At 45.1% G+C, this 139,533-nt stretch overlaps 4 protein-coding genes across 6 annotated transcripts in view; 1 reads left to right on the forward strand and 3 right to left on the reverse strand.

Annotated features, from left to right (window-relative positions):
- Positions 1–23,343: 23,343 nt before the first annotated feature.
- LOC144596970 (uncharacterized protein C6orf118-like) lies at positions 23,344–43,082 on the reverse strand. The gene is made up of 10 exons (XM_078405870.1): positions 42,938–43,082; positions 38,139–38,834; positions 36,360–36,482; positions 36,089–36,148; positions 35,407–35,531; positions 32,247–32,293; positions 31,116–31,306; positions 29,350–29,403; positions 28,526–28,587; positions 23,344–23,896 (listed from the first exon to the last, which is right to left on the reverse strand). Exons 2-10 carry the CDS (start codon positions 38,817–38,819, stop codon positions 23,833–23,835), a joined length of 1,407 nt encoding a protein of 468 aa, XP_078261996.1. The 5' UTR covers positions 38,820–38,834; positions 42,938–43,082; the 3' UTR covers positions 23,344–23,832.
- Positions 43,083–49,957: 6,875 nt separating this feature from the next.
- polr3f (polymerase (RNA) III (DNA directed) polypeptide F) lies at positions 49,958–68,038 on the reverse strand. The gene is made up of 9 exons (XM_078405220.1): positions 67,402–68,038; positions 65,679–65,796; positions 63,417–63,484; positions 62,271–62,338; positions 60,442–60,554; positions 58,107–58,250; positions 55,760–55,867; positions 52,203–52,394; positions 49,958–50,546 (listed from the first exon to the last, which is right to left on the reverse strand). Exons 1-9 carry the CDS (start codon positions 67,455–67,457, stop codon positions 50,469–50,471), a joined length of 945 nt encoding a protein of 314 aa, XP_078261346.1. The 5' UTR covers positions 67,458–68,038; the 3' UTR covers positions 49,958–50,468.
- Positions 68,039–68,946: 908 nt separating this feature from the next.
- On the forward strand, positions 68,947–121,608 carry dzank1 (double zinc ribbon and ankyrin repeat domains 1). Of its 3 annotated transcripts, none has more exons than XM_078405222.1 (21): positions 68,947–69,038; positions 70,598–70,801; positions 73,006–73,159; positions 73,398–73,527; positions 77,013–77,112; positions 78,835–78,947; positions 79,664–79,749; positions 94,249–94,366; positions 95,831–95,944; positions 96,562–96,654; positions 98,512–98,634; positions 100,771–100,935; positions 103,599–103,821; positions 114,009–114,112; positions 114,826–114,900; positions 116,356–116,455; positions 117,117–117,211; positions 118,715–118,795; positions 119,454–119,581; positions 120,488–120,562; positions 121,006–121,608. In XM_078405222.1, the coding sequence occupies exons 2-21, from the start codon at positions 70,693–70,695 to the stop codon at positions 121,169–121,171; spliced, it is 2,352 nt and encodes a 783-aa protein (XP_078261348.1). In that variant the 5' UTR covers positions 68,947–69,038; positions 70,598–70,692; the 3' UTR covers positions 121,172–121,608. The 3 variants fall into 3 exon arrangements, with proteins under 3 accessions (XP_078261348.1, XP_078261349.1, XP_078261350.1); XM_078405223.1 differs by lacking the exon at positions 68,947–69,038 and adding an exon at positions 69,234–69,311; XM_078405224.1 differs by lacking the exons at positions 68,947–69,038; positions 70,598–70,801; positions 73,006–73,159; ... (2 more) ...; positions 78,835–78,947; positions 79,664–79,749 and adding an exon at positions 83,872–84,469.
- Positions 121,609–122,571: 963 nt separating this feature from the next.
- Positions 122,572–139,533, reverse strand: part of kat14 (lysine acetyltransferase 14) — a 23,150-nt gene continuing 6,188 nt past the window's right edge. The window contains exons 4-10 of the mRNA XM_078405225.1: positions 138,875–139,056; positions 131,964–132,380; positions 129,787–130,352; positions 128,063–128,196; positions 126,307–126,482; positions 124,286–124,476; positions 122,572–123,035 (exon numbers count right to left, since the gene is read on the reverse strand). Of these exons, the coding sequence (XP_078261351.1) occupies positions 122,862–123,035; positions 124,286–124,476; positions 126,307–126,482; positions 128,063–128,196; positions 129,787–130,352; positions 131,964–132,380; positions 138,875–139,056 (1,840 nt within the window). The 3' untranslated portion in view covers positions 122,572–122,861. The remainder of the gene's footprint in view (positions 123,036–124,285; positions 124,477–126,306; positions 126,483–128,062; positions 128,197–129,786; positions 130,353–131,963; positions 132,381–138,874; positions 139,057–139,533) is intronic.

The raw sequence follows: 139,533 nt of genomic DNA on the forward strand, positions 1-139,533 counted from the left end.
GTGGCTGCAGGTTGCTGTGTGATTGTACTGGCCCAGACTACGCATACTTCCATTATCTCTTGCTGCCGGGGGCTATTCAGGTCAATGATCGCAGTCGCAGGTGGATGGAGGGAGGAAGTCTGTTATTGACAGCATCGGAGATAGACACAATGCTGGAGCAGCCCAGCGGGTCGGGCAGCATCTCTGGAGAAAAGGACTAGGTGATGTTTCGGGTCAAACCTCTTCATCAGACTCAAATTGATGGCATTATTAATTGGCACAGTGTTGCTATACTTCGTTCCGGGTTGCAGTAATCCTACCTGAATCCTCAATGGTGCTTTTAAGTTTATAACCGAAAGTTTATTTTGGTTATAGCCAGCTGCCCATGCCACCCCCAGCTTGCATCGCCTCCCTGGCCGCTTACACCCCCCGGTTGCCCACACCACCACACCACCACCTGCACTCTGGCCGCTCGCGGGCCACTGACTCCGCAGATCCTCGCCTCTACCCGGCCGTGAGCAGGCCGGGGCCGTCAGCAGGCCGGGGCCGTCAGCAGGCCGGGGCCGTCAGCAGGCCGGGGCCATCAACTCACCTAGATTCCAAGCTAGGTTCCAGTCCGAGGGTCTCAATCTGAAATGTTACCTATCAATGTTTGCCAGAGATGTTGCCTGGCCTGCTGAGTCACTCCAGCACCTTGTGTCTTTTTGTGCATTAACCAGCAAACGCAGTTCTTTGTTTCTGCTTCTTATACAATGATAATCCTTTACTTGGTTCCAGCAGACAATTGGCAATACTGGACACTATAACCCCCCATGGTCCATTATTACAAGGGTTACCTGTAATGAGTTCAGGTGTTTCCTCACTCCTCGGACACAAATCCTCAGCCTCGCAACACGGCGGGACTGCAGTTGGAATCTTCTGGGTGAGAGGTCACTTTGCAAAAGGAATAAAACCTGGACACATTGAGCTGGAGTAACTCAAATGGTCAGGCAGCATCTATGGAGAGCACGGATAGGTGACTTTTTGGGTAGAGAGCCTTCTTCAAAAAAAAGGAAGCCTTGTAAGGCTTTAGACCAGCATGGAATCAGGCCCTTCGGCCCACCGAGTCCGCGCCAACCAGCAACCACCCTGTACACTAGCACTATTCTACACACTGGGAACATTTTACAATTTTAACAAAGCCAATTAACCTACAAACCTGTACATTTTTGAAGTGTGGGAGGAAATCGGAGAACCCGGATGAAACCCATGTGGTCACAGGGAGAACGTACAAATCCGCGCAGACATCACCCGTAGTCAGGATCGAACCCGGGTCTCTGATGCTGTCAGTAACAACTTTACCGCTGCACCACCGTGCCACCGCTACAAGTTTTGAAAGATGAAATCAGGCATGAGGAATTCCAATGAGAAATATAAAGCAAACAGGAAATAACTCATGTGGGTGATTAGAAAGGTCCAAAAGGGACCATGAAATGTAATTGGTGAGTCACGTTAAAGAAAATCCCAATGCTTTTTTATGCCTACATTAAAAACAAGAGGGGTCAAGGAGCAAGCTGGGAATTTGTGCTTGGAGTCACAAGATGTAGACAAGATACTAAATGAGTACTTTACATCTATTTTCACAATTATGAGGGACATGGAGGACAGCAAAGTCAGTGTAGAGAATGCCTGTATGCAAGGGCAGTTTGAGATTAAGATGGAGGAGGTGTTAGGGCTCTTGAAGAGCATTAAGGTGGATAAATCCCCAGGACTTGATGAAATCTATCCCAGGTTATTGAGAGAGGCAAGAGGGGAGATTATGGGAGCCTGGACGAAGATCTTGCATCTTCTCCAGCTACAGACAAGGTCCTGGAGAGCTGGAGAGTAGCTAATGTTCCGATATTTAAGAAGGGAAGTAGAAAGAATCCAGAGAATTTTAGGCCGGTGAGTCTCACCCCAGAGGTAGGGAAACTTGGGGACGATTCTTTGGGATAGGATTTACTCTCATTTGGAAGAGAATGGATTAATTAGGAAGAAGATGGAGGTTAATTAGGGTCAGTCAACATGGCTTTATACATGTCTGAAGAAGGGTCTCGACCCGAAACGTCACCCATTCCTTCTCTCCCGAGATGCTGCCTGACCTGCTGAGTTACTCCAGCATTTTGTGAATAAATACCTTGGCTTTATACATGGCAGGTTGTGACTTCCTAACTTGATCCAGTTTTTTTGAAGAGATAATGAAAGTGATCGATGAGGGTTGTCCCAGTGGATGTTGTCTACATGGATTTTAATAAGACATTTGATAGAGTTCTCCATGGTAGGCTGACCCAGAAGATTAAGATACATGATGACTTGGTCATTTTAGTCTTGTTGAGTTTAGTTTAGTTTATTATTGTCAAATAAAGGTGTAATGAACTGGCTTACTGATAGAAGACAGAGGGTTGTGGTGGAGGGACAATATTCTGGCTGGAAGTCTGTGACTAGCGGAGTTCTGCAGGGATCTGTGCTGGGACCTTTGCTGTTTGTGATATATATAAATGATGTGGACATAAATATAGACGGGTTGGTTAGTAAGTTTGCAGATGGCGCCAAGATTGCTGGAGTCACGGACTGTGAGGAAGGCTGTTAAAGTATACAGTAGGATATAGATCAGCTGCAGAAATGGTCAAAGAAATGGCAGATGAAGTTTATTCCAAGCAAGTGTGAAATGCTGCGCTTTGGGAGGTTGAATAAAACAGGAAAGTATATAGTTAATGGTAAGACCCATTACAGTATTGAAAGCTCTTGGAGTCTAAGTCCATAACTCCCTGAAAGTGGCAACACAAGTAGAATGGTAAAGAAGATGTTGTGGCGGTCCCGGTGGTGAGCCACGCGTGGTGCGAACCCTCGGCTCGGGGGGGTGGGGGGGTCACGGAACTTGGAATGGGGAGGAGTGGCAGTTGGTAGGGGAGTTCCAGGAGGAGTTGAACCGGTTGGGGGTTTGGGGAGCTGCGTGATGCTTGAGGAATAAAGAAAACTTTGCTTGACACGTGTCCCGCTTCATTGGCTTTGCTTGACACTCGTGTTCCGCTTCAGTGTACGGTATGTTTGCTTTCATTGGTCAGGGCATCAAGTATAGGAAGTCATGTTGTGGCTTTATTGGAGTCTGGGTAGTCTGCTTAAGGAGTATTGCGTGCAGTTCTGGTCATCCCATAACAGGAAGGATGTGGAGGCTTTGGAGAGGGTGCAGAGGAGGGTTACTGTAATGCTCTCTGAATTAGTGGTTATTAGCTGCAGGGAGAGAGAGGTTGGATAGACGGGTTGTTTTCTCTGGAGCCATGTCCTCTAGTCTTTGACATTTCCACCCTGGAAAAAGGCTCTAACTATGTACCCTATCTACGCCTCATAGAAAACATAGAAACATAGAAAATAGGTGCAGGAGTAGGCCATTCGGCCCTTCGAGCCTGCACCGCATAATTTTATATACTTCTATCAGGTCTTCCCTCAACCTCTGATGTTTCAGAGAAAACAACCCAAGTGTGTCCAACCTCTCCTTGTAGCTAATACCCTCTAATCCAGGAAGCATTCTGGTAAACCTCTTCTGCACCCTCTCCAAAGCCTCCAAATCCTACTTTGCGAGAGGGAGATAAAGAAAGCAATGCTATTTGAATTGCATTTGACAACTTCATTTCAATCATTTTCACAGGCTTGCTTCACATGGGCCAACTTGCCCATCGGGTATAATGATGCACTGATAAGTTTTCATTCTGTCTCAGTGTAGGATGGACAACTGGGTGAGGAAAGACAATGTACGCTACATTGATTTGTCTGCCGTTGTGTCAAACCCCACACCAATTCCAGGGCAGTGTCCATATATCTGAATGCAATGTGTAATTGGTTGTGTGGCGCAGCTGGTAGAGCTGCTGCCTCACAGTGCCAGAGACCAGGGGTCGACCCTGACCTTCGGTGCTATTTGTGTGGCGTTTGCACGTTCTCCCCTTGACCAAGTGGATTTCCTCCTGGTGCTATGGTTTTCTCCCGCATCCTAAAGACGTGCAGGTTTGTGGTCAATTGCCCTCTGTAAGCTGCCGCTAGTGTGTAGGGAGTGGATGTGAAAGTTAAATAACGTAGAACTAGTTTGATCGGGTGATCGATGGTCCGCATGGACTCGGTGGGCTGAAGGGCCTGTTTCCGTGTTGTATCTCTAAAACAAAAACATTTTTTTAAATAGTAGTAGCGGAAAAATGAAGCATTGAAAATACAAGGAAATGTGACAAATGTCTTTTATTTATGCCCATCAGCTAGAAATTCCTTACGGCAAATTACAACAGTCTCATTCACGTTAGACTAGTCCCTTTAAGGATTCATCCTTGGCCTGGAATCCACATCTCTTCTCTGAAATAATCGGAAAATAATCTGCTGGGATATATGTGTGATTTTTTTGTGTAAAATAGCACGAGCCATTGATCACAATTACCAAGCAGATTTACAGGTACATCTTGTCACTCTGGCTCTCAACAATATTGCTGCCATTTGTTAAAATGAAATTGTGACTTTTATTTCTTGTAACAAACACAGCAAGTCTATTTTAGCAAAAGACTGATACCTTCCATACTGCAGACGGGATAACTCACTGCTTTTTGCAAATCAATCGTTCTTAATGGAATTCGCTAAGAATTGAATAACAATTTTACCAGGGAACAGCAATAAACAGACCAGTGTAAAAGGCAGACACAAGGAACTGCAGCAGCTGATTTAAAACAAAAGAAGTAAAGTGCTGGAGTAAATCAGCGGGTCAGGCAGCATCTCTGGAGAACATGGACAGGTCACGTTTTGGGTCAGGACCCTTCTTCAGATTGATTGAGATGGGGGGTGGTATGGGGGGGGGGGGGGAGGAGAAGAAAGCTGGAAGAGAGGTGGGGCAGAACAAACCCTGGTGAGTGATAGGTGGTAACAGGTGAAGGGGGAGTTCAAAGGCAAATAGTTAGACAAAGGCCAGAGATAAAAAGACGAAAAGTGTGAGGCAGCTCATTCCATATACCCACTACCTTCCATTGGAGATTTCCTCGCATTGGAGGCAGAGATGGGAAGTTGTGAGGAAACTTCCTCATGTTAAAGAACTGACTTCCAAACAAAGAGCTTCAATAAGAAGAAGATTCTGAGGAAGTGTTCTGACTCGAAACGGTGTCTTTCCATTCCCTCTACAGGTGCTGCCTGACCCTCTGAGTTCCTCCAGAACTTTGTGTTTGCTCAACTAAACAGGCAGAACTAAACAGAAATAAAAGTGTACGCAATGCTTCAACTCTTCCTCTTGACTGGATAGCAGGCAAACAAAAGCTTTTCAGTGTATCTCGATACTCTTGACAATAATACATTAAACAAAACTAAACTCAATTAAACTAAGCTAAGCTAGACTAAACTAAACTTTTAACAATTACACTAAATATTTACAATCTAGAATCTTCAGCTGGTCTGAAGAAGGGTTCGGACCTGAACCATCATCTATCCATGTTCTCCAGAGATACTGTTACTCCACCACTATGTGTCTTTTTTTAAAAAGATTAAAGTGGTGAAGAACAGCCAGCCAGCATAGATTGAAGCAAAAATAACGGTTATTGAATGGACATCAGCGCACTAAGGGTGTGGGTGTGAATCCTGCCACGTGAGGGGTGTTTAACACCAGAGCCACGTGCGCAGATGAACAGTTGGTCAGGTGATAATGGGGTGGTACTGTCAGCATTAAATCAGCAACATCCTAACCTACAACAGGATCCACCCGCCAGTCCCACTTGGGGAGTTTGCTAGTACATTATCTGTGAGATCCAGACAAATGTACAAATAAAATCAGAAAACGCCAGTCATTTCTGTATAATGTTGCCAGATACCAATCAGAACTGCTGAGGACATTAAATACAACACAGGCCCTAGAACAGTACAGCATAGGAACAGGCCTTTGGCCCACAATGTCCGTGCCAAGCATGATACCAATATAATCTAACATCCTCTGCCTGTACATAATCTGTACACCTCTTTTCCCTGAATATCCATGTGTACAGTCAAATAATACTAATACAAATGCTTCCATTTCTAGCTTACATCAAATATTGGTGATGGTTTATTGTTGAAACGTGTACTGGAAAGTTTTGTTTTGCATTGAACATGAGTCCAATCAAACTGTACACAATGTAGTGAAGATAAACACAAAATGCTGGAATAACTCAGCAGGTCAGGCAGCATCTCTGGAGCAAAAGACTAGGTGACGTTTCGGGTCGGGGCCCTTCTTCAGATCTGATGCTGCTTGACTGCTGAATTACTCCAGCATTTTGTATCTATCTTCAGTACTCCACCATGCTTCCTGAATCAATAACTAGCTCCTCTGTCTTGCAGACATTGAGGGAGAGGTTATTGGCCTGACACCATGTCATTAAGGTCTCTGTCTCTCTCCTTGTACTCCATCATGTTACCGCCACAGAAAGAGTTTGATTGGTTGCTTCTGGCAACTTAAAGGATTCACTTCCAGCTACTGCAAATCATCCACAATCAAGTCGAGTGTTTAAATGCCAAATGTACCAAAATGGAACAATGAAATTCTCAGTTGAAGCAGCACAACAGGTCTGTAAACCCAATACTTAATAGATAACATAATAAACCAAAACAAAAACAAGTTCAATAAATTTAAAAAAAAACAATATAATAGAAAGACAAAAAGTCCAAAGTGCAGTCAAAGCAGTTCATAGTTCGAAGTTTAGTGGGTTCTTGGTTCTTGGTCCTCCAAAATATTCCAAATGGAATTTAAACTGGAGGTGGATATATGTAGTTCTTCAAGAGCTTGATGGTTGTTGGAAAGTGGCTGTTCCTGAACCTGGAGGTCACGATTTTCAGGCTCCTGTACCTTCTTCCCAATGGTAGCAGCGAGATGAGAGCGCGGCCAGGGTGATGTGGGTCTTTGATGATGCTGACTGATGCTTTTTGAGGCAGTGCCTCCTATACATCCCTTCAATCATGGGGAGGTCAGTACCAGTGATGGACTGGGCAGTGTCCACTACTCTCTGTAGTCACCTTTATTCCTGGGTGTTCGAGTTGCTGAACCATGCAACGGAATGGTGATGCAACGGAAAGGACACTAAGTGCTGGAGTAATTCAGTGGGTCAGGCAGCATCTCTGGAGAACATGGATAGGTGATGTTTTGGTCAATTTACAGGTTTCCCAGAAAGGAACAATAGAAGGCATGTAGGCAGCAGCTTCTCAACAAAGGGCTTTGTGATGAAGAAATGAAACTTATAGAAGAAACCAAAAAATCAATAGATTGAGAATCTGTGGTCAGCCCCATCGGTTGACTATTGCGAAAGCTGTCAATTGGCTAATTACAAACGTCAACTCTTTGCAAATGGAAATGTCAATCCTGAATTAATTTACATGGGGAGAGAGACAATCTTGTCTGCCATCATTTATATTCTTGTGGCGAATGCAATTTGAATTATGTGCAGTCGTATAATCAATTTGCAATGCCATTACTGTGCACAAATGATTGCAAACGCATAATATATGTTTTTTGAAATTATCATTAAAATAAAGCACTGATTAAATCATACAATTTCAGCCTCCTTTCCCAGCTTCAGGCATTTGCTAGCAGAGTTCTGTTATTTTTTTAATTGAATTGAAAGATACAGAACGGAAACAGGCTCTTCGGCCCACTAAGCCCATGCCTACCATTGATCAGCTGTTCACACTGGGTGATTTAGCTGGTAGTGCTGCTGCCTCACAGCACCAGTGACCCGAGTTCGATCCTGACATTGGGTGCTGTCTGTATGGAGTTTGCAAGTTCTCCCTTTGACTGTGGAATTCCCCTGGGTACTCTGGTTTCCTCTCACATCCCAAAGACGTGCAGGTTTATAGGTTAATTGGCCTCTGTAAATTGCCCCCGTGTGTAGGGAATAGCTGAGAAAGTAGGATAACATAAAAATAGTGCGACAGGGTGATTGATGGTCGGCATGGACTCGGTGGGCCGAAGGCCTGTTTTCATGTTATAAATCTAAACTAAACTAAACACTAGTTCTATGTTGTCTCACTTTCTCATCCACACCCTACACATTAGGAGCAATTTAAAGAGGTCAATTAACCTGCAAACCCACACGTCTTTGGGATGTGGGAGGAAACTGGAGCACCCAGAGGAAACCTGTTTAGTCACAGGGAGAACATGCAAATTCCACACAGCACCCGAGGTGAACTTGTGTGAATCTTTAATCGGACATTACTGGACTTTATCTTGCACTAAATGTATTCTCTTTATCCTGTATCCGTACACTGTTGATGGCTCAATTGTAATCATGTATAGTCTTTCCACTGACTGGATAGCTTGCAACAGAAAGTTTTTCACTGTACCTCGGTACATGTGACAATAAACTGAATTAACTAAAAGTTCCCCTTCAGGTTTAAATTAAATCTTTCCTCCCTCACTTTAACTTGATGTTCCCTGGTTCTCGATTCCCCTACTCTGGGTAAAAGACTGTGTATTAATCCGATCTATTCCTCTCATGATGTTATACAGTCTGAAGAAGGGGCCAGAAATGTCCCCCATGCATCACCCATGCATGAAACGTCACCTGTGCATGATCGGCGACCACTCCACGTCCTCGTCCCGGGGCACCTTCTGCGGCTGACCTTTGAACCCCCAGAGCACATCCGGGGGCGTGGGACAAGAGCCCCCAGCCCGCTCACCCACCTCCACCAACCCTCTCCTCAGGAACAATGTATGGTAGTTATTGCACACTCTACATTCACAAAGTTGCAGATTTGTGGATGGTCCATGCTCTAAAGATAATTTACGAACCTCTCAATATTTGACGTGCTGGAGAACAACATAACCCACATTTTACAACATTTAGAGTATTGTGTTCCTTTTTGGGCACCATATCATAGGAAAGATGTTGTCAAGCTGGAAAGGGTGCAGAGAAGTTCTATGAGGATGTTGCCAGGACTCAAGGGCCTGAGCTATAGGGGGAAGTTAAGCAGACTAAGACTTTATTCCTTGGAGCACAGGATGATGAGGAGTGATCTTATAGAGGTGTCCAAAAATCATGAGAGAAATAGATCAGGTGATGCACAGTTTCTCTTACCCAGAGTAGGGAAATTGAAAATCAGAGGACATACGGTTAAGATGAGGGGAGAAAGATTTAATAAGAACCTGAGGGCAACTTTTTTACACAAAGGGCGGTGGGTGTATGGAACAAGCTGCCAGTGGAGGTTGTTGAGAGAGGGAGTGTCATAACGTTTAAGAGACATTTGGACAGGTACATGGATGGAACATGATAGGACATGATAGGTTTAGATGGTTATGGGCCAAACGCGAGCAGGTGGCACGGGCAAGTTGGGCCAAAGGGTCTGTTTCCTTGCTGTAAGATTCTATGATGCATGGTATTCACTGTAGATGGTGGAAAGCACACTTTGCATTCATAAAGTTTCAGGAATGCAAGCAATTTATGGAAGGTCCAAGCTCTAAAGATGATTTACAAACCTCTAGACAGTTGATGCCTTGGGGACCAACAGAACCCATGAAATAAAAACATAAATGGAAACATAAGATGCTGACAACATGGTCTGCTTCATCTGCTCTCCATACACTGGGCTACACAAGATTTATTTACCTCCTTAAGTCTGTAAAAATGAGCAGTCTCCCTCCCCACCCATATACTGTGTGAGAAAGTTGATGCACAGTCTATCGTGGAGTCATAGAGTCATACAGCACGGAAACCAGCCCTACGGCCCAACTCGTCCATGCCCAACAAGATGCCCCATCTTATGTGGTCCCATTTACCTGTGTTTGGCCCATATCTCTATAAATATGTGGCCTCTCTCTAGCAATGGAGGTGGCCCCGGATGGAAAGATCAGTGTGGGAATGGGATCAGGAGTTAAGATGTTTAGCAACCGGGAGGTCCAGCAGGCCTTGGTGGACCGAGCACAAGTATTCAGTGAAACAGTTGCTAAGTCTGTTTCCCCATTTGGTTTCCCCAATGTACAAGAGTCTACATCAGGAACACTGGATGCAGTAGATGAGGATAGAGGAGGTGTGTGTGAACCACTGGAAAGGCTGCTGGGGTCCCTGGATGGAGGTGAGGGAGGAAGTTTAGAGAGAGGTGTTGCATCTGGAGTTGCAGGGCAAATGGAAGCCATTCGGCATTGAGCTTATGCCACCTCTCAGAGCCTCTGTGCCCTGGGACGCCTCCCGCGGCCATCTCGGAACCCGCCGAGTGCCTCCGAGGGCATGAGAGTGAGCCCCACCCCCTCACCACTGGCACCGACCCTCCCTCCGTCCAACGCCGCTACTGCCGGCATCTCAATCGTCAATAAACCCATTGGCTCACATTCTGGCAGGCTCGGGACAGTCTGAATTGTAACAGACATGATGATTCCTTTCCATACTCTATTAGTTCACAAGTCCAAAATCAAGCCTGTTTATTAAAACATTTATTCAATTTGAAAGATTTTGAAAAAGTTAAATATAAAATAAACCATTCATATTGAATCCTTTTGGACTTTAGATTTCAGATTGAGCGTGGAAACAGGCCCTTCAGCCCACCGCGTCCGCACCGACAAGCAATCACCACGTATACTAACACTATCCTATACACTAGGGACAATTTACAATGTACAGAAGCCAATTAACCTACAAACCAGTGCGTCTTTTGAAGTGTGGGAGGAAACCGGAGCACACGGAAAAAACCCATACAGTCACGGGGAGAATGTAGAAACTCCATACGGACAGCTCCCGTAGTCAGGATCGGACCCAGGTATCCAGTGCTGTGAGGCTGGAGGTCAGGGTTTTTATGCTCCTGTACCTTCTTCCTGATGGTAGTGGTGAGATGAGAGTGCGTGCTCCTGTTCCCTGTGTGTCCCAATCTATTTGAGGGTGGCACAGTGGTGCAGTTGGTAGAGCCGCTGCCTCACTGCGCCAGAGACCTAGGTTCAATCCTGACTTTGGGTGAAGTCTGTGTGGAAATTGCACATTCTGCCTGTGACCGCATGGTTATCTCCCACATCCCAAAGATGTGCAGGTATGTAAATTAATTAGCCTCTGTAAATTGCTCCTAGTGTGGAGGGAGTGGACGAGAATATGGGATAACATGAAACTATTGCAAACGGGTGATCGATGGTTGACGTGGACTTGGTGGGCCAAAGGACCTATTTCCATGCTGCATCTCTAAATTAAACTAAACCACTGAATCTATCTGCACTCAAACAGCCCAGCCCACGATATGACAACCCAGTAACGGATGAATTAATGCATCAGGAGGACAATAAAAAATTGAGAAATTCTGGGAATGTGTGATTACAAACTAAAACAGTGTCATTTCAGGGTCGAGTTTACATGAAGCACTTGGAGAGAGAAGGACAAATCAAAACAATCACTGCCAAGTCATCTGTCCTCCAAATGGCAGGCAATACTGCCACCTGCTGGCAAATGGACCTGGTAAAGCAAAATACAAAGTGCTCCAGCCCACAATGTCCAAGCCCATCATGAGCCAATCTTTCCTCAATGCATGGTCTCCATATCGCTTCATTCCCTGGATATTTATGTGCCTATCCTAAAGCATCTTAAAAGCCAGTATCGTATCTGCCTCCACCATCACCCCTGGCAGCACGTTCCAGGCATTCACCACCCTCTGTAAAAAAAGTTGCCCCTCTCACCTTAAAGCTATGCCCTCTGGTCTTTGAAATTTTCATTAAGAAAAAGTTTCTGACCATCTATCCTATTTATGGAGATATGTGGACAAACGCACAGAAGATTGAGCAGATTCAGTATATCACTGAAGACTCTCTTGAACCTCTACACGTGTACAGAGTAGAGAGCTCACTGGCTGGTTGCATCACGGCCTGGTTCAACAATTCAAATGCCCAGGAACGAAGGAGATAACAGAGAGTGGTAGACATTGCCATTACTTTAGACTTTAGACTTCAGGCTTTAGAGATATAGTGTGGAAACAGGCCCTTTGGCTTACCAAGACAACGCTGAATCAGTAACCACCCCGTATCCACCTATCACTTGCCAGACTTTGACCTGCCCACTTCCCTTTTCCAGCTTCTCCCCCCTCCCCCCTCCCCCCCACTACAATCAGTCTGAAGAAAAGTCCCAACCCAAAACGTCACCTATCCATATCCTCCACAGATGCTGCCTGACCCCGCTGTTCCTCCAGTACCTAGTGTTTGAAGCAAGATTCCAGCATCTGCAGTTCCTTGTGTTTACATCTTTAAGCCACACCTGGTATTAAATTATGTTTGATAATAATCTGTGAAACACATGTGATCCTTTCCTGCATAAGATAACCTAAATAACCGGTTTATTGTGTCGTAAGAAGGGTCCGAACCTGAAATGTCACCTATCCGTGTTCTCCAGAAATAGACAATAGACAATAGACAATAGGTGCAGGAGTAGGCCATTCAGCCCTTCGAGCCATTCAATGCGATCATGGCTGATCACTATCAATCAGTACCCCGTTCCTGCCTTCTCCCCATACCCCCTCACTCCGCTATCCTTAAGAGCTCTATCCAGCTCTCTCTTGAAAGCATCCAACGAACTGGCCTCCACTGCCTTCTGAGGCAGAGAATTCCACACCTTCACCACCCTCTGACTGAAAAAGTTCTTCCTCATCTCCGTTCTAAATGGCCTACCCCTTATTCTCAAACTGTGGCCCCTTGTTCTGGACTCCCCCAACATTGGGAACATGTTATCTGCCTCTAATGTGTCCAATCCCCTAATTATCTTATATGTTTCAATAAGATCCCCCCTCATCCTTCTAAATTCCAGTGTATACAAGCCCAATCGCTCCAGCCTTTCAACATACGACAGTCCCGCCATTCCGGGAATTAATCTAGTGAACCTACGCTGCACGCCCTCCATAGCAAGAATATCCTTCCTCAAATTTGGAGACCAAAACTGCACACAGTACTCCAGGTGCGGTCTCACCAGGGCCCGGTACAACTGTAGAAGGACCTCTTTGCTCCTATACTCAACTCCTCTTGTTACGAAGGCCAACATTCCATTGGCTTTCTTCACTGCCTGCTGAACCTGCATGCTTCCTTTCATTGACTGATGCACTAGGACACCCAGATCTCGTTGAACTCCCCCTCCTCCTAACTTGACACCATTCAGATAATAATCTGCCTTTCTATTCTTACTTCCAAAGTGAATAACCTCACACTTATCTACATTAAACTGCATCTGCCATGTATCCGCCCACTCACACAACCTGTCCAGGTCACCCTGCAGCCTTATTGCATCTTCCTCACAATTCACACTACCCCCCAACTTAGTATCATCTGCAAATTTGCTAATGGTACTTTTAATCCCTTCGTCTAAGTCATTAATGTATATCGTAAATAGCTGGGGTCCCAGCACCGAACCTTGCGGTACCCCACTGGTCACTGCCTGCCATTCCGAAAGGGACCCATTTATCCCCACTCTTTGCTTTCTGTCTGTTAACCAATTTTCTATCCATGTCAGTACCCTACCCCCAATACCATGTGCCCTAATTTTGCCCACTAATCTCCTATGTGGGACCTTGTCGAAGGCTTTCTGAAAGTCGAGGTACACCACATCCACTGACTCTCCCTTGTCAATTTTCCTAGTTACATCCTCAAAAAATTCCAGTAGATTTGTCAAGCATGATTTCCCCTTCGTAAATCCATGCTGACTCGGAACGATCCCGTTACTGCTATCCAATGCTGCCTTATCCGCTGAGTTACTCCAGCACTCCATGTCTTTGTATAAACTAAATAACCCTCAACCTCCTTCTTCTTGTTAAGATGGTCGTCCTTTTATTTTTAAGGAAATTCATTAGTGGAACATGATGCAATCAGCAAGATTTACTTTTACCATAAAAATATAAATTCCAGCTGGAGAATATCCAACAAATTCCAGGAACTAATAAAACAGCGTTCCATTACCTTATTACTGAGAGCTGTTATCCTCTCTCTTGCCATATACAAGTGAACGCACAGATGAATCTCCTTCACCTTGAGATTCTGTACTCAAATTGATGAATAGTTATTATCCAAATGGATGGGAGCTGAGACGACTGGGCAAAAAATAAATTAACTGCAATGATACTCTCCGGAATTGAATTTCTAGTTTACTCAACAGGGGTGGGCTGTGGAATGGGTAGAATGGTCAGAAGAATGGGTTGTTTTATAAGGAAAGACACAAAATACTGGAGTAACATAGAGGTCTTAGTGCTGTAGAAAATCTCAAGGGAATAGTTAGGGTAAAAGCACAATCTTTTACCCAGAGTAGAGGAATCAAGAACCTGAGGACATAGGTTTAAGGCGAGAGCTGAAAGATTTAAAAGAAACCTGAGGGGCAACCTTTTCACTCAGAGGTTGGTGGGTATATGGAATGAGCAGCCAGAGGAGGTAGTAGAGGCAGGTGCCATAACAACATTTAAAAGACATTTGACAGGTACATGAATAGGAACGGTTTGGTGGGATATGGGCCAAATGCGGGTAGGTGGGACTAATATAGATGGGGCAACTTGGTTGGCATGAGCAAGTTGGGCCGAAGGGCCTGTTTCCATGCTGCATGACTCTGTGAGCTGTGCCTAAACTTCTGGACCTCATAAATCTTCTCTGCACTCTTGCCAGCTTATCAGCATCTTTCATATAACAGGGTGATCAAAACTGAACACAATACTCCAAATGAGGCCTCATCAACATCTTGTACAACTGTAACTCTTCTCTCCGTATCTCACAGGCTTTTGTCGTCTTTTCATCTCTTGCCATTGGGCACTCGTCCGCTAATCAACCTGTAGCTGTATCCACATCATTTACCAGGCTTTGTCCCATCCCACATCACTCCCAGATTTCTCCCTCCTCCGACAATCAGTCTCAGGAAGGATCCCGACCTGAAAGGTCACCTATCGATGTTCTCCAGAGATGCTGCCTGACCTGCGCCATACTCCAGCACTTTGTGATCTACAAACGTTATGTTACAGTTGTACAAGACGTTTGTGAGGCTGCATTTGGAGTATTGTGTTCAGTTACGGTCACCCTACTATAGAAAAGGGCGGCATAATGGTGCAGTGGTAGAGCTGCTGCATTAGAGCACCAGAGACCCTGGTTCGATCCCGACCACAGGTTTTGTCTCTACAAAGTTCGTACATTTTCCCTGTGACCACATGGTGATTAAGCGTCTGGGTGTTCCGGTTTCCTCCCACACTCCAAAGACATACAGATTTGGAGGTTAATTAGATTTTGCAAATTGTAAATTGTCCCTAGTGCGTAGGATAGCACTAGTGTATGGGGTGATCGCTGGTCGGCGCGGACTTGGTGGGCCGTAGGCCCTGTTTCCACACTGTACCTCCAAAGTCTAAAGATGCCATTAAGCTGGAAAGTGTGCAGTGAACATTTACGTGGATGTTGCCAGGACTTGAGGGCCTGAGCTAGAGGGAGAGGTTGGGCAATCAGAAGTTCAATAATTTGCTGACGAACCAATCTCCTCAATCTTCCAGTAGATGTGCTTTCTTTGTGTTTACATCCATGTGCTGGAGCTTGACAGCTCTTTTGTCAGTGCGGCACTTCATCGATTCTTCACAGGAATATCGGTCCTGCTATCTGACTCAAGAATCTGAGTGAAAATTGAACCCTGCACATTCTGGGAGAGGGGCAAAGGTTCTGCCGCAACAGCATGAGCTGCTTGAGTTCTTTGTTGCAACAGCATCAAATGCACTCAATAATGGTGATTAAGCGTCTTGTAAAAAGCTTGAACACGATAAAAATAAAATCTGTGCACAGATTGCCTAGTTTCCGCTTGGTTGCCTGGTCAATTTCATTCTTTAATTGGCATGAATTTCTTCTTTAATTACATCTCAGATCTTGCTTGCCATGCCAACGTTTGCACTCAAGTCTGCTTATCCTCGAGTAAATCCTGGAGTTCCACTCCCTTCAGCCACTGCAGCCTGGCTGTTAACGGCACCATACAGCCCTTTTGGGTATGTGGATCACGATGATCCATCCAGCAATGATAACACATCCACAAATCAGGATGGCATAGGCATACACATGAGGAGGCATTGGGATCAATCACAGCTTGGTTTGGAAACAGCCTCATCCAAGGCCGCAAAAAATTGCAGAGAATTGTGGACGCAGCCCAGACCATCACACAAACCATTCTCCCTTCCATTGACTCCATCTACACCTCACGCTGCCTCGGCAAGAGCACCAGCATAATCAAGGACCAATCTCACCTCAGTCACTCCCTCTTTTCCCCTCTCCCATCAGGCAAGAGGTATTGAAGTGTGAAAACGCACATCTCCAGATTCAGGGACAGTTTCTTCCCAGATGTTATCTGGCAACTGAACCATCCTACGAACAACTTGAGAATAATCCTGAACTACTATCTACCTAATTGGAGACCCTCAGACTATCTTTTATCGAACTTTACTGGACTTTATCTTGCACTATATATTATTCCCTTTATCATGTATCTGTAAACTGCGGACGGCTCATTTGTAATCATGTATTGTCTTTCTGCTGACTGGTTCGCACACAACAAAAGCTTTTCACTGTACTTCGGTACACATGACAATATACTAAACTAAACTAGGGATGTGAAATACCTTCAAACACTACGCCCTACTTGTACTTCCAGGCCCTTTGGCCACACTTGCCCACGCTGACCAAGATGTCTAGTTCCACCTGCCTGTTTGGCCCATATCCCTCTAAACCTTTCCTGTCCGTGTACCTGTCCAAATGTTTTTTAAATGTTGTTATAGTAACTGCCTCAACTACCTTCTTAGGCAGCTCGCTCCATATACCCACCACCCTCTGAGTGAAAAAGTTGCCCCTCAGGTTCCTATTAAATCTTTCCCCTCTCACTTTGAAGTTGTCCTTCCCAGGAACCATTAGGCTCTTGAACACTGCACAACACTAACCTCAGTAACTATGACCTTCTATGGAGACACAAGGAACTACAGACACTGGAATCATGAGCAAATGCAAAGTGCTGGAAGAACCCAGTGGGTCAGGCAGCGTCTGTGGAGGGAATGGGACAGGTGATGTTCCAGGTCGGGACTCCTCTTCAGACTGTGGACTTCTACGGACTGTGTCATTGGTTGCAATACGGACCCTGGTTTTGGCACTATTATGGTTAACCAGTATTATGGATTAGTAATTTATTGTGTTATTGGCTATTATACATTTACCTGTGTGTTATTGTGTTAACGGGCCTCTTAAGCTGCAGAGAGGTGGCAGTGGCCATGTGCGACTCATCCTTGATTATTGTGGTAGCCTTGTCAAGGCAGCATGAGGTGCAAATGGAGTCATTGGAAGGGAGGTCAGTTTGTTTGATGGTGAGAGCTGTTATGGACATGCTTAAACCATCTCCACCGGCGCCTTCCTGAAGATGTTTACAGCTTCACTTCCTCATTCCAGCACGCAATGCCCTGACCGATGACGGCAAGCACACCATAAGCGTTCTTAAATACTACTACTTATGTTCCCACTTTCCGTGAGCTATTCAGACACAAATTGCATACTCAGCCATTCAGTCTAATTTAGGAAGATTCGCATCAATATTTCAATGTAAGAATCTGTTTCAAAGAGATCACTTGTGAAATATAAAAAAAGGGCAGAGTTTAAAATATAATTTCGTACTGGACACAAAATGACAGCAGCTTAATGAAAGCTCTTTCCTGTCACGGGTTCCAATGGCCGGGCATTAGCCAAATTAATTTTCTAATCAAGAGTGACATTGTTAAGATAAATACACAAATGCAGTGCAGCTGAGTGGAGATCCGATAAAAAAGAAAAATCAATATTTTAATTTTTAAACATTGATTGGTCTGTGTCAGTTACTATAAACCATAGACTATCCTCCTGCACTCACACTGCTACTTAAGAGGTACATTTAAGACACGTCCCAAATGTCCTTGCCGATAAATGGCTCTTATGCTGATTAAGTGCTGAGGTTGCAGGTTGAGGCATTTAATCAAAGTGTTGGAAGTGTTTATTGCCAAGGACACGTTGGCCTAATGCAGTTATCATTATTAATCCATACTTCAATGTGCAGAGGAAGAAACAATAACCAAGGCAGCACAAAGGAGACACGATGATTTGCAGATGCTGGTTTACAAAAAAAGACACAGAGTGCTGGATTAACTTAGCGGGTCACAAAGTATCTCTGGAGAATATGAATAGGTGGCGTTTCGGATCAGGACCCTTCTTCAGACTGGGGAGGGGAGGAAAACTTTTTCAAAGTAGGCATACCTGAGATTTCACAGTGGAGCTGTAAAATGGAGACACAAGGAACTACAGATGCTGGTTTACATAAATAAGACACAAAGTGCTGGAGTAACTCAGCAGTTGAGGCAGCATCTCTGGAGAACATGATGATGTTTCAGGTCAGGACCCTTCTTCAGACTGTCTGATAAGGCTGGAGTAACTCAATGGGTCAGGTAGCATCTGCGGAGAGAATGGACAGACGACATTTCAGGTCAGGACCCTTCGTTAGGGTCTTAAGAAGGTTTAGAATGAAGATTCCCAACGCGAAACATCGCCTGTCTATTCTCTCCACGGATGCTGCCTGACCCGTTGAGTCACTCCAACACTTGCATCTTCATTCTTGGTCTCTGGATTAAGCCTCAGTGTTGACTGCAGAAGGGGCAGGTTCTGCCATCCTTTCCTAAACATGGTACGCTTCTCTCTGACCCTCTCTCCTGTCCTGAGCACCACTGAGAATGAAGAACATTGTGATACTTGGTTTGATTACGTAGGGAATGGAATGGTGTGATCTTGGTTTAGTTGCCCAATGCTCTCTGGAGTCAACTGTTTCAATTACACATTTCCCTGCTCACTTCCTGATCTTCCTGCAAGTGGCAATGGTCAGAGAGGAACGCCGGCATGGTTGCAGTAGAACAGACCCATCAGGGTGAATGCACAGTCTTTTACCCAACGTAGGGGAATCAAGAACCTGAGTGCAGAGGTTTAAGGTGAGAGGGGAAAGATTTAATAGGAACCTGGGAGGCAACTCTTTCCAACAGACGGTGATGAGTATAGGGAACGAGCTGCCAGAGGAGGTAGTTGCGGCAGGCCCTATAAAAACAGTTAAAACACACAGACATGAATATGAAAAGTTTTGAGGGATATGGGCATGATGTGGGCAAATGGGACTAGTGTCGATCTTGTTTGGCATGGACACGTTGGGCTGAAGGGCCAGTTTCCATGCTGTTTGACTCTATGGCTTGAAACACAAACAAGATGTTTATCCAGGAGACACAATGAACTGCAGATGCTGGAGTCTTGAGCAACGCACAAAGTGATGGGGGAACTCAGCGGATCAGGCAGCATCTGCGGAGGGAATGGACAGACGATGTTTTGGGTTGGGCCCCTTCTTCAGACTTATTGCAGTAGAGGGAGAAAGCTGGTAAGTGATAGGTGGGTACGTGAGGGGTGCTTGATTGACAGATGGGTGGAGTAAATGATAAAGTCTAGATGTGAAAGGGAGACAAAAGGGTGTCAGATAAGGAGAGGAGTGAAATGTAAAGCCGGAGGGAGGGATATGGGTGGAAGGGGACAGGGGGAAGGGGAAGTCTATCCAGGATTAGTCTAACCCTGTGCTCTTAACCAAATGAGTTGCTATATTGCTCCATCTACAGGACTGCTGAAGATAATACACAGTTCAGTAGCTTTTATCACAAAACAGGAATAAATATACCAGGAACAGAAGCAAAGAAGCACCATAGTCATACAGCATAGGAAAGGCCCTCGGACAACTCGTCCATGCTACCAAGACCCCCCCTCAGACCTACGCCCTCTGGTACTTAATCCTCTAAAAAGTTTGCTCCTCAGGTTCCTTTTAATTTTTGCCCCACTCACCTTAAACCTCTGTCCTCTGGTTCATGATTCCCCCACTCTGGTGAAATGACTCATGATTATACACCTCATGATTTTATACACCTCTACAAGATCACCCCTCAGCCTTGGGAGCTGCAAGGAATAAAGTCCTATCCTGCCCAACCTCTCCCTATAGCTCAGGCCCTTGAGTCATAGAATCAGAGAGTCATACAGCACGGAAACAGACCCTTCTGCCAAACTTGCCCACACCGAACCATGATGCCCTGCCTCCATAAGTCCCACCTACCTGCGTTTGGCCAATATCCTTCTTAACCTTTCCTATCCATGTCCTGGCAACATCCTCAAAAGTTTTCTCTGCACTCTTTCCAGATTAATTCACCACAACTCCTGGAAACTAGCAGGTCAAACTTTGAACAAGTGGAGACAATGACTGTTCCTACATTCTCTGGGTTGGGGAGTAAATTAATCCCTGTGTCTTACTCCCCAACCCAGGGAGTTGGGTTTCACAGTGCCAAAGGATGTACACAACACACTGAAGTGATTCTGTTTCTGGAGTTGGTGTGTATGGTACACTGAAGATTAGTTTAGTTTAGTTCATTGTCATGTGTACCGAGATACAGTGAAAAGCTTTTATTGCATGCTAACCAGTTAGCAGAAAGACAATACACAATTACAATTGAGTCATCCACAGTGATTTCGCTTCTGGAGTCGGTGTGTAAGGTACACTGATGTGATTCTCGTTTCTGGAGTTGATGTATATGGTACACCGGAGTGATTCTGGTTTCTGTAGACCGACCCCGACTCCATCAATCCAGTGCCACCATGGCACTGGGCCTTAAAGTGAGAAAATAGGAAACTGCAGATCTCCTTGGGCCAAGATAGGACTTTTCAAAGACTTGGAAGTTGCAGGTTGGTGCCAGAACGTGACGATTCTGCGAGCTGTTCCAGAAGAGGGTCTATTGTACTCATCTATAGTGGTTTGACTGGATAGCATGCAGAACAAGCTTTTCACTGCATCGCAGTGTTCGTGACAATAATAAAATAAATTAAACATTCTAGATCAGGTAATTTATTGTGCACATCTTTAAAACTAATGCTTCTGGTGTAACCAAGTTCACTCACTAGATGGGGTTATTGAGTTATTTTATCCAAATTTAAATCACTAAATAGTTGAAACATTATTAGGTTCACCAATTTATAGCACAATAAAAATACATTTTGTCAACTATTTCAAGGGGCAGTACAGTGGCATAGCTGGTAGAGTGCTGTCTGTATGGAGTTTTCACGTTTAGTGACCGTGTGGTTTTTCTCCGGGTGCTTCAGTTTCCTCCCACATCCGAAAGACGTGGGGGTTTGGAGGTTAATTGGCTGCTGTAAATTTCCCTTGGTGCGTAGGGAGTGAAACCAGGTGGTCATTGGTTGGCACGGACTCAGTGGGCCAAAGGGCCTGTTTCCATGCTGTGTCTCTAAACTAAACCAAACTAAACTGCTGCTGGAAGGCCCAATTACCACAACACACATATTTAGGATAACTGGAAAAAGCAGCAGGGGAAAAAGTAGGATTTTTTAAAATCAGCTGAAATTGATTACCTGCAAAGTGATAATAAAATTGGATGCAAAATTAATCTTTTGCACGTCCAGGAAAAGAGCCGATGAGAGGATCTAATTGGATTTTAACTATTACAAGGGTGAGGCACTTGGCCACAGAGCTGAATACAGTTAGATTTTCAGAATTAATAACAATTTATTAAGAAGCATATTTACCATACCATGAAGAGACAAGGAACTGCTGATGCTGGAACCTTGAGCAAAACACAAAGTGCTGGAGGAACTCTGTGGGTCAGGCAGCATTAGTGGAGGGAATGGACATTTGACGTTTTGGGGTCGGGACCCTTCCTCAGACTGATGGAATAGAGGGGGTGAAAGATGAAAAAGAGAGCCCAGACTCACTTAGACAGCCACATGAAGAAAGATCCATTCCCTCCACAGAAGCTGCCTGACCCGCTAAGCTCCTCCAGCACGCTGTGATTTGCCCAAGATTCCATATAGTATATTCATATATGAGTATAGAAGTTGGGAGGTCATGTTGCAGTTATATAAGACGTTTGTAAGGATATATTTAGAGTATTGTGTTCAGTTCTGGGCACCATGTTATAGGAAAGATGTTGTCAAGCTGGAAAGGGTGCAGAGAAGATTTATGAGGATATTGCCAGGACTTGAGGGTGTGAGCTATAGAGAGAGGTTGAGCGGGGAGGATGAGGGGTGATCATGAGGGGTGATCATGAGGGGTGATCAAGAGACGCACAGTCTCTTGTCCAGAGTAGGGGAATCGTGTACCGGAGGGCATAAGTTTGTTCATATGGAATGGTAGAATTAGGCCATTCGGCCCATCAAGTCCACTCCACCATTCAATCATTGCTGATCTATCTCTCCCTCCTAACACCATACTCCTCTCCATAACCTATGACACGTACTGATCAAGAATCTATCTATCTCTTAGGAGGGAAAGGTGAGGGGGGAAAGATTTAAGAGAAATCTAAGGGGTAACTTCTTCACACAAGGTAGGTGTATGGAAGAGCTGCCGGAGGAGGTGGTTGAGGCAGGGACTATCGCAACGTTTAAGAGATATTTAGATAAGTACATGAATAGGACAGGTTTAGAAGGATATGGGCCAAACACAGGCAGGCAGGGATAGTATACATGGGATACGTTGGTCTGTGTGGGCAAGTTGGGCTGAAAGGCCTGTTTCCATGCTGTATGATTCTACGACTGTATCTGCTCAGAATTTCAGCTCTCTAAGCGACCCTCACTCACTGCTTCCCCCTCTGTGATCCTGGCTACTCTCCTGCTCTGTGACCACGTTCTGATCCAGACTTGCTACTACAGCCATGTGAAGAAATGTCCCGACCCAAAACTTTGTCTGTCCATTCCCTCCACAGATGCTGCCTGACCCACTGAGTTCCTCCAGCACTTTGCTTTTTGTTCAAAATTCCAGCATCTGCAGTTCCTTGCATCTCAATTTGACTGCTCCACTGCAAAATCTGCTCCAGGTATGCCTACTTGGAAGAAGTTCTTCTCTCGTCTATACATTCTGTACTTAAACTAGGATTATACTTGCAATAATTTTACTGATCTGTATGCAAAAAAATGAATTTCTCTGTACCTTGGTACACGTGCTAAAAAAGGATAATTGAAGTATTAACCATTCACAGTGGCTCGGCTGTAGAGTTGCTGCTTTAGAGCGCCACAGACAAGGGTTCAATCCCAGACTAAGGAAGCTGTCTACGCAGTTTGTACGTTCTCCCTGTGACGTGCGTGGGATTTCTCTGGGGTCTCGAGTTTCCTCTCATACTCCAAAGACGTACAGGTTTGTAGGCTAGTTGGCTTTAGTAAAAATTGTAAATTGTCCCTCATGTGTGTAGGATAGTGTTAACGTATGGGGAACGCTGGTCAGCACAGACTCGGTGGGCTGAAGGGCCTGTTCCTGCACAGTATTTCTAAACTAAACTACACATTGATTCAATCACAGGAACGTCAAAACATATTTTATTGGAATACAGTCATTTAAAACCAGGACAGAATCTCATTTCTGACAACTTGCTTATCCCCATTTTTTTATTCTCCATCATTGATGAGTATTCCTTCAGATGCCAGAACTCTGGAACTCCCCCACTCAGCCAAGTCGTCTCACTTGTCTCCTTCACCTTCTTTAAGAAGCTCTTAAAATGAAACTCATTTACCAATTTTTTTTAGTCATTTATCCCAATATCTTTTGAATTATCTTGCAGCAAATCTTATTTTAAAATGCTCCCATTCATAATTTATGTAGAAGGTGCTATATAAATATAAGCTGTTGCTGCCACAATTGGGAGAGAACTTAGTGCAAAGACAACATAATTTTGAAGTTAATTGAGTAATACAATGATGCAAAGATTATAATAGTTATAAAATGATGGCACAGTGTAAGCTCTATCAAACTACTTTGTGTTTGGATTTTCAATGCCACATTTGGATGAGTGGATTAAACGTTAAGGGGTATACATGTTGTCCAATCACCCAGAGATGACACCACTCTCAGCAGGATCCACAAGATCACTAACCAGCTTCCAAAATTTCCTAAAATAGAAATGTAATTACAACCAATTAAAAAGTTTGTTGAGCTTATTTGTGTCAACAGATTCTCCACATCACAAAGAACATTTGATTTTGAGAAGGTCTTCATTAGTCAGGGTCTGGGGCATAAATGTTGGATGCTATGTTATAGTTGTACATGATGTTGGACAGGCTACATTTGGAGTGTTGTGTAGGAAGGAACTGCACAAGCCGGAGATAGATACAAAATGCTGGAGTAACTTAGTGGGTCCGGCAGCATCTCTGGAGAAAAAGAATAGGTGACATTTTGGAGTACTGTGGTCAGTTTTGGTCACCCTGCTATATGAAGGATGTCGTTAAACTGGAAAGAATGCAGAGAAGATTTACAAGGATGTTGCCAGGACTCAAGGGCCTGAGTTATAGGGAGAGTTTGGGCAGGCTTGGACTTTATTCCTTGGAGCGTAGGAGCCTGAGGGGTGATCTTATAGAGGTGTATAAGATCATGAGAGGAATAGATAGGGTGAAAGCACACTCTTGCCCAGGGTAGGGGAATCGAGAACTAGAGGACATAGGTTTATGGTGAGAGGGGAAAGATTTAATAGGTACCTGAAGGGCAACTTTTTCCACACAAAGGGTGATGGGCATATGGAACAAACTGCCAAACAAGGTAGTTGAGGTAGCTACTATAACAGCATTTAAAAGACATTTGGACAGGCACATACATAGGAGAGTCAGAGAGTCATAGAGTGATACAGTGTGGAAACAGGCCCTTCGGCCCAATGCCCACACCGGCCAACAATGTCCCAGCTACACTAGTCCTATTTGCCTGTGCTTGGTCCATGTCCTTCCAAACCTGTCCAATCCATGTATCTGTCTAACTGTTTCTTAAATGATGGGATAGTCCTGACCTCATCTACCTCCTCTGGCAGCTTGTTCTTTACATCCACTACCTTTGTGTGAAAAAGTTACCCCTCAGATTCCTATTAAATCTTTTCCCCTTCACCTTGAACCTATGTCTTCTGGTCCTCGATTCCCCTACTCTGTGCAAGAGACTCTGTGCATCTACCTGATCTATTCCTCTCATGATTTTATACACCTCTATAAGATCACCCCTCATCCTCCTGCGCTCCATGGAATAGAGACCCAGCCTACAACCTCTCCCTATAGCTCACACTCTCTAGTCCTGGCAACATCCTCGTAAATCTTTTCTGAACCATTTCAAGCTTGACAATATCTTTCCTATAACATGATGCCCGGAACTGAACACAATATTCTAAATATGGTCGCATCCACATCTTATGCAACTTCAGCATGACCTCCAAACTTCTATGTGTAGGAAAGAACTGCAGATGCTGGTTTAAATTGAAGGTAGACACAAAATGCTGGAGTAACTAAGGAAGACACAAACAATCTCCCAGATGTACTAGAGGACAGAGGATCTAGGAGGATAGAGGAACTAAAAGAAATTTGCATTAGGCTAGAAATAGTATTGGGAAGGCTGATGGGACTGAAAGTTGATAAATCCCCAGGGCCTGATAGTCTGCATCCCAGGGTACTCAGGGAGGTGGCTCTAGAAATAGTGGACGCATTGGTGATCATTTTCAGGATCAGTTCCTGTGGATTGGAGGACAGCTAATGTTATCCCACTTTTCAAGAAAGGAGCAAGAGAGAAAACGAGGAATTACAGACCAGTAAGCCTGACATCGGTGGTGGGGAAGATGCTGGAGTCAATTATTAAAGAGGTAATAATGGTGCATTTGGATAGCAGTAAAAGGATAAGTCCAAGTCAGCATGGATTTATGAAAGAGAAATCATGCTTGACTAATCTTCTGGAATTTTTTGAGGATGTGACAAGTAAAATGGATGAAGGGGAGCCAGTGGATGTAGTGTATCTAGACTTTCAGAAAGCCTTTGATAAGGTCCCACACAGGAGATTGGTGAGCAAAATAGAGCACATGGTATTGGGGGTAGGGTGCTGACATGGATAGAGAATTGGTTGGCAGACAGGCAGCAAAGAGTAGGAGTAAACGGGTCCTTTTCAGAATGGCAGGCAGTGGCGAGTGGAGTGCCGCAAGGCTTGGTGTTGGGGCCGCAACTGTTTACCATATATATTAATGATTTGGATGAAGGAATTAGAAGTAACATTAGCAAGTTTGCAGATGGCAAAAAGCTGGGTGGCAGTGTGAACTGCGAAGAGGATGTTAGGAGGTTGCAGGGTGACCTGGACAAATTGAGTGAGTGGGCAGATGCATGGCAGATCCAGTATAATGTAGATAAGTGAGGTTATCCACTTTGGCGGCAAAAACAAGGAGGCAGATTATTATCTCAATGGTGTCAGGTTAGGTAAGGGGGAAGTGCAGCGAGACCTGGGTGTCCTTGTACACCAGTCACTGAAAGTTAGTGTGCAGGTACAGCAGGCAGAGAGGAAAGCTAATGGCATCTTGGCCTTTATAACGAGAGGATTTCAGAATAGGAGTAGAGGTTCTGCAGTTGTATAGGGCAGTGGTAAGACCACATCTGGAGTATTGTGTACAGTTTTGGTCTCCTAATTTGAGAAAGGACATCCTTGTAATTGAGGCAGTGCAGGGTAGGTTCAGGAGATTGATCCATGGGATGGCGGGACTGTCATATGAGGAAAGATTGAAAAGACTAGGGTTGTATTCACTGGAGTTTAGAAGAATGAGAGGCGATCTTATGGAGACATATAAAATTATAAAAGGACTGGACAAGCTAGATGCAGGAAAAATGTTCCCAATGTTGGGGGAGTCCAGAACCAGGAGCCACAGTCTTAGAATAAAGGGGAGGCCATTTAAAACTGAGGTGAGAAGGAAATTTTTAACCCAGAGAGTTGTGAATTTATGGAATTCTCCGCCACAGAGGGCAGTGGAGGCCAAATCACTGGATGAATTTAAGAGATGGGAGCTAGTGCAATCAAGGGATATGGAGAGAGGTTGGGCACAGGTTACTGATTGTGGATGATCAGTCACGATCACAATGAATGGCGGTGCTGGCTCGAAGGGCCGAATGGCCTCCTCCTGCACTTATTATCTATGTTTCTATGTAACTCAGCGGGACAGGCAACATCTCTGGAGAGAAGGAATGGGTGACGTTTCGGGTCAAGACCCTTCTTCAGACTGAGTTACTCCAGCATTTTGTGTCTACCTCCCAACTTCTATACTCAATACTCTGACTAATGAAGGCTAAAGTGCCAAATGCCCTTTTGACCACCTTATCCACCTGCGACTCGACCTTCAAAGAACCATGCACCTGTACTCCTAGATCCCTTTGTTCTACAATACTACCCAGAGGCCGACCATTTACTGTGCAGGTCCTGCCTTTGTTAGATGTTCCAAAATGCAACACCTCACACTTCTCTGCATTAAATTCCATCAACCATTCCTCTGCCCACCTGTCCAATCGATCCAGATCCTGCTGCAATCTTTCACAACCATCTTTACTATCTGCAAAACCACTCACTTTTGTATCATCAGCAAAACTTGCTAATCTTGCTCTGTATGTCCAAATCATTGATGGTTAGAGTGTTAGAGTAATATGCCCTGTTTCCATGCTGTATGACTCTATGACTCTTAAGATACAAATCCAGTAAGCAGCAATGCTTTCCAACTGCACTATTGGCCTCAACCAGTAAACAGACTTGGATGTTGAAGTTTATTATTGTGACATACACCAGGGTATAGTGAAAAGCTTTGCTTTGCATGCTATCAAATCAGATGCTAGACATGAATACAATCAAAACAAACTCAAGTACAATAGGTAGAGCAAAGGGGACAATACAAAGAACAGAGGATGATAAATATCTGCTTCACCTTATTTCCATCCAAAAAGCCAATGTAAACTTAATGATCACTAATTGTCACACTGGATACTTAGATTAAAATCGAAACAATGATCTGCAGATGCTGATCTACAAAAAGGACACAGAGTGCTGGAGTAACTCAGCAGGTCAGGAAGCATCTCTGGAGAACATGGAGAGGTGATGTTTCAGATCTTATCCTTTCTTCAGAATTAAAAGAGATACATTTGCAAATGGAGTCTTAGAAATTCAGACCATAGAGAAACACAGAAGGAGACATGATATCAAGGACAAAGGAAGAGAAGATTAGATCACACCATTGCAAGATGTTAATAGGTTCATTTTGTTGTTGAGAACTGTTTTGAAACAGATTGGTCGTGGCGGATTAACAGTAAAGAGACTGTTACTACAACCCTCTTAATCTGCCGACAAGTCTGTTTCAAAATATGCAAGAGCATAGAACGGAATAAATTTAATTTACAGTAACTTGTCAATTGGACTTTTGAGTGACTTGGAAGTTGCAAGATGGTGTCAGAACGTGGCGACTCTGCGTGCTGAAGAGGATCTATTGTACTCATGTATAGTATGATCTGACTGGATAGCATGCAGAACAAGCTTTTATCTGTACACGTGACAATAAACTAACCACCTAGTTTACATTTATAAATATTAAGAAAAATGATGGGATTATACTAATGTACTTAATGCACAAACTTCATAGGTTGATTATATTTGAAGTTAATTCATCTACCAAACTCACCCATAGCAAGACTGAGGCATAACAATATATAAATATAAGGAAAAAAAGGGATCAAAAAGGATTAAAAAAAGGTACTTACTCTTTATCACTTCTGCTCACTTTATGTTCATTGAGGGTTCTGTTAATATAATTTTCAAAACCCTATATTCAGAAACAGGAAAGATGTAAAACTGTTTATTCTAATTTATGACTATAAAACAACAAAGTCGGTTACTATTCCAACCAAAAATACAAAAGTAAATTATAAATCATATTGCTAAATTAGATAATAGTTTTCACTCAGAACGTCTGTACCTCAGGAGCTCTGTAAATTGCCCCAAGTGTGTAGGGAGTGGATGCAGAGTGGGATAACATAGAACTAGTGTGAACTCCGTGGGCCGAGGGGCCTGTTTCCATGTTGTACCTCTGAACTAAAATAAATTCATGAAGGAGTCTCCAGCCTGATGTTAGTTTCCCAAGAATATCCAAGCCCTTTGTGAAGGAACCAAGCATCCAGCAACCCCAGCAGATGTTACGTTGATTACTGACAACAGTAAGACATCAGTTTATTCACAAAATGCTGGGGTAACTCAGCAAGTCAGGCAGCATCTCAGGAGAGAAGGAATGGGTGACGTTTCGGGTCGAGACCCTTCTTCAGACTGATATCGGGGGGGCGGGACAAAGGAAGGATATAGGTGGAGACAGGTAGAGGGAGAACTGGGAAGGAGGAGAGGAATAGAGGGACAGAGGAACTATCTAAAGTTGGAGAAGTCAATGTTCATACCGCTGGGCTGCAAGCTGCCCAAGCGAAATATGAGGTGCATCAAAGGAGATGATCATTTCTACCAGGAAGGTCATGTTAACACAATGGTGCTTTCAGCAAATCAGAAATACAAGGAATTAACCAAAACTGTCCATACTTACTGTTATTTTCCTGCGAAGCAACGCATTGGAATGCTGCAGGTTTGCAATTTCACCCTATTGTTAGATTAGAAATTTTAGTTGCAATATTATAATTTTACTCAAAAGAAAAACTAAGCATGAAAGCGTGCACCACTAGACTCAGGCACAGTTTCTTCCCCTCTTACCCGATGCCTGAACGGTCCTTCCATAAACTAGGATACAGTCCTGATTCTCCAACCTACCTCATCGTGGACATTGGACTTTTTCTCTTTAACAGTTAGGCTCCGATGCTGAGAAACTATATTCTACTCTCTGGTATCTTTCTCTATGCGCCACCCTTTGTAATTGAGTTTGGCTTGATTGTATTCCTGTACGGTATTATCTGATTTGATTGGATAGCATGCAAAACAAATCTTTTTCACTCTAGGGTGCCACACTGGCACCACGGTAGAGTTGCTGCCTTACAGTGCCAGAGACACGGGTTCGATCCTGACTACAAGTGCTGTATGGAATTTATACATTCTCCTTGTGACGCATGGGTTTTCTCCGGGTGCTCCAGTTTCCTCCCACACTCGAAAGACGTAGAGGTTTGTAGGTTAATTGGCTTCGGTAAAATTGTAAATTGTCCCCAAAGTATAGGAGAGCGTTAGTGTACGGGGATTGCTGGTCAGTGCAGACTCGGGGAGCCAAAGGGCCTGTTTCAGCGCTGTATCTCCAAAGTAAAAACTAAAGTAAAGTGCCTCAATGCAATTATCCTTAGTAACAACACAGACTATCAGTTTACTTTGCTTGATATTGTAGACTTAGTATAATCCAAAATGGATTTGGGTGAATTCTCCTGAAACAGAGATTCCTGCTATAACTCATACTGTTTCTGAACATCTATGCTTCACAATCCAGCAACGAATACACGATTAACAGTGAAGAAACACACCAAAATAAGTGTATCCTTTCCCCACTGTAGTTTTAGAGAAAGAAATAAACTCTAAGAATTCTAGCTAAATCAGAAGGCTTGTGAATGGCATGCAAAGTCCTGAGGTTAAAGTGAATGAAAAACCCAGACAACGAACGTTTTAGGAAGACACAAAATGCAGAAAGAACTTTGCGAGTCAAGCAACATTTGTGGAGGGAATGGACAGACAATGTTTCGGGTCGGGACCTTTCATCAGACTGATGAGGAAACCATGTTTACTGAACAAAGAAGAGGGAGAGAGAAGACAACTCGGATGTCCTCGAGTGGATTTACTGAAGTGTCAACTGAACATTCCCTCCAGTCTTTGCCAGACCCGCTGAGTTCCTCCGGTGTTTTGCTCAAGATTCCAGCGTCTGCAGTTACTTGTGTCAACAAATTAGGAGACATCAATTATCCCAATAAAGAATGAGATAATGTCCGATAAGTGGGCAAAAGGGAGATAGATTTCGAGAAAGTATTCTAGAAATACCAGGGCGGCTCACCCCAGAGACCCAGGGTCAATCCTGATCTCTGATGCTGTCTGTGTGGAGTTTACACATTCTCCCTGTGACTGGGTGAGTTTCCTCTAGGTGCTCTGGTTTCCTCCCACATCCCAAAGACGTGCGGGTTTGTAGGTTGATTGGCCCTCTGTAAATTGCCCCGAGTGTGTGGGGAGTGGATGCAAAAGTTGGATAACATAGAACAATGTGATCAATGGTCTGTGTGGATTCAGTAGGCCAAAGGGCCTGTTTCTATGCTGTATCTAAAAAATGTCCATGCGTCCCAAGGGGTCCAAAATGGCAAAAGCCAGAACAGTGACAACAATCATGAGTACCTGAGAGTCTCTGAGGGAGCTCTGCATTGCATTGGTGACTGTGGAAGGCACCATGGACTGCTTCAATTCCATTTCCAACTCTTGAATCTGCGCTGTTATTTGAAATATTTTGCTCCGCAAGGATAATACTTTCTCTGTGATAGACAGTTCGTAATCCTTGGCTTTAACTGGTCTCACAACAGGCTGTACTTCTGCAAAGAAAGGAATTCAGAATGTACTTCAAGATGCTCTGGAGGTTGAACTGATTTGGATTGTTTTCCCTGGAATGACAGAAGTTGAGGAGAGACCTGATAGAAGAACATAAAATTATGAAAAACATGGATAGGGTAGACAGGGGGTGGGGTTGTTGTTAGGTAATTACTTAAAATTGGGGAAATCAAAAACTGGATTGGACAGTCAGAATTTATTTCCATAGGGTGGAAATGTCAAAGATTAAAGGGTGTAGCTTTAAGGGACAAAGTTTAAAGGAGATATGCAGGACGTTTTTTTTAATGCAGAGTGTGCTTGGTGCATGGCCAGATACAATAGTGGCATCTAAGAAGCTTTTAGATAAGCACATGGATGTGCAGGGAATGGAGGGATATGACTCACATGCAGCCTAAGGAGATCAGTTTAACTTGGCAATATGTTCAGTACAGTCATTGTGCACTAATGGGCCTGTTCTTGTGCCGTAATGTTCTATGTTTTATGAGGCAGCATATTTATTCTCTGCAGTTATTTATTTTCTACTGCATTTGTGACCAGAAATTAATCTACAATTCACATACCTCCAGAGTCAGGGACAGTTTCTTCCCAGCTGTTATCAGGCGAATAAACCATCCTATCACCAACAATGGAATGGTCCTGAGCTACTATCTACCTCATTGGAGACACTCAGACTATCTTTAATAGTACTTTACTGGACTTCACCTTGCACTAAACGTTATTCCTTTTATCCTGTAATCATGTATAGTTTTTATATACAGTCATGTATAGTCTTTCTGCTGACTGGATAGCACGTAACAAAAAAGCTTTTCACTATACCTCGATACACAAGACAATAAACTAAACTAAAAAATTGCGAGAAATGCTAGAGTAATTTTGCAGTGCTAGTACCTCTGCATAATGCATTGATCCTAAAGTTTCATTTACCTTGCTGCTTTGGTTTTGAAAGTTCTCTCTCAAGTTCACCCCTTAACCTATAAAAGAAAGAGGATTGCCAAATATGTTAACAACATGTGGCTTTTCAGCATGGAACCCAATGAGATGTGGAACCACTTTTTATTAGCCCACCTCAGTCATGACAATCACCTCCCAACCATCTCCCCATTCAGGGACACGTCCATCCCTTGGGTAATGGTAAGTGTTGACCAGGCGCTGAGAATTAATCTGACCAACAGTTCAGGCTGCAAATTGAAGTTCTATCATTTAATAGTTAAAACATTCCTATGCTTTTCAATTGTGTGAAACAGAAAACTTACATGGAGAAGAGAACATAGAACAGTAAGGGAACAGGCCCTTTGGCCCACAATATCCTTGCCAAACGTAATGCCAAGTTATATTAATCTCCTCTGCCTCCACGTGATCCATATACCTCCATTCCCTGCATACCTATGTACCAATCTAAAAGCCCCTTAAAAGCCATTATCATATCTGCCTCCACCACACACATGTCAGCACATTCCAGCACCCCCCACCCACTTAAATCAAAAAAAGAACGTCCCACACATCTCTTTTAAACTTTTGCCCCTCTCACCTTAAAGCTATGCCCTCTAGTCTTTTAACATTTCCATCGTGGGAAAAGATTCTGACTGTCTAACCTATCTATGCCTCTCATAATTAACTATATATCCATCAGGTCTCCCCTCAACCTACGATAGTCCAGTCAAAACAATCCATGTTTGTCCAACCTCTCCTTGTAGCATTCTGGTAAGATAAGAATTGCACGGTTGTGAGATAGTTAACATTTGTTCCAATGGTGAAGACCTTTCCAGAGGATAGAAAATCCATTTGCCATAATAAATTCTAAAGCAGTTTACACAGTAGTGTACTCACTGTCCACGTTTGGAGCAAATTTCATTCAAGCTCAACATCAGACATGTTTTTGGCAAAGTATCTTTTTAAAGACAATGTTCATCTTATAGTGCAAGAGAGCTTCCAGCTCACTATATTCTTAAATTTTGGGATATTAAAGGAAGGGTGTAGAGGCCCCATTACTGGAAGGATGTGGAGATTTTGGAGAGAGTGCATTAGAGGTTTACCAGAGTGTTGCCTGGATTAGGAAATATTAGCTACAGGGAGAGGTTGCACAGACTAAGATTGTTTTGTCTGGAGCGTCGGAGGTTGGAGGGAGACCTGATAGAAGTATATAATATTATGAGAGGCATAGATTGGGGAGACAGGCAGAACCTTTTTCCCAATGAGGAAACGTCAATGACAAGGGAGCATAGCTTTCATGTGAGAGGGGGAAGATTTAGAGGAGAGATGCAGGACAAGTTTTGTTTTATACAGAGGCTGGTGGGTGCCCAGAATGAGCTGCCAGTGGTAGTGGTAGAAACAGATACGATAGTGGTGTTTATGGATGTGCAGGGAATGGAGGGATATGAATCAGGACTAGGCAAGCAGATTAGTTGATCTTGGCATAATGTTCATTTCATATATTGTGGGCCTGTTCCTGTGATGTACTGTTCTATGTTCTATGAGGCGCTGCCTTAAAAGGCAGCCAATATCATCGAAAACCCACACCACCCTGGCCACACACTCATCTCGCTACTACCATTGGGAAAAAGATACAGGAGTCTGAAAAACGTGACCTTCAGGTTCAAGAACAGTTTCTGCCCAGCATACTCTACAAAGCTGAGAACTATATTCTGCAGTCTGTGTCTTTCCCTTTGCTCGGTCTATTGTCCTTGAGTTTGAACTAATTGTGTCTATATATAATATTATCTGATTTGTTTGGCCAGCATGCAAAATGAAGCTTTTCACTGTACCTCAGTTCATGTGACAATAATAAGTCTAAATCTAAACCATCAAGTTCTTGAACACTGCACAACACTCACCACAGCAACTATGATTTTCTATGGACTGTCTTTGGTTGCACTACGGGCTTATATACTTACGCTATTATGGTTACCCAGTTTCAGGTTGTCAATTATTATAAATATATCTGGTTAGGCCTGTTAAGCAGCAGCAAGTGTGAATTTCATTGTTTCACTGTTGCTACATATGACAATTAAACACTCTTGACTCTCTTGAAAATGTGGGTATCTATATACTAAAACTCTCGTTTGTTTGTTTGTTTGTTCCTGAACTACAGCCAAAACAGTACACGATAGCGCGACAATTTTAGGCCCACCTTACTCACAGTCATCCCTTTGGTGCTAATGGAAGAAGTTTCATTGAAATCGATGTTATATTTTTAAAGGTATTCACAAATTTAAAGTTTAAATCTATCTCCTAGGGAGGGAGAGGGAGGGGCTGGGGGAGGGAGAGGGAGGGGCTGGGGGAGGGAGGGAGGGGGAGGAGGGAGGATAAGGGGGGTTGAGGTGGATGGAGTGGGGGGGGAGGGGAAGGGGAGGGGGAGGAGGAAGAGGAAGGGGTAGTGGGAGTGGGGAGTGGGGAGGGAAGGGGGTGGGGGAGGGGGAGTGGAAAGGAAAGGGGGGTGGGGAAGGGGGTATGGGGGGAGGGCACAACGGGTCCACTTGGTTTAGTAGTCTTTATTAATGGCCAAGATAATATAGATTTAAATGAAGAGGCACAGTGTTGGAGTAACTTAACAGGTCAGGCACTAACATATATGTAGGTGACATTTTGGGTCGTGATCCTTTCTCAGTCTTCAGTTTGACGAACGGTCCCAGCCCCAAAATGTCATCTATCCATGTTTTCCAAAGATCCTTCCGGACCCACTGAGTTACTCCAGCACATTGTGTCTCTTTGTGTAAACCAGCATTTGCAGTTCCTTGTTTCTCTACACCGTTAAATGTTTGGGAGTCTTAAGGTTTACAGTAAGTGAATTAATTCTGCCACTTTCTATTCCTAATCCCACCAACTCAACAATCATGTTAGCAATAACTCCCCACTGCAAGAAGTTCTTAAGTTTAACACTCAATGTCATATAGTCAACAACCACCACAACAATGAATGATTGCTTCAGTGCATTCTGTCCCCAACACATATGGACTCCTGTTCACAGAGAGAGCGTGCGTGTGCAAAATGAGCTAATTAAACAACCATAACATAGTCAAAACCAATGCATTTACAGAATAAAGCATCCAAATTACTCCATAATTCGCAAGAAATTCCAGATACATACTCATCATTTCTTTGCAAAGTGCGTTTTGCCTCTTGCTCCAGATTTAAGACTCTCTGACGCACTTCTTCTACTTGGTGGGTTTTCACTGGCCTGTTCTCCATTACTTGAAGCTCAGCCTGAAGGTTCTGTGGGGTTCAGGGGGAAAAAGGAACTAATCTAAAATAAAAACCATCTTATTGAAAATCTCTATCTCTCAATATCTATCAACAAAAGCAATAAGGAAACTAGAGACAGCATATGTCTGTACCCCTATCCAATTCTAGTGTTACAATGCAAATATGATTATCCCTATGGGAGCGGAAAAGACATGCAAAAGTTAAACATGGTGTACAGTTCAGACACCACTAAATAATTTGAGAACTGTAAGCAAGCAAAATGTATTTAGTGTCAACTCAAAAGTAATTAAATACAGGGGGAAGGGAGAAAGGGGGGGACTGGATGGGAAGGGGATAAAGTGGACAATGAGGGGAAGGGTGGGGTGGGGAAGGGAGGGGGAGGGGGAAGCAGGGAAGGGGAAAATTAGTGGGGGGGGAAATTGGGGGGAGGGGAAATGTGGGGAGTTTTCCTCTAAAAAGGTTGTGCAAAAGCTTTACAGGGCATTTTATTTAAGGCTGAAATACCATTCCATTTGTAATAGCTTTACAATTTTTTTCCAACATCGAGGCATTTTTAAACTTATTACCTTGTGTTCATTCATTGGCTGCACCTCCAGGAGTGAGGCGAGGTACCTATCGTATTCAACCTGAACGTTGGAGACACCAAGAAGTATCACAATTAAACAAAGGGGAAATTAAACTGCTGCAGCAATCATCTATCGAAAGTACCAATTTGGCTTTTGTAAAAACTTTTAAAAAAGAGGACTAGGGAAAGGGTGAGTGGAAGAGAGGGAGATACAGATGGAAAGAAAAGACAATGGGAAAGGGAGAGAAAAGATTTAATTTGCAGGAAATTACCTTTATTTCTCTCAAAATATTGCGGAACGTTGTTGTGTCTTGGCAAATGTCTTCAAAAACCTCACTGAAGATCTGAAGTCGTCGCAGGTTTGGTCCAGAATGGTGGCCTAGCTTCATCAGCTCCTACATTTACGATGCAAGAAAGGATATCACTGGTAAAAACTGAGATCATCAACGGAGAAGGAAAACTACTTATTAGGACTTCAAGTGCTTACTGTAAATCACAAGTAAATTTTGACAAATATAGTATGAATGAACTGAATGACTGTTGAAATAAATAATTTGAACAACACCAAATGTCTATAAAGGTCAAATAAACCAGAACAAGGACCTAAAAATGCTGGTTTAGAAAAAAAAAGCACAAAGTCCCGCAAGTAACTCAGCGGGTAAAAAATGGGTCGTGACCCGAAACAACGCCATGTTCTCCAGAGATGCTGCCTGTCCCGCTGAGTAACTCCTGACCCATTGAGTTAAAACTAGATTAACTTAATTTCCAATGGAGGCAAAAGAAGGTGCTAAGGTGGGAAAGTATCCACATGCACATAGCCCTCCCCTCTGTCCCCTTCTACCCATATCCCTTCCTCCAGCCTTACATTTCCCCTTCTCTCTTTATCTGACACCCTTTTGTCTCCTTTGCACCTCCAGCCTTTGGCAGTTACTCCACCCATCTGCCAACCACTCCCTCACCCGTATCCACCTATCACTTGCCGGCTTTGTCTCGCTCCCACCACTCTTTCCAGCTTTCTCCCCCCTTCTCCGTCAGTCTGAAAATCGTTCCCGACCCGAAATATTGTGGGTCCATTTCCCACCACAGATGCTGCCCGACCTGTTGAGTTCCTCCAGCACTTTGTGCTTTGATCAAGATTCCAGCATCTGCAGTTTCTTGTGCCTCCAACACAAATATTTATTTTTTAAGGGTGACCAGGATTCTACAGCCAAGAGTCAATAAGAGCAAAGAATTCCTACCAAAGCAATCTAAGTTTGGGTTTATTATTGTCACTTGTTTTGCCTGTTATCCAAATAAACCACTCTGTTTTGCACTTCAAGAGACGACACAAAGTGCTGAAGCTCCAGCATTTTGTGTCTTTTTTTGTAAACCAGCATCTGCAGTTCCGTGTTTCTACATTTCTCAGTTTTTCACTTCCTTGCCCTCCCCCTATATACTCTGCCCCCAACTATTTTGATTCTGAATGGTGGTTTTAGTGATCTCAGCACATCTATAAAACTCCTTACAAAAAAGACACAAAGTGCTGGAGTATCTCAGCAGGTCAGGTAGCATCCCTAGAGAACATAAATAGGTGATGTTTCAGGCCAGGACCCTCAAACTGATTATGCAGAGGGATGGGAAGATGCTGGTAGATTGGTAGATAAGTGGAGTAAGTGACAAAGGCTAGAGGTTAAAAAGAGACAAAAGAGTGTCAGACAAGGAGAGTCTTTTAAAGCAATCAATCAATAAATCAAAAAGCCTGTTTTAACTATCTGAAGAAGGGTCCCGACCCTAAATGTCACCTATCCATGTTCGCCATAGATGCTGCATGAATTGCTGAGTTACTCCAGCACTTTGTCTCTATTTTTTTGTAAACCAACTTCTGCAAATACTTGTAGAAATAAAGAACTGCAGATGCTGGTTAATACACAAAAGGACACAAAGTGCTAGTGTAACCAAGTGGGTCAGGCAGCATCTCTGGAGAACATGGATAGGTGAGATTTTGGGTCAGGTCCCTTCTACAAATGCAGTTCCTTGTTTCAGCAGTTCCTTGTTTTTATAAAATTACTTACATGAGCCAGCTTCCATTCGTGCTTCTGTGCCACTTTGTAACCAGACATTATATCCTTCTCCAGCAGATCTTGCTTCATCAGGACGTTGCGTTCAAAGTCAAGTAACTTTCTGAATTGGTCCTCCTTTGTCACTCCAGCCAAATATGATTCAATGAACTGCCTCTGGTACTGGCTTTCAGGGGGCCCTTCACACTTCTGCGGCTGAGGCTTCATCAGCATGAGAGCTGTGAAGTCCAGTTCCTCTTTGATGAAGTGATCTTGCAGACTTTGCTTCTTAGTATCTGTGATTCGCGTGCATGTGCTTGAAGTCATGTCTGGCATCTCCCGAGAACCTCCAGCTGCACTTTGATCTAAATCACAGAGGATTGGAAGGTGAGCTGCAGGCAGGTTTGGCAGCACTGTGGTCATCAAGCTAAGGTCTACCATTGCGTCGGTCATTGACTTGACTTTCATCTTGCTTGATGGGTGGATTGACGTGCTTTTTTCTTTCCTGCAGGTGGGCATTTTAGCGCCGTGCCACGACACTGCACCTTTGTATTGCCCAGATACTTTGCACAGATTCTTATGGTTTAAGTGCCCAAAAGTGTAGGCAAGAATGTCAGCTTTCTGACCCTTTTCCAAGCCGTGGAGAAGCTGCCGAAGCGATCTCTTATGTGGGTCAGAGCACTTGGTGGAGTTCATTCTTGCAGAGAAAACCTGAAAATATAGAAACAAAATCAATTTAAGGCTTAAGGTGAGAGGGGAGAGATTTAAGAGGGATCTTCGGGGACTCGAGGGCAGGCCATCCTGGACTGGGTATTGTGTAATGAGGAAGGATTAGTTAGCGATCATGTTGTGCAAAGCCGCTTGGGCAACAGTGACCATAATATGGTGGAATTCTGCATTAGGATGGAGAGCGACACGGTTAATTCAGAGACTAGGGTCCTGAACTTAAAGAAAGGAGACTTTGAAGGTATGAGACAGGAATAGGATAGGATAGACTGGCTAATTATACTTAAAGGGTTGACGGCGGAGATGCAATGGCAAAGATTTAAAGACCGCATGGATGAACTCCAATAGTGTTAAATCCAAGGACGAGGTATATAAATTGGCCAGAGGAAGCAGCGAACCGGAGGACTGGGAGAAATTTAGAAGTCAACAGAGGAGGATAAAGGGGTTAATTAAGAGGGGGAAAAAGAGCATGAAAGAAAGCATGCGGGGAATATAAAAAATGACTGTAAAAGCTTCTTTAGATATGTAAAAAGGAAACGATTAGTGAAGACAAATGTAGGTCCCTTAGTTAGCGACAGGTGAATTTATAATGGGAAACAAGGAAATGGCAGAACAGTTAAACGAGTACTTTGGTTCTGTCTTTACTAAGGAAGACATAATCTCCCGGAAATACTAGGGGACCGAGGATCTAGTGGGAGGGAGGAACTGAAGGGAAACCACATTAGTCAGGAAATGGTGTTGGGTAAACTGTTGGGACTGAAGCCAGATAAATCTCCAGGGCCTGATGGCCTGCATCCCAGAGTACTCAAGGAGGTGGCCCTAGAAATCATGGACGCATTGGTGATCATTTTGAATGAATGAATGAATGAATGAATGAATAATTTTCCAATGTTCTCTCGACTCTGGATCAGTTCCTATGGACTGGAAGGTAGCCAATGTCACTCCACCCTTTAAGAAAGGAGGAAGAGAGAAAACAGGGAATTATAGACCAGTTAGCCATACATTGGTAGTGGGGAAAATGCTCAAGTCGGTTATTAAAGATGTTATAGCAGCAGATTTGGAAAGCAGTGACAGGATCAGTCAAAGTCAGCATGGATTTATGAAGGGGAAATCATGCTTGACTAATCTGGAATTTTTTGAGAATGTAACAAGTAGAATGGATAAGGGAGAGCCAGTGGATGTGGTGTAGATGAACTTTCAAAAAGCCTTTGACAAGGTCAAAGAGAGATTAGTGTGCAAAATTAAGAGCACATGGTATTGGAGGTAGGGTATTGACATGGATAGAGAACTGTTGGCAGACAGGAAGCAAAGAGTAGGAATTAACGGATCCTTTTCAGAATGGCAGGCAGTGACTAGTGGGGTGCCGCAAGGCTCGGTGCTGGGACTCCAGTTATTTACAATATAGATTAATGATTTAGACGAGGGAATTAAATGTAACATGTCCAAGTATGCGGATGACACAAAGCTGGGTGGCAGTGTGAGCTGCGAGGAGGATGCTATGAGGCTGCAGGGTGACTTGGATAGATTGGGTGAATGGGCAGATGCATGGCAGATGCAGTATAATGTGGAAAAATGTGAGGTTATCCACTTTGGTGGCAAGAACAGGAAGGCAGATTATTATCTGTATGGTAGACACAAAATGCTGGAGTAACTCAGCGGGACAGGCAGCATCTCTGGAGAGAAGAAATGGGTGATGTTTCGGGTCGAGACCCTTCTTCAAACTGATCTGAATGGTGTCAGATTAGGAAAAGGGGAGGTGCAACGGGACCTGGGTGTGCTTGTATATCAGTCACTGAAAGTAAGCATGCAGGTTAAGCAGGCAGTGAAGAAAGCTAATGGCAAGTTGGCCTTCATTGCAAGAGGATTTGAATTTAGGAGCAAGGAGGTCCTACTGCAGTGATACAGGGCCCTGGTGAGAGGGAGTGCAGTGTAGATCCACCGGATTAATTCCTGGGATGGTGGGACTGACATACGATGAAAGAATGAGTCGACTGGGCTTGTATTCACTGGAATTTAGAAGGATGAGAGGAGATCTTATAGAAACATATAACATTTTTAAAGGGTTGGTCAGGCGAGATGCAGGAAAAATGTTCCCGATGTTGGGGGAGTCCAGAACCAGGGGTCACAGTTTAAGAATAAAGGGTTGGCCATTTAGGACTGAGATGAGGAAAAACCTTTCCACCCAGAGAGTTATGTCTATATATATAAATATATGTGTGAGTGTGTGTGTGTGCGTGTACTTGTGAGTATGTGTATCTATGCACACTGAACTTTTTTTTCTCTCTTTATTATTTTATTTATCGTGTACTATGTTTACATATTCTGTTGTGCTGCAGCAACTAAGAATTTCATTGGTCTATCTGGGGCATATGACAATAAAACACTCTTAACTATCTTTGGACCTGTCTAAATGTCTTTTTAAACGTAATAGTACCTGCCTCAACTACCTCCTCTGGCAAATCATTCCTTACACCCACCACCATTTGTGTAAAATAGTTGCCCCTCACGTTCCTATGAAATCTTTCTTCACCTTAAATCTATGTCCTCTGGTTCATGATTTCCCTACTCTGGGTAAAAGACTCAACACATTCACACTATCTATTCCCCTCATTCATTTATACACCTCTATCAGATCACCCCTCATCCTTCTGTGCTCCGAATAAAGTCCTATCCTGCCCAACCTCTCCCGATAGCTCAGGTCCTCGAGTCCTGGCCACATCCTCGTAAATCTTCCCTGCAGCTTTTCCAGTTGAACAACATCTTCCCTACAACAGAATGACTGTAAGATATTACGGCTTCAGCATGTAGATAGAAACAAGCACAGTTTTTCAGTAAACGCTGTTGCCAGTGTGGGTCGTCTTTATTTTACAAAAGTACACTGTGCATACTTACACATATTCACAAGACTGATAAGATATTGAATATATCACATGACACGAATCATACCATTCTAGTACTCAGTACTTAAAGTTACAGTTACCATTATATTCACTACACTGCTCTCCCCTTAGAAAGTAAAATAACGTAAATTAGATAAACAATTTTTTAAAAATAAATGTAATCTGATGACTAGTTTACGCACTCTTTCTGATCTCCTGAGTGTTTTAGGAGAAGTGTCAGGTTGTGGTTCTGAAGGAGAGTCAAGTTCAGGATCATTTACCTTTATGGAGATTCTGATTTTACATCTGAACTTGGAATAATTCCAAAGTCTGACAGATCTACTTCTTTGTCTATGCTTTGCTCTGGTACCGGTTCACCCCTTGCTAGGATCATATGGTTTATGTGCACATTTCTAACACGTCCTCCAATTTCTACCAAGTATCTCCTGGTACCACACAATTTAACTACTTTTCCCACCTTCCATTTGTTTGCTTTGTAAGGAGGGCTGAGAACACAAACCTGATCATGTGTATTGACTTCCACCGTAATGAAGTTTCTGATCAGAATGTTTGCGTTCAACCTTATAGGTTAGGTACAACCAATTCTGAGTTCTAGTTCTGAGCCTTTTTTTTCATGAGAAGATTGGAGACATGTGGAGAGATAGTTTGTGATGTACAACACAAAGGCAAGACTTTCAAGTTGACAATAGTTGTCAAGGTAAGATATTATGGCTTCAGCATGTAGATAGAAACAAGCACAGGTTTTCAAAACACACTGTTGCCAGTGTGGGTCTTCTTTATTTTACAAAAGTACACTGCGCATTCTCACACATATTCACGAGACTGATAAGATATTGAATATATTTCATGACACAAATCATACTATTCTAGTACTCAGTATTTAAAGTTACAGTTACCATTTATATACACTACAGTGACCAAAACACCCTTGTCTACCTGCAGATAATTCATAGCCCTCCATAACCATGTGCCTATCTAAAAACCGGTCGTTATTTTATTCTTCCTGCACCTGTTCGGCCCATCGTGCCTTTGCCAGCTTTCAGAGCAACCTCATTAGTGCAACTGTGTTTTCTCACACACACCCAAACACGTCTCTGCAGCCACCTACCCCTAACCAAGGAACACTGCAACAATCAATAATCCCACTACATAACCAATGCAACGTGTAAAACCTGATGCAAGCCGTACTTCGGATTTTAAGAATTCCTCCCAGGCTGTCAGGCTGTCGTTAGCGGTGGCTGCGAGGCCCAGGGCGAAGGCATGTCCCTCAGACCGCTTTCCCCTGGGTTAGGATGGGAGCGCCGCTGATCTTCACTTGGCCGCGGCTTCCCGGTTGCCAGGCGACGGGTCCGGGAGGAGGGGGGGGGTGGTGCCGTGCGTCTCGTGTCACTTCCGCCTGTGGTCACGTGAGACGACTGGCGCCGGGCTGGGAGGGGAAGTGGAGTGCGCGCGGGTGTCCGTCCGTCGCCAGGTGATGGAGCCGCGGGGCGCGGGGAGCTGCGGGACGAGCAGGCGCTGCTGAGGTAAAAGATCCTACCGTCAGCTCCCACAATATATGATTCGTTCACACAGAACAGCAAAGATACAGCCGCTCCCCGCTCATGTAATGATTACGTTCCGCGGACCCTTGCGGATGTCAGATGATACGCAAGTCGGAGGAACGGCAGAGCTACTGCGCACGCGTAGATTTATTATTCCTGTGGAGTGTGTACTGTACACAACTGTACAGCCAACCTTGTACAAAGGATGGCAAACTGCCTCATCTGAAGTTGTAGAAATATCTGAAAACTAAGTTTGCAACAAGAAACTTGCACTTTGGACAAAGATCGACCCAAAATTCTGGAGTAACTCAGTGGGTCAGGCAGCATCTTTCTTTCTCTGTCTGGATATTTCATTTTTACAGAACCACATTCAGCAGCTTAGCTCTCTTACTAGTTACAGATTCAGCAAAACAAAGGGCCATGTAATCTTTCAAAGAGTTACCCTACATATTGAGAGAATAGCAACTCATAAATTCTATGAGCAGAATTGTGCCATTTGGCCCATCACGTTTACTCCACCCATTCAATCATGGCTGATCTATTTTTCCCTCTCAATCCTATTCTCCTGCCTTCTCCACATAACCTCTGACATCCTTACTAATCAAAAATCTGTTAATCGCTGCCTTAAAAATATCCATTGATTTGGCCTCCTCAGATGTCTGTGGCAATGAATTCTACAGATTTGCCATCCTCTGACTAAACAAATTCCTCCTCATCTTTCTAAGGTACGTCCTTTTATTCTGAGGCTATGGCCTCTGGTCATAGACTCTCACACTAGTGGAGACTTCCTCTCCACATTCATTCCATCCAGGCCTTTCTCTGTTTGATAAGTTTCAGTGAGGTCCCTCTTTATCCTTCTCAACTCAAATTGAGCATCTGCTCCACAGTCTCATTTTCCATAGACACAAGGAACTGCAGATTCTAGTTTACAAATAAACTCAGTGGGTCAAGCAGCATCTCTGGAGAAAAAGAATGTGACTTTCCGGTCGGAACCTGACGAGTTTGGCCAAAGGGCCCGTTTCCATGTTGAATAACTCTACCTGTATCCAGCTGTATCTTTTGACAACCTTCCTCACCATCTGCAGTTCCACCATTTTTTGTGTGTTCTGTAAACTTGCAACCTCCATTTTCATCCAAATCATTTGCAGGTAGTCTGCTATAATACGATAGCTGTGGTCCTAAGAAATATAGCATTGTAGAAAATTGTGTGAAAAACAATGTCAAATGGGGAAAAGGAAGTTAGGAGTTAAATGGTCTCAGACTCACATTAACAAAGATTCCACCCCCCCCCCCCCCCCCCCAGAAGGTTTACAAAAATAATAGCTATGTTTATTTTTCTTACTGAGAGCCAGAGTGCTAAAGACTTTATGTTACTTTAACAGAATATCGTTGCGTAAGGATCAATGGAAGCAATTGCTTGTCAATATCTATGACTGCCTGCAACTCCCTGTCTTCACAGACAGTGGTATTTGATTACTGCGGGGAGGTTACGTGAAAAGTTTTTTTTCCACAGACAACTTTTTAATTTCTGTTTGTCAATTTCTTAAGCTTGGCTTGAGTGGTTTTGTAGTTCCAGATTGAAATTGTGTTTTAACAGATTCAGCTCGCATAATACAAATAATGTTCCCTAAATCATCACTTGTGTTATATCTAGTTCAAAGAAATGCACTTTAAGGTACCAGCAATTAAATAGCCCTGCAAGGGTTAGGTCCTGCAGGCCCTTGCATAAGCCAGACGTTATGTAAGTCTGAAATGGAAATGCTACTGCGCATGTGTAAATTTACTATGTGTAAATTACATATAATTTACAATATGTACAATACTGTACAGCAGACACTGTACGTATAAAGAATGAAAAATTATCTAATTGGAAATTGTGGAAATACTTATACTATAAGTTTGTAGCAAGAAAGTAGCAGGCTGAGATAGAAGTAGGCAAATAATTTATTCTTATTTAAATCCTAAATTTAAACTTTAGATGCAGTTTATGAGCCTTTTTAGACCATATTTTTACACAATCACAATGCATGGACCTGTTGAGAAATAAATTAAGTTAATGCTGTTGAACTTGCAAAATCTCAAATGAAAGCCTACCCAAAAAATTGGTTTGTGATTTAAAAAATAGCTTCCAACGATACCAGAGACTTTTGTGAGCACAAGTGGTAGGTACAGTGCAGTCACCTGTCAGAGAGCTGTAGCAATGTCTAAATTTACAAAACTAAGTGCAGTGTTAAATGTGAATTTACACCACCACAGACTGTTTAGTAGTGAGTAAAAGAGTTGTACAGCATGGAAACAGGCCCTTCGGCCCAACTTGTCCACACTAACCAATATGCCCCATCTACACTCGTCCCACCTGCCTGCATTTGGCCCATATCCCTCTAAATGTATCCTATCCTGTACCTGTCTAAATTTACGTCACCGAATTTACCTCATGATTAAATTGAAAATTTGAGAAAAAAAAGAGAAATAACAAATGTCAATTTTGTTTCCAGATACTCGACTGGCATTTTCAGATGTGTGTGCAGAAGATGTGGCGGATTGGTTTGACTTCAGTTCACACAGCAGGTCCTGTTTGCTTCCGCTGTCCAGGCTTTTCTTCAAGGTGTTTCCACGTTATTTACCCTCAAGATGTCTGGGAAAAGGTCAACAGGTTCCAGTGCAAGTAGTAAACCTAAACGTACCCGTAAAGGAATCACTCTGGATGTAAAACTGGATATTTTACAAAGATTTTCTACTGGAGAGAAACTTAGTGCAATTTCCAAAACGTTGGGGCTTGCTACATCTACCGTGGCAACAATAAGGGACAGCAGAGACAGAATTATGGCAAGTGCTCAAGTTGCAACACCGTTAAGTGCTCGAACGCTATATTTTCATCGCAGTGAAGTGATGCTTAACATGGAAAGGCTGCTGAGTGTGTGGATTAAAGACCAGGGGCAACTCGGTGTCCCCTTAAATATGATAGCTATTCAGTCTAAGGCCAAGAGCTTGTACAATGATTTGGTGAAAGAAGAAGGTAGTGGTGCTCAGAAAAAACCTTTCCAGGCAAGCAAAGGTTGGTTTGACCGATTTCGGAAGCGATTTAACCTGCATAACGTGCAAAGTGCTGATGTAGAAGTTGCAATAAATTATCCTAGTGAATTGAAAAAGATCATTGATGAAGAAGGATTTCTGCCAGGACAGGTGTTCAATGCAGATGAAACGGTTCTTTTTTGGAAACGCTTGCCTGATAGGACATTTATATCCATAGAAGAGCAGTCTGCAGCGGGTTTTAAGGCTTCCAGGGATCATCTGGCGCTACTTCTGGGAGGCAATGCTGCCGGCGATTTTAAGTTAAAGCCCGTTCTAGTGTATAGCTGTGAAAATCCCAGAGCTCTCCAGGGCTATGCAAAGCCGAACTTACCTGTCATTTGGTGCTCAAACCAGAAAGCTTGGATGTCTGCGGCTATTTTTCACGACTGGTTTATCAACCACTTCTGCCCTGCCTTGGAGAGGTACTGTGCCAAATGCAACATTCCCAACAAAGCTTTGCTCATTCTGGACAAGGCGCCCAGTCACCCACTGCACTTAAACAATCTTACTGACAACGTGAGAGTAGAGTACTTATCAAAGAACACAAAGGCCTTATTACAGCCAATGGATCAAGGTGTAATTGCAAATTTCAAGAGGTATTATTTAAGAAAAACGTTTGAGCAATTGGTCAATGCGACTGATGGACACAGTAAACCGACAGTTCGAGAATTTTGGAAAAGCTTTAACATTATGAATGCAATAGACAACATCTCTGAGTCATGGGATGAGGTGAGCATTTCTACAATGAATGGTGCCTGGAAAAACATCTGGCCAGAGTGTATCAAGAACTTCAGTGGCATTCCACCAGCAGAACCTGCAGAGAAAGTCACCAGCGACATTGTGGGGCTGGCGAACAAGGCCGGCTTTCAGGACATCGTCGACGGAGACGTGATTCAGCTGCTGGATTCACAAAACGAAGATCTGTCCAACGAAGACCTCCTATTGCTGGAGCAGGAGAGAGCGGCAGAAGAGGCTGAGGTTCAGGAGCCGCCCGCCCCGCTTCAACTGCAGACCAGCCACCTGTCAGATGTCTTGTCCTGCATCGATCAGGTCATGCATATCCTCAGCGCTAATGATCCGAACCGGGAGCGCAGTCTGAAGGTCGGGCGATTGCTGCAGGATGCCATCAGCTGTTACAGGCAAATGTACAAGGAGAGGATGCACAACGCGCAGCAAATACCTCTCGATGCTTTCCTCATCTTCAAAATAGAGCCTCCCTCTCCCCCCACGTAACCTGCTCTACCACACATCTCTGATTAGTACCTGGGTGTTCTTGTGCACTAACTAGGGCGGCACAGTGGCGCCGCTGGTAGAGCTGCTGCCTCACAGCGCTAGAGACGGGTTCAATCCTGACTTCAGCTGCCGTCTGTGTGGAGTTTGCACGTTTTCCATGTGACCGTGTGGGTTTCCTCTGGGTGCTCCGGTTTCCTCCCACTTCCCAAAGACGTGTGGGTTTGTAGGTTAATTGGCCCTCTGCAAATTGCCCCTAGTGCACTGGGAGTGGATGAGAAAGTGGAATAATGTAGAACTAATGTGAACGGTGAGGACTCAGTGGGCCAAAGAGCCTGTTTCAAAGCTGTAACTAAACAATACTATTATTTCTTGTGAATTATATTTCTAAACTATGTTACCTATATTTAACATTCATTTAAAAGTATATGTCTCCATTTATGTGTATTGTTATTTTTGTTGAGATAAACATTCCATAGAATTCATCTCCACTTATAACAAGGGATTCATTGGAGAAAAAAAGATTTGTATTTATCTCTCCAGAATCTCAACATTGTTGAAGACTGTAACTAATGAAGCCCGTGTCTCTGGAGCTGTATTAAGTCCAGGGAATTTATCAGCCTTTGGCCCCATTAATTTGCATGATACCAATTCTCCAGGAATGGTGACTATTTAATTCCAGTATTTAATTTAATTTGATGGGATAAATGGACATCCATAGTAATTCTGACTTTCACGTCTAATGCAAAATATCTTTTTAACTCCTCTGCCATTTCTCATGTTTCATGAATTGGTTTCAGCTGAGGCTTTACGCAACATTCAAGCGTTTTTATCTGTCACACGCACTGCATAAGAACCTGAATGATGAAATTCTTCCTTGCTACAGGTTTACAGGCTCATTATTGGTCTAACCCAAGCAGTACATCTTATTCCATTTTTCCCTGAGATGCAAAAGTGGCCACAAATGGAAGAATGCAGACATCTACATAGAGGTGACAAAAATAAGTTATTTGGTCCATCCTGTGTCAAACATCAATCCTCTACGTCCAACACGTGATCTGGCATCACATGCAATAGAAGACTAGATTATATATGTGTAAGAAAGAACTGCAGATACTGGTTTAAATCGATGATGTTTGAGATTAAGGCCTGGTGCTCATCTGTGGAGTCATGGTCCAAGTAGGAGGAGGTGTCTGGGAGTTGTCGCCTGGCCTTGGTCTGGTGGAGGTCAGCACACCGGACTACTCCCTTGTCGGTGGGTTTGATTATCAAATTGGGATTGCTGCAGAGTGAGTGGAGGGCTGTACGTTCGGGGGGGGGGGAGGTTAGAGTAAGGGGAGTGGAAAAGTTGAGGCGGTTGATATCCCGCCGGTAGTTGGAAATGAAATGGTCTAAAGAAGGTAGAGGGCCATCCGAGGGAGTCCAAGAGGAGGGGGAGAATTGGGCATCACTGGGTGGTGAGGACTCTTTCCCATAGAAAAGGGAGACGGAGGCGACCAAAGAAGAGCTCTACATCGCGGCAGACCCGGAACTCGTTGAGGTGGGGGTGGAGGGGAACAAAGGTGAGGCCTCTGCTCAGGACAGACTGTTCCGTATCAGAAAGGGGGAGGTCAGGGGGGGAGGGTGAACACACAGTAAGGGTGGGAATTGGGGTCGGAGGAAGGCAGGTGAGTAGATAGAGGCCGAGGCGATGTCTGGTGGGTGGATGGTGGGTGTTCAGAGCCTGACTAAAAGGGGAAGGGGAAGAACCAGTGGAACCCGCACTGATGTACCCTATAGGGGAGGGGGGGCAGCAGTAGGACCCAGCAGTCAGACCCTGCTTCGTGGAGACAGTGGGCCCGATGCCGAGCCTGGGACTCAAGTAAGACGATGGCTGCTGCCCGTTGGTGGACGGTGGAACGGCGAGGGTCGGCGGAGACGCTGGTAAAGGCCAGCGAGGGATTGTAGCCCAGGTCAGCGGACGAAGCGTCAGTAGTCCCGGTCCGCAGATGGCCGGGGGGGGGCAGTGAAGATTGGCGGCAGCGGTGGCATCGGGGAGGCGATAAAGGTCGGCGGTCTCGGGGAAGCAGTGGGAGTCAGTGGCAGCGGCGGTTGTGGCCCCGGGATGGCGGTGAAGGTCGACGATGGCGGCAGCGTCAGTGGTCCGGGCCTGGGATCGGCCTGGAAGGTGGTGAGTGTTGGTGCTGCTCCTCGTGGCGGCAGTGGCATTGTGGGTCTCGGCCTTGTGGTGTTCGGGCAGGCAGCGCGGACTAGCGGTGGAATGCCGGGCCTGCACATCGCACATCCAACATTAAACAATGTAGAAGCAACAAGGATTTATGATGACACTAAAGTAAAATCTAAAGTCTAAAATCACCGGGCCTCCAGTTATCTTGACTCAAATGACTAGAATTTCTCCCCCCATATCAACACATGAAAGACTTAAAAATAACCTCTTGTAAGGTCTACATACTGAGCGAGTGTCACTTTGACTGATAATGTTCCTGTGAACCATCAAAATACATATTTCAAAACAGTTTTTTTATTAGATTTTCTTGGTGACTATTTTTTATAGTTAAATGGTTGAATTGCGATCTGTTTGGATAAGAAAGAAATGTAGATTTAAAAATAAAGAAAAACAGGATCTTCCATTCAATGTGCTTCATGTCTCTGGCATCTTCTCACGTCTGTCCACTGTGGAACTGCGTCTCAGTTCCAGTAAGTGCAATGGGAAGCCAGGTAAGCAATGGAGCAGTTCGACAAACCAGGTTGGAAAGAGGCTCAATGCATGGAATTGGACTGAATAGGCTGTTGATGCCATGGACTTGATACAAATCCTTTCAGACACTGCAACCATCATCCAAGCTTTAATGTTCCTTCTGTGTACTCAATTTTAGTTAAAACTCCAGCCACTCCGTCATATACAGACACGTCGCTGGCGAAATGTCGCCGCCTTCATGGCAATCATCAAATACCTGGAAAACATTGAAAACAACTGAATCCTGTATGTCACTAATATACATCAATATGCAGTAGCATGCAGACCAACAGATCAGAGGAGTTGGAACATTGACAGGGAGCCCAATTGCTGAACTATGTGAACAGGGAACTGCAGATGCTGATTTACAAAAATGACAGTGCTGGAGTAACTCAGTGTGTCAGGCAGCATCTCTAGTGAACATGGATAGGTTATGTTTTAATTTTAGACAATAGATAATAGGTGCAGGAGTAGGCCTTTCGGCCCTTCGAGCCAACACCACCATTCAACGTGATCATGGCTGATCATTCTCAATCAGTACCCCGTTCCTCCCTTCTCCCCATACCCCCTGACTCCGCTATCCTTAAGAGCTCTATCTAGCTCTCTCTTGAATGCATTCAGAGAATTGGCCTCAACTGCCTTCTGAGGCAGAGAATTCCACAGATTTACAACTCTAACTGAAAAAGTTTTTCCTCATCTCCGTTCTAAATGGCCTACCCTTTATTCTTAAACTGTGGCCCCTGGTTGTGGACCTCTAACGTGTCCAACTGCTTAATAATCTTATATGTTTCGATAAGATCCCCTCTCATCCTTCTAAATTCCAGTGTATACGAGCCTAGTCACTCCAGTCTTTAACCTAGTAAACCTACGCTGCACACCCTCAACAGCAAGAATATCCTTCCTCAAATATGGAGACCAAAACTGCACACAGTACTCCAGGTGCGGTCTCACTAGGCCCCTGTACAACTGCAGAATGACCTCTTTGCTCCTATACTCAACTCTTCTTGTTATGAAGGCTAACATTCCATTGGCTTTCTTCACTGCCTGCTGTACCTGCATGCTTCCCTTGTGACTGATGCACTAGGACACTCAGATCTCGTTGTACGTCCCCTTTTCCTAACTTGACACCATTCAGATAATAATCTGCCTTCCTATTCTTACCACCAAAGTGGATAACCTCACTTATCCACATTAAACTGCATCTGCCATGCATCCGCCCACTCACACAACCTGTCCAAGTCACCCTGCAACCTCATAGCATCTTCCTCACAGTTCACACTACTACCCAGCTTTGTATCAAATGCAAATTTGCTAATGGTACTTTTAATCCCTTCATCCAAGTCATTAATGTATATTGTAAATAGCTGCGGTTCCCGCACCGAGCCTTGCGGTACCCCACTAGTGACTGAAGTGTCCCGACCCGAAACGTCACCTATCCATATTCTGAGATGCTGCCTGACCCATTGAGTTACTCCAGCTCCTTGTGTCTTTCTACATGGTATATTTGCAGATTAAGTAAGTGTTGAGCCAAAAGAAGCTTTGCTTATAAAATATGTCCAGTTTTATGGGTAAAAAGGACTGCTAATGATGTTTGCAAAAAAGCCAGCAATAGATCAATTGGACAAAAGATTCTTTGTGCCTTTCACAACCATGGCACATTCTTGGTCTGTGTGATGGACTGGGCTCCATGTACAAATCTCTGCATGTCGTCAATGATAAAGAACTGTTGACATTAACTCCGATCATTGCTTGCTCTTCTCTTTTTCTCTTTCTGTCTGTCTCTCTGTCTCTCTCTCTGAAAGGGTTAGCTGGATACTTGTTGAACACAGTGAAAAAGGCAAGACTTTACTAATCCCCGACAAGCCACACTTACCGGGCACATCCCACAGGGTGTCCTCATTAGGCCCGTGGGTTGGATGATGGGATTAACTGCTCTATACAGCTTCATTTGCCCGTCCACACTACCAACAGTGCCTTCCTTTGCGGCTATAATAGTAATCTCTACCTTCCCGTCATATATTAACGTATTCAGAATGGTTTCTATGTCTTCCATTGACAGTTCCACCTGAGAATGCAATAGTCAGTGTCATTATAAAACAGGAAGAAACTTAACAAAAATGTCACAATACACGGTGGAGCAACAACTGATCTTACATCTGGCCCAGCCGGATTTCAGTAGACACAAGAAACCTTTGTGCGTTAACTAGCATCTGCACTTCATAGTTTCTACAAGCAAGTACAAATGTTGGTTTACAGAAAAAAACAGGCACAAAGTGCTGGAGTAACTCAGCAGGTCAGGCAGCATCTCTGGAGAATGTGGGTAGGTGACATTTTGGGTCGGGTTCCTTCCTCGGACTGATTGTGATGTGTGTGTGGCGGAGAGGGGTTGGGGGGAAAGTAATCTAGAAGAGAGGTGGGGCAGGACAAAATGTAGAAACAGAACTGCAGATGCTGGTTTATACCAAAGATAGACACAGTGCTGGAGCGACTCAACGGGGCTGGCAACATCTCTGGAGAAATTCTGGTTGGGACCCTTCAGAAGTGACAGGACAAAGCATAGCAATTAATAGTTGGGTACAGGTGAGGGGGTGTTATGAAAGACGGATAGTTTGACAAAGGCCAGGGATGAAAAGGCAGAACGTGGGAAACGAAAGGATTAGGTAACTAGCCTTAGCACCTTAAACATTAAGCAAATCACAACTTTAAGGCAGGGTCAACACTTAAGATCTCAATTATTGCAGCAGCAAAATACAAAATCAGACGTTGCCAGAGGCCAGTTTGAAGGTCCATCACAGGGACCCGAGTGTATAATCATGGCTGACAACCCTTTCAGTACTGAGGGGACATCATTGGGTTCTTTTGGAGGACACTAAATGGAAACCGTAAACCCTCAAACACCAATTCAAGGAAGGGCAGGGGGAATCGTGCTGTCCAATACCACTCAGCCATAGCCAAGTAAGCAGATTATCTGTTCCTTTCTGACTATCTGACTCTGATTATCTGGTCCTTTCAGATTATCTGACTCCATTCTGCAAAGACTGGGCCCTCGTCCACTACCCACCGTCTCCTTGCTGCTCATCACAGTCTGGCCACTTCTCCAACAATAGAAATTGCGAAGGTGGAGAGGCTATTCAGGAGACAGAAAAGCCGGAAATCTCCAGGACCGGACAATGTTTCCCCCTCTACCCTCAAGCTCTGTGACGAACAACTGGCACTGCTCTACACAGACATTTTCAACCAGTCCCTGCAAACCTGCACTGTCCCTGCCCGCTTCAAAGTCTCCACGATTTTCCCTGAACCCAAAAAGATTTGGATCACTGGTCTTAATGACTGCAAGCCTATCGCACTGACCTCTGTAGCCATGAAGACCTTTGAAAGACGTGCTGGCAAAGTTGAAAAACATCACAAACTCCCTGCTGGACCCCCTGCAGTTTGCATACAGGGCAAATAGATTGGTGGATGACGCAATCAACCTAGGCTAGCACTTCATCCACCAGCAACTAGACCGCAAGGGGACCTATGCAAGGATTTTATTTGTGGACTTTAACTCTGCATTTAACACCATTGTGCCAGAGCTACTACACTCCAAACTCTCCCAGTTGACTGTGCCTGAACCCCTCTGTCAGTGGATCATCAACTTCCTGACAGACAGGAAGCAGCATATGAGGTTGCGAAAGCACATCTCGGACCCGCAGACCCTCAGCATAGGAGCACCGCAAGGCTGCGTACTCTCTCCTCTCCTTTACTTTCTCTACACCAACGACTGCACCTCCACAGACTCCTCTGTCAAGCTCCTCAAGTTTGCGGATGACACAACCCTGATTGGACTGATCCAGGATGGGGACGAATCTGCCTACAGACAAGAAGTGACACAGCTGGCGTCCTGGTGCCATCGCAACAACCTGTTCAACTGTCTTAACAGCTCAATGTTCTTAAGACGGTGGAACTGATTATAAACTTTAGGAGAGCTCCCCCTCCCCTCCCCCCACTCACCATCAACAACACCACAGTCACATCTGTGGAGTCATTTAAGTTCCTTGGAACCATCATCTCTAAGGACCTTAAATGGGGGGCCACCATCGACTCCACAATCAAAAATGCCCAACATAGGATGTACTTCCTGCAGCAGCTGAGGAAACATAATCTGCCACAGGCAATGATGGTCCAATTCTATACTGCCATCATTGAGTCTGTCCTCACCACCTCCATCATGGTCTGGTTTGGCTCAGCCACCAAGCACGACATCGAATCATTCAATCACCTGAGAAGGTTGTCGGCTGCAATCTTCCCCCATTGACAAACTGTGCACTGCAAGGGCCAGGTAGTGAGTTGGCAAGATCTCTGACCCCTCTCACACTGGCCACAAACTCTGAGGCACTTCCCTCTGGAAGGCGACTCCAGACTGTCAAAGCAGCCACAGCCAGACATTTTTCCGCGAGTAGTAGATCTACTCAATAACCAAAAGTCTGTAGTCTCTTTTTGCTCTGGTTTATTTCACTCATATGTTTAAACCGTAATAATGTATTCTTAATGTTTTATGCTTATTCTTAATTGTTTACTGTATGTTCATGTTGTTACTTGCGAGTGGAACACCAAGGCACATTCCTTGTATGTGTACATACTTGGCCAATAAACTTATTCATTCATTCATTTACTCAGTACTGTTTTTGGGATCATTTCACACTGCATAATTTCACACATGACAACTCATCAAAAGTACTCAAGTGGTGAAGTCTTACTTTTTGTAGGAAATAACCCTGTTATTTGATGAGATTAGCCAGGGGTTGGGATGAAAGAGAGAAGAGGAGAAGAAAAAACTGACATCAAGCCTCCATTGTGGTGCATTATGAAGAGCAAAATACAAATTGCTGGAAAAACGCAGCGGGTCAGGCAGCATCCGTGGAGGGAAAGGAGGCAGGTGATATTTTGGTCAGGACCTTCAGGTAGATAGCTGGTAGAAAGAGGTGAGGGGAGGAGCGGGGCAAGAGCCGGCAAGTGACGGGTGGATCCAGGTGAGGAGGAGTAGATTCAGAGATGAGTCAGGTAAAGAGGGTAACCAAGGCTGGATTAGCTAATTCATTTATTGCATCGAATGGAAGTTGCATTCCCAATCTCGTTGTACCCATGTACAATGACAATAAAGTATATTGTATTGTATTGTAGGTGGAGAAACTGATATGAAATACGATGGGGCATGCAATGCAACTTCCAGTAAATCCCACTTTCTCATCCACTCCCTACACACTAGGACCAATTAACCTACAAACCCGCACATCTTTGGGATGTGGGAAAAAACTGCAAACTCCACACAGGCAGCACCCAAGATCAGGATCGAACCATGTCTGACACAATGGGGCAGCAGCTCCACTAGCTGTGCCACTGTGTTTTGATCTTCAAAGGGGCAAAGGAAACATGCAGCCATTGTAGTACCTTGCTGATCCCCAGTTCACAGATGTATTTCCACACTTCATGAGACGATGCAAACGAACTGTTCCTTTGAACCATAGGACTTTGTTTACTCTCCCGTGCCACATCAGCCTGTAGGGAAGCACATTCTATATTAGTGATTAGCTTTGGGTAATATGATTCCAAAAAAATGTATCCAAATATACTATTCACTTCAGCAAATGTAAATGTCTTATCACTACCCAAGTCAAAATGGGTTTCCAATAAGTACTGGACAGTATAGGGCAAAAATATCCACTGACTTGGCATCCACAGCCTTCTGTGGCAAAGAATTCCAGATTCACCACCGTCAAAAGAAATTCCTTCTCATCTCCTTCCTAAAGGAATGTCCTTTAATTCTGAGGCTATGATCTAGACTCCCAATAGTGGAAACACCTGCTCCACATCCACTCCATCACAATACTCCAAATACGGCCTGACCAGCACCTTATAGAGCCTCAACATTACATCCCTGTTTTTGTGTTCGAGCCCTCTGAAAATAAATGCGAGCATTGTTTTTGCCTTCTTTACTACCAATTCGACTTGCACCAGCACTCTGAAGTCCCTTTGCACCTCTGATTTCCGAAGTCTCTCCCCATTTAGAAAATAGTCTACACCCTTATTCCTACTACCAAAATGCATGACTCCACACTTTGCTATGCTGTATTCCATCTGCCACTTCGCTCGCAACTCACCCAACCTGTTCAAGTCATTCTGCAAAGTCCCTACTTTCTCTCCAACTATCTTCGTATCATCTGTATACCTGGCCACAAAACCTTCAATTCCCTCATCCAAATCATTTATATACAACATGAATGGTAGCGGCCCCAGCACCGACCCCTGCAGAACACCACTAGTCATTGGCAGCCAATCAGAAAAGGCCCGCTTTATCCTCGGGGCCAGAGAGTTGAGGGAATAATATTGACTGCATTAATTGGGTGTCTGCTTTCCTGGGAGATCATATGGGTTTTATATTGATAGCATGCCCTCCTTAAAGTCACAGGCTCAAGGATTACCCCTCTCAGAGACTAGAAATTTAATAAAAACTGGGATACATGGCTCTCAAGACAAATTACATTTTACATCGGCTTACAATGGACATTATGACATTAACATTAAATTGGACATTGAATTACAAGGAGGTTGAGAGCCTGAGCTATAGCGATAGTTTGAGCAAGCTAGGACTTTATTCCTTGGAGCACAGGAGGCTGAGAGGTTCATAAATTCATAAGTTATAGGAGCAGAAGTAGGCCATTCGGCCCATTGTCTCCTCCGCCATTCAATCATGGCTGATCTATCTTTCCTCTCAAACCCATTCTCCTGCATCTCCCCATAACCCTTGACACCCTGAATAATCAATCTTGTAGAGGTATATAAAATCATGAGGGGAATAGTTAAAATGAAAGATTTTTGTCCAAGTTAGGGGAACAAGAACTAGAGGGCATAGGTTTAAAGTGAGAGGGTAGTGGTATATGGAACGAGCTGTCAGGGGAGATCATCGAGGCAGATACAATAACAGCATTTAAAAGACATTTAGGCAGGTACATGCAGAAGAAAGGTTGATGGATATGGGCCAAATGTGGGCAAATGAGACTCGCTTAGATGGGACATCATTGTCAGCATGGAGAAGTTGAGTCAAAGGGCCTGTTTCCATGTTGTATGATTTTATGACTATACTATGTCAACAAAACACTTGTCAATATGATGGCAAAGGGTCTCATAGCTATCTTCAGTCTGATTGAAGTAGTGGGGGGAGAAAGCTAGAAAGCTGGAAGAGAGGTGGGGGAGAAAGCTGGAAGAGAGTTGGGGGCAGGACAAAGCCAGGCAAGTGATAGGTGGAAACAGGTGAGGGGGGAGTTAGTTTGGCTGATAGTTGGACAAAGGCGAGAGATGAAAAGACAAAAGGCTGTGAGATAAGTAGAGAAGGGGCTTGAAATGTATAGCCAGATGAAGAGATATAGGTGGAAGGAGACAGGGGAGGAAAAGATTGGGGATAGTGGGAGAAATGGGTGTGGATCCAGGTGGGGCACAGAGAAGAGAGGGGGGTATTTCAACTTGCTGTTTGCTACATAATTTCTCTACCTCAATCAATCCAAAAATTGCCTATCCCCTGCAAAACATGCAGCTAACGTAAGTTAGGGTTGCCCTTGCAAAGTGTACACCCACAAGCATGAGGCCATCATTTCTTTATGTAGAAACAAGGAACTGCAGAGGCTGGTTAATGTGCAAAGTGCTGGAGTAACTCAGCAGGTCAGGCAGCATCTCTGGAAAATGCTGAGATGCTGCCTGACCTGCTGAGTTACTCCAGCACTTTGTGACCATTCTTTCTTACCTTATTTTGCAAGAACTTGAAGCACTGTTGGTTCAACACTTCCACAAACTCCGACTCAAAGTCTTGATCACTGTACCAAGCTCCACCAGTCACAGACCGGTCTGGCTGCAGGTTATACAACATGTACACCTTTTTCTTTGATGCCTAGAAGAAGGGAAATGGGAGAAAACAGATTTAACTTGCACTTAGCATGAGGTCTACTGGCAAAGCAGTTATTTACCGCTAAACCATAGACCCTTTATGATGGATTTTGGATATAGCGGACGGGCCTATCGATGGCTGCCCATGCACCCCTGGTTCACACCGTTTCTCCGGATGATTACAAACCCCACCTGCCATCGCCGACTCTTACCTGCACTCCGCCGATCCTCGCCTCTCCCCGGCTGCCAGCGGGCCGGGCTCGTCAACTCACCTGGATTCCAGGCCCAGTTGCGGACCGCGAGTCTGAAGAGGGTCCTGTCCTGAAACATCACCTATCCATGTTCTCCATGGATGTTGCCTGACCTGCTGAGTTACTCCTTCACTTTGTGCCTTTTGTGTATTAATCGGCAACTGCAGTTGTTTGTTTCTACTACTAATACATGATAATCCCTGACTCGGTTATAGTGAACAATCGGCATTAACGGACTGCAATTCTGCCCCTGTGGCTCGTTAAAATGAAGATTTATTTGTAAATTCCTATTCCTTCACTGTCAACAGTGTTAAATTCTGGATCTCCCTTCCTAATGCCATTGTGGAGGTAACTCCACTGCAGTAAGGAAACAGGCCCTTCGGCCCACCTGCATGTCGACCATCGATCACCCATTCACTAAACTTCTGTTATCCCACTTTATTGTCCACTCCCTACACACTCAGGGGAATTTACAGAGGCTAATTAACCTATAAACCCGCATGTCTTTGGGATGTGGGAGGAACCCAGAGCAGCTGGAGGAAACCCACGCAGTCACAGGCAGAAGGTGTAAACTCCACACAGACAGTGCTTGAGGCCAGGGTCTCTGACTCCATGAGGCAGCAGCTTTACTGTGCCGCCCTGCTCAAGCACTGAGTTTTATTTAAAACTAGACCAAGTGGGGCCCAAACCTCTCCTGCATTGGTGCAGCACCCTCTTCTCCCCTCTCCCCCCTCCCTCCACCCCTCCTCCTTCTCCTCCCCCCAACTCCCTCAACCCCCCCTTATCCTCCCTCCCCCCTTCCCTCGGGGATAGATTTAAACTTTTAAATGTGAATAACTTAAAAAATATAACCCAGATTTCAATGAAACTTCTTCCATTAGCACCAAAGGGACGATGGTGAGTAAGGTGGGCCTTGACAGAAAGTGGTGGCGCTGCGCAGCAGCTGCGGCTCACCTGCAGTCCGTTTGTCTTTTGTATTTTTTGTCTTAATTGTCGTGTTTAGATGTGATGTAGTGTTTTTTGTGATTGTGTACTATGTGTGTGGGGGGGGGGGGAAACTGTAAAATTGTCTCTTCCGAATGTAGACCCGACCTTTTTTTCTGGGTCGTGTCTCCATTCACGCTGCGGCCTACCATCGGCCAAACACCTGGAGCTGGCGGTCTGGTTCGTAGAGCCCGCGGACCGGACATGATCTGCGGAGCTGGCTGCCTTCGGAGGCTGTGGTGGCGCTGCGAGTGCGGTTGCGACTCGCCTTCGGTGGCCTCGGCCGCGGGCTGCGTGGATATCGGAAGCTCGCAGGTCTCTGGGTAGGGGCCGACCTCGGGAGCTCCGGCAGCAACAGCGTCTTCACCCGCCCCGAATCGCGGGGCTTGGGTCGGCCCGCTGTGGACCTTTCACCATCCGGCGCGGCCTGAAATAGGCTGTGGGATTTTCTCCGCCCGGCGGGGGCTTGAATGTCGGGAGCCCCAACCGCCCCGACGTGCCAATTTCAACTGCCTGACCGCGGGAGAAGGCGGCAGGGGAAGAGAAAAGACATTCTGGCCTTCCATCACAGTGAGGAGGTGACTGGAGGAGACTCACTGTGATGGTGGTTTCTTTTTTTTTGTTTTGTGTTGGTTTGTGATTGTGTGTGTTACTGCTTATTTTTATTGCTCTTATTGTTGGACTGTGGGTAATGGAATTTCATCCAAAAGACGTTTTTTTGGATGACAATAAAGGCTATTCTGAAATTGTCTCGCTATCGTGTACCGTTTTGGCTGTAGTTCGGGAACTAACAAACAAACAAATGAGAGTTTTAGTATATAGATTCCAATGCCTTTTCTCCAAAACGGTGAATATAAGCAGGAATGTAGAATATTCCTGTTTAAGCACACATTTTGAGAGATCTCGAGGGGCAGGAAGGCGGAGAGCATTGTGTCCAAATCAAGATGCTGATGTACTCACAGCCACAGACTTCACAGCTTTAATTAGCTTTTTGCTTTCCATGTTCTTCAAGATTTTGTTGATCTCCGTCAAAGGGAGGTTACTCTTGTACCGAATATCTCTGCTCCATATACCTGCAAATTAAAAGTCATCATCATTGGATTCCATATACGAGTTTTAAGCACTGGCCTAGTAACTTTATACCAGTCCCCACCTATTTTTCTATTCAAAACCAACTTGCATCTCTATATAAAATCAACAGGAGAATAAATAGGGTGAATACAGTGTCTTTTTACGTAGGGGAGGGGAATCAAGAACCAGAGAACATAAGTTTGAGAGGGGAAAGATTTAACAGGAACCCAAGGGACAACTTTTTATCTCAAAGAGTGATGGGTATAGGCAACAAGCTGTCAGAGGAGGAAGTTGAGGCAGATACTATAACAACATTTAAAAGACATTTGAACAGGTACATAGGTAGGAAAGGTTTAGAGGGATATGGGCCAAACACGGGCAGGTGGGACTAGTGTAGATGGGGCATCTTGGGCAGAAGTACCTATTTCCGTGCTGTACGACTCCTTCCCAGTTCTGACAGCGGGTCACATACTAGACACATTGACTCTCTTTCCACAGATGCTGCCTGACTTGCTGTGTATTTCTAGCATTTTCAAAAAATACATATGGGTGCTGGAAATCCAACACCAAAATGACAAACTCTGGAAGCACTCTGGCAGCTCCTAATAACAACCAATAAAACAATTATATTGGTAAGTGCACAACTTGTAAATAGGAGAGCAAGGTTGAAAGGGGAGAGGTAATATTTTTAAACCATTCCCCTCATTCTTTTCACAACCATCATACCCAAGGACACAGAGTGGGAGCGGTGTTCATAGCAACATTGGGACTGTTCGTGATTGTCTTACCAACCTGCGTCAATCTCTCTCACCAATGAATAAAATGGCACATGCTCCCAGGCAATCACCAGGCTATGGCAGAGCTCCCGAGAAATTAATGTAACCCAAAATGTAGATAAGTGTGGTTTCCTCACCCATCCCAAAGACCTGTGAGTTTTTAGGTTAGTTGACCGCTGTAAATTGCCCCGTGTGTGTGGGGAGTGGATGAGCAAGTAGGATAACATAGACCCAGTGTGAGCGGGTGATCGATGGTCAGCGTGGACTCGGTGTGCCGAAGGACACATCAAACGGGCGGCATGGTGGCGCAGCGGTAGAGTTGCTGCCTTACAGCGAATGCAGCGCCGGAGACTCAGGTTCGATCCTGACTACGGCCGCTGTCTGTACGGAGTTTGTACGTTCTCCCCGTGACCTGCGTGGGTTTTCTCTGAGATCTTCCACACTCCAAAGACGTACAGGTATGTAGGTTAATTCGCCGGGCAAATGTTAAAAAAAAATAAAAAATTGTCCCTAGCTGGGCGGCGCGGACCCGGTGGGCCGAAGGGCCTGTTTCTGCGCTGTATCTCTAAATCTAAAAAATCTAAATCTAAATCCATGCTGCATTTTTAAAGGAAAACTAAACTGCTGGCAAATCCAATCCATCCCACCATTCTCCCAAATAGTTGTTTGTATGTACGGCAAGTCCATAAATTGGGGAGAAGTTGTTAGGATTTAGGTGCAGAACATGGAGAATAGAAGTACAATGATGTGCTGCTACAAGGCTGCAAGGTCGATGATCCGGTGAGGAGGGGGGTCATTACGAGCAGCACTCAGCCAGAGGGAACTCCCAGCTACAGGGGGAAGATGCTCCTTCAGGATTTGAAGACAAAGCACAAAGGAAGTGGCTGAGAAAACAACACATCCTTTTTGCTGGTGTCCATTGATTTGACGATATCACCGTACCTTTATTTCCAGCATCTTCAATTACTTGATAAACCAACTTCTCCTGGTTGTCAGATCCCTTCATTTTGCTGATCAAAAGAAAAATTACAAATTATAGTGTATATTTTAGAGCAAACTTTACCAGTCTTGTAAAACAGAAAGTGTCCGTAATCCTCAGATTACTGTGTTACTGTTCTGTGCCATGAATGCGGGATAAATTCAGGATGCTAATTTCATAGCGTCATTTTAGACCCTTCAACTCAACTTGCCCACGGCGATCTAGATGTCCCATCTAAGCTAATTCTTTTTAACTGCATTTGCTCCATATCCTTCTAAACCTTTCCTATCCATGTACCTGTTCAAGTGTCATATAAATGTAATTTAAAACATGCCTCAACTACCTTCTATAGCAGTTTGTTCCATGTACCCACCATCCTCCGTTTCTTATTAAATCTTCCTCTCACCTTAAACCTATATCCTCCGGTTCTTGATTCCTCTACTCTGGGTAAAAGGTTCTGTGCATTCACCCTGTCAATCTCTGGAGAACACGTGGAATCTTCTATAGAACACAAAGAGTTGGTGTAACTTGGCAGGTAAGGCAGCATCTCTGGAGAACATGTCAGAACCTAGTTACTCCAGCACTTTGTGTTATAACAAACATTTCTGTGTTTTGAAACATAGAATCAGTACAATAGAATTCTTCCTGATATCTATCGCAAGGAACTTAAAAGCACACAAGCAGCCTCAGGAACAGACTTCTTCCCGTTATCAGATAGCTGAATGGTTCTTCCATAAGCTAGGGTGTAGCCCTGATCTTCCAATCGACCTCATTGCGGACATTGGATTTCTTTCTGTGCAACTGTTACACTACAATGCTGAGAAACTATATTCTGCACTGTGGTATTTTCCTCTTTGCTTTACCCCGGTGTACTTGTATTTGGCTTGATTGTATGATCTGATTAGCCTGGATTGGATGCAAACAAAAGCTTGCTACTGTATCTTAGTACATGTAACAATAATTAACCTAAACCTAAACAGCAGAGCAAGAGGGTGTGAACAGCCTCCTTCTCTGAGTGTGCATGGTCTTCAATAGAGGAATCTAGACTCGAGGGCTGCAAAACTGGTGCTTTCCCCTGAGAGCAGATGGAACAGGCGACAGATGCTCACCTTGCCGTCTGGGCGTCCTTTATGCGGTAGAGGAGACCAGCCGTACCTCTCAGCAGATCCAGCTGCCCCTGAAATGGCAAAACTATTCTTTCAGCAGCCTTTCTGCTTCAAATGTAATCAAAATTTCAATGTTACGCCAGTACAGTTGTCATGTTCACATCATCACAGATTCTACCCACTCAGGTCAAGAATCATCACCCCATCATCAACCCCCTTCGGCATAGCGGTTACCAGAGGCAATTCAAGAGTGTAATTATCGTACATACAGGCAATGGAACCAGGAGATTCTTACTTGGATAGAACAGTGCAGCACAGGATTTGGCCCACGATGTTTGTGCAGAACAGGAGGCCTAGTTAAACTGAATTCATCTGCCTGCAATTGCTGCAGCTTTACATGCCCATAAACACAATCATACACAGATAATCTGTTAAATAAGGATAAACCTTGGAGAAAAGAGCAGCAGGAAAAACAATTCTTACTACAGGTTGCCAGAGCTTGAGGGCCTGAGCTACAGGGAGAGGTTGGGCAGGCTAGGACTTTACTCCTTGGAGCACAGGTGGATGAGGAGTGATCCTATAAAATCATGAGGGGAATGGATAGGGTGAATGCACAGAATCTTTTATTCAGGGTAGGGGAATTAAAAACAAGAAAACATATGTTTAGAAACAAGGAACTGCAGATGCCGATATACAAAAAGGACACAGTGCTGGAGTAACTCAGCGGGTTCAGCAGAATCTCCAGAGGGCATGGACAGGTGACGTTTTGGGCTGGCGCCTTTGTTCAGATGATTAAGTGAGAGGGATAAGATTTAGTGAAAACCTGAGGTGCTACTTTTCCCACTTAGAGGGTGGTGGGAAAGTGGAAGGAGCTACCAGAGGAGGTAGTTGAGAGGTACTATAACAACATTTAAAATACATAGTGAGGCCCGCCGGAAATTGGAGGAGCAGCACCTCATATTTCGCCTGGGCAGTTTGCAGCCCGGTGGTATGAACGTCGACTTCTCCAACTTCAGATAGCTCCTCTGTCCCTCCCTTCCCCTCCTCCTTCCCAGAGCTCCCTCTATCTTCCTGTCTCCACCTATATCCTTCCTTTGTCCCACCCCCGACATCAGTCTGAAGAAGGGTCTCGACCCGAAACGTCACCCATTCCTTCTCTCCCGAGATGCTGCCTGACCTGCTGAGTTACTCCAGCATTTTGTGAATAAATCGATTTGTACCAGCATCTGCAGTTATTTTCTTATACATTTAAAATACAATTGGACAGGTACCATGGATAGGAGTGGTTTAGAGGGATATGGGGCAAATGCAGGCAAATGAGTAGCTTTGATGGGGCATCTTGGTTGGCATGGATGAGTTGGGCCGAAGGGCCTGTTTCCATTCCGTGTGACTCTATGACACAGTTCCAGGCTCCACACCAGAGACCGCGGCTCACAGTCCGGGCTCAAACCTCAGCGCAATACCAAGCTTGTGCTGAGGCACCACCTTTCAGCAGATGGTGAATGCAGCCGTGCCCGACCTCACAGGCAGGTGTCGACGATCACACCACAGAGAGAGGAGTGTGGGCAAGATATCCTGGACCATGTTCGCCCTGAGCCAACACCCGATGCTCTGGTTGCTACACGGTGCCTCGCTCTACACAGTTTTGGATATCATGTCATAGGAAAGATGTTGTCAGATTGTAAAAGCTGCAGAGAAGATTTATGAGGATGTTGCCAGGACTCGAGGGCCTGAGCTATAAGGAGAGGTTGAGCAGGTTAGGACGTTATTCCTTGGCGTGTAGGAGGATGAGGGGTAATCTTATATACGTATACAAAATCATGAGAATAGATGAGGTAAACACACAGAGTCTCTTGCCCAGAGTAGGGGAATCAAGAACTAAAGGACATAGGTTTATGGTGATGGGAGAAAGATTTAATAGGAACCTGAGGGGTAACTTTTCTCACACAAAGGATGATGGGTATATGGAACGAGCTGTCGGAGGAGGTAGATGAGGCAGGTACTATCGCAATATGTTCAGAAACATTTAGACAGGTACATGGATAGGACAGGTTTAGAGGGATGTGGGGCAAATGCAGGCAGGTGGGAATAGTGTAGCTGGAACATGTTGGTCGGTGTGGGCAAGTTAGGCCAAAGGGCCTATTTCCACGCTGTACGACTCTGACATATTAGCCCTTGTAAGAGTTCAAAAACACCAGTGGCTGAGAAGGTGCCTTTAAGACGCCATGGGCACTGCACAAACGCAATAATCTTAAGACGACCTACTGTGGAGAGCAGCCTGTTGATGACCAATGCTCTCTTCTGTGGCTCCACCTGTGGCATGTCGTTCTGAATGACCTGGTCCGTGATTCCCTGCGGGAACTGCTGGCATAATTCCAGAATCCTGGGGGAGAAGAGGACAGAATCAATCGGATAGAAGGGACCAGCCTCCAGTCTCATCCAGGGCATCAGCTGCACTCCGGAACGCTCAACAACACCAGGCTCCACTGAACCGCCACAGCCTCACCCAATGGAGGCACACAGAACTGCAAGTGCTGGAGTAACTCAAAAGAAAAAAGTCACAAAGTGCTGGAGTAACTCAACGGGTCAGGCAGCAGCTCGGGCGAATGTGGATAGGTGATGTTTCGGGTTGGGATCCTAAAACATCACCTATTCATGTTTCTCTATTTTTAATGGAATGGGGACATGCTTCACAGTACACAGCAAAACTAGGAAGAAGGGATAATAATGTATCGTAGAACACGGGCATAGCGCAGGATTAAATTTGGATCAACTCTGATAAAAAGACATCGAGAAATAGTCAAGCTTTGCGAGGATTTAATTGTCATAGGCAGTGGAGGCCAATTCACTGGATGTTTTTCAAGAGAAAGTTAGATATAGCTCGGGGCTAAAGGAATCAAGGGATATGGGGAGAAAGCAGGAACGGAGTACTGATTTTGGATGATCAGCCATGATCATATTATAATAATAATAATAATAATAATATTGAATGGTGGTGCTGGCTCGAAGGGCCGAATGGCCTACTCCTTCACCTATTTTCTATGTTTCTATGTCATATGTACCAACAACAGTACAATTAAATTCTTGCTGCAGCTTAACTGGCCCATAAATACAATAACACAAGATAAATAGATAATATTGAAAAAATACAATTCATAAAACAAAATGCAGTCCCTAACAATCTGCTATCCCATTGTTTGTAAATCCTGACAATTTGTTATCTGCCTCACCAGATGATAGTTCCTGTGCTCCCTTTGACTCTCGATCCCGCACTCTCTAGAAACTGACGCAGGGGGCTTGTGTTCCACACTCCACTAGATAGTTGCCGCATTCACATCATTAGCATACAGTAGTGGGGGTAAATCAGTCACTTCAGCATCAAAGTGTTGATTGTGCCGATCACCGGAGTTTTCCTCAACTTTGTATTTCTGTTTTTCTCAACTATCGCTGGGATAATGGTAGGTTAATGGGGATTCTATCTTGGTGGTACTTAAATACCAACTTAATGCCCGTTCATTCATCCTCATATTGCTCTCACACAGAAACATCAGATACAATTCACCGAAAACTCGTTCTTTAAATTGCATTCACCGTTACTGTCTAGCTCTATCATCACGAAGTTTAAGTTCAGAACTATAGCATGATACTGAGACCATGCCAACCATCGATCATCAGTTCACACTAGTTCTATGTTATCCCACTTTTGCATCCACTCCCCGACACACTGGGAGCAATTAAGCTACAACCCGGCACCACTATGGGATGTGGGAGGAAACCGGAGCACCTGGAGGAAAACCACGCGGTCACAGAGAGAACGTGTAAACTCCGTACAGACAGCACCCGAGGTCAGGATCGGACCCAGGTCTCTGGCGCTGTGAGGCAGCCGCTCTACCAGTGTGCTACACAGTGCCACCCCTCAAATACAACTTGACAAAATGACATCGGATTCACGAAAGGATGAACCATTCACACCAAAACAAACGTTTACCTGCTCTCCATCGCCGCGGGATCTGGAGTTTCTTGTTTGACTTTCACGTCTGCCATGGTTTCACCTGCTGGGCATCACAGCGGGGCTGGGGTCAGGGCAGGGGCTGGGACCCGGTGGGCTGGGACCGGGGACGTGACCCGGGGGGCGGGGTCGGCTCTGGAGCAGGATTGGGCTGTAGTTCGGGTCTGAGACTGGGGCCGCGGCTCTGGGGCTAGGACTGAGGTCAGACCCGGAGCTCTGAGGCTGAGATAGGGCCAGGACTGAGGCTTGGGACTGGAGTCCGGAGGCTAGGCCCGGTCTGGGCAGTGTGCGTGTGGAGCCGGGTCCGGGTCCTGGCTGTGTGTGTGTCTGGGTCTTGGTCCGGGCTGTCTGTGTATGTGTGTCTTGGGCTCCGGCTTCACCTCCCTGCCGCCTCCTCGCTCCTGGTCACAGGGGGCTTTCCTCACCCCGCCGCACAGCCTCGCTGACGCCTGGGCGCGACCGGCCTCTCGCCTGGCGCCGTCCATAGTCCCCTGCCGGGGCCGGGACGCGGCCGATCCTGGTAAGCTCCGACCCGAGGTGTAGAGGGAGAGGAGTGGGGGAAAGAGAGGAGACGCCTCCCCCGGAGCCTCTGCCCCGGCCTTCTGCGGGAACAACTGCCGGTCCTGAGCAACATTCGGCGCGCCGGCTGCTGCAGCTGCTGTTGTTTTAAAGTTCATTTTAACCACAGTTTGGGAAAATATCTCTGGCTCTGTTGGAAATAGTGAATTCTGTGGTGACAACCATCATGTATTTAACACAAGGAGCTACGGATAGTGTGAAATGGCAGTGAACTGTACACAGTCCATGCATCCCACTGAACAGTCCTTGAATTGACCATCATATTTCCTATTTCGCAATAGAGATTATGAATCAGGAGACAAAGATCTGCAGAGACTGGGAATGTGACCAAACCACAAAGTCACACAACATGAAAGGTTTACACTCTCATCCAGGGCGCCTAATCTAAACAGACATCTTTAGTTTGATGACAGAGCTGCTGTCTCACAACGCTAGAGACCCGGGTTTGATCCTGGCCTCAGGTGCTGTTGGTGTGGAGTTTGCATGTCCTCTCTTTGGGCTTCCTCCTGGTGCTCGTTTCCTCCCACATCCCAAAGACGTGTGGGTTTGTAAGTTAATTGGCCTCTGTAAATTGCCCCTAGTGTATATGGAGCAAATGGAAAAGTGGGATAACAAAACTAGTGCAAAAGAGTGATCGAAGGTCAGCATGGTGTCGATTGGCTGAAGGGCTTGTTTCCATGCTGTGTCTCTAAACCAAACAAAAGGTTTAGTGGGACATGGGCCAAATATAGGCAAATAGGACTAGTTGAGATGGTGGGCATGGACGAGTTGGGCTGAAGAGCCCGTTTAACCCAAAGCCCTGTCTAACCCTTAATCCCATTGTATTGACGAAAACCATTCTCTGGAGTCAGGGGGGAGGGAGTCTGGATATGCGCAGGCGCCGTCTCCATGCGCGCCGCCGGTTGCTGGCGTCGCTGCAAGAGGCGATCGGATTGGCTCTGGTGGGTTGCCCCAGCGACCATGGCGAGCCAATCTGAGGAGGCGGAGGCGAGTTGTGCCGTTGCTGGTGGCAGCGAAGCGAAGTGACGGCGCTGGGGGTGAGTGGAGTGGAAGGGGTGTGGGGCTGGGAGGGGTGGGTGAGTGGGACGAGGGGGGATAGGTGAGTGGGACTAGAGGGGTGGGGCTGGAGGGAGTGAGGGTAACGGGCTGGATGGGGTAACTGGGGCTAGAGGGAGGGGTAACGGGATGGAGGGTGGGGGGGCAAGTGTCGAGAGGGTTATCATCCGAGAGAATCTAAGATAGGATTACTGAAGAATCATAGGCATTAGTACTTGTAAGAAAATAACTACAGATGCTGGTACAAATCGAAGGTATTTATTTCACAAAATGCTGGAGTAACTCAGCAGGTCAGGCAGCATCTCAGGAGAGAAGGAATGGGTGACGTTTCAGGTCGAGACCCTTCTTCAGACTTTATCATTAGTACAATCCACTGTTATGGATAATTCAAATTAATAATCATATTTATTAACACATTTAGTGCTCATTGATAATCCAAGAAATTAGTAACCTTTTGGTCTGGAATTTTTAGCTACAGGGCTACTGGCAATCTTAGTAGTCATTGGTGATCATTTAGCTACTTATAATTAGCATTCTTGGTAATTGTAGTCATTGGGCTTATTGACAATGGAGTTATTGGTAATACGTTTTATTCAGATTATTTTGCCATTAGAAATTATTGTTATGAAAATAATCGAAGTTGTTAATTCTAATTGATGTTGGCTCTAATTATTAAGTTTTAGTAATTAATTATTATTGTGGCATTAATATTCACTTGTTAATAATTGCTAGAATTAATATTTTAATATTTATAAGTGGTACTGTTAGAAACATAGACATAGAAACATAGAAAATAGGTGCAGGAGGAGGCTATTCGGCCCTTCGAGCCAGCACCGCCATTCATTGTGATCATGGCTGATCATCCACAATCAGTAACCTGTGCCCCACTTCTCCCCATATCCCTTGATTCCACTAGCCCCCAGAGCTCTATCTAACTCAACTCTGTTGATAAATATAGATCAAGTTTAGTTATTGGTTAATGATTGCTCATAACACCTCTGGTTATAATTTATTGAGAAAAAGCTCAAAAGTGCTGGAGTAATTCAGTGGGTCAGGCAGCATCTCTGGAGAACATAGATAGGCAACATTTCCTGTTGGGAGCCTTCACTCTAAAGATGCTGCCTGATGCTTGATATATTGCCTGACTTGCTGAGTTACTCCTGCACTTTGTGTCTTTTTTTGCAAACAGTGGCGCAGTGGTAAAGCTTTAATGCACAACACCAGAGACCCAGGTTTGAACCTGACTAAGGGTGCTGTCTGTGTGCAGTTAATTTCATGTCGGTTTCCTCCAACATTGCAAAGACATGTGGGTATGTAGATTAATTTACTTCTGTAAATGGTAAATTGTCCCTAGTGTGTAGGATAGCGCTAGTGTACAAGGTGATTGCTGGTCGACGTGGACTTCGTTGGCTGAAGGACCTGTTCCAGACCTAAGCCAGCACCTGTAATTCCCGGTGGCTATAATGTACTGAGTTATTTGCAGTTTTTGTGTTAATTGCTCATTTTGTTAAATGTTTGTGTGATATCTCTTTGTCGTCAGCAATTCCCCCTGGCCAAGCTGAGTGGAATTAATAGTGGGTGGTGTTACTAACAGCTGCCCTACTGCCCCTGTGGCTGGGTGTCCCCTGGGTTGGTATGACGGCCGGATCTATCGCAGTGCCACACGTCATTCCCCTGCGAGTGCCTTTGCCAGGCAAAGCCAAGCATGAAATTGATACTAACACCCCGATCGCAATCAAGTCAGGTAAGAGATTTCTGGATGAGAAAGTCAGGTAAGAGATCAGAAGCTGGGGGCAAGCCTAAAAATACAAGAGAGGGCATGTGCATGTGTGGGTTGAGGTTTATTATCATCACCAGTACCGAGGTACAGGGAAAACCTTTGCTATCCAAACACTGCACCCTTTTATCCCCTTTTGTTTAAAAGAGATGTGCAGGAGAAGTGTTTTTACACAGACGGTGGTGGGTGACGGGAATGTACAGTACAGAACTTTATTGTCATTCGGTACCAAGGTACCGAACGAAATTACAGCAGTCATAGAACACAACAAAAAAGAAAAGAACACAGGACACACGACCCCAACACAAACATCCATCACAGTGACTCCAAACACCCCCTCACTGTGATGGAAGGCAACAAAACTTCCACTCTCTTCCCCCCCCCCCCCAGGGGTTGCCAGGGATGGTGATGGGGGCAGATATAATAGTGAAGTGGTGTTTTAAGAGGTTTACGTTTAAAAAATTCAATCTGGATGATATCAATCTTACAACATCCAGCAAGGTGAACTAACAGTTTGTGATAATATTAAGGTCACGTGTACCGAGGTAGAGTGAAAAGTTTTGTTTTGCATGCCATCCAATCTGGTCAGATAATACCATTTAAAGAAAATACAATTGAGTCAAACAAGAACAATAGATAGAGCAAAGGGCAGGATACAGTGCAGAATATAGTTCTCAGCATTGTACCGTATCAGTTCCAGAGACAAAATCCAATGTCCGCAATGGGATAGAGGTGAAACAGACAGTACCCCAGCAGCTAGAGTCTAGCTTATGGAAGGACCACTCAGAAGCCTGATAACGGAGGGGAACAAGCTGTTCTCGAATCTGGTGGTGAGTGCTTTCATGCTGTCTGCCCAAAGGGAGCAGGGAGAAGAAGGAATGTCTGGGTGGAACATGTATGGTTAGACTAGATAGTAAGCATAGAAAGCTTTTCACTGTATGGTGGTACACATGTTGATAATAAGCCAATGTCCTCTTCTGTGGCTCAGTGCTAGGTTTTGTCTGATGCTTCAGCAAAGTTGTTTCAGTTGATTCAGTTGACTCTTTCCCATTTCTGAAACACCTACCACAGTAGTAAAGATTACTAGCAGATGATAGTTGCACTGCCCAAGCATGTCAGCAGTCTGATTTCCATCTTATTCTCCATCATTGTAGCTCGTTGCTGCAAAAAGATTGTAAACATGAATACTACCTGCCTTAACAAATGTGTGCCAGTATCCTACAGGAACCAAGTCTCTAAACAGAACTGACTCAGCGAAATAATCAAACTCAAAGAAATTATTCTTTATTTAGAAGCTTTCATAGTCTTGACACAACACTAACCTCAACTATGAATATTGATGGACTGTCTTTGGTTATACTAAGACTGTGGGTGGGGGGGGGGAGGTTGCAGTATTATTGGGGCTATTAATTTATTTAATTTTTGTTTATTATATATTACTAGACCAAGTGGACCCGTTGGGCCCAAACCTCTCCTGCATTGGTGCAGCACCCTCTCCTCCCCCCTCCCCTCTCCCCCCTCCCCCTCTCCCCCCTCCCCCTCTCCCCCCTCCCCCTCTCCCCCCTCCCCCTCTACCCACTCTCCCTCTACCCACTCTCCCCCTCCCCTCCCCCTTCCCTCCCTCCTCATCTCTCTCCCCCTCCCCTTCCCCTCCCCCCTTCCCCTCCATCCCCCTCAACCCCCCTTATCCTGCCTCCTCCCCACTCCCTCCACCTCCCTCCCTTCCCCCTCCCTCCCTAAGAGATAGATTTAAACTTTAAAATGTGAATAACTTTAAAAATATAACACCGATTTCAATGAAACTTACACCATTAACACCAAAGGGACGACAGTGAGTAAGGTGGGCCTAAAAATGTCGCGCTATCATGTACCGTTTTGGCTGTAGTTCAGGAACAAACAAACAAACAAACGACAATCTTAGTATATAGATGTGTGTATTGGCCTTCCATTATGCTCCAAGTGAAAATTTAATTGTTCCTTTCACAGTACACCTGACAATTAAACACTCATGATTCTGATTCCCTCTATTTTCTCCCTAACTTTCATTGCCACCTTCTTTGCCCTGAAGACAATCCGGCTTTCCACTCGAAAATGGTCGGAAATAATTATGTTTTTTTTTTTACAGACACAAGCTCCTTTCTTAAGTTATTTAACCCCTTTATATTTAACAGACACTCAAAATGTGGACATTTTCTATACCGTAAATGGCAGCAGACCTCAATCCCTGAAGAAACCAAACAATGGGCACAGCTCCACCTTCAAGTACAGAAGACCGTTCACATTGCCAGCAGGCAAAGGGACTGTGAAAGCTCTGGCTGTCTCTAGGTAAACCAACAAAGTGTCTGCCTTGAAAACTGGAAAGAAGTTTTAATTGGATCAAAATGTATAAATCCTAAAATTGTTTAACGTAAAACATAGAACAGTACAGCACAGGAACCGGCCCTTCGGCCCACATTGTTTGTGCAGAACTTTGTAAATCAGCGTCTGCAGTTCCTTGTTGCTATATTGTACCATCGTTCTCAAGACTACTGTACTAAGTTATTTTCATCTGTAACTTTTGTAGAGATGGCCGGGAGAGTGGTGTGGTGACGAAGGTGTTTCTAATCGAGTACGTGCCGCCCAGTGCAGTGGACTTGTTGGAGGACGATGGGGAGAATTTCCTCCAGGATTACAGAAAAGAACTTCCCCGACAGGTGAGCTTGTGCTGGTGTGTACACGAGATGAGGTTTCATTCACAAAGTGCCCGTTGAGAGTTGCATTTGCTTCCACCGGTTTGTAACAAAAAAATCATCTTGCTTTACCTTGCCACTTATCTGTAACATGGGTGTAATGTCCAGATCAATATATGGGTACAAAGAGAACTGCAAATACTAGAATCTGGAGCAAAATACAAAGTGCTGGAGGAACTCAGCGCATCTCCTTTAAGCTTTTCCTCTCTCGTCTTAAACCTCTACCCTCTAGTCTTTGACATTTAGAATAGAAATAAGGACTTTTGAGTCTAAAAAGGGCAGAGTAGGCTTGCGTTTTACATCTTATGTGAATGAGAACACTTTTGGAGGTGCAGCCTTTCTCCAGCACTGCACTGAAGTATCAGCCTGAGCTATGCGCTGAATTCACTTGCTTTGCATTTGAACCCATGACCTTGCAAACAACAGCGGGGATGGGTGGCAGCAGTGAGCACTCGTGGGGAGGGGCAGGAGAGGCAGTCGACATCAATGGGGTTTCAGGGGACAAGAGTGATGGGAAGAGCACACAGAGTCGATGTGCTCCGGCACCAAGTTGGAATTGGGACAAGGAGACAGCCTCCCCTCCTGTTGGCTCTTCTGAAGGACAGAGCTGACAAAATAAGAACCCACCCGCAAACAGTGATCATCACTGTTATTACGCCCAGCGTCATGAGCAGAGCTCTGTAGGAAACTGTGAAATTATCCCCCAGCTTCAGTCACCTTCAGAAAACTAATATAGTTTCATTATTCTTGCCACCTATTAACCTCTCCCTACTGTCTCAAAAGTCCACCCCTTTTCCTCCATCTGTACAGATTCAAGAGTCAAGAGTGTTTTATCGTCATATATCCCGAAACGGAACAATGAAATTCTTACTTGCAGCAGCACAACAGATATGTACAATAGACAATAGACAATAGACGCAGGAGTAGGCCATTCAGCCCTTCGAGCCAGCACCGCCATTCAATGCGATCATGGCTGATCACTCTCAATCAGTACCCCGTTCCTGCCTTCTCCCCATACCCCCTCACTCCGCTATCCTTAAGAGCTCTATCCAGCTCTCTCTTGAAAGCATCCAACGAACTGGCCTCCACTGCCTTCTGAGGCAGAGAATTCCACACCTTCACCACTCTCTGACTGAAAAAGTTCTTCCTCATCTCCGTTCTAAATGGCCTACCCCTTATTCTTAAACTGTGGCCCCTTGTTCTGGACTCCCCCAACATTGGGAACATGTTTCCTGCCTCTAATGTGTCCAATCCCCTAATTATCTTATATGTTTCAATAAGATCCCCCCTCATCCTTCTAAATTCCAGTGTATACAAGCCCAATCGCTCCAGCCTTTCAACATACGACAGTCCCGCCATTCCGGGAATTAACCTAGTGAACCTACGCTGCACGCCCTCCATAGCAAGAATATCCTTCCTCAAATTTGGAGACCAAAACTGCACACAGTACTCCAGGTGCGGTCTCACCAGGGCCCGGTACAGGACCTCTTTTCTCCTACACTCAACTCCTCTTGTTACGAAGGCCAACATTCCATTGGCTTTCTTCACTGCCTGCTGTACCTGCATGCTTCCTTTCATTGACTGATGCACTAGGACACCCAGATCTCGTTGAACTCCCCCTCCTCCTAACTTGACACCATTCAAATAATAATCTGCCTTTCTATTCTTACTTCCAAAGTGAATAACCTCACACTTATCTACATTAAACTGCATCTGCCATGTATCCACCCACTCACACAACCTGTCCAAGTCACCCTGCAGCCTTATTGCATCTTCCTCACAATTCACACTACCCCCCAGCTTAGTATCATCTGCAAATTTGCTAATGGTACTTTTAATCCCTTCGTCTAAGTCATTAATGTATATCGTAAATAGCTGGGGTCCCAGCACCGAACCTTGCGGTACCCCACTGGTCACTGCCTGCCATTCCGAAAGGGCCCCATTTATCCCCACTCTTTGCTTTCTGTCTGTCAACCAATTTTCGATCCATGTCAGTACCCTACCCCCAATACCATGTGCCCTAATTTTGCCCACTAATTTCCTATGTGGGACCTTGTCGAAGGCTTTCTGAAAGTTGAGGTACACCACATCCACTGACTCTCCCCTGTCAATTTTCCTAGTTACATCCTCAAAAAAATTCCAGTAGATTTGTCAAGCATGATTTCCCCTTCGTAAATCCATGCTGACTCGGAATGATCCCGTTACTGCTATCCAAATGCTCAGCAATTTCGTCTTTTATAATTGACTCCAGCATCTTCCCCACCACCGATGTCAGACTAACTGGTCTATAATTACCCGTTTTCTCTCTCCCTCCTTTCTTAAAAAGTGGGATAACATTTGCTATCCTCCAATCCACAGGAACTGATCCTGAATCTATAGAACATTGAAAAATGATCTCCAATGCTTCCACTATTTCTAGAGCCACCTCCTTATGTACCCTGGGATGCAGACCATCAGGCCCTGGGGATTTATCAGCCTTCAGTCCCATCAGTCTTCCCAAAACCATTTCCTGCCTAATGTGGATTTTCTTCAGTGCCTCCATCACCCTAGGTTCTCCGGCCCCTAGAACATTTGGGAGATTGTGTGTATCTTCCTCAGTGAAGACAGATCCAAAGTAACGGTTTAACTCGTCTGCCATTTCTTTGTTCCCCATAATAAATTCCCCTGTTTCTGTCTTCAAGGGACCCACATTTGCCTTGACTATTTTTTTCCTCTTCACGTACCTAAAAAAAAAAGGTAAACATAGTATTTGGTAAAACTCATGCTGGACAACAAAAAATGTTTGTCATCTCGCTCCTGCCATTGGGAAGAAGGTATAGGAGCCTGAAAACTGTAACATCCAGTTTCAGGAACTGTTTCTTCCCTACAACAATCAGGCTATTAAACACTACAATCTCCAAATATGCTCTGAACTACATAGACTTGAGAGCATTATTTTTGACTTTGCACTATTATTGCTTGTTTATTTGTCTGTTTTATATAATATATATTATATAAAACATATTATATTATTTGTTTTATTATATTATATTATATATAATATAAAATATATTATGTAGGGAAGAAACAGTTCCTGAAACTGGATGTTACAGTTTTTAGACTCCTGTACCTTCTTCCCAATGGCTGGAGTGAGATGAGAGCGTGGCCGGGGTGGTGTGGGTGTCCGATGATGTAGGCTGCCTTTCTTAGGCAGTGACTCCTGTGGATTCATTCGATGTGGAGGAGGTCAGTACTCATGATGCACCGGCCAGTGTTCGCCACTTTTTCCAGTTGTCTTAATTCCTGGGCTTTCAAGTTGCTGAACCTTGCCATGATGCAACCAGTTGATATGCTCTCCACTGTACACCAATAGAAGTTCAAGAGAGTAATTGGTGAAATACTGAATGTTAGCTGCACAGCTACCATGCACAATGACTGCTTTCTTTTGACAAATCATCTTGCCACCGTAGGAAACTCTGGGGAGGCTGTCAGCTCCCCCACCGGAATTTGATCCAGCTCCAAACAAGGGGAGCAGCCTTGCCTGGGAGGATGCAGCTCATACATATCAAGGTAGGCAGTCTGGAGAATTGGATGGTTTACTATTTTAGTTTGGTTTATTATTGGTTGACACTAACTAAAAAGCGTCATCACGACACCTTTCCCTGAACCAGCAGTTCACATTCCCCCAGTCCCCAGCGCAGCCTAGTCTAAACGTTGAATATAAAACAGCACTATCATATCTGCCTCCACCACCACCCCGGGCAGCCCGTTCCAAGTACACAGCACCCTCTGTTTTTTTAAACTTGTCCTGAACATCTCCTTTAAACTTTGCATCTCTCACCTTAAAGTTATGTCCTCTTGTCTTTAATATTTTCACCCTGGGGTTAAAGGAAGATCCCTTTAGGGAGGAATAGAGGGATATGGATCATATACAGGCAGATGAGATCAGTTCAGCTAGGCATCATGTTTGGCACAAGTTTTATGGGCCGAAGGACCTGTCCCTGTGCGATACTGTTCTGTTCTAAGAAACCATCGCTTTTCCTGGTAGAAATTATAATATAGGTTTGTATTTATTATTGTCACGTATACCGAGGCACAGTCATGAGGTTGTTGTAATCAGATCCGATTAAGCTATAGATAAATATAATGTCAAAAGTGATAGGAGTAGAATTAGGCCATTCAGCCCATCAATTCTACTCCGCCATTCAATCATGGCTGATCTATCTTTCCCTCCTAACCCCATTCTCCTGCCTTCTCCCCATAACCTCTGACACATGTACTAATCAAAAATCTCTGCCTTAAAAATATCCACTGACTTGGCCTCAACAGCTTTTAGTGGCAAAGAATTCCACAGGTTCACCACCTCTGACTAAAGAAAATTCTCCTCATCACCTTCCTAAAAGAACTTCCTTTAATTCTAAGGGTATGACCTCTAGTTCTAGACTCTCCCACTAGTAGAAACATCCTCGCCACATCCACTCTATCCAAGTCTTTCACTATTCTGTGCGTTTCAATGAGGTCCCTCCTCATTCTTCTAAACCCCAGTGAGTACAGGCCTATTGCTGACAAACGCTCATCATAGGTTAACCTACTCATTCCTGGGATAATTCTTGTAAACTCCTCTGGATCCTCTCCGGAGATAGGCATATCCTTCCTCAGATATGGTGCCTAAAATAGCTCAAAATATTCTAAATGCGGCCATACCAGCGCCTTATTGAGCCTCAGCATTACATCCCTGTTTTTATATACAAGCCCTCTTGAAATAAATGCTTGCATTGAGTTTGCTTTCAACCCATAATATAATCAACCCAAACTCAAGTACATTAGGTAGAGTGAAGGGAAAGATACCGAGTGTAGAATATAGTTCTCAGCATTGTACTATAATAGTTCCATAGACAAAGTCCAATGTCCTCAATGGGGTAGAGGTGAATCTAGCTTATGGAAGGAGTGTTCAGAAATCTGTTAACAGATGGGATGAAGCTGTTCCTGAGTCCAGTGGTGAGCGCTTTCAAACTTATGTACCTTTCCATCACAGACCTGTGATGGACTGGGCTACATCAACAACTCTCTGCAATTTCTTGCGGTCTTGGGCAGAGCTGTTCCCAAACCAGGCTATGATGCATTTTATTCTTTCTGCGGTGTATCTGTTGAAGTTTGTAATAGACATTGGAGACTGAAAAAGTACCAACGTAACACTAAACTAGAAAATAAAAATGAAAATGTCATATTAATTCTCCACATCAGTTGTAGATGGGAGCTGTGATCACATATTCATTGTAACTTTATTACTAGACCTGAAGATAGATGGCAGCAATCATCGCAAAACATTGAAGAGCCCACGATTCCTGAGCAGCCGACTGGGAATCCTGGACACTGGACATGAACCGCAGTCGCACCCATCTCAGGTCAATAGAGAGACAAGTCATTATCTTACTGATAAGGATCCTTTGAACTGACTTATGAGCAGCATTGTTACTGGATGCATTGACGATTAAATGGAGTAGTTTATGTTCTTGACTCCTAGCTATCGACGAGTCTACAGCCTTAAGATCAATCACCATTTAATGGTCATAGGGCTTTTCATTCAGGTACTATTCATCAAGGGCAGCACAGTAGCGCAGCTGGTAGTGCTGCTGCCTCACAGCACCAGAGACCCGGGTTCAATCCTGACCTTGGGTGCTGTTTGAGTGGAGTCTGCACGTTCTCACTGTCACCGCATGTGTTTCCTCTGGGTGCTCCGATTTCTCTTCCCACATCCCAAAGACGTGCAAGTATGTAGGATAATTGGCCCTCTGTAAATTCCCCGTAGTTTGTATGGAGTGGATCCGAAAGTGGGATAGTGTGAACAGGTGATCAATGGTCAGTGTGGACTCGGTGAACTGTTTCTCTGTTTTTCAATCAATCAATCAATTGATCAATCATTTGTTGTAGTCACATCAGTAGTGCTTAATGTATCATCTAATTATGTACAGTATCTGATTGGATAGCATGCAAAACAAACCTTTTCACTGTACTTTGGTACACGTGACAATAATGAACCTAAATTAAACTAAAAACATTTTGTGTTTGATGTAGAAGAATACCTATATCTTCCCATGTATAACTGTTTTGTACTCATCAGCTGTTGGTTTCCCTGGATTTGCATCCGAAAAAGACGCCCAGCAGTGCACAAGTCAAGCAAATCCTGAGGGAGACTGACTTTCTGAAGTAGGTGATTCTTTTGTCAAAATCTTCCTCTAATATTGGTTGTTGCATGATTTGAATCAGCGTTAGTCAACTGCGGAAGTGATGTGGATAGGTACATATCACAAAACAGCTTGAATGCACAGAGGGATCTTGGGGTCCGAGTCCATAGTTCCCTGAAAGTGGCAACATAGTAGATAGAATGGTGTATGGTCGGCTTGCCTTCATCAGTTGGGACATTGTGTATAAACGTCAGGAAGTCATGTTGCAGCTTTATACAACTTTAGTCATTTGGAGCATGGCGTGCAGTTATGGTCGTCGCATTACAGAAAGGATGTGAAGATTTTGGAGAAGGTGCAGAAGTTTACCAGAACGCTGCCTGAATCAGGGGGTATTATCTATAAAGAGAGGTTGGACTAACTTGTTTTGTTTTCTCTGGAATGCCGGAGGCTGAGGGGAGAACCGATAGAATTAATTAAAACTATGAGAGGCATAGAGAGGGTAGACAGTCAGAACCTCAAAGTCAAAGTCAAAGTCAATTTTATTGTCAATCCTCAGCCAGTTCACACAGACAGAAAATCGAAATACCGTTTCCCACAATCCCGAGGAACAAAGTGCATAAAACAAAAGGCACAGCAAACAACAATCAACATAAAACATAAAATATAAAATATAGTCACTTCAAATTTCCCAATTAGAGAAGGACCTAAGATAGACACAAAAAGCTGGAGTAACTCGGCGGGACAGGCAGCATCTCTGGAGAGAAGGAATGGGTAACGCTTCAGGTCAAGACCCTTCTTCAGACTGGTTAGGGATAAGGGAAAACGAGAGACATAGACGATGTGGAGAGATAAAGAACAATGAATAAAAATGCCAAAAAGTAACGATGATAAATGAAATAGGCCATTGTAAGCTGTTTGTAGGGTGAAAACAATAAACTAGTGCAACTTTGGTGGGGGAAGGATAGAGAGAGAGGGAATGCTGGGGCTATCTGAAGTGAGAGAAATCAAAATATACCACTGGGCTGTAAGCTGACCAAGCGAAATATGAGATGCTGTTCCTCCAATTTGCATTTAGCCTCACTCAGACCTAGGACAGAAAGGTCTGTGTAGGAATGGGAAGGGGAATTAACGTGACCGGCAACCGGGAGGTCAGGTAGGTTCAGACGAGCTGAGCGAAGGTGTTCCACGAAACAATGGCCCAGTCTGTTTGGATTCGTCGATGTATAAAAGTCCACATCTTGAACAATGGATACAGCAGATGAGGTTGGAGGAGGTGCAAGTGAACCTCTGCCTAACCTGAAAGGATTGTCGGGGTACCTGGATAGGGTCGAGGGAGGAGGTATAGGGACAGGTGGTGTATCTTCTGCAGTTGCAGGGGAAGGTACCTGCGGAGGGGTTGGTTTGGGTGGTAACTAGGGAGTTGTGGAGGGAACAGTCTCTGCGGAAGGCGGAAAGGGGTGGAGATGGGAAAATGTGGCTAGTGGTGGGATCCCGTTGGAGGTGGTGGAAATTACGGAGATTATGTGTTGTATGCGACGCTGATGAGGTGGAAGGTAAGGACAAGGGGGACTGTCTCTGTTGCAACTAGGGGGAGGGGGAGCAAGGGAGGAGCTGCGGGGTATCGAGGAGACACAAGTGAGGGCCTCATCTAAGATTGGGCGAGGGGAACTAAAGAATGAGGACATCTTGGATGTCCTGGTATGCAACACCTCATCTTGGGCGCAGATGCGGCGTAGGCAGAGGAATTGGGAGTAGGGGATAGAGTCTTTGCAGGAAGCAGAGTGGGAAGAAGTGTAGTCGAGATAGTTGTGGGAGTCAGTGGGTTTGTAATAGACATCAGTCAATAGGCTATTTCCTGTGATGGAGATTGTGAGATCAAGAAAGGGGAGGGAGGTGTCGTAGATGGTCCAAGTAAATTTGTGCGCAGGATGAAAATTGGTGGTGAAGTGGATGGTCAATGAGTTCTGCATGGGTGCAAGAGGTTGCACCGATGCAGTCGTCAATGTAACAGAGATAGAGTTCGGGGATAGGGCCAGTGTACGCCTGGTACCTAACCTGCTGATACCGTCTATCTCATATCTACTTTGATTTCGGCTCTTCTGAGTCCTTCTGTGGGCATCATGTAAACTTGGTTCAGAGGATTTGCAGGCCATTGAATTCATTCACTGTATCTTCCCCTTTGCTCTACCTATTGTCCTTGCGTTTGACTTGATTCTATCCTACCATAGGGACAATTTACAGACGCCAATTAACCTGCGAGCCACCATCATTTTTGGAATGTGGGAGAAAACCGAAGCACCCAGAGACAAAAATGAATTTGTCATTGAGGCTTGTAGTGGGGTATAATGTGTAGCTGTCGGTGTCAAGGGGGAGTGCTGCTGCAGATCTCTGCCGGCCCGGCCACAAGACTGCTCTGCTTGCATCTGGAGAGTTGCACGTGTAGTTCAGTCCACGCTACGCTTGCTGCACTTCAGTAAGATTCACTGAGGATGGTGATGCTCATGGTAGGTCTAGGTCGAAAAGCTTTGTTTTGCATCCTGACCATTCAGATCAGATAACAGTATACATCAATACCATCAAGTCAAACTCAAGTACAATAGGGAAAGATACAGAGTGCAGAAAATAGTTCTCAGCATTGTAATGCACCAGTTCCAAAGGCCAATGTCCACAGTGAGGTAGAGGTGATTCGGACAGTCCCCCAGCCTATGGAAGGACCGTTCAAAAGCCTGATTTATAGATGTGAAGAAACTGTTCCTGTGTCTGCTGATGCGCACTTTTAAGCTTCTGTACCTTCTGCTGGACTGGAGCAGGGGGGGGTAAAGTATGACTAGAATGACACAAGTCTTTCATTATGTTGGCTGCTTTTCCAATACAATGTGAGTATGGACGGTGGTTGTGATGCTTTGTAACTTTCACGATTTTCTTTCTCAAAACCTTTAAGCAGCAGAAGTGTGCTTTTGTTTTATGTTTATTGCATCGACCTATTGTTCATGTATTTTCCCATCTTGCTTCTTTCTGCATGCTCCCTCAACATACAAAGTGAACCAAAGATTGTAAGTCCATGCAAATAGAGTTTAAATTGTGGCTATCTTTAAAGGTGGCTCAGGGTTAAGTAATTGTGGTCCTTTTAACAAACTGTAAACAATTGTTATAGTAGATGGTTACATTGACCTGCTTCATCAAGCAGTACTAATTTATTTTATAATCTAGTTATCTGGAATACTTTGTTCAGTATGTGTATTTTCAGTACTGTAGACCATTTGTCTTTTTATTTTTTGAATGTTTTACAAACAATATAAAACCTTGCTCAAATATAGCAACCTTTAACTTCCTCAAAATGAGTTTTGGATCTCTTTAATTTACTTTAGAGATACAGAGTAGAAACAGCCCTTCAGCCCACCTAGTCCATGTTGACCAGCGATCACCTGGACACAGTTCTAGTCCGACACAGTAGGAACAATATATCAAGGCCAATTAACCTACAAACCTGTGCATCTTTGGAATGTGGGAGGAAACCGGAGCACCCGGAGAAAACCCATGGGTTTTCACATATTCCATACAGAGAGCACCCATGGTCAGGATTGAACACAGTTCCTGGAGCTGCAAGGAGGCAACTCTACTGTTGTGCTCCTGAATTAATATAGAAGTCACTGAAGATTAAATGCATTAAGGAATGCCATTATGAAAATGGCATTGGGAAGAATGATGACACAGGGAATTGCTGAAAAAACACAAAGTACTGGAGTAACTCAGCAGGTCAAGCAGCATCTTTAGAGAACAGGGATAGGTGTTTCGGGTAGGGACCTTCCTTCAGATGATGTGGAAATGGGTGAATTTACCAAGGGCTTCAGTTCTGGGGATATTGTTCCAGGAGGGGACACAGATATTGGTTGGTTGTTCCTACAGTAACTTTGAAGGATTTTGAGAAGACAGTACTGATGGTATTTTTACTGTGCCTTGAGATTGTACTGTGTACAGGCCACCGAGTCCATGCCAACCAGTGTAAGAAAATAACTGCAGATGCTGGTACAAATCGAAGGTATTTATTCACAAAATGCTGGAGTAACCGCAGGTCAGGCAGCATCTCAGGAGAGAAGGAATCGGTGACGTTTCGGGTCGAGACCCTTCTTCAGACTTGTTATGGGAATAGCGCACCCGGTGGTGCAGTACCGGGGATATATTACCCATGAGGCGGTAGCCAGAGGGATCCTGAATTAAAATGGCTGAACCCAAGACTCGAGTGTAAAGCCTCTGTTAATTAGTTGTGTAGCTGTACTGTAGCAGGTTACAGAAAGGAAACACACTAACAAAACATGGTGTCAGATCGGGGCCTGCTTCAGGATCAATCGAAAGGACGACAGCAGACGACGTTTGTGAGTAATTGCTGCTGAGAGACGACTGTGGGGCCTACATTGTTTCCATTGATAGAGGGGCGGATTTATCAGGAAAATGGAGCAGCTGAAGCCCCCTAGGCAAATGAATTTTGAGGCAAGGGACCTGCCAATGGAGTGGAGACAATGGAGGGAAGAGTTTGAGCTCTATGTTGATTTGAGCATGGAAGGGAAGGAGGACAAGACAATGAGGAAACTGCTAATGTACCTAGTTGGACCACAAGGGAGGGAGCTCTACCAGACGCTCGAGACACGGACGCCGGAGGGCAACGTACAAGAAGTTACGCTAGCGCAGGCACTCGATGCTTTCGAAAAGCATTGTCAACCCGTGAGGAACGAGACCGTCGACAGGTATAGATTCTTTATGCGGAGCCAAGAGAGAGGGGAGACTTTTGATTCGTTTTTAATAGAACTGAAGCTCTTGGCAGCTCATTGCGGTTTCAGAGAGTTGAAGGATTCTCTGATACGTGATAGAATAATATGCGTCATAAGGGATGACATGCTGCGGGAAAGACTTCTCCGAGAACCTCACTTGACTTAGAAAAGTGTGTGAAGGCATGCCAGGCTTCGGTGCTGGCCAAGGCCAGAGTTGATGTCCTGGTAGGGGACCAGCGACAAGATGTCTGTGCAGTGAGACATGAGGGGAAACGATACCAGCCAACCATACAGTGCAAATACTGTGGATACAAACATGAGAGAAAGAAGGAAAAATGTCCGGCATATGGCAGGGAGTGTTTCAAATGCCATCAGAAAGATCATTTCGCCTCACAATGCAGGGAAAAGCAGGGGCAGCAGAAGAAAGAAAAGAAAGGGAAAAAACGTGTGCATGCAGTGGTGGAAGTGGAGAGTTCCAGTGATGAGTATGATGACAGTCAAGAGGTTGATGAAATTCACACAATGGAACTGCAACCAGAAGCAGGAAAAGAAGAAAGTGTGCACAGGGTTGAGGAGACTCAATTCCCAAAGAAAATCTTTGCGACCATGATGCTGAAAGGGAAGGAAGTAAAATTCCAGGTGGACAGTGGAGCCACATGTAACATCATTCCCAAGATGTATGCGAAGGATGTGGATGAAACCAAGCAAGTATTGTCCATGTACAACAATACGACAGTGGTGCCTCTTGGGAAAAGCACGATGAGACTGGTGAACCCGAAGAATGGAAGGAAATACAAAGTAGAGTTTGTAGTCCTGGAGGAAGACTGCATTCCAATCCTGGGAAGCAGGGCAGCCCAGCAGATGGGGCTCATCTCAGTGTGTACAGAGAACATAATGACACTGAGTGGCAGTGAAATCCCTCTGACCAAGGAAAGATTGATAGCGGAGTATGCTGATGTGTTTGAAGGGACAGGTAAATTTGAGGGCAAGTACCATCTGCTGGTAGCTGACAGCATAACGCCGGTGATCCACCCACCACGAAGAATCCCTGTAGCCTTACGGAGTAAGCTGAAAGAGGAGTTAGGCAGACTGACAGAAGCGGAAATAATTGCCCCAGTAGAGATCCACACACCATGGGTATCCAGCCTTGTGTGTGTAGAAAAGCCCAATGGGAAGTTGAGAGTGTGTTTAGACCCGAGGGATCTGAACAAGGGGCTTAAAAGAAGTCATTACCCAATGACGACGATCGAAGATGTCCTCACCGACCTGAATGATGCCAAGGTCTTTAGCACGTTTGATGCCAAGAACGGGTTTTGGCATGTGGAACTGGATGATGAGAGTTCTCAGCTTACGACATTTAACACACCATATGGTAGATATAGGTGGAGACGCATGCCGTTTGGTCTGTCCACGGCCCCTGAGGAGTTCCAGCGACGACAGAACCAAGTGCTGGAGGGCCTGGAAGGAGTGAGGTCTGTTGCTGACGACATTCTAGTGTTTGGGAAAGGAAAAATGGCAGAGGAAGCAGAAAGAGACCATGACAGGAAGGTTAAAGCTCTGATGGAGAGATGTCGTGACCGTCACCTGAAGCTGAACATAGAGAAGGCAAAGCTGAAGGTGAAGGAAGTCACTTTCATAGGACATAGAGTCTCTGCTGCAGGACTGAAACCAGATCCAGGGAAGGTGGAAGTCGTGCTACATATGCCTAACCCAACGGATGTCCAAGGAGTTCAGCGATTTATTGGCTTTGTTAACTACTTGAGCAAATTCCTTCCTGGATTAAGCGACCTATGTGAACCGCTACTCAAGCTGACACAGAAGGATGTAGTTTGGTGGTGGGCACAGGTGCATGACAGGGCGGTGATGGACATAAAGTAGCTAGTAACTGCCGAGCCAGTACTCAGATACTATGATCCATCCAAGGAGCTGACAGTACAGGCCGACGCGTCAGAAACTGGACTTGGTGCGGCGCTGATGCAGGAGGGCCATCCAGTTGCCTATGCCAGCAGGGCCCTGACGGATGCGGAGACCAGATATGCACAAATAGAAAAAGAATTGCTGGCAGTGATGTTTGGTCTAGAGAGGTTGCATGTGTACACATATGGAAGACCAGTAAATGTGCAGTCAGACCATAAGCCACTGGAGATAATCGCCACAAAACCATTTCATCGGGCACCAAAGAGATTGCAGAGGATGCTGGTGAGGATGCAGACCTATGATGTGACAATAAGATACAGACCAGGGAAGGAGATGCACCTTGCAGACATGCTGAGCAGAGCATATATTCAGACTGGCAAGACTGACAAGACCATGAGAGAACTGGAGACTGTAAACCTGGCAAGGCACATCCCAATAGCACAGCCTCTGCTAAATGGCATAAGGGATGCAACAGGAGAAGATGAGACTATGCAGAAACTGCAAGAGGTGATCAAACGAGGCTGGCCAGAGAACAAGAAGGATGTTGACCCAGAGCTCATCTCCTATTTCCATGTGAGGGACGAGCTGAGTGTTGGAGATGGTCTCATATTTAGGGGAGAGAGAGTAATCATCCCTAAAGCCAGGAGACGCGACATGCTCACAAGAGTACATGATTCCCACATTGGTGTGAATGGCTGTCTAAGAAGGGCAAGAGAATGTCTGCACTGGCCCGGAATGAGTGCAGAAATCAAGGACTTCATACAAAAATGTGAGACATGTCAAGCTCAAGGGAAAGAGCAACCAAAAGAAACACTGCATTCCCATGAAATTCCAGAGAGACCATGGGCGAAGGTGGGTGCAGATTTGTTCCACTTGGATGGAAGGAACTATTTGATCACTGTGGACTATTTCTCAGGATATTGGGAAATAGACTATCTAGAGAAAACACTGGCAGTGAATGTCATCCATAAAATGAAAGGCCAGTTTGCAAGATATGGAATACCAGATCAGCTCATCACAGATAATGGGCCACAGTTCACAGCTGAGGAGTTCAAGAGTTTTACCAAGAAGTGGCAGTTTGAACATACGAGCACATCACCCTATTGTCTATCTGTCTATATATCCACAGAGTAATGGAAAGGCGGAGAGCAGTGTGAAAGTTGCGAAGTCATTGCTGAGGAAGGCTAAGGCTGCCGGAGCTGATCCTTACCTGAGCCTACTAGCTTTTCGCAATACACCAACACCTGGCATGAGTAGCAGTCCAGTTCAAAGATTGATGAACAGACGTACCAGGACCATTCTACCGACTACTCAGAGGCTGCTCAAACCTGAAATTCCAAAAAAAGTAAGAGATGAGTTGAGAGCAGCTAGAGACAGACAAGCAGACTACTACAACAGAGGATCTCAAGATCTGATTCCCCTGAAAGCTGGCGATCGAGTTCGAGTGAAGCTGACCGATAATCAACATCTGTCCTGGAGGAAGGCTGTGGTTGTAGGCCGTGTTGCACAACCCAGATCTTATGAAGTCAGAACCGAGGACGGCGACATCTATCGTCGGAATCGGCGCCATCTGAGGAAGACCAACGAGCCATTTCATCGCGTTGATGTTGACCTAGATGACCTGGTGACGTTGCCTGAACCGGAGCGAGAAAATCGACCTATGAGCCGACCACCGGGTCCCCAGGGAGCATCAAACCCTGACAACAAGATCTGGTAGATGCGTTCGAAAACCACGCTATCTGCAGGATTATGTGCCCAAATAAGGATAGGGCCTGTACATGTAGTTAAATATAGATGTAAAGGCTATTAGGTTATGTTTAAAAAGTTAATGTTATATTTTCAGTTATAGTTTGATATGCATTGTTTTATGTAATGGCTAATAAAACTAAATAAATAAACAAACAAATTAATAGATAAAAAGGGAAAGGGAATGAGGAACCAGACATGTGTTGTTCAAAGTTTAGATAATTCCGAGCACTGAACTATCGCAGATCCAAGGGAGGAAAATTTGGAAGCTACCACGGAAATGGATTGTCAAAGGGATGTTGGAAAATGGACTGTTGGAGACATGTTGGACTCAGTGAAATAAGATACCATGGAAGAATTTAATTTATGGCTATACATGTAAAGTTCCTGTACATATCTGTTTTGTATATAAAGGGAGATGTTATGGGAATAGCGCACCCAGTGGTGCAGTACCGGGGATATATTACCCATGAGGCGGTAGCCAGAGGGATCCTGAATTAAAATGACTGAACCCAAGACTCGAGTGTAAAGCCTCTGTTAATTAGTTGTGTAGCTGTTCTGTAGCAGGTTACAGAAAGGAAACACACTAACAAAACAAGACTGATGTCAGGGGGGCGGGACAAATGATATAGGTGGAGACAGGAAGACAGTGGGAGATCTGGGAAGGGGGAGGGGAAGAGAGGGACAGAGGAACTATCTAAAGTTGGAGAAGTCAATGTTCATACCATTGGGCTGCAAGCTGCCCAGGCGAAATATGAGGTGCTGTTCCTCCAATTTCCGGTGGGCCTCACTATGGCACTGGAGGAGGCCCATGACAGAAAGGTCAGACTGGAAGTGGGAGGGGGAGTTGGTGCTCAGCCACCGGGAGATCAGGTTGGTTAAGGCGGACTGAGCGAAGGTGTTGAGCGAAGCAATCGCCGAGTGCGTTTGGTTTCGCCGATGTAAGGAAGTTGACATCTAGAGCAGCGGATGCAATAGATGAGGTTGGAGGAGGTGCAGGTGAACCTCTGTCTCACCTGGAAAAACTGTTTGGGTCCTTGGATGGAGTTGAAGAGGGAGGTAAAGGGACAGGTGTTGCATCTCCTGCGGTTGCTGGGGAAAGTGCCCGGGGATGGGGTGGTTTGGGTAGAAAGGGACAAGTGGACCAGGGAGTTACAGAGGGAGCGGTCTCTGCGTAACACAGAAAGGGGAGGGGATGGGAAGATGTGGCCAGTGGTGGGGTCCCGTTGTAGGTGACATAAATGTTGGTGGATGATTTGTTGGATATGCTGGCTGGTGGGGTGGAAGGTGAGAACGAGGGGGATTCTGTCCTTGTTACGAGTGGGGGGAGGGGGAGCAAGAGCGGAGCTGCGGGATGTAGAAGAGACCCTAGTGAGAGCCTCATCTATAATGGAAGAGGGGAAACCCCGTTTCCTGAAGAATGAGGACATCTCTGATGCCCTAGTGTGAAACACCTCATGTCAACCAGTGATCACTCCGTACACTGACCTATACGCACGAGGGACAAATCCTTTTTTCAAACTCACAGAAGCCAATTAACATAGAAACATAGAAAATAGGTGTAGGAGGCAATTAGGCCCTTCGAGCCAGCACCGCCATTCATTGTGATCATGGATGATCATCCACAATCACTAACCTGTGCCTGCCTTCTCCCCATAGCCTTTGATTCCACTAGCCCCTAGAGCTCTATATAACTCTCTTTTAAATTCATCCAGTGAATTGGCCTCCACTGCCCTCTGTGGCAGAGAATTCCACAAATTCACAGCTCTGAGTGAAAAAGTTTCTTCTCACCTCAGTTTTAAATGGCCTCCCCTTTTTTCTTAGACTGTGGCCCCTGGTTCTGGACTCCCCCAACATTGGGAACATTTTTCCTGCATCTAGCTTGTCCAGTCCTTTTATAATTTTATACGTCTCTATAAGATCCTCTCTCATCCTTCTAAACCACAGTGAATACAAGCCCAGACTTTCCAATCTTTCCTCATATGACAGTCCTGCCATCCCAGGGATTAACCTCGTGAACCTACACTGCACTGCCTCAATAGCAAGGACGTCCTTCCTCAAATTAGGAGACCAAAACTGCACACAATACTCCAGATGTGGTCTCACCATGGCCCTGTACAACTGCAGGACCTCTTTGCTCCTATACTCAAATCCTCTCGTTACAAAGGTCAACATGTCATTAGCTTTCTTGACTGCCTGCCGTACCTGCACGCTTACTTTTAGTGACTGGTGTACAAGGACACCCAGGTCTCGTTGCCCTTCCCCTTTATCTAATCTGATACCATTGAGATAATAATCTGCCTTCTTGTTTTGCCGCCAGTGGATAACCTCACATTTATCTACATTATACTGCATCTGCCATGCATCTGGCCACTCACCTGAACTGTCTAAATCACCCTGCAACCTCCTAACATCCTCTTCGCAGATCACACTGCCACCCAGCTTTGTGTCATCTGCTAACTTGCTAGTGTTACTTCTAATTCTATCATCCAAATCATTAATTATAATGAGTTGTGGCCCCAGCACCAAGCCTTGCGGCACTCCACTCGCCACTGCCTGCCATTCTGAAAAGGACCCATTTATTCCTACTCTTTGCTTCCTGTCTGCCAACCAATTCTCTATCCATGTCAATAATCCCCAATACCATGTGCTCTAATTTTGCTCACCAACCTCCCATGTGAGACCTTATCAAAGGCTTTCTGAAAGTCTAGAAACACTACATCCACTGGCTCTCCTTCATCCATTTTACTTGTCACATCCTCAAAAAATTCCCGAAGATTAGTCAAGCAGGATTTCCCCTTCATAAATCCATGCTGATTTTCTTTTTACTGCTAAACAAATGCGCCATTATTACCTCTTTAATAATTGATTCCAGCATCTTCCCCACCACCGATGTCAGGCTAACTGGTCTGTAATTCCCCGTTTTCTCTCTCGCTCCTTTCTTGAAAAGTGGGATAACATTAGCTAAATGCAGAATTGCCTTCTCTCTGGTAGGCTCCAGTACAAGCTGCTCTAAGAATCCATCTCGGAGGCACTCTACAAACGCCCTTTCTTGGGGTCCAGAACCAACCTGATTTTTCCAGTCTACCTGCATATTGAAATCCCCCATAACCACAGTGGCATTACCTTTGTTACCTGCCAGTTTTAACTGCTGTAACTTGCACCCTATATCCAGGCTACTGTTTGGGGGCCTGTAGATGACTCCCATTAGTGTCTTCTTACCTTTACAATTCCTCAATTCTATCCACAGTGACTCTACATCATCAGTCCCTATGTCACCCCTCGCAAGGGACTGAATTTCATCCCTCACCAACATAGCTACCACACCTCCTCTGCCAACCTGCCTGTCCTTTCTATAGGACGTATAACCCTGAATATTCAGTTCCCAGTCCCAATCCTCCTACAGCCACGTCTCTGTAATCCCCACAATGTCATACCTACCAATCTGTAACTGAGCCTCAAGCTCATCCACTTTACTTCTTATACTTTGCGCATTCATATATAATACTTTTAATCCATTGCTCATCTCACCTTTCACATCGATTTCTATTACACTTGGCCATTCTCTCGTATCCCTTCGTGAGCTTTCTGTCTCGTTAATTCTGGGGTCTTTCTTAACTTTTCCTATACTCTCTTTCCCTTTATCTCCATCCTTGTCTATCCCATTTGACACCCCCCCTCCCCCCCCCCCCCCAACTATTTAGTTTGAAACCACCCGTGTAGCAGTGGCAAATCTGCTTGCCAGAATGCTGGTCCCCCGCCTGTTGAGGTGCAACCTGTCCCTTTTGTACAATTCACCCTTACCCCAAAACAGATCCCAGTAGTCTAAGAATCTAAATCTCTGCCCCCTCCACCAGCTCCTCAGCCACACATTCAGATCCCCTATCTCCCTGTTCCTGCCCTCACCAGCACGAGGAACTGGAAGCAAAACGAAGATAACCATCCTGGAGGTCCTGCTTTTAAGACTTCTCCCGAGCTCTCTAAACTCACGCTGCAGAATATCCTTCCACTTCTTCCCTACGTCGTTTGTGCCGACATGCACTACCACTTCCGGCTGCTCACCTTCACCCATGAGGATGCTCTGCACTCGGTCTGTGACATCAAAAACCTATAAACCTGTACATCTTTACATCTTTAGAATGTGGGAGGAAACCAGAGCACCCGGAGAAAACCCACACAGTCACAGGGAAAACGTACAAACTCTGTACAAACAGCACCCCAAGTCAAGTTTGAACCCAGATCTCTGGCACTGTAAGGCAGCAGCTCTACTGCTGTGCCATTGTGCTGCCAAATGATAAATACAACAATAAATACAATGAGTGCCAAGGAGCGGAATGGTGCAAAAACAAAGTAACGCAAACAAATACTAAAGTGCAATAACAGAATAACTGAATTAGGTAGATTTAAGAAAAAGAGTGACAGAGCCTTGTTGACACTAGTCTCAGTGGTGAATAGTTTTATTGCAGTCCAGTGGGATGGCAACATGGTCGATAGTCTGTGGTGGAGCAAACATGAAGTGGAGATGGATCTGCTGCTCTCAGCATTAACCTTAGATGGTGGAAAACGTGCCTACAGTCGCACTGGATTGACCAAGTCCACAATGTGCAGGAATTTGGCCGCTGGGTGGAGGTAGTTCATGAGGACGGTGCCCATGCCTTTCCTTCTTAGCACCACCGGGCAGCCCCTGTCATTAGCAAGTACGCCCCTAGACCCCCCCAAAGAAGAAATTCTGTTCCTGGATCGTCCATGGCCAGAGGAAAAGATGTTGGGATAGCCACAAATCCTCCTCAAAGAACTGCTACATCCTAGCCGACTCAAGAGTTCTAGAAATCCCTGTAATGCGTCTTTGAGTGTTTGAAAAGCGCTATATAAATGTAATGCATTATTATTATTATTAAGAGTCAAGTGATTTGGTTTAGTTTGGGGATACAGCATGGAAACAGGCCCTTTGGCCCACCATGTCTGTGCCAACTATTGATCATCTGATTTTTATCCCACGTTCACATCCACTTCTTACATTAGGGATAATTTACAGAGACCCAATTAACCTGCAAACCCGCACGTCTTTGGGATGTGGAAGGAAACCGGAGCCCCCGGAGGAAACCCACATGGTCACAGGGAGAACGTGTAAACTCCACGCAGACAGCACCTGAGGTCAGGATCATACCCGGATCTCTAGCGGTGTGAGACAGCAATTCTACCGCTGTGCCACTGTGCTGCCCTATCTTTTATTGTCACATGTACCAAAACAGAACAATGAAATTCTTACTTGCCGCAGCGCAACAGCTCTGTAAATAGAGTACTCAATAAATAATAGAATAATTTTAGTTTAGTTTAGAGATACAGCATGGAAACAAGCCCTTCGGCCCACCAAGTCCGTGCTGACCAACGATCACCCATATACTCCTTCTATCTTACACAGTACGGACAGTTTACACAATCTACAGAAGCCAATTAACCTTCAAACCAACAGGTCTTTGGGATGTGGGAGGAAACCCACACGGTCACAGGGAGAACGTTAAAACTTCACACAGACAGCACCCTTAGACAGGATTGAACCAGGGTCTGGAACTGTGAGGCAGCAACTCTACCTCTGTGCCATTGTGCCACGGTTAAGGAAACATAAGAAAAGATCAATTAAGAAGGTCTTTATATATCATTGCCTTTTAATATGTCATGCAAGAACCCCTGGGCCGGCATAGTCTCAGATCGGTAGAGCTGCTGCCTTACAGCGCCAGAGATCCGGGTTTGATTCTGGCTACAGGTGCTATATGTACGAAGTTTGTACGTTCTCCCTGTGACTGCATGGGTTTCCTCCGGGTGCTCTGGTATCCTCCCACATTCCAAAGACATGCGGGTTTGTAGGTTAATTGGCTTCTGTAAATTGTCCCCATTGTGTAGGATAGAACTAGTGTACGGGTGATCGCTGGCCGGCGAGAACTCGGTGGGCCAAAGGGCCTGTTTCCATGCTGTATCTGTAAACCAAACTAAACACTGCCGGAGATGGTGTATATTATTCAGCCAGTTAGTGGTGGGTGGTTGTGGGGCAGGTTGTCCCTCCTGTGTCTTCACTCTGGTTTAACTTGTTTCAGGTGCGCTCGTTGCTTCGCCCCTCGCCCAGCAGATCCCTTTGCACGTTTCTGTCAAGAGTGTGGCTCCCCCGTCCCTCCGGTGCCTGGCCGTAGACTGCTGCCCCCAGAAGGAGCTCGGGTGAGTAACGGCCGAAAACAGGAACCTGTCCTGCTCGTCTAAGAATAACTTACTTTTAGCAACACCGCATTCATTTCAAAAACAAACTCAGAGTGTGGTGGGCATATGAAGTGGAGTTTAGTTTTAGTTTAGTTTATTATTTTCACATGTACCGAGGTACAGTGGAAAGCTTTTTTTGTTGAATATTATCCAGTCAATGGAAAGACTAGACTAAAGATAAAGATTAGTGATTATAATGAGTGATTACAGATCAGCTTCTGGAACCAGCACGCAGAGAGTTACCTAGCTTGGACGGGATCTTTTAGTGGCCAGATTTAGTGTTATTTAAGAGGCTTTTAGTTAGGCACCTGGATATGCAGGGGAATAGAGGGATATGGATCACGTGCACGCAGAGGAGATCAGTTTAACTTGGCATTGTGTTCGGCACAGACATTTTGGGCCGATGGGCCTGTTCCTGTGCTGTATTGTCTTACGTATGTTCCACCAATTTCCCTCATATCGTATCTACTAAGTTCACAGTGTACAGATACAGGATAAAGGGAATAACGTTTAGTGCAAGATTAAGTCCAGTAAAGTCTGATTAAAGATAGCCCAAAGGTCTCCCAACGGTAGCTCAGGACTGCTCTCTAGCTGTTGATAGGGTGGTTCATTTGCCTGATTACTGCTGGGGAAAAAACTATCCCTGAATCTGGAGGCCGGCACTATAACAACATTTAAAAGACACTTGGACAGGTACATGCATAGGAAAGGTTTAGAGGGATAGGGCCAAATGTGGGGAAATAGAACTAGCTTGGATGTGGCATCATGGTCACCATGGTGGAGTTGGCTTGAAAGTCCTGTTTCCATGCTGTCTGACTCTAAATTGCTAGAGGTACTCAGCAGGTTAGGCAATATCTGTGGAAGGAATGGACAGACGACATTTCAGGTTGGTTCTCTAATTCGGACTGATGGAGTTGGGGAAGAAAGGTGGGAAAGGGAATTGGGGGTGGGTCAAAGCCTGGGGAGTGACAGGTGAACACAGGTGAGAGGGGTTTGGGTGGAGGAAGTGACAGACTGCAACAGAGGGGTGTCAGATAAGAAGAGAGGAGGGGCAAAAATGTAAAGCCGGAGGGAGGGGTATTATTGGAATGGGATGGGGAAGTGGGTGTGCTACTGGGGTAGAGAGGTGGTGGGGGTTGAAACATATTTAAGAGGGAGTTATATTTAAGAGGGAGTTAGATGTGGCCTTTGTGGCTAAAGGGATCAGGGGGTATGGAGAGAAGGCAGGTACAGGTTACTGAGCTGGATGATCAGCCATGATCATATTGAATGGCGGTGCAGGCTCGAAGGGCCGAATGGCCTACTCCTGCACCTATTTTCTATGTTTCTATGTTTCTATATAATATTGAATTATGCTGCCCGTCACAAAAATGGTTAAATAATTGTTCATCAAAAATCTGACAAGAGTTTTGTGTTGGTTTACAGACTGGACTTTGTGTTGAGTGCAAGACAATGATCCCATTGAACACTCCAACGTGCATCGTGTGTGAGGCTCCTGTATCACCTCAGCTGGTGCCTCAGGCCAGCATCCGCCTCCAGGTAAACGACACAACCTGTACTCGCTGAATAAGAAGCATTCGCTTCGCTGATTTATTACATGGGTGGATCGCTTTAGAGTTATGTAGAGAATATTGGGAGTTCCACTGTTGAAAATGGTGCTGGTCAACAAGTTTCTGCAACACTGCCTGCGTGCGTCATTCATGCATTTATCAGTGAGGTAAATAGTCATAATTTTAAAATAATGTTTAGAGAGGTAGCCAGGTCTTTCTTCAATGGTTCAATGGCGCTTTTTGTCACACGCGCAAAACATTGTGAAATTCTTTAGTGACTCAATAGTCACCAGATTTGGTGCCATTTCCAAAGTCCAGTCCACGCACTAGGTCTTCTGGAGCGGCACCTGATCCAGGCAAGCCCCAGGCTGCTGCAAGGCCACCAGTCATCGCCTCCGTCCAGATTGTTCAGCGAACCGATGTCCCTCTCCTCGGACACCTTTGTACTCTTCACAGTTTTACCCTGAAATAAGATGAACCCAGTGGCAAAGAAAATTAACTTTGTGCAGTCATGTACTCCATTGCCCTCAGCACATTCTGATTAGTATAATTAATGCTGACAAGGCTGTTTAATTATACAATATAACAATGATGCGTGTTCAATAGGACAAGATCATCTGTCGATCCTGTGGAACAGGTAACCCAGCCAACATCCTGCACTGTGTAACCTGTGAGACCAAGCTGTCAGAATCTTCCAAGGTAAGTCACTGCCACTCACACTTAATAGATAGAACATACATGCTGCACTGTGCACCGTGAGGGAGCCCTCATGGAAGCTGTGTAAGAGGTGTTATTGATACAATATCATTGATAAGTTGCTTGCCGCTCTCACAATTTTGTTCTATATTGAAAATAGAAATCTATAAAAATCTAAATTAACACTTAAAAATTCATACGAAATGTAGTTGTCAAAATTATTAGACCTTAGATTTTACTGTAGTGATAGAGTGCGGAAACAGGCCCTTCAGCCCACCAAGTTCACACAGACCAGTGATCACCCTGTACACTAACACTATCCGACACATTAGGGAAAATTTACACATTTTGCCGAAGCAAAATGCAAAATGAATGCATTTTATGCCATGCCCAAAAAGACACAAAGTGCTGGAGTCACTCAGCGGGTCAGGCAGCATCTCTGAAGAACATGGTGGATAGGTGATGTTTTGAGTCAGGACCCTTCTTCAAACTCTTGCCATGCCCATTTGTCTGGTTGTATACTGTCATTTGAATCAGTCATCATTTGTGCCTTATGCTGTATGAACAATTTAATTTCCAAAATATAAAGGGCAGCACAGTGGCGCAGTGGTAGAGTTGCTGCCTTACAGTGCCAGAGCCCAGGGTTCAATCCTGACTACGGGTGTTGTTTGTACAGAGTTTGTACGTTCTCCCTGTGACCGCGTGGGTTTTCTCTGGATTCTCTGGTTTCCTCCCACACTCCAAATATGCACAGGTTTGTAGGTTAATTGGCTTCTGTAAAATGTAAATAGTCCCTAGCATGTAGGATAGTGCCAGTGTATGGGGTGATCGCTGGTGGGCTGAAGGGCCTGTTTCCACGCTGTATCTCTAAAGTCTAAAGTCATGATCAGTCTTGATTCTCATTCAACGATACAAATTATATAGAAGGATTCATTGGTGGACATGAAAATTTCCCAGGGCCAGAACTGTGGCACGAACTAGATATCCCTCTCAAAGAAAAGGCGCATGTCACAATGTCAGCTTCCCTGTATGATTTGATGACCAAATCTGAAGAGAGATCAAATGTCACCAGCAGTCTTTACATAGAATTGCAACAAACTGAGTGTTGTTAGTTGCCAGTCAGATCATCAAAGCAACCTGCTCTAAATCACCAAATTATCCTTGAAATATATTTTAGGTGTCAGAGATGTAATAAAGTTCTATTCCCCATCCACGAAAATACCTCCCCTTTGTATAAAAACCCTCAAGTATCAATGTCAAGAATAAAAATTAATTATTTCAATTTAACTTCAGAGAGATGAATATAAAATGAGAGTGTGTTATTCAACACCTTGTCTGCTATTTGTAGCCCAATCATACACGTTGCATTTTCCAATTTTAGATAACACCCAACCCATTCTTTTTCTTCTTTTACCCTCCCCTCCGCTCCTCTTTCTTGACCCAGGTGTGCACCCATTTTCCCACTATGCCACAATAATATGACCAGCAGTGAAATAAGTTCATGTCACAGGAGCAGAATTAGGCCATGCAGTCCATCAAGTCACCTCCGTCATTCAATTATGGCTGATCTATCTTTCCCTCTCAACCCCATTCTCCCCACAACCCTGGATACCCGTACTAATCAAGAATCTGTCAATCTCCGCTTTAAAAATACCCATTGACAGCATCTGTGGCAATGAATTCCACTGATTCATCACTCTCTGACTAAAGAAATTCCTCATCTCCATTCTTAAGGTACAAAATAGATAGATCCATTGTTTTACATTATAACAAAAACATAATGCAATTTTATTATTTTCTGGGTTGCACTGAAATTGTTCCTAAATTTAACATGTTTGTTTTCTCCTCCCTTTACCATAGCCTCTTCTTAGTGGAGATCATGCTGTCCCATTACCGAGTCAAGGGGGAAAGTTGCTGTCTTGCTCCAAGTGTGGTCGGGTTAACAACACTGACGCTCGATTCTGTGACTGGTGTGGAGCCAAGGTAGGCAAAAGGCTGCAATGCAATGCTGTTCAGCAGTTGGACTTCACACGGGCATAAAACAGTGCCCTAAAGCTTGCTGAATGCATTGAACATACTGAAGAACAGTACAGGAACAGCCTCTTCATCCGGCAATGTCTGTGCCAAACAATGCTAAGATAAACTAATTTCTTCTGTCTGCACATGACCCATATCCTTCCTCTGCCTGCATATCCAGGTGTTTATCTAAAAGCGTTTTAAACACCACTATTTTATCTGCCTCACCACCACCTATGGAAGTGCGTTTCAGGCAGCTAACACCCTCTACATTAAAAAAAACTTGCCCCGCACATGGAACATTGAAGGGTACAGCATAGGAACAGGCCTTCAGCACTCAATGGCTGTGCTGAACATGAGGCCAAAGCCAACTCTTATCTGTCTGCACATAATTAATATCCCTCCATTCCCTGCATATCCATGTGCCTATCCAAAAGTCTTTTAATTGCCATTATCGTATCTGCCTTCACCACCACCCCTGGCAGCGCTTTCCAGCCCCCCCCCCCCCCCCCCCCCAATTCTCGTGTAAAAAAACTTGCCCCACACATAACCTTTATACTTTGTCTATTATACGATGAGTCTGAAGAAGGGTCTCGACCCGAAACATCACCCATTCCTTCTCTCCAGAGATGCTACCTGACCTGCTGAGTTACTACAGCATTTTGTGTCTATCTTCAGCTTAAACCAGTTTCTGCAGTTCCTTCTTACATATTTATACTTTCCCTCTCTCACCTAAAAGTCATGCCCTCTAGTATTTAACATTTTCACCCTGGGGGAAAAGGTTCTCTCTGTTTACCTTATTTATGCCTCTCATAATTTTATATATTTCTATCATGTCTTCCCAGAGCCTCCGATGTTTCAGAGAAAACAAGAGAAGGGAAAACTAGAATGAGAGTCAAGGCACCTGCTCTTGCATAAGCATAAAGCAATAGGACATGTTGTGGCATCAACAAAATGGTTATGGGCTCAGTTGTCTCCATTCCTGACATCACAACTCTTAAATCAGGCTGTCTCACACTTTCTGCTTTAATCTCTGGGCTTTGTTCTAAGCACCTGCCAATCAAAACCACCTTCGCCTGTGTCTACCTATTACCTGTGTAGAAAGGAACCGCAGATGCTGGTTTATACCGAAGATAGGCACAAAGTGCTGGAGTAACTCAGCAGGTCACGCAGCATCTCTGGAGTAAAAAGATGAGTGGCATTTTGGGTCGGGACAAAAGGGCCAACCTGAAACGTCACCTGCCATGCTTTGTCTTACCCTACCCGACCTGAAACGTCACCTATCCATGTGAGTTAGTCCAGCACTTTGTGACCTTTTGTGTAAATCAGCCTCAGAAGTTCCTTGTTTCTACATGTGGACAGTTCTTGCTGCGAACTCCAATGCAGATGGAAGGCATTTGTTGGTCAGATGGTCTGAAATGGCAGTGAAATGGTTGATAATCCATTCTTAACCTCATTGAGCAATCCTTAAACTGATGAACTTGTTTCCTATTTCATAATCAAGATTATAAATCAGGAGACACAAAGGTTTGCAGATGCTGAAATCTCGAGAAAAAGACAAAGTGCTGGTGGAACTCAGCGGGTCAGGCAGCATCCGTGGAGGGAATGGACAGACAACATTTCCAATTGGGACCCTTCTTCAGACTGATGGAGTATAGAGGAGAAAGCTGGAAAAGAGAGGTGGGGGCAGGACAAAGCCTGGCAAGTGATAGGTGGATACATGTGAGAGGGATGGTTAGCAGATGGGTGGAGTAAGTGATAAAGGCTGGAGATGAAAGGAGACAAAAGGGTGTTGATTAAGGCGGGAAGAGGAGGAGTCTAAAGTTACTGAAGTAGAGGAAATCAATCAATATTGAGTCTGGAAAGCTGCCTATTCAGTCTGGAGAAGAGTCCTGAACCGAAATGTCGTCTGTACATTCCCTCCACAGGTGCTGCCTGACCCGCACAGATGCTGCCTGACCCGCTCAGTTGCTCCAGCACTTTGAGTTTTGCTTATCATTCAGGCGTTCTTTAATTTTTGTTGATAAACTGCAGGAGCATCTGAATACATGGAAGGTTTTGTATGAAGTTTCATTTATTAATGAAGTCTGTCTTTTCTTCCAGCCTGGCCCCCCTATGAGTTACCACAACTGCTCCAAATGTGGAGCATCTAACCATCCATACGGCCGTTTCTGCTCGTCCTGTGGCCTTTACCTGGAGCCTCCGCCGCGGGTGGACTCCCGCAACAGCATGCTGTTTGATCCCGGCCACCCTGCCACCCCGGCAGAGGTAGGTCTCAGTGAGAATGTTTACTTTCCCCTCAAAAGCACAATCAGTAACTCACTCACTCGCATACAGCATCCATACAAATTCACTCACATCGTTTAGGGTTTCTTTAGACTTTAGGATTACTTTTGTGGAAACGGGCCCTTCGGCCCATCGAGTCTGCGCCGACCAGCGATCACCCCGTACACTAGCTCCAACCTACACACCAGGGACAATTTTGCCAAAGCCAATTAATCAACAAACACAACCTCTTTGGAGTGTGGGAGGAGACCTGAGCACCCAAAGAAAACCAGGTGGTCACCAGAAGAAGTTACAAACTCCATGCATCTCATAAGTTATAGGAGCAGCATTAGGCCATTCGGCCCATCAAGTCAACTCCGCCATTCAATCATGACTGATCTATCTTTCCCTCTCAAACCCATTCTCCTGCCTTCTCCCCATAACCCTTGCTAATCAAGAATCTGTCAAACTCTGCCTTAAAAATATCTATTGACTTGGCTTCCATAGCCATCTGTGGCAATGAATTCCACAGATTCACCACCCTCTGACTAAAGAAGGTGGTCTCTGGCTCTGTAAGGCAGCAACTCTACTGCTGTACCGCTGTTGCTCTTGGTACATGCTAAATAATGTTGCTCTATACTTTTGCTAATTAGTTGTCCATCACACAGACCAGACCCCCCACTACTGACTGCATCTACACTTCACACTGCCTTGGAAAAGCAGCCAAGGTAATTACAGACTTGTCCTACCCCGCTCATTCCATCTTCTCCCCAATCCCGTCCATCAAAAGGTGCAGAAACTTGAAAGCGGCACCACCAGACACTTGAACAGCTTCTTCCCGACTTCTGAACAGTCCTGATCTTCCATCCTACCTCATTGTAAACGTTGGACATTTTCTGTGGAACTGTTATGCTCCAATGTGGAGAACTATATTCTGCACTGTGGCATTTTTCTCTTGGCTCTACCTTTTGTGCTTGTGTTTAGCTTGATTGTGTTCAAGGTTTTTCACCTCAGTACATGTGACAATTATAATAAACCTAAAAACCTAATGGTCGAAGCTCAGAGGAATGTGACAGTGTTCTGACACAATTGCGGGCAGACGGTTAACTCCAGCAGGTAGTTCAATTCTCTCAGAAGAACTAAAATATAATCATACAGCACAGAATCATGTGCTTCGGCCCAATTCGTCCATGTCAACTGAGATGCCCATCTGAGCTGGCCCCATTCTCCCTTTAGGCCCATATCCCTCTAAACATTTCCTATCCAAGTACCTATCCAAGTGTCTTTTAAATGTTGTTATAGTACCTGCTGCAACTACATCCTCCAGCAGCTCGGTTCATTTACCCACCATCCCCTGTGTGAAAAGGTTGCCCCGGGTTCCTATTAAATCTTTCCCCTCTCACTTTAAATCTATGCCCTCTGATTCTTGATTCCCTTCCCCTGGGTAAAAGACTATGTACATTCACCCTATACATTCCAAAAACAATTAATCTTTTAATTTCATCATGTATTTTACGTTGTGACATTAAACAGATTTTAATTGTTTGCCTAATGTTACGGGCAAAGTCTAGCATTAATTGCCTATTTAAAAGATAGACTTTGAGACAGAGGAGTGGAGCTGATGCAATGGGAGTGATTATAGCTGGGCTGCTAATTCTTTGGGATTATAGTTGGAGGCGCCCCCTGAGGAACAAGGGTGAAGAGGGCCAGGATCGCAAGATGACCGAAATGGAGGCTATGACTGCAACAGGTCTTTGTGGCCAGCTGCAACTGGGACTATAAAATGAAGCTAAAATGTCGCCTCTTGCATATGCACTCAGTGGGCTGACTTACGTACTGGGATAGTCTTGCTGAGCTGTATTCAAAAAAATTATTTCACTGTACCTGATACACGTGACAACAAAGAAACCACCACCACCATTGCAGTTTAACCATGTTCTAGGAGCAGAATTAGGCCATTCACCCCATCAAGTCTACTCCGCCATTCAATTACGGCTGATCTATCTGTCCCTCTCAACCCCATTCTCCTGCCTTCTCCCCATAATCCCTGACACCTTTACTAATTCTGTCAATCTCCACCTTACAAATACTCAATGACTTGGCCTCCACAACCTTCTGTGGCAATGAATTCCACAGATTCACCACCCTCTGGCTAAAGAAATTCCTCCTCATCTCCTTTTTAAAGGTACGTCCTTTTATTCCGAGGCTATCACCTTTGGTCCTAGACTCTCCCACTAGTGGAAACATCCTCTCCACATTCTCTGTATCCAGGCCATTCACTATTCAGTAAGTTTCAATGAGGTCGCCCCCCTCATCCTTCTAAACTCCAGTGAGTAGACGTCCAGTGTTGGCAAACACTCATTTGTTAACCCACTCATTCCTGGGATCATTCTTGTTAGGCAGCATGTGTTTGCCCAGGGTGAAGTTAACAGCTGCAAGGTTATTGTGCAAGCTTTAACCTCTGTTATTCCAGCAGATTGTTTGCCAACTATCAGCCATGCCAATATGCTGCATTTTTACAGTATGTCAGTGGGCTGTGAGCTGAAGTTTCACTTCTGGGATCTGAATGTAAATGAACAACTTTGTGGTGTTTGCACTGTAAATTTGTCACTTTCGCAGTTTAAAAACTGAACACGACTGACCTTGTTAATTTTTCTGCCTTGCAGCCCATAGATCTTCATGATTCTGCAACATGGCAACCTTTGACCATCCCACTGCCAGGGTTCAGGCTGCCAGAAAAGGAGGATCAAGGGACCCAAACTGTGGGTCTGTTTTACCCATCGTGCAAGATGATGCAGAAGAAGGAGATGGAGATCACGTCTCATCGTGGAAAGCAGCAAAGGACGAGCAATCACCGTCCCCTTCTCACAGCGGTCAGCCCGGGCAGAGGTCAGTGACATCGCTCGCCTGCCTGCCTGCCTAAAGTCCAGCCATCTGTTTCTGTGGTCGCGATTGCCCAGTGCAGCTCCACCCATTTCACAATCAAACCCACCTCACCTATAATAAGAAAGGTAGACACGAAGTGCTGGAGTAACTCAGCGGGTCAGACAGCGTCTCTGAAGAAAAAGGATGGGTGATGTTTTGTGTTGGGACCCCTCTTCAGACCATCCACCTATCACTTGCCAGGCTTTATCCCACCCACACCACTCTTTTTCAGCTTTTTCCGCTCCCCACACTCCAGTCTGAGGAAGGGTCCCAACCCGAAGCGTCGTTTGTCCATTCCCTCCACAGATGATGTCTGGCCCGCTGAGTTCCTCCAGCACTTTGTGTTTCACTCAGATTGTATTGGTATTGGATTATTATTGTCATGTGTACTGAGATGCAGTGAAAAGCTTTTATTTGTGCACTCTCCAGTCAAATTGGATCTCTACTTTATTAGAATGGTATGTGCTGGTACATCATGCCGGCACCTCTTAGTTTAGTTTAGTGATACAGTGTGGAAACAAGCCTTTTGATCAATTGAGTCCGCGTCGACCATTGATCACTCATTCACAAACTGGAGCACCCAGAGTAAACCCACAAGGAGAGGTTGCAAACTCCACATGCACTGCACCTGAGGCCAAGATTGAACCCGGGTCTCTGGTGCTGTGAGGCAGCAGCTGCCTGTGCTGCCCTTACGTGTTGTGATCAGCTCTGCTCTCTCGTAACCTTGGATAGGCTCCAGAGGTAACATGTTCCTGAGTGCACCTATGGGCTTGTGACTACACTTTCTGGGACAGGGTGGGCTGGGGCCAATGGTAGCAACTGTAGTTGGCTAACAGTAGCAGCAGTTGTAGAGAACTCGTAGTAATACAGCACAGAAACGGGCCATTTGGCCTAACTTGCTCATCTTAACAAAGATGCCCCATCAACACTAGACTCACTTACCTGTATTTGACCCATATTCCTCTTAAGCTTTTCCTGTCCATGTCCAAATGTATTTTAAATGCTGTTATAGTACCTACTTCAACTACCTCCTCTGGCAGCCCGTTCCATATTCCCACCACTCTCTGTGTGAAATTGGAGTCATAGAGTCATAGTCATACAGCATGGAAACAGGCCCTAAGCCCTGTGTGAAAAGGTTACCCCTCAGATTCCTATTAAATATTTTCTCTTTCACCTTAAACCTATGTCTTCTGGTCCTCGATTCACCTGCTCTGGGCAAAAGACTCTGTGCATCTACCCAATCTATTCCTTTCATGATTTTGTATACCTCAATAAGATCACCCCTCATCCGCCTGCGCTCCAAGGAGTAGAGTCCTAGGCTACTCAACCTCTCCCTAGAGCTCAGACCCTCTAATCCTGGCAACATCCTTGTAATTCTTTTTTATAGTCTATCCAGCTTGACAACATCTTTCCTATTACATGGCGCCCAGAATTGAACACATTATTCTAAATGTGGCATCGCCAACGTCTTATACAACTGTAACATGACCTCCCAACTTCTATACTCAGTAATCTGACTGATGAAGGCCAATGTGCCAAAAGCCTTTTTGACCAACTTATCTCCCTGTGACTCCACCTTCAAGGAACCATGCACCTGCACTCGTAGATCCCTCTGCTCTACAACACTCCCCAGAGCCCTACCATTCACTGTGTAGGTCCTGCCCTTGTTAGACTTCCCAAAAATGCAACACCTCACATTTCTCTAATAAATTCCATCAAATATTCCCCAGCCCACCTGGCCAATCGATCAAGATCCTGCTGCAATCTTTCACAACCATCTTCACTATCTGCAAAAACCACCCCTTCTTGGATCATCTGCAAACCTACTACTTGTCATGTATGTTCTCATTCAAATCAATGATATAGATGACAAACAGCAACGGGCCCAGCACTGAACTCTGAGGCACACCACTAGTCACCATCATCATCATATCATATATATACAGCCGGAAACAGGCCTTTTCGGCCCACCAAGTCCGTGCCGCCCAGCGATCCCCGTACATTAACACTATCCTACACCCACTAGGGACAATTTTTACATTTACCCAGCCAATTAACCTACATACCTGTACGTCTTTGGAGTGTGGGAGGAAACCGAAGATCTCGGAGAAAACCCACGCAGGTCACGGGGAGAACGTACAAACTCCTTACAGTGCAGCACCCGTAGTCAGGATCGAACCCGAGTCTCCGGCGCTGCATTCGCAGTAAAGCAGCAACTCTACCGCTGCGCTACCGTGCCGTCACAGGCCTCCAGTCCGAGAAGCAACCTTCCACCATCACCCTCTGCTTCCTTCCATTAAGCCAATTTTCTATCCATTCAGCTATCTCTCCTTGGATCCCATGTGATCCAAGTTCTAGTTCTTGTTTCTCCTACTCTGGGCAATAAACTGTGCATTCATCCTATATATCCCTCTCATGATCTTAAACACCTCTACAAGGTCACTCCTCAGCCCCCGGCACTCCATGCAATAAAATCCTAGCCGACCCAGCGGTGGGGAGTGGCAGATCGTCACTCTGATTTCACACTCTCCTATGGTATGTAATTTCTAAACGGGAAATGGGAAAAGAGATTTAGAGGGATATGGACCAAATGTGGGCAAACTAGTTTGGTTGGGCATCTTGGTAGACATGAATGAGTTGGGTTGAAGAGCCTGTTTCTATGCTGTACGACTCCATGATTTTAAAAAGAAAGACGTCTGTATAGCACCTTTCAGGATTCAAAGCACTTTACAGTCACTGAGGTACTTCGTTCCGGGAGTAGCCAGTGTAAGGAATACAGCACCTCGTGCATGCTATGGAGATTTGTTGCTCTAATCCCTCATGTCAGACTTAAAAAGCACACTTTCGTTCTCCAAAGCCTACGATACAGAACCAGGGCTGCCATAGGAGACTACAGAGAGTGGTGGACGTTGCCCGGTCCATCACTGGTACTGGCCTCCCCACCATCGAAGGGATCTACAGGAGAGGCGTGGCCTCAAAATCACAGCCAGTATCATTAAAGACCCGCACCATTCTGGCCATGCTCTCATTTCGCTGGGACGAAGGTACAGGAGCCTGAAAACCGTGACCTCCAACATTAAAGAACATCTTCTTCCCAGCAACCATCAGGCTCTTGAACGCTGCACAACACTAACTTCAGCAACTATGATCTTTTATGGACTGTGTCTTTGGTTGCACCACAGACTTCGGTGTTGTATTATTATGGTTACCCCGTATTACATCTATTAACTTATCATAATCTTGATTATTATCTGTTATTGCATTTATGGGCCTATTAAGCTGCTTGAAGTAAGAATTTCATTGTTCCGTTGATGATATGTCAATTAAACACTCTTGACTCTTAATATAAATATACAAAGTCTGAGTGTTTAAGCGGTTTGTGTCAACATTGAAGCTTCACTTTGGTGTTCATTTAAATCTTATTTCCTGTAAAATGGAAAGAATCTCAGTATTTTGTCACAGGCTTTCTTTCCCTATAATTAACATATGATTGGGGGCAGCTCAGCCTAGTAAATGATGTGTTAGGAATGCAAATCAGCTTTCAAGGACTGCATGGAAACAGTCATTATTAAGATGTAGGTGGCATGAATTAGTCACACACAGCTTTAAGGTGGAAGTGGCAAAGTTTAAAGGAGACTTGCCGGGCATGTTGTTTGAAGAGTGGTGGGTGTCTGGGACGCGCTGCCAGAGGTCATAAGGAATAGGAGTAGAATTAGGCCATTCAGCCCATCAAGTCTACTCAGCCATTCAATCATGGCTGATCTATCTCCCCCTACTAACCCCATTCTCCTGCCTTCTCTCCATAACCTCTGACTAATCAAGAATCTATCTCTGCCTAAAAAGTATCCAGACGTGGCCTCCACAGCCTTCTGTGGCAAAGAATTCCACAGATTCACCACCCTCTGACTAAAGAAACATGGTAGTGTTAGATACGATAGAGGCGTTTAAGATGCTTTTAGACAGGCACATTGATATGCAGGGAATGGAGGGATATGGGTCACGTGCAGGCAGAGTAGATTTGTTTAACTTGCGGTAGCATGATGGCGCAGCGGTAGAGCTGCTGCCTTACAGCGCCAGAGACCCGGGTTCAATCCTGACTATGGGTGCTGTCAGTACGGAGTTTGTACATTCTCTCTGTGACATGTTGTGCGGTGCTCCAGTTTCTTCCCACACTCCAAAGAAATACAGATTTCTTGGTTGTATAGGAAGCAGATGCTGGTTTACACCAAAGATGGACTCAAACTGCTGGAGTGGGATAGGCAGCATCTCTGATCTTACACTGAAATTATGAATATTGATTTATCTAACTTCAAGAAACCCATGTTTTCCCTCTCTCTCCATCCCTCCTCCTTCCTAGTTCTCCAACCAGTCTGACTGTGCCCCTGATTTAATTTTATCTGTATGCTTCGTTGTCACCTTCCTATATTTTCCGTGAGCCGCATCCCCTTTGATGACTAATTTTCACACCTTACACTTCCTTGTATCTGTGTCTCCCTCTCTCCTAACTCCCAGTTTGCAGAATGGTCTCGACCCAAAACATCACCCGTTCCTTCTATCCAGAGATGCTGCCTATCCCGCTGAGTTACTCCAGTATTTTGTGTCTATCCAGGTTAGTAGGTTAATTGGCTTTGGTAAAGAATGTAAATTGTCCCTCGTGTGTAGGGTAGTGCTGGTGTACGGGGTGATCAGTGGTCGATGCAACGGGCCCATTCCTGTGCTGTGCTGTACTATTCTGTGTTCAGTGTTCACAAAAAGTGTGTATAATCTGGAACTTGCTCCCTGAAGAAGATATGGGGTTGGGATGAGGTGAAATCTCCAGTGCAGCGCTCAAACAACACATCAGCCACAATTTGACAAACTGGTGGAGCAGCATGGTTGTCTCGCTGCCTACGTACAGTGACTAGGGCAGAGCCATCAATGAGAATAACTAACTGCAGCACACACAGTGGCCGATTGCACATTTACTCACTGCGGTGAAGCTGCACAGTAACTGTGTTGGGATCAGAACGCAGTCTCCCGTAATCCCACCTGCTTGGTTACACTGTTTTGGAAATGATTTGGAATTTGAAGTTGGCCCGGATCCAGCTTCTGACAAGCAGAGCATTGCTTTGATTTGCTGAGCTAGCTAAGTCACAAGGTTTTTAAATGCGAGTGTTATTTCCACTGTGATTTAAATGTGACCCTGCACCTAGCTAGGATGGATTAAGTCACCTTGGATATGCTGTTGTTTCCTTTTACTGCCATGTTTTTTCACATTGAAAAACATTAAAAGAATCTTTCCTAGCAGTTATCCAGTCAGCTGGAAGGAATGTAAACCTGTTGTGTCTCTACCCTGCCCTCACGACCTGCTGGTGCTTGTGAGACACAGGCCGCCGGTACACCGGCTGACTCAGGGGAAGGTGGGGCTGTTTGTTTAGTCACTGTTTTAATACTGTTCCTGTACTGCCAGTGGTTTTGAGAAGCAATTCAACTCTGCCATTCTTTGTCCATGGAACATAGAAGAGTACAGCACAGGAACAGGCCCTTTGGTCAAGTTAAACTCATCTCTTCTGCCTGCACATAATCCATACCCCTCCATTCCCTGCATATCCATAAGCCTAGCCAAAAGTCCCTTAAATGCCACAATCGTATCTATATGTTTTGCAGAACATAGATCAGTACAAGAACAGTCCCTTCAGCCCACAATGTCTGTGTTGAACATGATGCCAAGACCATCTCTTATCTACCTGCACATTATCCAGATCTCTCCAGGCCCTGCACATCCATGTGCCTATTCAAAAGTCTCAGCTGCAGAGCTGTGTTAAAACAGATGATTATACATCACACCCCCCACCTACTGCATCTTGTATCAAAATGTTTTTTAATATATCTCTTGGTTCATTACATATGGCACTACTGAAAACGATCCACGTTGAACATTAACTCATAGCCTGCTCCCTATCTCTCTCTAAATGACCAATGTATATTTGTTCTCTTTTTCTCCAGTATATTAAAAGAATTTAAACTTTAGAGATATAGCACGGAAACAGGCCCTTCGGCCCACCAAGTCCATGTCAACTAGCAATCACCCCGTTTACTAGCACTATTCTACATGCTTGGGGCAATTACAATTTTACCAAAGCCAAATAACCTACATGTCTTTGGAGTGTGGGAGGATACTGGAGAACCCTGTGAAAACCAACGCAGTCACAGGGAGAATGTACAAACTCTGAACAGACAGCACCCATAATCAGGATCGATCCCAGGTCTCTGGCGCTGAAAGGCTGCAACTCTATGCCACTGTGCTGTCGCAGTTACTTGATTAAAGATATATCTTCCCCTGTATTTTCGGTAGTTAAGATGCGATTAAGAAAACTGGCTTCTCTCTGCACTGAGCTTAAATCAACTACCTGTACATTCTGCTATTTGTATTTTAGAACACAATTAGTCCCAGGCAGTTCTTATTTATTTGAGATGCCTACCCTCTGGTTTGTCTCAGACCTTGAATGTCAGAGACTGTAAATCAGCATGTTGCAGTCACATCACTTATGTTACAAGTAGTTAGAGCAGTAAAGGAGGTGATTGGTATACTTGCTTTCATCGGTCAAGGAGTTGAGTACAAGCATTAAGAAGTCATGTTGCAGCTTGACTGGATGTTGGTCAGTCCGCATTTGGAGTATTACCTGCTGTTCAGTCCAGCCCATTACAGGAAGCATGTGGAGGCTCTGGATAGGGTGCAGAGGAGGTTTACCAGAATACTGCCTGGATTAGAAGGTGTTAGCTATAAGGAGAGGTTGGACAAACTTTGATGAACTCCAAAAATTGTTCATCCCTGTCTAGCGAAAAAATAAAACGGGGAAGGCGGCTCAACCGTGGCTAATGAGGAAAATTAAGGATAGTGTTAAATCCCAGGTAAAGGCATATACATTGGCCAGAGGAAGTAGCAAACCGGAGGACTGGGAGAGGTTTAGAACTCAACAGAGGAGGATGCAGGGTGACTTGGACAGGTTGTGTGAGTGGGCAGATGCAGTTTAATGTGGATAAGTGTAAGGTTATCCACTTTGGTGGAAAGAACAGGAAGGCAGATTATTATCTGAATGGTGTCAAGTTAGGAAATGGGGAAGTACAAAGAGATCTGGGTGTTCTTGTTCATCAGTCACTTAAAGTTAGCATGCAGGTACAGCAGGCAGTGAAGAAAGCTAACGGCATGTTGGCCTTTATGGCAAGAGGAGTTGAGTAGAGGAACAAAGAGGTCCTTCTGCAGTTGTACAGGGCCCTAGTGAGACCGCACCTGGAGTACTGTGTGCAGTACTCCAAATTTGAGGAAGGATATTCTTGCTATTGAGGGCGTGCAGCGTAGGTTCACTAGGTTAATTCCCGAATGGCGGGACTGTCGTATGTTGTAAGACTGGAGCGACTAGGCTTGTATACGCTGGAATTTAGAAGGATGAGAGGCGATCTTATTGAAACATGATTATTAAGGGATTGGACACATTAGAGGCAGGAAACATGTTCCCAATGTTGGGGGAGTCCAGAACCAGGGGCCACAGTTTAAGAATAAGAGGTAGGCCATTTAGAGAGGAGATGAGAAAAACCTTTTCCAGTCAGAGAGTTGTAAATCTGTGGAATTCTCTGCCTCAGAAGGCAGTGGAGGCCAATTCTCTGGATGCTTTCAAGAGAGAGCTACATAGAGCCCTTAAAGGTAGCTAAGTCAGGGGGTATGGGAAGAAGGCAGTAACGGAGTACTGATTGTGAATGATCAGCCATGATCACATTGAATGGCGGTGCTGGCTCGAAGGGCCGAATGGCCTACTCCTGCACCTATTGTTTAAATGGGTTAATTAAGAGGGGGAAAAAAGAGCATGAAAGAAAGCTTGCAGGGAATATAAAAACTGACTCTAAAAGTTTCTTTAGGTATGTAAAAAGGAAAAGATTAGTGAAGACAAATGTAGGTCCCTTACAATCAGACAGGTGAATTTATAATGGGAAACAAAGAAATGGCAGAACAGTTAAACAAGTACTTTGGTTCTGTCTTCACTAAGGAAGATACAATCAATCTTCCAGAAATACTAGGGGACTGAGTGGGAGGAACTGAAGGGAATCCACATTAGTCAGGAAATGGTGTAGGGTAAACTGTTGGGACTGAAGGCAGATAAATCCCCAGGGCCTGATGGTCTGCATCCCAGAGGACTCAAGGAGGTGGCCCCAGAAATCATGGATGCTTTGGTGATCATTTTCCAATGTTCTCTCGACTCTGGATCAGTTCCTGTGGACTGGAGGGTAACCAATGTAACCCCACTTTTTAAGAAAGGAGGGAGAGAGAAAATGGGGAATTATGGACCAGTGAACCCCACTTCGATAGTGGGGAAGATGCTTGAGTCGATTGTTAAAGATGTTATAGCAGTGCATTTGGAAAAGAGTGACAGGATTGGTCAAAGTCAACATGGATTTATGAAGGGGACATCATGCTTGACTAATCTTCTGGAATTTTTTGAGGATGTAACAAGTAGAATGGATAAGGGAGAGCCAGTGGATGTGGTGTAGATGAACATTCAAAAAGCCTTTGTCAAGGTCCCACACAAGAGATTAGTGTACAAAATTAGAGCACATAGTATTGGGGTAGGGTATTGACCTGGACTGAGGACTGGTTGGCAGACAGGAAGCATGGAAGGAATTAACAGGTCCTTTTCAGAATGGTAGGCAGTGACTAATGGGGTGCCGCAAGGCTCGGTGCTGGGACCCCAGTTATTTACAATATATATTAATGATATAGACGAGGGAATTAAATGTGACATCTCCAAGTTTGCAGATGACACAAAGCTGGGTGGCAGTGTGAGCTCCGAGGAGGATGCTATGAGGCTGCAGGGTGACTTGGATACCTTGATCAGTCTGAAGAAGGGTCTCAACCCAAAACGTCACTCATTCCTTCTCTCCAGAGATGCTGCCTGTCCCGCTGAGTTACTCCAGCATTTTGTGTCTATCTTGGGTGACTTGGATAGGTTGGATGAGTGGGCAGATGAATAGCAGATGCAGTATAATGTGGATAAATGTGAGGTTATCCACTTTGGTGGCAAGAACAGGAAGGCAGATTATTATCTGAATGGTGTCAGATTAGGAAAAGGGGAGGTGCAACAAGACCTGGATGTGCTTGTACATCAGTCACTGAAAGTAAGCATGCAGGTACAGCAGGCAGTGAAGAAAGCTAATGGCATGTTGGCCTTCATAGCAAGAGGATTTGAGTTTAGGAGCAAGGAGGTCCTACTGCAGTTGTACAGGGCCCTGGAATATTGTGTGCAATTTTGGTCTCCTAATTTGAGGAAGGACATTATTGCTATTGAGGGAGTGCAGCGTAGGTTCACCAGGTTAATTCCCAGGATGGCGGGACTGACATTTGATGAAAGAATGGGTCGACTGGGCTTGTATTCACTGGAATTTAGAAGGATGAGAGGGGATCTTATAGAAACATATACAATTCTTAAAGGATTGGACAGGCTGGATGCAGGAAAAATGTTCCCGATATTGGGGGAGTCCAGAACCAGGGGTCACAGTTTAAGAATAAGGGGTAGGTCATTTAAGACTGAGAGGAGGAAAAACTTTTTCACCCAGAGAGTTGTAAATCTGTGGAATTCTCTGCCACAGCAGGCAGTGGAAGTCAATTCACTGGATGTTTTCAAGAGAGAGTTAGATTTAGTTCTTAGGGCTAAAAGAATCAAGGGATATGGGGGAAAAGCAGGAGTGGGGTATTGATTTTAGATGATCAGCCATGATCATATTGAATGGTGGTGCTGGCTCAAAGGACCAAATGGCCTACTCCTGCACCTATTGTTCTATGTTTCTGAGAGATGTGCGGGGCAAGTTTTTTTCACAGAGAGTGGTGAGTGTATGGGACTTGCTGGCTGGGGTGGTGGTGGAGGTAGATATGATAGTGGAGTTTAAGAAACTTTTAGATAGGCACAAATTCCATACAGACAGTACCCATAGTCAGGATCGAACCTGGGTCTCTGGCGCTGTACGGCAGTTACTCTACTGCTGCACCACTGTGCTGCCCCATGTTGTTTTAGTGAAGTCTAGATATTCCCCTTTAGGTATTTTTATAACTAATTTCCAGACTTCCTAGTTACATTGAAGACCCAAGTGTGCAATGATTTTTCACCCTTCCTTTCACATTGCAGGATATTGGAGACTGCAGGTAGACCACATCTGTGCACACCTGCACACTTATGCACACAACAACACTGAATTTCGAGCTCTTATTGGTGAACCTCAAATGGGAAAAGTAAGTACACTAAACCTCTCGGGCCATTGGAGAAAAGTCTTTTCAAGAGGTTGAGTTAATTGTCAAGTGTACCAACAACAGAACACAGTGCCAGTGAGGTACCACCGAGTCACAGCTAATATCTGCATTGAATAAAAGAGGCACACTGTGCCAGAGTAATTCAGTGGATCAGGCAGCATCTCTGGAGAACATGGATAGTGATGTTTCGAATCTTGTGATGGACTGTTTGTAGTGGGGGTTAGGGGAACACCAGAAGAGAGGTGGGGGCGGGGCAAAGCCTGGCAAGTGATAGGTGAACAAAATGTATAAGAAGGAACTGCAGATGCTGGTTTACACTGAAGATAGACACAAAGTGCTGGAGTAACTCAGCTGGTCAGGCAGCATCTCTGGGGAAAAAGGAATAGGCGGTGATACAAGTAAGGGGGGTCTTCTTGATCGGTATATGTTTAGACAAGGATCAGAAATTAAAAGATAGACCTGTGAGATGAGAATAGAAGATGTACAAATTGTGAAGGCAGAGGAAGAAATATGAAGGGAAGGTGAAGAGGGGAAATGAGTGTGAATCCAGGTTGGGGCTCTGAGAAGGAGGGGGGTGGATTGTTAGGAATTGGTTACCTGAAACTGGAGAATTCAGTACATCTGCATATGGATAATGGTTTCACTGACAAAACTATTAAACAGAATTAATTACCATTTTCTTTGTGTTTTGGCAGATCATATCGACCACAGTCCACGAAGATGGATACGAGCTCAGTCTCTGCCTGAACTTTGTTCTTGCAGGAAATAAGGTGTGCCCTGGCGGAAGACAATTGTTTCAATAGATTGATTTCTCTGGAACATCAGAGGTGTGACCTAATAGAAATATATAAAATGATGAGAGGCATAGATAGGGTAGACAGTCAGAACCTATTTTCCCAGGGTGGAAATGTCAAAGACTAGAGGCCACAGGTTTAAGGTGAGAGGGGCAACGTTTAAAAGAGATGTCCGGGGCAAGATTTTGTTTTGTGTAAACAGGGTTGTGGGTGCCTGGAACCGCTGCTGGGGATAGTGGTGGAGGCCGATACGATAGCAATGTTTAAGAAGCTTTTAGATAGGCACATGGAAGTGCAGGGAATAGAGGGAGATGGATTATATACAGGCAGTAGAGATTAGTTTTACTTGCCATCATGTTCGACACAGACATTGTGGGCTGAAAGGCCTGTTTCTGTGCACCACTGTTCTATGTTCTTAATGTTGATATAGTAATTTAGAAAAGTTAAAGTTAAAAAGCAAGAGGAAAAGTGTAAATGGGCATCTTGGTCGACATGGAGAAGTTCATATGTTCTACAAGCAGAATTAGACCATTTGGTCCATCAAGTTTACACCCCCATTCAATCATGGATGATCTACCTTGCTTTCTCAACCCCATTCTCCGCCTTCTCCCCAGAACCCCTGACACCGTACTAATTAAAGTTGGGCTCTAGGGCCTGTTTTCGTGTTGTGTAAGTTTGTAAAAAGGTGTTGAAAAGCCCTGTGGAGCTGGAGGGGAAATGGTCATAATTGCCCCTCCTCCTTGGCGAGATCTGAAACTCATTGGCTCTGTTGGAAGATCCCTTCCCTTGCATGAAGCCTGACAGTTACTCACATTATGTGTGCACTGTATGTCACTGAAACCGCAGGTTAACTCCTGCCTTGAGAAATACTGACCACAGCAATGAAATGTTTTCAAGGTCAGATACCAGGTGTATTTGAAACCCTGAAGAAGTCAGAGTCACAGTGTGGAAACAGGCCCTTCGGCCCAACTTGCCCACGCCAACCAAGTTGCCCCATCTACACTAGTCCCACTTGCCTGCATTTGGCCTATATCCCTCTAACATCTCCATCCATGTACATGTCCAAGTGTTTTTTAAATGCTGTTATAGTACCTGCCTCAACTACATCCTCTGGCAGCTTGTTCCATATTCCCACCACCTTTTGTATATAAAAGTATATCATATTCCTATTAAATCTCCCCCCGCTCACCTTAAATCTATGTCCTCTGTTTCTTGATTCCCCTACTCAGGGTACATGCACAGAGTCTTTTACCCAATCTATTTCTCTTATGATTTTATACACCTCTATAAGATCACCCCTCAACCTCCTGCACTCCCTACCTGGTCCATACGTGATGTAGTGGTTGGTGAACCATCAGTCCATGAGAGCTTGGTGTAAAGAGGTCTTGTCATGCCCCGCCGCTCCATGGATTTTGTTTTCTTCCCCAACAGAACGTAGTGAGTGGAAACTCGGCGACGGTTGCCCAGTGCAATTACTTGAGCAGTGTGACTGAAGGGCGAGACCGGCTCTATGGCAGTCAGACCAGTCTGGGTAAGTTGTTGGGTGGCTGAAGGGGTTGAATGCAAGCCGGTGGTATTTACAGGGTCAGCCTCTTACCCCACTAAACTTCCATGCTATATAATCCATCTGATGTGACCTTGTAGGTATTTTGCTGTGAAAGGCATCAGAAGAGGTGTGGTTGTGACACAAAACGTCATATATCCATTCCCTCCACAGATGCTGCATGACCCCCTGAATTTCAACAGTACTTTGTGTTTTGCTCAAGATTCCAGCATCTGCAATTCCTTTTGTCTCCGTTATCCAATTATTTAGTCAGTAGCTGTTGGCTCTTTGCCTTTGCTCTGTCCTAAAGATTTTTAATATGTTTGTATGAAGATATTTCTAACTGTGGTCCAAAACTGATTCATTACTGAGTTGTATCTGTTTTCCTTTGTCCTGGTTTTGCAATTGAATTTAAAGTTCCCAAGTAAAGCATGTGTCTGGTTGTTACGCAGTAGGGATAGGCTTTGCATCCAGAGAGGAGTTTGGAATGTGAATCAAGTGAAAACTTTGAACCATCTTCTGCAGTTTTGACAAAAACAGGCACTCGAGTAAATATCAATACATGGGACTTTTAATCTCTGCCAAAGAGCTGTCTGCTCAAAGGGTGAGGTTTATGCAATCTTCCTCAGTGTGACGTTCCTGTGTCCAGGTAGTGACCAGCAGTCGGGCAGAGGGAGCGCCGGCAAGAAACCAAAACGATCACGGAGGAAAAAAGAAGGGTTGAAGAAGGAGCACAGCCTGCCTGTTGGTATCTTTCATATTGACCATTAAGGATGTTCAATATTGATGTTTCAAATGCATCTTGTACTATTTGCCCATTCCTTTTACTTTCCCTTATTCCACTCCTCTGCTGTGTAATATGCACCACTCTCTTTGTGAAAAGAGATGCCCTTTGGCGTCTCTCTTAAATCTCTCCCCTCACCTTGAGCCTGCGCCCTCCAGTTTCAGAATCCTCTACCATGGGAAAAAGACTGAGTGTTCACTTTATCCATGCCCCTCATGATCTTGTACACCTCAATAAGGTCACCCCTCAGCCTCCTAGGCTCCAGAAAGTCCAAGAATATCCAACCTCTATCTAAAACGTAATGACAAAGACTGGCCATCCAGCTTACCCCATCCCAATATATTTGTTTCTGAATCTTTCTTCACATTCCAGTTACCCCTTTTGATTGTAAAAATATGCTGTTTCAGATCATTTCCTAATGACCCAACTCTTGAGTTGGAGAAGGGGCCAGATCTGTTGTAGAGAGCTGTACATCTAGATGTAGATGCATGCAGATAGTTCAGCTCAGCTGAACATTTTTCATTGCGGCGGTGAATCATAAAGTTGTACAGTACAGAAACAGGCCCTTCGGCCCAACATGTCCATGCCAAGCAAGGTGCCCAATCTAAATCAGTCCTGTTTAGCCCATATATCCATCTAATGCTTCCCTATCCTTGTACCTGTCCAAATGTATTTTAAATGATGTTAATATACCTGCCTCAGCCACCTCTTCTGGCTTCACAAGTAAGCCAGACCAGAGCATCTGGAAAGGTTTCCTTTTTATGTGCTATTGGAATTTTACAGCACTCAGCCAGCATCACTGCCTGCACTCTGTATCTTCCCCTTTGTTCGATCTATTGTACTTGAGTTTGACTTGATTATATATGTCTTTAGTATTATCTGATCTGTTTGAATAGCATGCAGAACAAAGCTTTTCACTGTATCTTAGTACACGTGACAATAATAAACCTAAACCACTTCTCCAATACATGCACCGAATCCCAGTTCAAACTCATATTCCTTCACTCCTGGTCCAGGTGTCTGAATTATAAAAAAGAACACAAAGTGCTAGAGTAAATCAGCAGGTCAGGCAGCATCTCTGGAAACCATGGATAGGTGATGTTTCAGATCAAGATTCTACTTCAGTTTGAGAAAGTGTTCCGACCAGAAACGTCACCTATCCTTGTTCTCTAGAGATGCTGCCTGACCCGCTGAGCTACTCCAGCATTCTGTGTCCTGTGTAAACCAGCATCTACAGCTCCTTGGTGTAAGTGGCTGGATTATAATTTGGACCCTGTCCTATTCTGATGAAGGGTCCTTGTACCTGCCTATGCTGCTTGACCTGCTGAGTGCTGCCAATGTTCTATTCTTGCTCTGAGTTGAGGCGTTCATCAGCTCCACACATCACACCTGCGCTCAGAATGCGCTGCAGCCTAAATGCACTGCTTGCTGCCAACACACTGTCGCAATTTCCTTCCCTGCAGTCAGAAGACCAGCAGCTGTTGAAAGAAGTGGGGCCGACTAGTTTGGGAAGAATCTTGGAGGTACAGCAGTTACTCGATGAAGTAAGTTACCAGTTCCAGTATCATTTGGACAAACTTAGGTTGTGGCTGGACAAACTTGGGTTGTGGCTGGAGAAACGTGCGTTGTGGCTGGGGAAACATGGGTTGTGGCTGGACATCTTAGGTTGTTCCTTCTGGAACCTTGGAGGTTGAGGAGAGATTTGACAGAAACATATAAAATTAAGAAAGACATCGAGTCAGAACCTTTTTCCCAGGGGGGTAATGTCAAAGACTGGAGGGCATGGCTTTAAGATGAGAGGTGCAAAGTTCAAAGGAGATGTGCGGGGCAGGTCTACAGACTGTCTTTGGTTGCACTATGGACTTCAGCTTTGCATTGTTATGGTCACCTAGTTCTTAATTTATTGTATCATATCATATCATCATATATATACAGCCGGAAACAGGCCTTTTCGGCCCACCAAGTCCGTGCCGCCCAGCGATCCCCGTACACTAACACTATCCTACACCCACTAGGGACAATTTTTACATTTACCCAGCCAATTAACCTACATATTATTATATATTATCTGTACGTTACTGCGTTTAGGGGCCTGTTACGCTGCAGCTAATAAGGATTTCATTGTTCTGTTGCCGGCACATAAAGTACAACAATTTAACACTTTTGACTCTTGATACTGCCAACCTGTGCTGTCTATTCCAGGGAGCAGATCCAAACTGTAGAAATAGTGAGAATCGGCCAGCCCTAACGGTGGCTGTCCTGAACCTGCACCACGAGGTGCTGCCAATTCTGGTACAGAAGGGGGCAGATATTAACCAGCAGTCGGGCCGGTAAGTCTGTTTGTGCCGGGCTGTGTTTCAAAAGGGGTGGAGTTGTTTGTTTTGTGCTTGTGACCTTGGACAGTGGGGAAAAGAGACATCCACCAAGATAGGATGAGCTGTTGGCAATGTGCTGGTCCGTAACACTTGCTGTAATGGCTTACACTTCTTTATTCAAGCCATCCGTGCACTTCACAGGAATAAAACAAAGCTCCATAATTTGAAGAAGGGTCCCAACCCAAAACATCACCTATCCATTTGAGAGCCGCCATTTGGGGGACAAGCAGCAGCAGCTCGGCACGCTCCTCTTCTGGGCCGCGGTCCACTGGGTCCTCCGGCCATGTGCCGGCTCAGCAGGGCCGTTTTTACAGCATTATGGGCCCCCGGGCAAAGCAGTGTACTGGGGCCCCTACCATTACTCTCCCCCACCCCCCTTTCCCTACCAGCCCCCCCCCCCCCCCCCCGTCGTGCCGGCGAAAAGCACTTAGCGATGGACTTAGGGTGCTACATTGTTGCAAAAAGCACTTACAGATCGCTGAGAGAAGCACTTAGTGACTGAAAATGTTGCAAAAAAAGCACTTATTGAACCTACATTTTTAAAGTAGTATTTATTTATTGCAAGTCACTTAACATACACAGATCAGCATGGGGCCCCTATGCTCGTGGGCCCCCGGGCAAGTGCCCATCAGGCCCATGCGTTAAGACGGCCCTGCGGCTCAGCAGCTACCCCCTGCAGGCCGCGGTCTGCCGGGTCTTACATTCGGCCATGTTCCACCGAGTGTTGCTTCATCAGGATACTCTGCGTTATTGACATGTTTTAATGATAGTCTCTGATTTGGTCTCAGATGAAAGTTTAGATTGCTCCTCAGTATAAATACTAATCTAATGCATTTTGACATGCGTTCTCTTCATCTACAGCATGAACAATACTGCTCTTCATGAGGCTGCAGAAATGGGAGCTCAGGGAGTGAAATGTGTAGCTGTTCTACTTGGGTATGTGCTCATTTATATCATCTCCAGTAAATACATTCTAAGGGTAGACCATGGCAGCGAGAACAATAGGATTTCCCCTTCACTGACACAATAGACCACAGGCTTCTGGTGTTGTAGAATTCTATGGCAGTATCCAGGGATAAAACTGTCCCAGCAATTCTTTGGGCAAATGTGCACCTTGCTGTACGCGTTTGAACACAGACTGCTCAGGCATGTTGGCTTTAACTGAGGCAACAAAGCCTTTGTTCTTGGTACCGACCCCTGGGGAAAATGTGAGAGTGAAAATGTCGGGCTGAATCGCTGCCCAGAGACAGTGGGGGGTGGGGGGGGGGGGGGAAGAGAGGAAGGAGAGAGGAAGGAGTTGGTGCAGTGTTAGAAACTGCTCAGTCCAAACTCAAAAGTACAGTCATTTCGAACTAACAGATTTTTAAAATTCCTCACAGCTGTAATGCAAATATAAAGAAGAAAAATGATAAAGGTTTAACAGCGTACGACTTGGCTGTAAAGACAGGCAGTGACCAACTAATGTCATTGTTTACTGCAAAGATGGGACAGGGCATGTTGGACAAACTTGCCAAGACCAAGCGTGTCAGCCTGGACATTTTCTAACGCCTTCCTACAGATGTAACAATTCAGCGGCCAGGGCTGGAGAGGCTTAATCCGAAATGGCCCAGAAAGCTTCACTTACAAAGGCAAGCTCCTACTCACTGATGGCAGCTGTGGGTCCCGCAGGGCTCTTGCAGACTGTCATGGCAAACTCTGTTCTTTTCTATTGTGTGACTAGCTGTCTGTGCAGATCTGGGTGACAACAAAATCTCCGGTTCCCAGTTTTAATCAAGTAATGATGTGTTTTTTGGTAAATTCTCTTGAGAAAAATCTGAATGTAAATCCAAGGAATTTTATACTTTTTTACAGAACGCTTTTTCCAGCAACTTGTAATGTAATTCACAAAAAAGGCAAATTACTATGATGTGGTGCTGATCCATACCGATTCAAAAAACATATTAACTTTGTTTAAGTGTTTTCCAAAATAAATAAAAATATAAGAGTGAGTGAGAGTGATGATCAACCCAACTCCTGACAAGATGGCAAAGAGAGGCTTGGGAGTTGTCACTAAGTACTACATTACCCAGAAACACACTGTCAACAACAAGGTCAGATGGACAGAAAAATGTGCAGCAGAGATGGGATCCTTCCAAAGTTTCCTGACTAAACTTTATGTTCTTGCTTCCTGTACCGTGGGCAGTCACCCTTATCTATTCCCCTCATAATTTTATACAAGTATAAAATCACTCCTCAGCTTTCTGCGATCCAAGATTGGTGCAGTGCCAGAGACCCGGGTAGAGCCTGAGTACGGGTGCTGTCTACACAGAGTTTGTATGTTCTCCCTGTGACTGCATGGGTTTTCTCCAGGTGCTCTGGTTTCCTCCCTGCCTCTAAAAGATGTACAGGTGTGTAGGACAGTACTGGTGTATGGGGTGATCGCTGGTCGGCGTGGACGTGCTAGGCAACAATTGAGCAACAATGCTGTTATTGCTCAATCTCGTCTGGCTATACGCCACTTGTCCCACTAAGAAGTTGGACACCGACTGCTCGGAGGTCTAAAGTAAGAATAAAGTCTAAAGTAAAGAATAAAGTTCTAGAAAAAACCTCTCCCTGTAGCTCAGGCTCTCAAGTCCTGGCAACATCTCATAAATCTTCTCTGCACCCTGAAGTTGCATGTATCCAGACTCCCTTTACCCCTTCCACTCCTGCTCACTGTTCTAGCTCTCACTGGGTCAGCCTGGTTGGAAGTCATCAACAGTTACATGAGATGGTGCAGCAGGCAGGTCTGTCCATCTTGGCTACACACCCCATGTTGCCATTTTGTTGTACGATGATGGGTAACATATGACCATATGAAGTTACCTGCTGCAGACAACCTACAACTCCTCACCCCTTCAATAATCCTGCTGACACTAGGCATACTAAGGCGACGCAAACCCAGAATCATTCTCTCACGCCAACTCCCAGAAAAAAACACACACGCTCCTTTGCATTTCCCTTTATTCATTCTGCCTTAGAAGCCACAGTGTTCTACATGGGGATAAGGGCTGCTATGAAATGTGTGTAAGACTGCTCACTCTTTCAGCAGAATGGCCTTACAAAACAAAGTTTCTTTAATATGTGACGGTATTTTGACCCTTGTTCCCACTTGATTGTCTGTCCTTGCAAGTTAACATCTACTTGTTGGGCATTGTTCCTTCAAGCACATGATCTGTCCCATTCCTGCACTCTGCATCAGCTGGATCGCGACAGATTATCTCCGCAGACGGAGAAGAAATGCGTGCTTGCACTGCTTACTGTCCAAGGGGTGGTACTTGTCATAAAAATCCAAGATGTACTCTTCAGCCTTGAATCCAAACTTCTGGTACAGGAGCATGGCAGAGTTACTGGCAGAGACGTGCAAGGTCACATCCTTACCCATGCAGGTCTGCAAAACAGGAGTAGGAGCACTGGTAAGTGGGACTCGCAGTAACCGGGACATGTGGGTAACAGACACACATGCGGCTAACCGGGACACACACGGTAACTGGGACATGTGGATGGGACACAGGTAACAAGAGACACACACACAGGAGTAACCACGTACACGCGATAACACACACACACAAAGGTAACCGGGACACACGCAGTAACCGGGACACACACGGGTAACAGACACACACATGGGTAACTGGGACGCACATGGTAACTGGGACACATAGGTAATAGAGAGACACACACGGGTAACCGGGACACACAAGGATGTGCACAAGGGTAGCGGGAGATGCGCGCAGCAGGACTACGGGAACACGCGGGTAAATGCAGTGCAGGCTCACACAGCTGACCAGTGCAGGGTGACACAATGACAGGACTTTTGTAGAAAGTCAGTTTTGTACTGTTGTTTCAACCATGTGTCACACTGCTCACAGACATAACACAATATATCTTGTCCTCATATCCCTAACAATCGGGGCAGGACTGCAGACGAGTCCCTCTCAGGAACAGCAAGCACCCAAGAGCAGTGCAAGGGACTCCAGAATACGACTGGCTTCAGGGGAAGTTTTGCTGTAACCACGTTAACAGCAGCAAAAGACACAGAGATGGAGGAACTCAGCAAGTCAGGTAATGTGTCTGTGGAGAGAATGGACAGTCGGGACCCTTCATCAAACTGTCTGAATTCAACGTTCATACTGTTGGGTTGTAAGCTACCCAAGCAGAATCTGAGATTCTGTTCCTCATGTTTGCGTAACCGCCCCCCCCACCATCTCCCTCTCGTTTCCAGCTTTCTCCCCCCCCCCTCCCTTTATTACTCTCAACAAGGGGCCCAACCTGAAATGTCACCAGTCCGTTCCCTCCACAGATGCTGCCTGACTTGCTGAGTTCCTCCAGCATTTGGTATTTTGCTCAAAATCTCAGCATCTGCAGTTTCTGGTGTCTCCAAGGTAGCAGCAATCTGCTCAACGATGTGATGCCTAGATATTGCAGTCAGGGGTGCAAGCTGATACGTTCCCTGTGATTGATTAGGCCACTTGTGAGTTATACTAATTGAATTTACTTTATGAAGAAATATTACAAAGAAGTTAAAGTTTATATTTTAAACCTTTCTGACAGTGACAGATGTTAGGCTTGAGGGTGGGGGAGAGATTCTCCTGCTCAACACAAGCCACGATCCCTCTCCGATAGCCAGCAGCGACCTACCTGAATGAGGTGGTAAATCATGAAGGTAGCGATCCCGGCTCTCCTCCACTCCGGGTGCACCAGCAGGAAGGAGATGTAAGCCTGGTTGTACTTCACATCAGGAACCATGAAGCCAAAGCCAATAATAACCTTCTTGTAGAGAACAACCACACTGAAGTCAGGGTACTGCAGGCACTCGGCCAGGTCGATGCCTGCGGGGGTTACCAAAGATCATGCTAGTTGGGCAGAGCAAGGACACGCGAGACATCGGCACATTTTGGACACGTCGGTGAACTTAAAGGTCTTATATAAATACTCAACAGTTATGAAAAATCATCAACTCATCAAAACATTGTCTATTTCTTTCCTGATGCTGCTACCTGATCTGCTGACATTTTTGACAGATTTAGGATAGGAAAGGTTTAGAGGGCTATGCTAAGAAAATGGGACTAGCCCAAAATGCCAAATTGATTGGCAAGAACAAAGTGGGCCAAAGCGTCTGTTTCCATGCCCTACAGCTCAATGATTCTATGAGTGCTTCTATTATAACATTTTTATTCCATATTTCCAGCAGCCTGAACTTTCCTTCTGGATCATTATTTCGATCTAGCAATGATAATTAAAGCTGCCACACCTCTTAGCAAAATGTCCCCGACAATTATAAATGTAGAAACAAGGTGAACAACCCGAAATATCACCCCTCTGTGTTCCCAGAGATGCTGCCTGACCCTCTGAGTTACTCCAACACTTTGTGTCTTTTCCTGAAAATTACAATCTGTGCTCGTCAGAAGAATGTAGAAAAATAGCTCTCTCCCCGACAATTATAATCTGTGCTCTTCAGAATGACCGTGGCCTCCCCAGAGATACTCCATATGTGGACTGACTTCCTCCTCCATCCACCTTCTCCGATTCACGCCTTAATCCTTTCAAATGTCCAAAACATCACCAAACATTTGTGTGAAATACATTGAGAGCATCCAGAGACCTGTAGACTGGAGGATTCCAGAGATTTAAGCAGAGCTATTTGTCACCAAGCCCCTCCTAAACATCTGACATATGAAACCATGCCCCGAGTTCTATGACATCCTGCCGGGGGAAATGCCTCTCCAATCACCCACATTGCCAGGCCTCTGGGATATTTATTGTTCTTCATAGAACAGAGTCCCATTCTACTCCATCGCTGCTCACAGGGGAGCTTCCTCTTCCCAGGAATCAGTGTAGTAAACACCTCCTCTAGCAGCTTGTTCCATATACCCACCACCCTCTGCGTGAAAAAAAGTTGCCCCTCAGGTTCCTGTTAAATCTCTCACGTTAAAGCTATGTCCTCTGGTTCTTGATTCCATGACCCTGGGTAAAAGTCACTGTATTCATGGTCTGGTGCTCCTACTGTCTTGTAATAAGAAGCCAACACATAATCTGCCTCCTCTCTGCTGAAACCCAAGAATGTAAGAAACAGAAGCAGAGGCAGGCAGGCTTCAGCCCCAGCATTAACCCTGCATCCCTCCATTCCAAAGGAAAGGGACGTGAATAATGACCAGACATGTAGGAAGGTGTCTGTCAACATCTTGTAAGGCAGGCTAGGACTTTATTCCTTGGCATGCAGAAGGATGAGGGTTGATCTTATAGAGGTGTATACAATCATGAGGGTGAATACACAGAGGTAGGGTAATCTGAGGTCAGGATTGAACTGACAACACCTGAACCTGGGTAAATGGTAAAGAAAGCTTCACCGCAGTCTTCAACAACATCTCCAGAAAAGCTTAACATCAACTGTCCATTCAGCTGAGATTTACAGAACATACAACACATGGGACACCTTTCCGTCCTCAATGCATGTGTCACCTCTGGACAACGTGTTGCACAAATTTTTACATCTGCTAACTGGCTGTAACCTTGCAAAGATTACTCCTCAACCTTTTTTTCTGGGAAGGGGAATAAAAAAAACAAAGGGCATAGGTTTAAGGTGAGAGAGGAAAAATGCAAAATATTTTCACTGTATCTCAGTATATTTGACAATAAAGTGCTATTGAGAATTAAAATACCTGGCCAGAAGAACTCATGGCACATGGAGTTAATTGTGGGGACAAAACCAGGGCAGACATAACAGTAATCAATAGGAGCTTCAGCCTCTGCCTCCCAGCCGGGCTCGCTGCGATGTGGGTAGGCCCGGATTTCAGCCAGGAGTTTGAGTTTAGGAGGTGTGCAGTCACAGTCACGCCTAATGCCGCAAAATAAGAGAACAGTTTAGAAAAGAATGATCCTGCAAAGATTTCAGCTGACCAAGCTAAGATCTACATAATACGATAAAGACATAAACACAGCTGGGTGTGAACAGCAAAACCAGCAATAGACACGCATGCACTCATCTGATGGAAGAATGAAAGCTTTCATTTTAAGAGAAAGCAGAAAGAAATTTGGTTTTAACATCAGTCCATTTTTACATAGATTGACTGAATGAGAAATATAGCATGGAAACAGGCCCTTCGGTCCATCGTCCACACCGATTTTCGATCACCCGTTCACACTAGCTCTATGTTATCCCACTTTCTCATCGACTCCCTACACACTAGGAACAATTTACAGAGGCCAATTAACCTGCAAACCCACACGTCTTTGGAATGTGGGAGGGAACCAGAGCACCCAGAGGAAACCCATGCGGTCACAGGGAGAATGTGCAAACTCCACAGACTCCGAGGTGTTGAATGAACCTGGGTAAATGGTAAAGAGAGCCTCACTACAGTCTTCAACAACTTCTCCAGAAAATGCTAACCTCGTCAACTAACAATTCAGCTTAGGTTTACAGAAACATAGAACACGTGGACACCATTCCATCCTCAATGCCTGTGTCACCTCTGGACAAAATGCTGCGCACATTTTCTCATCCATGATCCAAGATGGTGCTTAGCTTGACTCTGGGTGCGAGTCACAGACCGTGGATCTGCAATCTCGCTTTACAATCACTCCACTCTTTAAAATCTCTACTCCAACAGCAACATTTCTTACTTTAACGATGCTCTTCACTGTGGATGGCTCGATAATAATCATGCATTGTCTTTCTGCTCAGTGGTTAGCACACAACAACCGCTGTACCTGACAATAAACTAAATTAAACTCAACATCCACTAACGGGCTGTAACCTTGCAAACATCACTCCTCGACTTTACCAATAATTATATATCAACGACTCCTGGTGACTGACGTTTGCCAGAGAAAACCATGTTTTTTTTCCTATTCTATCAAAATGCCTCCTTGTTTTGAAAACCTTTATTCGGTCACAATGTAACTTCACTGTTCCAAGGAGAACAGCTGTAGATTTTCCATGTATTCCTTGTATCTTGTAAGTTATGAGCAGAATTAGGTCATTCAGCCCATTAATCCGTTATTCAATCAGGGCTGATCTATCGTTCCCTCTGAACACCATTCCTTATAACCCCTGACACCCTTACTAATCACTCTTTTATACTATAGGGTTAGAGGTGCAGCACAGTGGCGCAGTGGTAGAGTGCTTGCAGCACCGGAGACCCAGGTTCGATCCCGATTACGGGTGCTGTCAGTACAGAGTTTGTATGTTCTCTTTGTGACCGCATGGGCTTTCTCCGATATCTTTGGTTTCCTCCCACACTCCAAAGATGTACAGGTATGTAGGTAAATTGGCTTGGTATAAATGTAAGATTGTCCCTAGAGTGTGTAGAATTGTGTTAATGTGTAGGGATCACTGGTCGGCACAGACTCGGTGGGCCGAAGAGCCTGTTTCCCCGCTGTATCTCTAAATTAAAGTAAGGTTAGAGGAACACTTACCTGATGTATGGTTTGAGCACTCGTGATGTATAGGGGCTGATGATGCTCTGGTTCATTAGGTCTCCCGATCCAGTCAGCCGGTGTAGAAACGTTATCCTTTGCTCCTGACATCCTTTCATGTGAGACAACGAAATCTGCAAAGAGGCAACAGTCAGCAACAAAATAAAACAGTAACCCCTGCGCACAAACACACCCATTCATTCACCCCACTCCAGGCTTTATTATCTCGACTTTCTCCCCCACAACGATCAGTCTGACCTGTGCTCCACCCATCTACTGATCACTCCCCCCCCCCTACTTGTATGGACCTATCACTTGGTTTCCTGACCAACCCTTGTGTTCTTCATTCCCCTACTCTGGGCATTCACTCTATCTATTCCTCTTTACACCTCTATAAAATCACCTCTCAGCTTTTTGCGCTCCAAGGAATAAAGTTCTAGAAAAAAAGACACAAAGTGCTAGATTAACTCAGCAGGTCAGGCAGCATCTCCAGAGAACATAGATAGGTGATATGTGATATTTTAGGTCAGGACCAACTGATATTACTTATCACGAGATTGATCCCTGGGATGGCGGGACTGTCATATGAGGAAAGATTGAAAAGACTAGGCTTGTATTCACTGGCATTTAGAAGGATGAGAGGGAATCTTATGAAAAGACCGGACAAGCTAGATGCAGGAAAAATGGTCCCAATGTTGGGGGAGTCCAGAACCAGGGGCCACAGTCTTAGAATAAAGGGGAGGCCATTTAAAACTGAGGTGAGAAGGAACTTTTTCACCCAGAGAGTTGTGAATTTGTGGAAATATCTGCTACAGAGGGCAGTGGCCTAATCACTGGATGAATTTAAGAGAGTTACATAGAGCTCTGGGGGCCAGTGGAACCAAGGGATATGGGGAGAAGTTGGGCACAGGTTACCGATCGTGGATGATCAGCCATGATCACAATGAATGGCGGTGCTGGCTCAAAGGGCCGAATGGCCTCCTTCTGCACCTATTTTCTATGTTTCTATTATCAGTTATACCATTGCCAGGCTTTGTCCTGCCCCCACCTCACACATCCAGCTCCCCCTCCCTACTACATCAGTCTGAAGAAGGGTCTCGACCCCAAATACTCTGACAGTGGGATCCCACCATTAGTCACATCTTCCCATCTCCACCCCTTTCTACTTTCCACAGACCATTCCCTCCGCAACACCCTGGTTAACCCATCCCTTCCCACCCAAACCACCCCCTCCCCAGGTACCTTCTCCAGCAACTGCAGGAGATGCAACACCTGTCCCTATACCTCCTCCCTCAACCCTGTCCAAGGACCCCGACAGTCCTTTCAGGTGAGGCAGAGGTTCACTTACACCTCCTCCAACCTCATCTACTGTATCCACTGTTCCAGGTATGGGCTCCGATATAACAGTGTCAAGCGCAGACAATCATCATTAAACAAATTGAAAGGACAATTCACACCACTTCTATCCCTATCTCACACCTTTTGTGCCTTCATCTCTGGGCTCTGCCCATCCATCTGCCTATCAAATATCCCCCCTCACCCCTCAAAAGGCCTGCTTTGTCCTGCCCCTCCTCTCTTCCAACTTTCTTTCTCCTTCCCTCCACAAGGGCCCTACCTCAAAATATCACCTATCCACATTCTCCAGAGCTGCTGCCTGAGCTGCTGAGTATGCCCAGCACTTTGTGCATTATTTAGATAGGTGTGGGGTTTGTGATTATATTCACCTGGTAGCGGTCCAAGATGCGGAATTCCTGACTCGTGGTGTGGAAGGTGCTGATGCCCACTGGTGAACCTATGCGGTTGCCCTCCTTGGCTCGGTACACCTCACCCACCAGTGACACCGCAGCTTCCACGGCCTGATCCAGATCGAAGAGGGGCAGCCCCCTTTCCCGCTTGGACTGCCTCACCAGCAGCTTGCGGCGCAGCCTCTTGGCCTCGACGCTCAGGGCGAGGGCATGGGGACAGGACTCGAGCCGCCGCAGCAGCAACCTCTCCTCGTACAGGCTGAGGGCCGTGTACTTGGGAACGGCTGCATGCTCGTCCCTCTCCGCTGGCCCTTTCTTCCGCTCGCGAGCCCTGCCCTGCGACATCTCCATGCCCTCCTCCGGCTCCTCCACGTCACCCTCCATCTTCTCCGCTCTCACTTCCTCCTCCTCAGCCTCTCGCTTAATCTGCTCGGGTGCCTTCACTTTCTTCCTGCCAACCACAGGGGCACCAGTGTGCCTGTGGGCAGGAGGCACGTACTCTATCCCGGGGTCAATGACGCTGTCCGGATCACCCTCCTCATCATCTGAAGCAAGTAGAGAAAATATACTGGCTTACACAGTAAACCTATGCATCGCATCCAATCTTACTCTACAACACTTTAAGACAGGGGTCGCCAAACTATGGCTCGCGGGCCACATCTGGCCCGCCAAGTGATTTTATCCGGCCCGTTAACATGTTCCGTGCTGCAGCTCGGCTTCCCCTGTCTTCTCCCATCAGCGCGTCTCCGGCTCCCTCCCGGCGCTCCGAGTGTCCCGACACCTCTCCCCGTTCCTGCACTCCTTGCTCCTCCAGGCTCGGCGCCCCAGCTCCGCACCTCGCTTCCTGAGGCTCTTCGGCCCCTCGCCGCTCCTGCTGGCCCTTCGCCCCGCTCACCCTCTCCATCAGCCGGACTGCTGGGCTCCGTTTCCACTTGGCCTGTGCTCAACACCTCGAGGCTGGGGCCGCCGAGCAGAGCCGTGGCCTGGTCTGCCTCGCTCGGCTCCCAGCGCCCGGCCCAGCTCTCGCTGCTCCTCGGCCTCCGCTGCCCATTCCCCATTTTTTACACCACAAAAATTGACCATTTTGGCAGTTTTTTCAAGGTAAGGTCGTACCTGTTGCATGTGTTACTAGTGTATGCCGGAAGCTGCCTTGTACTCCAGATGGCTTGAATTTCTTCCATTTATTTTACTTAAGTTCTTTTTTGAGTTTATTAAATTTATAAAACTGACATTTCTTAATTTTTTCCTACGGCCCGCAAAAATGTGCCAAATATATAATGTGGCCCATACGTTGAAAAGTTTGGAGGCCCCTGCTTTAAGACAATCACTTTAGAACGTGGTGCTTCACCGCCAATGGAAATATTACCCCGTCTTCCTGGGAGTCCTTTACTCTGAGAATCATAGAGTCATACAGGCCCTTCACCCAACTCCCCCGTGCTGACCAAGATGCCCCAGTAAGCTAGTCCCATTTGGCCCATATCCATCTAAACCTTTCATATCCACCTGTCCCAATGTCTTCTAAATACTGTTATGAATGATACTTTATTATCACATGTGATGTGTCAGTGAGATTCTTTGTTTTGGATACATAAGTATGCAAAGAGTCGCCACATATAGGGCACAAAGTTACAAAGTATTCCATTTAGTCCCCAATGGTTCCCCAATGTTCCCGGCGGTCCCCCCGGGCCGGGTCCCCCATTGTTCTTGGCAGCGTATCCGGCACTCGCCGCTGGCCCGTCCTCCACCGCCTTTATGGTATCTGTATCAACTACTCCCTCCAGCTCAATCCATGTACCCACCATCTAATAAAATGCTGTGATGGTACCTGCCTCAACTACCCCCTCTGGCAGCTCGTTCCATACACCCATTACTCCATTAAATGCTGTTATTGTACCTACCTCAACTACCCCCTCTGGCAGCTCGTTCCATTTACACCACACCCGATTAAATGCTGTTATTGTATCTGCCTCAACAACCTCCTCTGTTAGCTCATTCCACACACCCAACACCTTCTGAGTGGAAACAAATGCAAGGCTAATGTGGCGCCAAGTGAACAGTTCACTTGGAAGAGAGCGCCTCCTACCCCAGTGTGGAGCCACATGGTGGTGTCAGCAGGTTACTAACAAGCGAGTTACCATCACCCAGCGGGTCCTTACCGTGGAAGAGTGCCTGAGGCGGCATGGCGTCAGGAATGAGGTCTGCTTCTGACAGAAGGCTGGGAGTGGCTGAGTGAGAGAGTGGCGTCCCGGGTGCAGAGAAGTCCAATGGGGGGGAGGGGGAGGGGCTGGTGAGGGGAGTGCGGTCCGAGGAGCTGAGGGAAGAGAAGTCGATCACCTCGCCTTTCTCCAGCACCAGCTCGGCCCTGCGCCCGCGGCCACTCAGCTTAACCGGGGTGGACGAGGTGCTGCGGTCCGCGAAGCCGGCCGCCTCCTTCTGAGCCCGTCGGATGTCCTTGGCCTCCTGCGTGCGCGAGCGCTTCTCCTTCAGCTCCATGGCCGTCTCCACAGGGTTGCGGCTCGCCCGCTTACGAAGCCCTTCCACCGTGATGATGGGATCCAGTGGCGGCCTGACAGCTGCAGGGTGAAGCAACAGAGTATGTCAGCTCCTACAACACTTCACTGAAGGGTAGCCTCCCCTACCGCTGGAGTGCTTTGTGTACCACACACCGGCAGGGCACAAGTGGAGAAGCATAGAACAGAACAGTACAGCAGAGTAGATGATGAGCCGAATGGCCTAAATTCTGCTCCTATGTCTTATGGTTTAGTTTAGTTTAGAGATACAGTGCGGAAACGGGCCCTTCGTCCCACCAGCGTACGATCCCCGTACACCATTTACAATTTTACAGGAGCCAATTAGCTACAAACATGTACATCTTTGGAGTGTGGGAGGAAACAGGAGCTCCCAGAGAAATCCCACACAGGTCACGGGGAGAACGTACAAACTCCGTACTGCCAGCACCCGTAGTGAGGATTGAACCCGGGTAACCTTTGACGCCCTTTCTAATCAAGAACCTATCAATCTCCATTTTTTTAATACCCAATGACGTCACCTCCACAGCCATCTGTGGCAATGAATTCCACAGATACACCACTCTCCAGCTAAACAAATTCCTCCTCATCTCCATTCTGAGGTTGTGCCCTCTGGTGCGAGACTCTCCCACTAGTAGAAGCATCCTTTCTACATCTACTCTGATATGCCTTTCATTGTTCAAAATTCCTCGTTAAATACAACAATCACCTGCTGAAAGGACAATAGCAAAAGAATCATAAGGTAATTAAAGCTAATCCTAAAGTAATTAATTAGAAAGTCTTAAAGCTGGGGTGGAGATCAAGATCTGGATTATGCTCGATCCATATCAGACCAACTCCTCACCCTGCCAGTGTGAGGTTTTTCACACCCTCGGTGTAAAAAACATGCCCCGGAAATCCTCTTTAAACTTTGCCCCTCTCACCTTTAAGCTATGCCAAGTCTTTGACATTTCCATCCTGGGAAAAAGGTTCTGACTGTCTACCCTATCTATCCCTCTCATAATTTTATATACTTCTATCAGGTCTCCCTGCAACCTCCAGTGTTCCAGCTTTTCCACGTTCCGTATTAAAAATTCCATGGGGTGTATACAAGGGCAATTCTCTCTAAATCAGCCAACAGTCTGGAACGGGTAAAATGGCTGAGCACATGGGTGGCGGGAGGTCTATGCAGTGTACAAATTGGACATTTGAGAACTAAGGTAATAAAAGTGGAATAGTGGAGTGTGACAAGAGATGTTTACAAAAGGACAAGGACAGACAAGATGCCAATAAAAATATTTATATAAATGTACTTAATACTTAATTCAGCTAAGTACAAGGAACTGCTGAATCAACAAAAGGATGTTGTTGGGCCAGCTGAAAGGATAATAGTAAAAATAATCATAAGGTTATTGGAGGCAACGCTAAGGTAATTAATTAAAAGGTCTTAAGGCTGAGGTGGAGACGGAGGTTTGGATTGTGTTCGCCCCGCCCTACCCCTCACAACACGCTATTCATTGTTGCCTAAAGCCTTTTTCACTGTCAACACTAGCATTTAAAAGCTCTCCATAAAAATTTAATTAAAAATAGAAATTACTTGAAAACATATTTAATTTTAAAAGATTAAACCCAGGTAAAATAAAGGCAAAACACAATCGACCTAACTTTTTTCCTCAAGGTTGGTGATCTTGTGTTTAAAGTTTAAAGGAGATGTAGATTTAGTAGCTTTAATTTTAGATTTAGTTCGGAGAGAAAGCACGGAAACAGGCCCTTTGGCCCACCGAGTCCACGCCGACCATGAAATTATGACCAGCATCCCCATACACTAACATTATCCCACACACTAGGAACATTTTAACTATTTTACCAAAGCCAATTAAATTACAAATCTGTATCACGTTGGAATATGCCCAGGAAAACCCACGTGATCACAGGGAGAACATACAAACTCTGTTCAGACAGTACCCGTAGTCAGGATCAAACCCGGGTCTTTGGCGCTGTAAAGCAGCAACTCTACCGCTGCGCCACTCTGCCAGCCCTGTGTGGGGCAAATTTTGAGATGTGTGGGTCAAATGTTCTTTTAAGCAGCGTGGTGGGTGCTTCCAGTGGTGATGGAGGAAGATACTATTGTGGTTTTTATGAAGCTTATAGATAGGCACATAGATATGCAGGGAATGGAAGGATATACAGTAGGACAAAGACCCATCATTTATTTATTTGCCTCTATCCTCTGTAAGGATAGCGGAGTCAGGGGGTATGGGGAGAAGGCAGGAACGAGGTACTGATTGAGAATGATCAGCCATGATCACATTGAATGGCGATGCTGGCTCGAAGGGCCGAATGGCCTCCTTCTGCACCTATTGTCTATTGTACTCTGCAATTTATGATTTGTAATAGAAAAAATTACATGGTTAAAGTGCACATTGTCAGATTTTAATAAAGGCCATTTTTATACATTTTGGTTTCACCATGTAGAACTTACAGCAGTGTTTATACATAGTCCCCCCATTTCAGGGCACCATAATGTTTGGGATTAAGCAATGTCATGTAAATGAAAATAGTCATGTTTAGTATTTTGTTGCATATCATTTGCATGCGATGACTGCGGTTCTTGGACATCACCAGTTACTGGGTGTCTTCTCTGGTATGCTCTGCCAGGCCTGTATTGCAGCCATCTTTAGCTTATGCTTGTTCTGGGGGCTAGTCCCCTTCAGTTTTCTCTTCAGCGTATAAAAGGCATGCTCAATTGGGTTTAGATCGGGTAATTGACTTGGCCACTCATGAATTGACCATTTTTTGGCTTTAAAAAACTCCTGTGTTGCTTTAGCAGTATGTTTGGGATCATTGTCTTCCTGTGGAATGAACCGCCGGCCAATGGGTTAGGATGTATCTATACACTTCAGAATTCATTATGCTACTACCATCAGCAGTTGTATCATCAATGAAGATAAGTGAGCCAGTACCTTCAACAGCCATACATGCCCAGGCCATAACACCCCCACCACCGTGTTTCAGATGAGGTGGTATGCTTTGGATCTTGGGCAGTTCCTTCTCTCCTCCATACTTTGCTCTTGCCATTACTTAATCTTAAGTTAATTTTAGATTTAGTTTAGAGAGAAAGCGTGGAAACAGGCCCTTTTCATCGTCTCATCTGTCCACAATACCATTTTCCAGAACTGTGGTTTCTCTTTTAAGTACTTCTTGGCAAACTGTAACCTGGCCATCCTATTTTTGCACCTAACCAGTGGTTTGCAAATTGCAGTGTAGCCTCTGCAGACCTCCCATCATTTTACAAATTCATAATTGTGATGTCCAAAATTCAGAATTTTACATCAAAATTCATAATGTGGCGCGTAATGCAACTTTTCAGCAAAAAAAAGGTATGCTTGCCAAATGCGCATATGCGTTGCGCTACATTCATGTGTGAAAAGGACTATTATTTTCAACAGTCTGTAGTTCTTGGACTACATGTACAATGTCAGGCCCATCATGAGTATCATGTACAATGTCAGGCCTATCATGAGTATATTCTGCTATTTATAGAAAGGTTATTGAACAGAAATACTTTTTACAACACAAAGAAAAAATTGTTTTGTTTTGTTTTGTTTTTTCTATTTTGCTTTTCCCTTACACATCCAAATTCTCAGTATTAATTAAAAGAACAATGGTCATAAAATGTATGACTAAGTTATGAAGAGGTTCATTTAAAACTGCACATAACTAATTTCATTGAAGACATACTTGCTGCAGTGGTCTTCAACAGCAAATCACAACGGTCCATGTCCCCCGAACCCCCCCCCTCCCCACCCCTACTCGCCCCCACTACCCTCCCCCCCCACTCTACCCCCCCACCCCCACTCTACCCCCCCACCCGTCCCCCCACCCCCACCTCCCCCACACCCCTCCCTTCCTCCACACCCCCCCCCACCGCCATTCACCCACCCCATCCCCTCTCAACATCAACGAACCTCACGCTACGCGGCCAGGCCAGGCGCGCGGTGAGGCCAGGTGAGCGGCGTGGTTGAGGCCAAGCAAGTGGCGAGGCCAGGCGAGTGGCGAGGCCAAGCCAGCGCCGAGGCCAGGCGAGCGGCGAGGGTGAGGCCAGGCGAGCGCCGAGGTCAGGCGAGCGGCGAGGCCAGGTGAGGGTGAGGCCAGGCGAGCGCCGAGGTCAGGCGAGCGCCGAGGCCAGGCAAGGGCGAGGCTGAGCGAGCGCCGAGGCCAGGCGAGGCGAGGGCGAGGCCGAGCGAGCGCCGAGGCCAGGCGAGGCGAGGCCGAGGCCAGGCGAGGGCGAGGCCAGGCGAGGGCCGAGGCCAGAGGCCAGGCGAGGGCCGAGGCCAGGCGAGCGCCGAGGGCGAGGCCAGGCGAGGTGAGGCGAGCGGCAGGACGGGGCGAGGGGCAGGGCGAGGGACACGGCGAGTGGCGAGGCATGTTTTGCGGAAAAATGTGAGGCGAAATCGGAATGGCAGAAATGAAATAAGAAAGCGGAAACTTTCCGCCAAATTCAGAAGGGTTGGGAGGTCTCCCTCTGTATTTCTGTTCAGGAGGTTTTCTGCACACTCCTGAAGAGTGTTTCTGATCTGTCGGACAGGTGTTTGAGGATTTTTCTTTATTGTAGAGAGAATTCTTCTGTCGTCAGCTGTGGAGGTCTTCCTTGGCCTGCCAATCCCTTTGCGATTAGTAAGCTCACCAGTGCTCTCTTCTTAATGATATTCCAAACATTTGATTTTGGCAAGCCTCAGGTTTGGCTGATGTCTCCAACAGTTTTATTCTTGTTTCCCAGTCTCATAATGGCTTCTTTGACTTTCATTGACACAACTTTGGTCCTCATGTTGATAAACAGCAATAAAAGTTTCCAAAGGTGAAGAAAGACTGGAGGAAAGACTAGGTGCTGAGAGCTCTCTTATACCTGCATTAAGGAGGCAATTAAATACACCTGACTAATTACAAATGCCTGTGAAGCCATGTGTCCCAAACATTATGATGCCCTGAAATGGAGGGACTATGTATAAACACAGCTGTAATTTCTACGTGGTGAAACCAAAATGTATAAAAATGGCCTTTAATAAAATCTGACAATGTGCACTTTAACCACATGTGATTTTTTTTCTATTACAAATCTCAAATAATGGAGTACAGAGGCAAATAAATAAATGATAGGTCTTTGTCCCAAACATTATGGAGGGCACTGTAGAACATGTGCATGCAGAGGAGTGTACTCCTGTGCTGTACTTTTCTGTTCTATGTCAGAGTAGTTTGTTGGGCTCTAAGTTACAATTAAAATAATTTTGTAATACACCTCCTATTGCATTGCAGGACTGAACTTTCTTTTATCTCAGGCCAAAAATTTAATTTTAGAGCCAATTAAAGAATACTCAAATGATTTGCAATGTACTTCCAGTGTGATGGGAGAGAAATCTGTAACAGCTGTATTTATGGAGACACAAGGAACAGACATTTTGTGTAAACTCCCCTTTCATAAATAGTATGCATGCACAGCCCAAGTCAGGGTTCATGAGATACCACTGTGGAACTTTGTAACGTACAATGAGGAAGTATTTCATAACATATCAACACTGAGGCTCTCTCTAACAGTTCAGAATCTTAGCAGTCATAAATATTTCTGATGTGAACTATTTTTTAATTATCAGACAGTTCACCAAACTATTACAATACATTGGTATTGATTTTGATTGAAAGATTTTAAGGACAGCACAGTGGAGTTGCTGCCTTACATCGCCAGAGACCCGGGCTTGATTCTGACTATGGGTGCTGTCTTTTCGGAGTTTGTACGTTCTCCCTGTGACCACATGGGTTTTCTGCGGGTGCTCCAAATACGTGCGGGTTTGTATGTTAATTTTTACTGTAAATTGTCCCTAGTATGTAGGATAGAGCTAGTGTCCGGATGATCATTGGTTGGCACGGACTCAGACCAAAGGGCATGTTTCCTTGCTGTATTTCTAAACTAAACTAAACTAATACAGAATGGAAACAGGCCCTTCAGCCCTAGTGCATGGCAACCATCGATCACACTTTTTCATTCCCCCCCCCCCCCCTACACACTAGGGAGAGTTTTACAGAGGTCAATTGACCTACAAACCTGCACGTCTGTGGGATGTGGGAGGAAACCCACATGGTCAAGGAGAATGTTGAAATCCCACACAGACAGCAATTGAGGTCAGGTTCAAACCCAGGTAAATGGTAGAGTCTCACCATAGCCTTCAACAACTTCCCCAGCTGCGCCACTGTGCTGGCCCTGTTCACAAGTTTCCAGGTACCTAGTTATCTTTTGACCCATCAATGGAGAAACAAGGAACCTCAGATGCTGGTTTACAAAAAAAAACACTCAGTGGGTCAGACAGCATCTCTGGAGAACACAGAGAAGTTGGGACCCTTTGTTAGACGGGTCCTGACCCGAAACATCACTATCCACATTCTCCAGAGATGCTGCCTGTCCCGCTGAGTTACTCCAGCACTTTGTGTCCTTTAATGAAATGATGGAGATACATTCTGGTTTGCCAACAAAATCGTGCCTATACAAGAGTCTATTGAGACGAGCCCACCTCTGGCCTTCAGTGAGGTGCTTGACGGCCTCTCCCCTTCTGGCCTCAGGATAGGAGGCTTGTTGTGCACCAGCTTCCACCAGCCTGGTTCACCAAACTGCTGAGCGCCTGAACGGAAAAACACAGGGCTGCCCACAGAGAGGCAGCCGGCCACAGTGCTCCACCAGGTTGACGTCTTCTTCCTGGAAGGCAGAGAGTGCGTGAGGAAAGGGAAAGAATACAATTTGGCATGTTCCCAGCAATCCCCACCAACTTCTTTATCGGGATACATCACAGCAAGGTTTGGCAACAGTTCCATTCAAAACCGCAAGAAATTGCAGAGTTGTGGACGCAGCCCAGACCATCACAGACCAACCTCCCTTCCATTGACTCCATCTACACTTAACGTTGGCTCAGCAAGGCCACCAGCATAATCGAGGACCAGTCACACCCTGGACACTCCCATTTCTCCCCTCTCCCATCAGGCAAGAGGCATGGAAGTGTGAAAATGCACACTTCCAGATTCAGAGGCAGTTTCTTCCCAGGTGTTATCAGGCAACTGAACCATCCCATCACCAACTAGCTACCATCTACCTCACTGGAGACCCTCCGACTATCTTTTATCGGACTTTATCTTGCATTAAACATTATTCTCTTTATCCAGTATCTGTACACTGTGG

The sequence above is a fragment of the Rhinoraja longicauda genome, chromosome 9, assembly GCF_053455715.1.
Source record: "Rhinoraja longicauda isolate Sanriku21f chromosome 9, sRhiLon1.1, whole genome shotgun sequence".
Taxonomy (NCBI): Eukaryota; Metazoa; Chordata; class Chondrichthyes; order Rajiformes; family Arhynchobatidae; genus Rhinoraja; species Rhinoraja longicauda.

Bases quoted from the DNA above. Each gene is read 5' to 3' on its own strand.
- dzank1 (XM_078405222.1), top strand. From the start codon at position 70,693: ATGACGGCCGGATCTATCGCAGTGCCACACGTCATTCCCCTGCGAGTG. The intron at 117,212-118,714 runs GTTGGTATCTTT...CCTTCCCTGCAG, and splicing joins AGAAGGAGCACAGCCTGCCT to TCAGAAGACCAGCAGCTGTT. The intron at 120,563-121,005 runs GTATGTGCTCAT...AATTCCTCACAG, and splicing joins TGTGTAGCTGTTCTACTTGG to CTGTAATGCAAATATAAAGA.
- LOC144596970 (XM_078405870.1), bottom strand. From the start codon at position 38,819: ATGAACTCCACCAAGTGCTCTGACCCACATAAGAGATCGCTTCGGCAG. The intron at 35,532-36,088 runs GTAATAAGTTTA...TGAACCCCACAG, and splicing joins AGCCAATGAATGAACACAAG to AACCTTCAGGCTGAGCTTCA. The intron at 29,404-31,115 runs GTACTCATGATT...ATCTAACAATAG, and splicing joins GCTCCCTCAGAGACTCTCAG to GGTGAAATTGCAAACCTGCA.
- polr3f (XM_078405220.1), bottom strand. From the start codon at position 67,457: ATGGCAGACGTGAAAGTCAAACAAGAAACTCCAGATCCCGCGGCGATG. The intron at 55,868-58,106 runs GTAAGAAAGAAT...GCTTCCCTACAG, and splicing joins TCAAGTTCTTGCAAAATAAG to GCTGATGTGGCACGGGAGAG. The intron at 52,395-55,759 runs GTACTACAATGG...TTGCATTCTCAG, and splicing joins GTGAACTGGGGATCAGCAAG to GTGGAACTGTCAATGGAAGA.